The sequence below is a fragment of the Dermacentor silvarum genome, chromosome 1 (genome assembly GCF_013339745.2).
Source record: "Dermacentor silvarum isolate Dsil-2018 chromosome 1, BIME_Dsil_1.4, whole genome shotgun sequence".
Classification (NCBI taxonomy): domain Eukaryota; kingdom Metazoa; phylum Arthropoda; class Arachnida; order Ixodida; family Ixodidae; genus Dermacentor; species Dermacentor silvarum.
In genome coordinates, this window is record NC_051154.1 from 439044861 (window position 1) to 439189039 (window position 144179).

The 144179-nt window shown below is 46.8% G+C and overlaps 2 protein-coding genes across 2 annotated transcripts; one reads left to right on the forward strand and one right to left on the reverse strand.

The window, feature by feature from the left end:
• Positions 1-15553: 15553 nt before the first annotated feature.
• LOC125942608 (uncharacterized) lies at positions 15554-54466 on the forward strand. Its single transcript, XM_049660792.1, has 7 exons — positions 15554-15901; positions 19272-19470; positions 24015-24287; positions 31802-32032; positions 42754-43061; positions 49822-49972; positions 54146-54466. The coding sequence occupies exons 1-7, from the start codon at positions 15606-15608 to the stop codon at positions 54383-54385; spliced, it is 1698 nt and encodes a 565-aa protein (XP_049516749.1). The 5' UTR covers positions 15554-15605; the 3' UTR covers positions 54386-54466.
• An 11584-nt stretch (positions 54467-66050) lies between these two features.
• LOC119455360 (uncharacterized) lies at positions 66051-77123 on the reverse strand. Its single transcript, XM_037716749.2, has 5 exons — positions 76835-77123; positions 73631-73785; positions 69257-69324; positions 68088-68165; positions 66051-66349 (listed from the first exon to the last, which is right to left on the reverse strand). Exons 1-5 carry the CDS (start codon positions 76922-76924, stop codon positions 66204-66206), a joined length of 537 nt encoding a protein of 178 aa, XP_037572677.1. The 5' UTR covers positions 76925-77123; the 3' UTR covers positions 66051-66203.
• Between the last annotated feature and the right edge of the window lie 67056 nt (positions 77124-144179).

The window sequence follows — 144179 nt, forward strand, 5'->3', positions numbered from 1 at the left end:
TGACTCTGAAGGCAGATAAATGTCATTTCGCCTGCGTTTAGTTGCTTCTTAGGCCTCATTACGAGCAAGGGTGGTGTTCTGCCTGACCCGCAGAAATAAGCTGCTATTGCTAAACACCCGCATCCTTCTGACTATGGTATCCGCAGGCTCCCTGACCTCTGCGCTTAATACAAAAGCTTTCTGAAGGGTTTTTTCACGAATCGCCGAGCATCTAGGAAGTCTCACGAATGTAGAAGTTCCGTTTTAGTGGAAACTGGTACAAAAAGGAGCCTCCCAAGGGCTTCAACGCCGCCTACAGTATTGGTCCTATTTCTTGCACATTCAGACGATGACGGCGAAAGTGTGAACCGCATAGATAACTGGCTGCGCACAACGGGACCAAGTGAGACATCTGCGTGCATAGAGTGCTGGAAGTTATTCAATGCTGCAAGCTATTCACGATGAACGAACTAACTGACAGTTTATTCTAAGATCCACACCGACACAATGCAGCCTTGGCTTCGGTGACGTAATCGTTGAGAAGAACGCCCTTGACTCCATCATCGCCTATGGTAGTATTTCTTAAAGAGACGTTAGTAAACTCCGCCTATACTTCCGCCTATACTTCTATTGCAGGCATTGCAAATTTGCCGGTGATCATCCCGCCCTGTGTTGGTTTGAAAACATGGCAGCCTGAGATTGCAGTGATGGAATACAACCTGTCTAAACGGTGTGGTTCTCCCAATGTTCCAACTGCTCCGAATTAGGTCTCGAGTTGCCGACGCTCTGCGCCGAGATGGTAGCTGTTAATAATCGCAAACCTATACTCCACTACGCGGGAATAAGCTGGTGGTGCTAATGATATTACTGATTTTGAATTTACAATACGCACATATTGCAGTGATAACAGAACTAGGATTCCGAGTTTTTTTCAGGACACAACAATGTCGCCCTATAAAATAAGCAAGTCTCTTTAACTTACAACAGTTAAGATAATATTCAGCGAAGTTAGTTGCTTATACAGGCAAGTGAATAAGAAAAGCAAACGCCAATAAACAATTTACGTATCAGTTTCCGAGAGGCTTAGCATAGTGACGTATAGTGACGTATTGTGCCGGATAATAGATGACGCTGTGGTCGTCAAATAGCCCTAGCTTGTGGCTTAAGGACGGAAGCATACCGGAGCAAATATTCGCAACATGATGAGGCATGCGTGTGCTGCAGCAATAAATACGGAGACAACCTCAGCACCTCAGCACATACTAATAGAGTGCGGACGTATTCTCCCAGTGAGACCCGTAAGTAACGTCCAACTTTCAGAAGCACTGATATTTAAAGCGGATGGAAGCATTAACCGGTCAGCCGTCGAGATATGGAAGAGACGTTTAGAGTATTGGCGAAAAAAATGAGCGTAGCTTACACTGGAGGCCCAATGGTAAAGAGACAGCGGAGCTGATGGGCACCTAGCTATAGAATTGGCTTTTGGGCTAGGCTAAGCGCGACCAAGTCATCCCTAGCATTTTCCGAAATTTATTGATTACTGATCGATTATCGGTTGGCTATTGATTGGGTATCGCAAGGTATTGGCCACGTATTTGGGCTAGGCTAAGCACAACCGAGTCATCCCCAGCATTTTCCGGAATTTATTGATTTTTGACCGATTATCGATTAACTATTGATTAGCTCTCAATTGGCTATCGATGACTGACTAAGCTTTAGTAGTCCCAACCATGCTTAGCTAGAATTAGCCAGGCTCAGATTCGCTAGTTCACAGAGGTGGGCCATTGCGCTTGTACCCTTTCTGCACTACCGCCAGGAACGACCCACATTTTCTGTTGGCATGTTACGGACTAACGCTCGGCTTAAACAGATCCGCTGTTAAAAAGCAGGGAATAAATAAATAAGACGGGATCCGTTAAAGGCATAGGTAGATAGATAGGTTTTATTGATAGAAAGACAGAGATGTCGACCTCAGCTAGTCTGCTACTCTGCACTCAGGAAGAGGGAAGGGGAATCAAATTACTGGCATGGATGATGATGATAAGTGGTGAGTGCTTATGTACATTAGACGGTGGCCCTACTAGAGCGGCTCGTCTAGATTCGTGTCCTGCAGAAACTTCAACAGCGCTTTATAGTTGCCCGCATTGAAGTTGCAGTCTCAGGCCATGGGCCGACGATAGCATGCTCCGACAGTGGTTCCCTGCCAACGCTGGCTAGGGAACTTTCAAACGTCCTTTGCTCCAGAATATATGCTGGGCAGTAGCACAATATATGTTTCAGTGCTTTAGGCGTTTGGCAGTGTTCACAATTAGGGCTGTTCGACTGGCCGATGAGGTGTGCGTAGCGACGGGTGAAAGCAACGCCCTGCCGAATTCTGTGTAGCAATAGAGAGGTTTAGCTTGTCCGGTAATCGGGTAAACGCTGGCATTGGGGCGTTGTGGCGGAACCGTAAACGTGAGCGGCCTGTATGGTGTTGTCACCTGATGGCGCTAAGATCAAACAGACAAATACAGCTACTATTGCAGTATTCTACTTCGCTGCTGGTGTAAATTTTCGGCAGCAACACGATTACGTCACTGCCGAAAATTTACACCAGCAGCGAAGTAGAATACACTTGGTTACTGCAATATTAGCTATTTTTGTCTATTTGATCTGTGGGCCACCAGGTGGCAGCACAATACAGGCCGCTCACGTTTACGGTTCCGCGACAACGCCCCAACGCCCGGTGCGCCCGCGTTTACCCGATATGTAGGCGTCTGTGGATGTTGTCAGCATGGGCTCTGTATGCCTTTGTAAGGTCTTGCATGCATGAGTGCCTTGATCATTGAGTTGATGTCAGGTCGCGAGTAGGCAATCCGTACTTCATCAGAGGAAAAGAATGCCGATCTTGCCTCACTGGCAGCGAGTTCATTGCCAATCACACCACAGTGACTTGGCACCCATTGAAAAGTGATCACGTGGCCACCTAGCTCGGCACTGTGATGATGTTCAGCGATTTCTACCATGAGCAGGTAATATGGTCTTTTCTTTAAAAAGTATTTTAGTACCCTTAGCGCTGATTTGGCATCGCAGAACATCGTCCGTTTATGAGGTGTCTGCGTTCTCATAAAACGGACAGCCTCCCGTAGTGCCGGAAGTTCCGCAGCCGTAGATATTAATTTGTGGCCCAATTGAAATCGCTGACTAATTCCAAGTTGCGAAATAACAAATGCTGCGTTGTGGCAGATGGTGTGACCGAACCATCAGTATATACTTGTACAGCCGCACTATAAAATGTAAATATATGGGTCAGGGTGAGGTGCTTCAAGCCAATGGAAGAAACCTGGGATTTCCTCGTAAATTCAGGTATTTGAAGTCTCGCTAGTGGTCTCGGTAATGTCCAAAGAGGTGTCTCGGGGATGTTGGTGGCCTGGAACCTTGCAGGTTTAATGCTTGCATGGAATGCAATTGCTTTAGAAAAATTACAGTCAGGGTTGGTTCTTCGAAGTGTTGACAGAGGATGGTGTGAGTGTCTGGTCAGCAGGTGAAGATAAGTTCGCACAGGTTCACAAGACCTGTATACGTCGATTGGGCAAGCCCGTGCGTCCGCTAGTAAGCATTTAGTTTAGGTACAGCGTGGCAAGCCAAGGCATATCTGCAGTGTTTGTGCCTGAAGGCCCTCCAGCGTGTGCATATAGGAGGACCCCAAATTAGCACAGGCATACGTGGTAGATAAACGGGGTTTTCAGGTGGGCGGCTTGGGTGTAGCCCCACTTTGGTAGGTGGGGCTGCACCCAAGCCGCCCACCTGACTACCATCTGTGGATCTATGGTCCCCACCATAGATCCTTGTTAGATTTGATCGAAAACAACTAATTATACATGTACGGTATACATATAACTTGCATGCACCAAACGTTTTATACTGCATGACAAACTTTCGAATGAAAGAAGAATGAGACAGACAAAAGGCTGGACTCATAAATACCTATAGATTACTTGACTAGCTAGCAGGCTAATTGATCTGTCACCGCCCTGTTTCGAAGGTGATGCCAATAAACCATCATCATCGGCGGCGCCCTGAATGAAAGGTCTGTAAGGGGTAGGCTTATTTTAGATTGTACAGAAATTTTAAAAATTCCCTGTGGCAGGCATCATTCTATGCTTTGAACTGGTTTACTGGAGGAGGCGGATATTACCTGAGCGAGGAATCGATATGCAATTTTTTTTAATTCGCTGAACAACGTTTCATTATTTGCTACACGATACATTGCAATTTCCTAATTGTCGCAGGTGAGTTCGCAAGGCATATTCATTTAGAACCAATTCTGAGGATGGTACGGATTTCAATATATGCGCCATCAAACTTGCGGTAAAAAGGCGCTGTTATTCCATTTCCTTTTTTTATCAAACCGTCATTTTATGCATTTCAGAATATCTTCTTTCTTTCTGATGTTTTACGTGCCAAAACCAGTTCTGATTATGAGGCACGCCGTAGTGGAGGGCTCCGGATTAATTTTGACCACCTGAGGCTCTTTAACGTGCACTAGAACGCAAGCACACGGAAAAAGAATAAATGAAACGCCCATGTATTTTGTCACATACCGTACAGACTCGTGTAATGGCCGCACCCGTGTAAGGTCCACAATCAGAACTTGGCAGTCCAAAATCTGGCGAAAAATTTTCTAGCGGAGAAGAAATCGCGTTCCGTGTCCCGACGCCGCCCGCTCGCATCGGCGAAATTTCGCGCGCTGCGTATTTCCGCGTCTCGCTACTAGATGGCGAGAGCTGCGCGTTGACCTCTGATGCAAAGGTACATCCCAGGTTCCGGGGTGTGCACGATATTTAAAGACCAATAGATTTGGTCCCGTGTAACGGCCGTACCTCGTCAAAATAGTAAAAAAAAAGAAGTGCGACCTTTGCATGAGTATATACTGCGGTACTTTTCAAATTAATATCTCGAAACTAGTTCCGTCCTCAATTTTTTTTCTTGAGCATGTAAAGCACCACTAAATATCCGTAACCTACTGCACCTTCGTTGAAGCGCATAACACCAAGGCAGTTTGGAAGAACAACATATGTTAAAGGCGAAGGCAAGGCGTACCACACTGAATTTGTAAGCGAAGTCACAAGCACACACACGCGGCCGCGATGCTGTCTGCGATGAGTAGGTAAACAGATCAGGAATACACACTGATCAAATAATGCACGCACCAAGATATGACAGTCAAAAGTGAGCTTCAGCACCGAATGCAAATGAGTATAACACGTAATATACAAACACTGATAAAGACGAATAACGGAAGCAAGTTGTAACATTGTTTTACTATTCGGTGTGGCCTCTAGTACTCGTTAAGGATGCCTGTGTCTTCAAAATAAATGTTCGATTGCGTTAAATTATTTTAGCTGTGTTATTTTCAACGGCCAATGGCCCAGCAATTTTGCGAGTGAGAAAGGTCAGTGAGGACCAATGGAGTGTAGCTGTTGTTCTAGCTGCCGTATTTGCGTCGCATGTCTGGGCCATTCGAGGAGTAGGTGGCGAACATCCTCTTTGTCGTTGCTACAGGAGGAAACCGGGGATAAATCCCGTTTTATGCGATATCGAAGATGTTTGGTGTATGCTGTCCCAAGGCGAGTCAATGAATTAGTGTCTCGGTACTTATCGAAAGTTCTACATCCAGCTGGTATTTGAGTTAAGGGCCCCCTTCGTAAAGAATTGATTCCTTAGTGGTTTCATTAAACCAGATTGACATATACAATTCCTTCTTTAGTACTCTTCATATGCATTGCGTGTCCATTGGTGATAAAGGGATGAGTTGAATTTCTGAATCTTTATGGACCGATTTCGCCAACAAGTCCGCTAATTTGTTGCCTGCTATACCGGCATGTCACGAGATCCACTGCAACATTACTTCCTGTTTTCTTTCAGTAGCCTGAGTTAAACTGTTCAGTACTGCGTATGTTATTCGTGCGTGTGGTTGGCTGTCATTAATATTTTAAAGACACGCTCAAGCCGATAATGAGTCCGCACAAATTACTCACTTTTTGGTGTCTTATATGTTTTGATAAAATAGGGGTGGCTTGAAGAATTGGCATTAATTCCGCTATTGTTGGTAACGACGTGCGTCCAAGCCGACAAGCGTACTCCACCTGCCGGGATGGTATTACATAAGCTGCAGTCACATTTTCTTTGATTACAGAAACGTCCGTGTAGACGTGAATAGATTCCTGGTACTTGTAAAATATGTGATGTAAAGCTAATTCTTTCGCTGCTAATTTGGAAACGTCGTTTTTTTTAAGACCTTCGATTGATGTTTGTATTTTCGGTGCGAGTAGAAGCCATGGTTGGTAGCAGAGATCTGAGTGCCAAAAAACCGATCGTGAAAGTCGTGATTATGCTCATGAAATATGGCGTGTACCTGTGCACCCTGATAGTTCTCTATCATTCAAAGAAGTGGCTACACAGAATGCTGAGTAGAAATTACGAAGAGATGCCGGCAAGTTTCGAGGCTGCGAATTACGGTGAAATGGGGATCCCCGCGCTTCTGCAATACTGATGTGACTGGATGTAGCTTGCGGGACTCCTAGATGCACTCGTAAACTCCGAGCCTGCCACAGCTGTAGTCGGTGAAGCGACGTTGCCGATAATTTGTACAATACAGAGACGGCGTAAGCAATCCTCTGGCAGACAAGTGCTGGGGGAACGGGGAGCAGGGATGCAGTTCCACCCAACTTTGTACCTGCGATTCTGCGGGGAACATTTATGACACAACTAATTTTGTCGTCCAGAGCGGTCAAATGAAAAGTCCATCGAAGATGGTGGTCTAAAATCACGCCGAGAAAGAGATGTTGCTGAACCAGCTCGATCAAATGGCCGTCTGTTGAAAGACCGCAATTTCTAACTTTTTTTCTTCTGAAAGGCTATGCCGCCGATTTTGCATAGCTGCATGCCTCGTACTCTTAAATAATCGCTCATTGCACTTAAATTTTTATGCAGGTGATGCTTGACAACCTCTAGAGGCTTGTCCGATGTCCATATGCAAATGTCATCAGCATACATGCATATGTTTACGTCTACCGGAATTACTGCTAATAAGCCTGCTATTGATGCATTGAAGACAACTGGGCTTCATACACTTCCTTGCGGAACTCCTTTTTCTATGGTGTATGCATCGCTTTGCACATCATTTGTATTTACATGTATCTCTTTGCCTTTCAAGAAGTTAGCGATCCATTTGAGAACCCGGCCATGCACTCCCAGCGTTGAGAGTCCATGCAGGACATGAAGACGACTGGCCGAGTCAAAGGCCTTCTTAACACCAATAAACACAGCAATAGCCATGTTTCCACAGCTCATCTAGTGGTCGACAAACGTTACCAAGTCAAAGATGCCGTTCATAGTACTTCTACGTTCTCTAAAACCAGCCATTTGATCTGGTATACAATTGCTGGGTTCTATCCACCACTGCACTCTAATATCGATCATGTTTTTTAATCGCCTTTGAAGCACAGCTGGTTAAACTGACAGGATGGATGAAGTCAAGAGACAGGGGCGTTTTTCCAGGTTTTAGCAGCGGGACCACATTATCAAACCTCCAACACACACGCACTCGCTGTTCTTTGGCGTTTCTTCGAAAGAGCATACTGCAGTTCTTGTGAAGTGAACAGAATATCCAATTTGGCATGAGATAAATTGCAAGCATCTTCAATCTGTTGCTGCACCGACAAAATAGATTGATCTTGAACTCAGACAGGCTGTGCAAAATTTACTAGTTCTGCGCATAACTCGTTTGCAATTTCGCGTTCAGATGAGCCAAGAGCTGCACCAAGGCTTTTGAAAGGACTACATTGTGATACTGGATGGCCAAGGGCATTTATTTACTTCCAGCTTTTGGGTCAGGGAGTGAAGGAGGTAAGTGACGCACAGAACTCACGCCCCCATTGCTCTCCCAGTTTTTGCATGTCCCGGTTAGATTTTTGGTGTGCAGCTTGACTCTCTTGATAATCTTCAAGACTTCCGGAACGAAGAAACCAACTCTCTGCTCTCCGTCTAACTCATAGGAGTCGTTCATACTCTACGTTGACCCTGTAATGACCTTCCCGAATGGCTGCGTATCGCGTAGCCCTGGAGTAATTGCTAAGTACCGATGACGTGAAGGTGCCCAAGTCACCTACTTGGTTCAGTTCTGCAGAATTATATTCTCGAAATAGTGGCCAATTTGTTAGTTTAGTGACTCTAGGAGGTTATGCCGGATGCTTATGGGGATGTAATAGAATTGGATAGCGGTCACTACCCCGTTTCTCGTAATCTGTGCACCATGCATCTGAACCGCGTCTAAGACAATTTGCGTAATTGTAGCCTTTTATAAATGTTATCGAACCATCATTCAGCACACGGCGACGTGCATCTATAGCCTTGTCTACATACCTGACTCTAGAATCAGTGTGGCTACATCCCCAAGTAACGTTATGAGCATTGAAGTCACCGCTGAATAGGAGTGTTTCTTGAATATTTTGAAAGAAATGCACGAAAGTTGAGTGAGTAATTCGTAATACTGGTTGCATATAAACGAAAACAATGGTCACTATCAGTTTGCTGAACTGAACATTACAGGCAACGAATTCAGGCACATCACAATCCGAGGAGAATAGAATACAAGAAAGTACATCGCGCCAGACGCATGACATAGTTCCGCTGTGGGGCTCGGAGTTTCGTGAAGATGAATACATGGCATAATTCGAGAGCCAAAAATCGTGGCCTACGTACCAGCATCGTTAAGGCACACAACGGGGAAGCTGTGCTGCGAAACAAGCTTCCTGAAGTCTGCGCTCTTAGATAGAATGCCATTTGCATTCCACTGAAATTCGGTTGTGTTTCGAAAACAGTCATCCATCTGGTGAGCCATCATGCTATGTTGTAAGCTATATTTCTGCAGTAAGCGGTTCTAACAAAATAACAGCGCTCACCTTCGGAAGGTTGTTTGCCAGACGCAAAAACCTGCAGAATCGCTTCTAATGGAACAAAGAGCATAGACATCACCATATGCTGTTGAGATGATTGCGGTTCACGTGAGACATGAGAATGCCTGCTGGGACTCATGCTAGTGGTCAGTAACGCTTGGCGATATCTTACCTCGGCTGTCTTTTCGGGTTGGTTTGCCTTTCATCTCCTGTAAACCATTAGCTACCATCGCATGCGTTATCTTGTGCTGTTCAGAATGTAACGGAGGAGTTGCTCTCACTGAGTTGACAGCGTCCAAGTTCGGAGGAGAAAAGCCTTGCACGTGGTTCCACTGCTCCACCTCCTCTCCAAAGCCGTCTGGTCTGCTTCCCGACGAAAATGACGCAGCTGTCCTGTTAGTACTCAAGTGGTTGGTCTTCAGTGCATTGAAGTGGAATACGTCTGACTTTTCCGAGTTTCTCCACGTAGCATGGTGGTACCTATGTATATATATATATATATATATATATATATATATATATACGGTTCCACAGCAAAGCCTGTAACATGAGTAAACTCAAGCAGTCTCGTAGAGGCAGCGATGGACGACTAATTCACGGAAAAATGACGTTCTCTCGTTACACGCAATGACTGTGCCTTGTCTTTTGGCAAGGTTATAATCTCATTGGTCCACTTGTTTGGATTCACCTTTCAGAACGACGCTTCAGTGTCAAAGAGCTTGATAATCACTGGTATTCCAGCTTGGCGTAATTTTTGGTATTTAACCGGTGTAAACGATCTGTCTGCCGCTTCCATGTTGGTTGTTTCAACTATTGGGGCATCGCTGTGCGGCTCATGATCGTCACTACGTGCCCCCTTTGGAGAGTCCATTTCTATGTAGGAATCCGTTGTCATACACAGGTTAAAGTGGCCATCGCCGGCCGGCTGCACAGTGGGCGTCTTCTTCTGTCAAGCACTGGAGGAACGGACCCCTTCTTTGCCAACTCCATCAGCTGCCATGCGAGGCGCTGGTACTTCTTGGAGGCCAAAAAGTTCTCCCGATTGGTGAGGCGGGAAGCCGTCGACCGAATTTTGGCAGCTGAGGGCCGAAGTGAAGCGAAGTAACTCACAAATTAAGACGAAAAAGCGGATCCCTAAGGAGCACATACGATTTCGAGAGGCAGGGAAAACAACAGATACATTTTATTGGCACCGAAAACGAAATACATTTTTGGCGTACTGCTCGCATATAAATATAGTCACCACGGAATTTACAGTAACGAGGTAGTAAGAGCTATCTGCTGTTACTATAAAACAGGAGAAAAAGAAGTGTACGCACCATCGGGTATTGCTTCATCGGAGGAGGCACACGCACCGACATGTATTCACTCACCGCCATCCTGCTAAAATAAGGCCGTGTGTAAATTATCACCAACGCTAACATTCTCTCGGTTGAAAGCGTTGTATTACTGGCGAGAAACCCAGAAATAAAAAAACGCTTTTCCGCATTTACTCAGCACGCCATTCCTTTTCGAAAAGGCGAATCGAGAAGGCGCTCAATGGTGGTGCGGTCACGTGTTCAAATATGGCAGCGCCTGTGCAGCGGTTCTGCAAACAGTCGCTTATTCGGTTCTGCAAACAGTCGCACGGGTCGCTTATTCTTATCGCACTTGCACGTTATACAGAAAATCATGGTTATGGCCACGGTGACGGAGGCGGAGGTGGTGAAAATTCGCCTGGGGTGTCCACATAATTGATATCGCAATAAAAACCCAATATAATTGAGAAACAGGCCAAAAAATGATTTACAGGTGAATAGGTGCATGACATTGTCGTGAAAGGAGAAGTGTTAAAAGATTAGAAGAATAAGAACAAGTTTTGCAAAGTAACATTGAATACTACGAAATGTTCGAGACATTGAACAACAATATGGGATAGGAGACAGCCAATTCATGGTAGGAACCCAGTGTCACTATGTAAGAAAGGCTGATAAACGCAACATTTGGCGTTTTAACATGATATCACATGGCGTTATAAAGAAGTGCGCGTCCAGAAGACATCGTAATTTATGAAGGCTGGTCTCCAAAGCAATTATGGCAAAAAGGTCTACTACATCCGTATGGCTCGTGGAAGCGCCCTGGAATCACGTGAAGCGGAACCGATTATACAATATTCATGGCGTTTAAAGGAGCACGTCAAGACCCAAAAGTGGTGGCCCGAATAATGGTAAAACAGTTATGTTGCGACGAGGACATAATGGTTGTATGAAAAGATGACATTTTATTTATGTGGCAGTACTGTTATAGTTGTAAGATCGTGAGGTAAATACTATAAACTGCTGTTTATTATACAAAATAAAGCCTAGGCAAGGGTAGTTGTGCTTCCCCGTCGTAGTACGGGCTCTCTCTTCTAGTGTTCTTTGCGGTGCCATATTTCAACACGAACTTTATGAAAGGTTCATTGCCCCTGAATATCCTTTTTAAATATCCTGAATATCGTTTGGGCACGGAACGTGCCTCGAACGGCAAGTCACGTGGCAATTTTGTGTGTATTCGCGGGCTCCTTTCACACTCGGAAAAACACATTTATGTAGCACGTATGGAGCAACAGAAAACTATCGGGAGTTTTGTCTGTTGCACTACAATTTCCTCATTGACACTTTGATAATTAGGACAGTACTTGTCGAGTTCGACAATTAACTACAATTAGTTAATTAAATCTCAGTAACGGAAAATTACTGGCGGCTACACCACTGGACTGGAAACAATACGCAGTAGGTTTGCTTCGCGTAACGCCGTTCCTCTTTTTTTTTTTAAATCGTGCTGCGTGATAGCTGGGGCACCCTGTATATTGAGCGTCGCAAGCTTTTCAAGTTTGAGAGTGTAATTAAATATGCTGACACGTCCGGTAGGGAGGCCACGAAGATGGCACGACATATTTACCTATAACAGACACGCGCCTGTATAAACGTTTGAGTATTGCCCGACGTGCCCCGTCAAGTTCTGTCCGCAGCCATGCGCGTTGCGAGCAGCTCATGAACTGCTACTTTCTAGCACGTCAATGGCCAGAAAGATCAGAGGCTGGACGCATGTGCTTCAAAATTAGCGGTGAATTTGCTTATACATGGCTTGCACGTGACGTCACTTCCGCCCCAATAAAGCGCCGGCGTCCATGCTGGCGACCCATTCTTCGTTTCGCAGCTGTCCGTCCGTGCGGTCTGTACCGACAAGTGCCTTGCCTGTGACGCCTGACCGCTCCCGATACGCTGTGAATTGTTTGCTTATCTATTCGGGAACGATTTCTCCTCCCCAGAGGAGTGAGCCATTGAGTGCAGGCTATTACTCTGAACTTGTGGGATCGGCGCGCGTACGTTATGAAGAAAAGGTGCAAATGTGCAACGGTATGGACCCGTACACGCTGCGACCGGGCGTCGACACGACGATCGACGTGATTGTGTTCCCTGAAGTGACCCACGGGGATATCGTAAACTATCTAGTTTACACTTCCAGCTTTGTGACGTTGGAAGAAATGAAAGCTTTCAAATCAATAGAAGCACACAACTATTTCACCAGCGGGTGGGCGAGAAGCCTGTTTGCAATGCGTTTACGAGACCAAAAGGTGCTTCTCCTCGGAGAGGTGAGCTCAAGAACCTTTTCTGGCACGTTTATCGAAAAATAGCCTGCCATTGTTGTGATTTACGCGGAGTGAAAAACAAATCGTGCATGTGAATGTTGTGGCACCGTTTTTAGATGACGGGCAAACTTCAAAGACGCCCGCGTACCAAAATTTACTGAACATGTCAGCAAACGCTACGACGTTCAAATTCCGCCCCGATTAGTCCGATTTCCACTGTAAAAATTCAGTAGTGAAGATAAACAATGCCTGTTCTTTTACACTGCTCTGTTCGCGGCCAGGTTATCTGGTGTGCATACGCCCGTTTTTCTCTGCCGTCGCTTTCTCTGCCGTCGTAGCTCGCTGCGCTCGTAGCGATCCGCATCTGCTTGCCTAATGCTGTAGCCGAGATGCAGCGACGGGGCCCAGTCTGGGTTCGTGCTATCGAAAAAATAGGATGGCGTCCATGCGAATCAAAAACATTCACTTCTTCAGAGCGTAGTCCTTGCTTCCCACGTTTTCGCGAACATTTAGTTCACGGCACAAGCCTTTTACCTAGCTGTCACGAAGTGCGCTCCGCACACACGTAAATTGGGGTTCTGGAGGTCCAGATCGGCTCGATTATTACGAGCCAGCCACAACGTGCCCTGATTTGTGCTGAGCGTCTTAGAGCGCTCGTACCTGTCTACGACGATCCTAGGAATTCGGAAGAAGTTGGTGTTAGTAGGCTTCTTCTTTCGCCTGGAGCTGTCGCTATGGTTGGAGCAGCCAACGACTAAGCAGAAAACCATATTGAAGCTGCGAGTGGTCGCGAACCAACACGATGTGAGCTGACAGAGGCGGCGGTAAGCAAGCAGTGACCCGGCAGTGGCGCGTCAGCATGGCCGACAGGCATCTCACGGCGACCGGATGTGACGTCGGTGCAAGCCATGTATACCAAACTCTAGTATGTGCTACTGTAAATTGTGTCCACCGCTCGCTAGGCTCCGTGTTTCGGCGCTACTTTTGGCACGCGAAACATCAGCGCTGGTCACCCATACACCCTCGGAACAAGTGCTTTCCAAATTCTTGCAACTTTTCGCTCGGGTAATTTCAATGCCATATTTTAGGAATGTAGCTCATGCAAATGCAGCATGATATTTCAGGTTATTAAAAAGAAAGTTGACCTGCCGTGACGGCATAGTGGCTTTGTCGTTGCGCTGCTAAGCCCGAGGGCGCCGGTTCAAACCCGGGCCGCGGCGGCCGCATTTCAATGGGGGCGAAATGCACAAACACCCGTGTACCGTGCATCGCGTGCACGTTAACGAACCCCAGGTGGTCAAAATTTTTCCGAAGTACTCCACTACTTTGTGCCTCATAATCATAGCGTGGTTTGGGCACGCAAAGCCGAAGAATTTATTAAAATAAATTATTTAAGAAGAAAGTTGACAGACATTAACTTGAAGCTAGCTCGAAGCTGCATAGCAGAAAAAATGTGCTGAAACCATCGACGATGATTGTCAGAATAAGCGAATCAGCCCGAAAAAACAAAAAAAACGTTTTCCTTGCATAGTCCGACCATCGACCAACCACGAAAACGGGCGAAAAAGGTAAAGAAAGATATTATCTTTAAAAAGTAGCATGGGGGTTATTTGGAAAGAAACCTGCGCTATCGAAGCATATACCACGGTAATCAAACTCGGCACCACAACGTTTCCGTAACGGACGCTCTACCAAGATAGCTAAACAAAGTCGCCAATCATTGGCATCGCGAGTGCAAATAATTCCACTTGTCTGAGCACGAGAGTATTCAATTTATGTAGCTTCTTTCTTAATGCATGGATCTGCCTCTCGCTTGCTGGGGAGCGCGATACAAAGGGTATGACGGCGATGACAACAGCTAAGACTGCGATGAAGATTGACTTTCATTTTCAACTCGTTGATTTTCACGGATAACGTCAATGTTCCTATAGTCAACATCAAAGACTCAGTCATCGGCCACGCCATGGTGAATACGCCGGTTCTCACCCCGTCAAACAAAGGCTCAGGTAGAACCCGCGCTAAATGCGGTACAGATGCTCAAAGGCCCACTTCAAGCTCTTATTGCAATTATGGGCTCAACTCCGAAGGCAACAGAAGAAGCCACTCTATCATATAGACGTCCTCAATGGTCCGGTTCTTCACCTTCCGCGTCAGGTGACATAAGTGCTGCTAGGTTCAGGAGGCGTGCAAATATAGTAGACTACGTTAAACCCGCCATGGCTCAATTCTCTGAGTATCCACACCTCTATTTCTCTTGGCGCTGAGGCTTCTTTCACATTAGAAAATTTGAAGTCATTTTTAATCGATAACGATGTCGGGTACCTCCCTTATACTTATATCGGCGCTAGGATGTAGCGGTGCATATTCCCTCCTATGCCCATTTTGTAGAGATGACGAGGCAACTAATCTTTTGTTTAATTATTTATGTCAGCCTTTCTAATCGGGAAAAGGAAAATATTTTAGAATTCCCGTTTTGCTAACTTGGATCAATTTTTCTGCATTCTTTCACAAGTGGGCACGACTCGGACTAGAGCCATCGGTCAATAAAGTTGTCTTCTTCTTCCGAGAGTATCATCCCGTGTACGCTGTCATACAGATGCTTTCTCTGTCGTTGAAGCGTTTCTGATTGTTTCAAGGTGGCTTCTTGGTAAATTCTTCATGCATTATTTTCCATTCCTTTGATTCTTCTCCAATTGTTTCTGTTTCTTTCTAGTGCAAACGTATCTTTTCGCCATTCCATTAGAGTCTTGCCCAATCCCCCATAGTGGGTATGCGCTATCAGTAGAGGGAGACGAATCCAAACCAGACCACGGCCAAATGACTGTCTACTGAATTGTCTTGCATTTTACTCGCTTTAATTTATTCATAAAAATTGTATATTTCTAAACTTATTCACTTAGCACACACGTAAATTCTGCCCGACTCTTGGCCGATACCCGTGATCGAGTGGGTATGTGCCGAAAACATTAACGTCATCATCATCATCTTCTTCTTCTTCATCAGCGCGTGGTCTCTGGAACGCGGCTCTCGGCGCAGGACACCGCACACAGCAACGACGCTGAGGCGGCGGCAGGATGGAGAAAATGAGCGGAGCAAATGAAGAACGCCGCTCTCCAGTCCTCATCGAAAGCCGGGCGCCGTGGACACCGACGAGACGCGTGTGCTTATCACCTGCCGACAGCGGGACGCCGGCAAGGGCCTTGCCGGACGAGAAACCCGAAAAGCCCGAGGACGCCCAGCACGGACCGAACGCCGACGCAACCGATGGCGCGAAATCTTCGTCGTCTGCGGAGTCGTCAAGCAGCCGCATCGTTGCGAGTCCGGACAGCGCGGTTGTCGTCGAGTCTACCATCGGCAGCACGTCATTGTGGTACGAAACGTTGGTTGCGGTAAATATTTGCGCAGGCAGCTAGAAAACATTTCTGTGCGATGTTGTTGCTTCTAGCTGTCTGTGAAAGCTTGAGGGGACACCGTAGCGCAGGGGAAATTTTGTTGCAGTAGCCTTATGAAAGCTCCCTCCTGCGCATTTCAGCTCCTTCAAGGTAACCCTTTACAGTTCAGTGCTGTCACACGGTTTTGCGCTGCTAAAATTAGGTGATTAGTTGAAGTCCTTTTGTCGAGCGTGCGTGCGTTCTATCTTTTGTTGACTTCTGTTTTTTTTTTCGTTTACATTCATAAAAGTTATGTATATATTCTATTTCACGTGCTTTCACAAATGCGCTAAGACATTTGAATCTAGCCTTGTTGCATTCAAAATCAATAAGGTATTTCCGCTGTATTTTCTAGCACGAAAAAAAATGTTGAGTTAAGCTAAACAACCTGAGTCAATCTGAGCGACGGCGCGAGAATGAGGTCGCCTGGTTGCACTAATAATATCACACTGTAGAAATCTACGTGTAGAAATCCACGTCACTTGTTGAACAAAAGCCCGTCTTCGTAGCGTTAAGCGCACTGCTGTACATGTGAAAAAAACTAAACATTCTGTCTACGTGAAGGGCAAGTATTATGGCTTTCTGGTCCTTTATTTATTAGGCTTCGATTCAGGTCCGCGACCTCCCATGAAGCTAACGACGTCAGACATAGGAGAGAAATAGTACACATAATCATAACAATCGGCCTATTTCTATGCTGTAGATCTCCAATTATATCCCTGCCTTGAGCCAGAACAATCCATCATATTTCGGTAAGTTTCCTAATACAATCACTCCTCCTTACTTTCTGCCATATAGGTGCAGTGCATTAGGTGTAGCCGCCGGCAATTCGGTGTTGTGACGCCCTATGTCCACAGAAAAACCGGTCCTGTAATAGTGATGATAATCCTCCGCGAAGGCCTAGCGGCTATGGCGTTGCGCTGCTATACAAGGACGAGGTCGCCGGTTTGAATCCCGACGGTAGCGGCCGCATTTTGATGGGGACCAAACGCCTAAATGCACGTGTACACCATGCAGTGGATGTGCGGTAAATAACCACGGGTACTCATATTAGTCCGGAGTCTCCCACTACAGCGGGCCACATAGATCAGATCTGTGGTTTTCGCGTCCCCAGAATTCAAGAGCGAGGATGTCTGAGGCATCACGCACGAAGGCTTACACTCAACATTCTACGTGAATTAGACCACGTACGTGTCGTTCGGAGCTTTAATGACAAACTTCTAGACATTTCAGTCGATTCCATCAAATTAGGTAATTAAAAGTAATTAGATAACTTTTTATTGTTTCCCCTGCCGATATGCCAGTTAGTGAGTAGTAGGTAATCGTAAGAGACGTCAAGGTAAGATGCTTCTAACAAGGCACACATAGCGTCCTTATTTTTATTTATTTTTTCTGCAAAGCGAGAAAGCCCTCTAATTCTGAAAAATAGCATGTGGCTGCGCGCCTGTGCGAACGGGATTGAAGCGTTAGCAGTCTCGGTCAGAAAGCAAGCTGTTCATCTCAGAGTCGCCGCTCAGGGCATCGCGTTCTCTTGTTCTTGTACGCAATATTTGCCGGTAGCTGTTGGCGCCTCATAGAGAGCATACTAACTCTACGATTGAAAGAGAACGCGCAGCTATCTTGTGCGCCACCGTGTGCTCAGCTGAACACACGGGGTATAGGCTGGCTTTTCCTCTGCGACTGTCAGATACTGCTCTTTGCGCACGGGATGTATACTTTGCTGGAAACACCTCACTTTGACGCCTATTGCGATTCTCTACGACTCCTTTGCTTTTTTGCGAATAGAGAAATTGAACAGACAGGTAATTACACTCAATTACTTATTTGGATGGCAGGGACAAAATAAATTACTGTCGGTTTATCAACAAGACTCCGAAAAGCATGCACTGGCATCTAATTATTCGTCGTTCTTTAAAGCTTCATGCTGGGACACCCTATATCTAAACCACTGTTAATTGACAGGCGACGTCAATTACGTATGTAATTTTTGCAGTAGAGAATCAAGGCATATGCCACAATCTCTATAAAATTCAGTACGCATTCTCCAGAGTGCCATGTCTACATTCATCAAGTTCAAAAGAATGGCGTCTCAATACCTAAGGCCATTCGCATAATAATTAAAAGATAGTCATGCAAACATTCGCATGAAATCAACTGGTTACAGTGATAGCACGTAGGCATTAACATTTTTCTTCCACTGGTGAGCGATCTCCAAGCTATTTTATCAAACTTTCTATACTCTTAAACATTGCGGCATCTCCACACGTGGATACAAGCGGTTGCTAGAGCGCTGGATTCACGTACCGCAGCAGCCGCATCGATTGTTTAAAACGAAATAAGACGCCTTCATCAATGTGCCTGAAGCACTAAGGGCAATAAAATTTAAATGGCTGTGAATAACGGAGGGTGCGACGATGACCCACGCGGTGCGCTAGTAACGATCACTGATGTTATAGTCCAGCTCAAAGATAGAGCAAGGTCGAAGTTTTCTGTTGATTCACTTTTGGAAAACTAGACCACTGGGACGACAAAACACGAATAGCTCAATACAATCACTCACAGCTCAAAACCTAACCGTCATTCCATCAGAATCCACCTGATGGCTACTTTGTTTCACCTCATCGGGGAATCCCACCAAATATTCAGCTGATAGACATTCGCGTACTGCCTAGGGAAACGTCGTCTCAGGAACCACTGCGCACGGTCTGTAATCATCCGTCGATAAATGTGGGCGTAGTTCTACTTGATAGCCCTATTCTCTTCTCCCCCACCTCCTTTTACCATTTACTGTGCAAGCAAATGCAAGCGTACACGTAAACTTCACCTATCCACCATGCATGTTCACATATGCATGCTTTTCATAAAGTGATAAATTTTGTGGTTTTATATGCCAAACCACCATCTGATTGCGAGTGACGCTGTAGTGGTGGAACCCGCAATGATGTTGACCACCTGGGGTTCTTTCATTATCATCAGCCTATATTTATGTCCACTGCAGGACGAAGGCCTCTCCCTGCGATCTCCAAAACCCCTGTCTTGCGCTAGCTGATTCCAAGTTGCGCCTGCCTGGGGTTCTTTAAGTACACCCAAATCTAAATGCACGAACGTAGTTTTCATTTCGCTCTGATGAAATTCGGATGCCGCTGCTGTAATTGAACCCGCGACTTCCGAGCTCAGCATCGCAACGCCATCACCACTACAGGGTGCCGCAGGCGGGCTATGCAGGATTTCACCTGTCAATTATAACGGCCAATATAGCTGTAGCTTAAGGTGTTACGTACTGTGCGGTGATTTTCTCTCTGCCTTTAGCGACAGCCAGGACGCCACGTCGGTGACGTCCCTCAGGGCCACGAGCGGCGGCAGAGGCCGCCAAAGGAGTCCGGCGGAAGCAGCAGCATATCAAGCCCGCCGGCTCCGAGCGATTAGGACCTTCTGGCGGATGCACAAGAATGCGATGCTCATTGCCTTCTTCGTGCTCTTCATCGTTGGCTGCCTCATGGCTACCGCAGTGAGCCGCTTTATTGCATGCTTCCCGTACCAGTGCTCGCATTCATAAAAATAACGTTTTTTTTTTTTTACACTGGATCTTTTTATAAGAACAGGTGCCGGCCAATGGTGATGTTGGACATGTAAGCGAAGGCAGCTGTTTTATTTCGAACAGCGCTTGCGAATGACAATTTTTGTGAATTCGGCCCACGATTATTCCCAACCAAACAAACAAGTCGCAGTTTCGCACGAAAGGCGAAGCATCGCGTGCGATAGCAAATTAGTAGACAGCTATACGAAGTTAAGGATAGTAGTTTTATTGACCGTATAAATTTGTGTAAACATTCGCTCACTAATTAAATTAACTAGCGTGGTGCCACGTCCACACAAGCAAGCATGAACACATCTCACTCGATGACCGCGGAAACTCGCTGTCAAAGCAGCGGAGTGAGGAAGCGCGGCAGCAGCAGCGAGCGCATTGATCTTCATGCTGCCTCTCGCTTCCATGCAAATGAAACGGCGAAAACAGAGCGCATACGAAGCTATCAGTGCTCGGCGCACAGTACCCCATCTCAATCGCTTTGAAGATGGCCCCGCCATACGCAGCAGCCGCCGGAGTAGAATGCCTCCCCCCCTCTCCCGGTGCCTTGCGTGCGACAGAAGATGGCGCGCTTCCTCCCCACTATCCTCCCTTGCGCTCGCGAGATTGAGCCGACATCGTCGGCTCACCCTCGCACGCTTTCACTTGCCCACACAGCATACGGCGAGCGGCGACGATGTTATCGCCCTTGTACTTTACACGGAACATCACGGCGACGGCAGAAATGCGCCTGGAGTGTCAATATAATTGCTATCGCAATAATAACCGCCGTTTATAGTGCCAGTTTTTATGTGCTCATACTGATGTTCCTTAATGATTTATTGCTTGAGCCTCCCCCAACATTTGGTTGATACTAGAATGCAAAATTGGTTATTATTCGTACAATTCGTTTGCAAGGCATCATAAGGAAATATAGAACTTTTCAGACGAGTCGCAGCTGAGCAGCCAGTTAATAAATACGTCAATAATATGGTGAAGCGCAACAAACTCATTAAGAAAAAAAAAGTTGCAATGGAACAACTGATTGGCGAAAACAAAAGTATGCAAATTCCCATTCTATTGAAGTCGATGTAAAGCTAAGCATTTGGCAGGGAGCCGGCTTGTAGCATCTTTTGCTGTTCTGCCAAACTAAGTACTAAAAGTACTAACGAGTTTCTGTAAAGCAAGTAATTGTGTGAAGCGAGCGTGTACATGTCGACAGCAGCACGGCGACCTGGCGACGATTATAGTAAATTTGTCATTGACGCGTGATTGACGACCGATTCATTGTACTCGGGCTATGAAACGTTATTCGTTCAATTATACTACCTGGGAAGGTCCTGAAAACGGTGCAACTGCTCGTTCCACTCCGTCCACTATGGCACGCGCGCACGTTGCTTCCCTTTTTTTTGAAGGAACTTGTGGTTCTGTTGCGTGAAGCTCGTGCCAATCGTGTGAAAGCGGTAGTTGCATGGCGTTCGATGTATGCACATACGACGTATGCCCAACAACGAGTTGAGTAGAAGCATGGCTAAGGCGAAGAGTACTTGTAATCGTCCGTAGCTCTCTTAACATGAGACGCTTCCCTTAAATTGTGGGGCGAATGTTCTGCTGAAGCTGTACCCTACGCGACTACAAAATTTGTCGAAACCGTTTGAGGGACCCTTTAAGAGGAAGCTTTAGCTTGGGGGCTCCTCTTTAAACACATGAAAATCGTTTTTGGCACAACCGATGCGCCGAACCTGATCAGATTTGTTGCATTTAAATGAAAAAGGTAAGTTGTAGTGACTGTAGGGAGTGTTGCGTCCCGAATCGTCAGGGCGCATTCTTCGGTTGTTTCCATTGAGGCAACCCCTTTCATCAGCGTCGCCCAGCCGGCGACAATGCCCGACACCGACTGTGACGGGCAAGCATGAGCCCCAAATCGGCAGTCGCATTCTTTGGGTGCTTCGCCCGAGGCCAGCCTCTTCGTCAGCGCCCGCTTGTGTGTTACATTACCGGCGGACATTATTCGCAAAAAAATTTATTCTATAATCGAATAATTAACAAAACTTACCTAATTACGTTTTAAATAATTAGTTAAGTTTTGGTAATTAGTCGATAAAGTATTTCAATTTTTTTGCAAGTAATGTCTGCCTCATTGAATAGACCAGCTGAACTAGAATTGTGCTGTCTGCCACAGGCAACCTATAAAAATTTTTGAAAGTGTTCGCTGAAACACCCTTTATAGCGGTTTGAATATAGAGTAAAAAGATGAAGGGTAGATAGGGAGAATGCTAGGCTGCAAACGGTGTATATCAGATCTTATTTGCTCAAGCAGGCCAGGTAACAGTTTGTCGGCGCCCCTTCTCGAAGGGGATGCCAATAGAATTGATTACCATTATGTCCCCCATTTCTGCCCATGCCGTGCGACGCTGGTGAGTATCCCCTTACAACCTGAATACTTCTACCACGGCTGCAGAATAGAGATCGGATGTTTAGAGCGGTGAGAGGAGAGCGCCCATCCTTTTCCTTTCTTTCGTTGTCCGCCTGATATTCATAATTTGCGCTGTGAATGTCAATGCAAAGCGGTTCCATACACATTTTAAAGCCATGTCTTTGTATCGTGTACAGATGCTCTTTGCGCTGTCCGATTACAATGCTGTGAAGAGAACGAATCTCCTACTCGTCCACCTGTATCTTCTGTTGTTGTTCACCGTTATTTCAACGTTAGCCGCTCTGTCACTCTCCGTGTACTCCTGCTGAGCAGTTATCCATGCACGGCTACTTTCCCATTAAAAAATAACTTGGTATTCCAGCGCATTATCTGCCTCCTTCATTTATTTTCTATTTATTTATTTATTTTCAATACTGTGAGCCCTTTCGGGCTGTTACAGGGTGGGATAATTCACAATACTAAGAGCGAATATACAAACAGCGTAATACAAGCAACATAATGAAAACTGAAAGCAAAAATGTATAAACAGCATACAATAGCATAAACAAAACAAAACTGCAGCAGAAACAGCGCAGTACAATGCCAAAAAAACATTGAATTTAAACATATAATGATTCTAGGTTTCTTTCAAAATTCGCAAGCGAATTCATACCGTCAAATATTTCTGAGTTAAGTTGGTTCCACTCTTCTATAGTTCTGACCAGAAACAAATGTTTGTAAACATCGACTCTAGGCACATAAGGTCTAACAACGTATGGGTGACAGGATCGAGGTGACACTCTGCCAGGAGGCCGCAAGTAGAGTCCGGGATTTAGGTTTAACATGCCATTGTACAATTGATAAAAAAATTTTAGCCTGGCTATTTTCCTTCGTGAAGCTAAATCTGGAAGGTTTGCCTTATCAATCAATGCGGTAACAGAGAGCGCACAGCAAGACGCTGTATTCGCTCGATCTGATTTATTAGAGTTCGTCGATACGGGTCCCACACTATACTCGCGTACTCCAGGGTAGGTCGAACAATCGTAGTGTAAGCTTTCAGCTTAACATCAGGGGACGCTTGCTTTAATTTCCGCCGAAGCATTCCCAGCTTTCGCTGTGCTGATCCACAAATGTTAGCAACATGTTCGTTCCAGCTTAAATTATGTGTGATGTGATACTATGGAATTTATTGAAGAACAGCAGGCAGGCTGGTATGAACCCATTAAGAATAATAAAACAGCGCGCAAGAACCTAGGACAGGGTCAGGTGGACACGGAACGGGCGCACACTTACAGATGAAATTAGGTTAAAAACAAATTCTCTGTACAAGGGCGAAAACGCAATGCTCATCCCACCCGCATGTACAGCTGCAGCGGAAAAAAGATTAGCACAAGTGGCCGATGACCGCAGCAGGGAAACTGCGGTACGCAGCGCTCTTGTTCCCGTGCACACTGGTATCTAAAGTACCACATGACTCATGTTTCAAAGAAGGGTGTGCCTGGCAGTCTCGTTTTCGGCGTGCTTGTGAACAACAGCGTCGCGTGCCGCAATTTATCTGATCGTGTGATCGGTCACTTGTGCTAATCTTTTTCCGCTGCAGCTGTACCTGTCTGTGTCCTGTGTGTGTGCTCTAGCTGTTTTATTATTTCACGAAACCAAGGGCATCACACTGGACTTCCGCAGATGCCCTTTTTACGGATCGGGCTATAGTATATAGGCGATTTTGCCTTGTGCTGTAGGGTAGCAGCGCAAGTGGAGGACGAAGGACAAGCTCTCGAGTGAGAGCACAAGCGCTTGTCTCGGCCGCTTGTTAGCGTTCCTCTGTCATACTTTTGCCGGCCACTCTATTACCCGGAGTGCTATAATTATGACGTGCTGTCTATACCCATGTCACTGCCACCCCTTCAAATTTTTGCCGCAACTGCAAACCAACCTGACGCAATTATCAATTCCCGCTCTCCTTCCATTGGGTGACGAGATTTAACCTCAGTCACTCTTTAGTCTTCTGCCTCAACCTTTTACCGGGTCATTAAATAATTCCTTCGTGCATGCATGCGCCGTGTTTGCGCAGGTAGACCGCAGGCGGACGGCCCTCGCTGATTTGGCGGCCGCGGCCATGGCGCCGTCCCAGAAAGATGCCAGACACGTGAAGGACGCGCCGGTCGTGGCCACAGTCCCTTTCTCCAAGTGGAAGTCAGTGATGATGGGCCCAGCTGCCCGCGCCATCTCGACGACGCCATCCGCTCACGGTGGGGATGGCGACGATGGAGAACTTTCTCCAGTTCCCACGTCCGTTGAGACCGAAGCTAGTGGCGACGCGAGTGACGCACTAGACAACGTCGAGGTGGGAAGACATTCCAGCAACGTACCACTTTTGCGTAGAAGTGCCAGAATTGAAATGGGGCTTGACTAAATGAGCGATGCGCTGAGCGACGCGACGCCGGAGAGAGAGCGGCAGGCGGTAGAGGCGCCAAACCAAGCCTCACGTTGTTTTATAGCCGTGAACCGTCGAAAGGAGCGCGCACGATATTGAACGAGTTAAGATGGCCAAACGATTTTGCTCAACGCCCCTTCTTTGGTTGTTTCCTGCGCAGGCGACTTCGACGTAATTTGACCTGCATACAAAAAGCCTATAATGACGCAAGGATTGTTTAGCAAACTAGGAAATTTCTCGAGCTAGCTTGTGAGAAATATACTGGAAATAAGTGTCGCGTATACATTTAGTGATTGTCTAAAGAAAATCCGTCTGGATTATTGAGACGAGGGAGGAGGTGAGTCACCACTGGCAGTCTTATTAAAGAAAGCAATAATGTGAGCAACCGAGAACACGGCAGTATTTCCGTTAGGGAGCTGCTAAACATTTTAAGACATGCGTCGGACATAAGTCGTGAAAGCTGGCAGGCAGTACACGTGTGTGGGTCGGCGCGCAGTTCTCCGCGATGGTACATGCTTGGCACTGGGCTTCCGCTGCAACAGAATGATTCATACGTGAATTCACGTTGGAGTCGACAGGAAATAGCGAGAGGCTCAGACGTTTTCTCTTGAAGTGACGGGAGTAGGAAGGGGGTACTGGTTTCCAGCCACTAGCAGCCAAGACGCTGAAGTAAAAAACTTGGAGGACGCCTAAGCTTCGCCTTTAAGAGTGGAACGTGGTAGCATTCAAAGATCCCTGACTATTTCTCACGCTTACCCACAGCTGCAGCTTATGTAACCGTAATGTTTATCGGGAAACTCTGGCGGCGAATGCTATGCAGGAATGCGGGTGTTTTGGTAGAAACGCGGCCTCTTGCGTGAGCCGATCCTCGAGGTAGTGCACAGCCGCGCCAAAACAGTTACATAATTTTCAGGTTTGTGTTATTGTTTCGCACTTTTAATATTTCTCAGAAAATTTTACATAAAAAGGCATGCGCTGTCGTTGTTTTGTTTTATGACATTTGTTTGTGGGCTGCCAATTTAAAAATTCCGAGGAATAACTTTGTCAAGAATGTAAGACAAGGTATGAGCAACTTTAGCGATAGAATGGTGCAGCAATATAAGCCGCGTATACCGCATGTCATATAGCAAGGCGTGTCATATACATAATATCTAATGTCACACTAATACCTAACGTCGCACTAAATATAATTTGTCCCTAACAACGCCACCGACGCCAACACCGACACCGGATTTTCTGCGACAGGGGGCACTTAACGCTATCGCCTTAATATAGATTTGCTAGTCGACTGCATCTGAAAAGCCCTCACAATGTTCTTTGAGTGGAGGTTACCCACAAACCTGAAATGAGACATAGAACAAGACGTGCTCCCTCGAATTATGCTATGCATGTCTCTAGACATGATCGTTTCGGTTGGCTGACGGACAGAAAAAGTTGCTTAAAATATTGTGTGAAACTTTCTTGTAGTATAACTAAGCACCTATGCAGTTACGGGTTCAAGATATTTATGAAAGATGACTCAATCAATATATTTAAGCACTGCTAAAATTTCTCGGGATGAGTTGATACTTCCTCTCACGATTAATAGCCGCGTATGTGACGTTAAGACGCTGCTGCGCCCAACGTAACGACGGAATCATGCACAAGCCATCTGCGACTGCGGCTAGACAAGCAGCTAGACTACAGATATTATTTGGCGTCTGCGTGCAACAATAAACAGTTAAGTGTGTACAGAGTTATTTTATTAAATTCAGCACCTAATAAATCTACTAATGCGACCTTCCTACACGAACGTGCCCCCAGATGGTTCCTTATTGCGGAATTTGTACACCTTGTGGCCCAGCTAATGTTAGCCAAACTGATAAAAAAAGAAAAATATTTAAAGAATGCCGTGCAAGACACAATTATAAGACCTCCCGTGTTCGGTTCTTAGAGGTCTAGCGACCGAATACGGTAGGTCTTAAAATCATATCTTGCACCGTGTTTTTTTTTATCTTCTTTTTTCGTTGAACAGCTTGGTTGAAGTTACCTGCGACACCCTATATAGCTGCATATGGACCGAAAAATTACGGTTTACGACAACATTGGAACTAAAACAACCAACAACCTGGGGCATTGAGAAGCTCGTCGCTTTGCCGCAGCCAATCAGAATGCGAGACGGAAGTGGACACCGTGTTCGAATATAAACATGCCGCCCGGCGCTTGCGAATGGCGCCCAGCGTGTTCGTGCCACTTGGCTGGCGCGTTGAGCTCCACGCCCTGGCGAGCGTTTTTGTGGGCGTGCGTGGCCTTGCTTGTACTAATGAAATACGACATTTCGTATAGACCCGCCAACAAAGAGTTTTTGTGCCCTACATATCTCGGTGTGCCGGGAATCGTTTAAAATGGTCGCGGAATCAAGGTGAGAGGCTTCCAGATTAGCGGGCAACTCACGTGCTTTTACTTGCGTGCCGCATGCGCTGTGTCACGCGAGGATATCCGCCACGTATCAACAGTGCTCGCAACATCGTGCTTAATTCATTTATGGCTGTGTGTGCGCATGCCTGTCGGTACGCGAGCTCTTGTGCAAAATTGTAGGTGCTTGTGCGTTTGATACAGTGCCACTCGAAACAAAAAAAAAATCAGTTATACACTAAAGACAAACACACATACAATACTGGTCTTAATTATTTGGGTAGGAAGTACCACAACAACAGTGCCAATAATATACTTATAATATATGCACCCCTTGCTTTCATTACTAAATGCAACACTCGGCGCCATTACTAGCTGTCCTTACTAAAATCCTACTTAACTTCGGGAAAAGCAGGTGCTATCTTTTGGGCAGTAACTAACGCGTCTTTTTTTTCTAAGATGTAGGCGAATAGGCTCTCGAAGACAAGTGGCAGTAAAATCTTCACCGCGCTTGATGGTTCGTTAAATGTATACCTTCAGGCAGTGTAGTAGCCAACATCGCCTCCCAGATGAACGCGGGTTACTCGCAAGCGTATGGGTGCTGTTCCACAGTATCGAAACTATGCCGTCTTGCCTGACACATCCGCATTGTCGCAAGCCGCCTAGCGCGTTCTTCCGGAGCCTCCTGGGCCCACCTAGCCCGCGCCTTTTGCCGGTCTTGTTCAGCTCGTGCCTGGCGCATTGCCGACGACTTCGGGGTCGGTCAACTCGCCCTCGGTCTGCCACCGCTTGCGTTGCTGCTCCATCCTCCTCGCTCGGCGCTCGGCCTCTCTATCGTTGGACGAATCCGGTACATCCATAGCGCACACAGAGTCCGTAGCGACTGCCAGATGAGGTGAACCGAGCGCGCTTCCGCCTACCCTCCTCCTCCGCGGCGCTCCGCCTCCTCCTTTCTCTTCCGCTGTTCCGCGCTCTTCCATACCTTAACGAATGAATTGTGGCGCAAGGAAACGAAGAAGGAAACCAAGTAGGAGACAGGATAGGGCACCATTCTTTCAACTAGTTTTATTTCCAGCACATCACCAAAATATATCTATTTCCAAAAATTAGTGCTCAAAGACATGGTGCAACACGTGTTACAAGCTACCTCACTGCGCTCTCTAAAAACAAGCATTCACTTTTGTAGAGGGAAACAGAAGGCACACTGATACAACCATCACCTTTCTTCCTAATGTAATAAGCCTCGAGCAATTCACGTGCTAACACTTCTCTGTTTTTTCCTATCACGCGCGTGTCATCAAACCGTGGAGCACAGCCATACGAGGCACAATGGAACAACAGGTGTGAACGCACACCATTTTTAATTGATAAAACATTCTCCCTTAGGCGGTCATTAACGCAGCTGCCTGTTTGGCCTATATACGATTTGCCACAGCTCAACGGAATTTCGTATACGGCGCCCACCATGCAACACAGTACCGGCTTACTGGCATGCTTTATTCCGCAGGGAGCTCGGCATTTTGGGAAGAAATGCGGGCGCAAAGCTTAGACAACTTGTTAGGGGCCGAGAAAACCACCGGAACGTCATGACTGTTAGAAACTTTTTTCAAATTGTGGGCGATTTTGTACATGTAAGGTAAAACCAGTGGTCTCTTTTTCTGCATGGCCTCAGGCTGTCCCTTTCTCTTTCTTGAACAAATGGCGAATTTCATTTGGAGAAGAGGAAACCCGGCTGCAGCCAACCTCAAAATCTGTAGCTGAAAACTGTCGTCCATTGTGTGCTAGCAAGACTTCTTTAAAGCAGACCTTAGGCACAGTATCGCGATAGCTCTTTTCACTGTTTTTGAGTGCGCAGAATTATAATGTGAAAAGAGCTATCGCGACACTGAGCCTAAGGTCTGCTTTAAATAAGTCTTGCTAGCACACAATGGACGACAGTTTTCAGCTAGAGAGTTCGAGGTTGGCTGCAGCAGGGTTTCCTTCGGTGGTCTTAACCAGTGTGGCTGAATCTTTGCTCCAGAAAGATAAAAGGTGCAGCAGACAGCCTGAGGCCATGCAGAAGGAGAGAGCATTGGTTTTACCTTACATGTACAAAATCGCCCACAATTTGAAAAAGGTTGCAAACAGGCATTACGTTCCAGTGGTTTTATCGGCCCCTAACCAGTTGTCCAAGCTTTGCGCCCGCATTTCTTCCCAAAAGGCCAAGCTCTCGTGCGGAAAGAAGCACGCCAGTAAGCCTGTATTGCGTTGCATGGTGAGCGCCCTATACGAAATTCCGTTGAGCTGTGGCAAGTCGTGTATAGGCCAAACAGGGCGCTTTGTTAATGACCGCCCAATGCCCCTGTCACACGGCACATGTAATAATAATAATAATAATAATAATAATAATAATAATAATAATAATAATAATAATAATAATAATAATAATAATATAAATAATAATATCTTTATTTATTCCAACAGATAGGGGGCGACATTGAAGAAAAGCTGCAAGTGCAGCTTGAAGAAACACCCTGCCCCCTATGATCACAAGACATGGGCAACGCGGAGCTGCCGCTTGTATTACAATACAAAAATACACAATTTGCAAGATACATGAGAAGCACTAAGTGAAAAGTGAGTAGTTGCGCGTAGATCAGTTACACAACGTTTCACACATCACAGAAGAAAAAATATATATACACCTATATATAATCTAAATGTAAACAAGAAGCTGTGCACTCAACTAATCTCCACTCCCCAAATATGTGACCGTAAAACATGAATGTTAGTCCTGCTGATTAAGTCAAGAAAATTCGGATGGAGTAAGGCACATATATGAATTCCAGATTTGTTGTAAGCATTTAAAAGCCTTGGTAAGTTGTTTTTTAGCATTTGTGAGCTGTAATTAGTTCTGAAACGGTGCACTGTCCAGGGCACATGTAATGTCATTTGCAGTAAATGACATTCATATTGAATGTCATTGCGGTCTTGCGTTCCCAGTCTACATGGGTAAACAAAATGGCATTCCGAATTCATGGCGATCCTTATCGGCAGGCTGCTATGATAACGAAACCTTACAAATCGTGCTTCTTGTTTACATATTTCACTATATTGTTAGCAATACAATGGTAAGCATTGGAAGGTTATTGGAAAATATATTGCATGTCGTTTTAACTTATCAATTTTGTAATTTTTTGCCAAGCCCCTGCCGCCGAGATTACACAAGTCGGGCGTGCATGATTTCGGGAAACTCATTCAATGGGCGAATGCCATTAGCTGTGAATGTCATTCACTGTGCCCGTGTAGTAGCAACAAAAATGGCATTGACATGTATTCTCATTCGCTGCGAATGACATTACATGTGCCGTTTGACAGGGGTATAAGGGAGCATGTTTTATCGGTTAAAAATGGTGTGGGTTCCCACCTGCCGTTCCATTATGCCTCGCATGGCTGTGCTCCACGGTTTGATGACACGCGCGTGATAGGAAAAAACAGAGAAGTGTTAGCACGTGAATTGCTCGAGGCTTATTACATTAGGAAGAAAGGTGATGGTTGTATCAGTGTGCCTTCTGTTTCCCTCTACAAAAGTGAATGCTTGTTTTTAGAGAGCGCAGTGAGGTAGCTTGTAACAAGTGTTGCACCATGTCTTTGAGCACATATTTTTGGAAATAGATATATTTCGGTGATGTGCTGGAAATAAAACTAGTTGAAAGTATGGTGCCCTATCCTGTCTCCTACTTGGTTTCCTTCTTCGTTTCCTTGCGCCACAATTCATTCGTTAAGCTATGCACCAATTCGCCCAATGCACTACCTTGCTTCCATACGTTCCCCGGAACGCGCTCCTCCGCCTGCGGCGCTCGCGTCCTTCGCCCAGCTCGGCAGCCTCCGACTTAATAGAGAGTTTTAGAATAGGGGCCCTACACGTATTGGGGCCCCAAACGTTTTGGGGCCCCAAAGAAATTGCGTCGGCACCACTGCGCATGCGCGAGACGCAAACTGCGTTTGGGGTTTGCGTTGGGCACGCTATTTCACCGATTTAGCGGGAGCCCCAAAAGCTGCCCTAAAAGCTTTGCGTCAACAAACCTGGCGGCACCCATCGAAGCGACGGCTCTCCGAGTACCAAACTGGGCTTGATTCGTGGTAACGCTTGAAGTTCGTAAGCTAGGAGAAGTGACTGCGGCTATCACTTTCTCTCAACTAACGTGTGTAATGAAGATTGATTCATTAGACGCCGCTGATTCCGAAGTCGATTGTCGATTTCATGGCTCGCAGGCCTAACGTGGATTAGCTTGGCTCGTGAAGGCACGTAAATTTGGCCACTCAAAATTAAGCGCAACAAATCGCTTGCTGCTAATAGAATAACCTCTCAATTGTAATTAAACGCAATACCACGAAAGTCAAAATTACTCTTCTTATCATAAAATGGTATCGTTTATATTAATATTTATAATAGTTTTCCTTGAGACCGTATTGGCGCGGCAAGCGCAAGATGCTATTCGCAAACGCAAAGCCCTATTCTAAAGCTCTTCACTCCTGCATGCCCCAACGCTAACACCGGCAAAGCTCTTTGGGGCCCCAAACTTTTGGGGCCCCTAATCTAAAACTCTTTATTCTCGCTGATTTACACCTACGGGGCAGGTACGCTTACACGTAAAAGCGTGAGAAAGCGCGCCCGCAGATGGAAGGTGTGAGGGCGGTTGCCATAGAAACGGCGGAAGCGACGGCATCAAATGTGAACGACGGGGACAACGCCCTGCGCAAAGGTTTGGCTCTCTTTTCGCTGGTTACCAGCTCCGCCAGGCATTTGGCACACATTCGTGTTACAGTGCATTAGCAGCAGTCGCAGCTGAAGCCTGTTGATAAGGTCTAGGTTCAAACACTTTTTCCTCCTGTAAAGTTGGTGTTCAAGTTGGAAACAATTTTCATGCATGCAATGACAGCTTATGGTCAAACTTGGCGAATTAGAGAACGCAAAAGTTCAAATGGCGACCTGTCTATCGCTAGATGTCACGCGATTCTGCGTGACGTCCGATGCTGTTGTTGCGCAGGCGCACGATGAAGAGACGCCGTGGACAGCTGCGGGTCGACTCGAGTCGACCAGGACGACCGGGAGGCAGCGCAGGCGGCTGCCGGCTGTCTCGACGAGTAAGCGGCGGCCGCTCCGTGAGCTTTCTCCAGGGCAAAGCCGTGACCCCGACGAAGGCGACACAGGGCCCGGCAACAGGATGCATGCTCCCTCTTTACCGAGGGACGCATTGCACGACCCCTTTGGCAGTTTGGTAAGTCCGCCATCCCTTTAAATAGTTATTCAAATGCCTTTCTGGTCGTGAACTGCGGGGAACTGTGACAACCATATCGTAGAATTCACCCCGTCCATCGCGTTCTTGATTTCTTTTTTTTCTTTTTTAAGGAGATATCTTGTGTAAACCCGCTGGCGCCTACTTGGAATGCACCCGACCGACCAACGTCAAACCCCGGATATGTAGGCAAAAAAACTTTGCTTTAGAAGAGCAATTGCTGCTGTAATGGTTGACCGTTAAGTTCAGTCGAGAAAGCATGCCGTTGCATAACACCGTCGAAAGCATAGTGGTTCTGATTATTGATCGTGATTTGTTTCATTTATTAGGTTATTACTATTCAACACTCAGATAAAGAATAGAAGGAACTAACAATATCGTTACGATGAAATATTAGGCGGCGACCAAGACAGCAACCAAGATTATACATATTGATAAGACGATGATCGGGCGTATAGAAAAATGAATGACTGCAGGACAACGTGCACGTGCCTCCCTAACAAGCGTGCCATCCCTAAAAAGTATAGGTAAATTTAGGTACAACCTTATATATGCAAATTATTGTACCTTGAAGTACCAAAAGTAGAGCAAAGCATATATTGCGAAAAATGACTGCATTGCCTTGTTGCAGGAAGTATTCACTGCTTTAAGCCTCGTACCCTGAGTTTTTGAAGCTTTCAAAGATGGGCTGAGAAAAAAAATATCTATACCACTTAGGTCCTAGGCACTTGGCACTAATTTAAACATTGTTACCCAGGAGAATAAATGCTTGAGGCAGTACCTCTCAACAAATTGTTCACAATGCTCGTTGGTGCGGTGACGCCAGCTTGACATTTTTCCAGACTTTTCTCACCTTGAAGTCTAAACGGTTGCTCGGGAAATTTACGGTCGTTCGTGAAACGAGGGCCACAACTTAATGACGAGCAGTCAGTAGCAAGCACTACTTAGATGTCGATTAAAGAAACCATACAGTAGTCTCTGCAACGGGCGTTAGCGAACTCTGTTGATTATAGTACGCATCAGGGGCAGGTACCTCGCGAAATGGGTGTAATGTAATTCCAAATTTTTTTTTCAGAGAAGTGCCTGCTGGACCCATTCTGCAATGTTTAAACTTTGCACAGACCGGTGCGCATAACAACGAAGCGCCAAAACTGCCTCAGCGCGTTCTAGTGAAATCTGAGTTGTTAGTCCGAGCTGTAAAGAGGCAACCACGCGCACGCGATATTCAAGCGAGAGCGACGAGCAACGCGACAGCCCGACCCCGCCGCGCTGCCGCGTCGCGGCGTGCGACAACCACATGGAGGTGACATCGCGATACAAGTAACGACAAATTTTCAGCGTTGTCCAAATAATTACAATGATACACCCGCAAAAAATTCTAAACGTGCCAAAGGCCAATGTTTTAAACAAAATATATTATTGCTAGTTTTTATATGCCGTCATCGCCAGTAACAATGCGTTCCAGGTCGCCAGCGTGGAATTCTATGGCGCCATCTCTAAGGTAAAAAGCACTTCCGCGGCTCTCGATGGCGTCTCAGGCCTAACGAAATCAAAACAAACAATCCATTTCAATAATAGCCACAAAACACCGCTTATACATTGTCCTCAGCGAGTTGATGAGACGATGCGATGGTTCATTTTACCATTTATATATTGCTATCACGGCGGAGAGCAAGTAGCAAGTCTAAGCAAGAACGAATTCAGATCGAAGCGAGCGGAGTGGTTGCTACCATGTTGCGGCGGGAGCCACCGCGTGGACTTCCGTGCGGCAAGCAATGTTTTCTGGCTGGCCAGAGAATGGCAATGCGACAAGCGACGGCGACGGATCGACCGGCGCGACGGCAGAACCTGTCACTCGTCGCCGTCGCTTGAATATCGCGTGCATGTGGCGGCCTCGCCTTAAGGCTATCGCTCTACTCAAGTGCACTGGGTGTTAGAGGGACACTAAAGAGAAACAGGACGGACAGCTGGAATAAAAGAGAGACCTTCGCGAATACGTGCAGTTTTTGTTGCGCTCAAAAATATGAGTTATTAGTGGAGAAATTCGTAAACGAAGACCAAACATCGCTTCCTAAATTTCTCTCACCCCAGATACGGCGCTGAAGCAGTGTCGTCACGGATTTCACTGCTCTGAGCGAATCAGAGGGGGCCATGATGCGTCACCGCTTGCGTAAACGGCCGAGGCGCTGGCTGCATCATTGGCTGCATGGCCGCTGCGTGTGCGTTCGCCGCGACTTCTGCTTAGGTGTTATGTGGCCGCGATGGATACCGTTGCTGACGCTGAACCTTGCAACAGAGAGCTCGCGTGGGAAGCAGGACTGCATTTCAGCGATTTCAGTGAAACGGAGCGCGAAATGATCCTCCGTGCTCGCGCGGCAGGTGTTCCGCGTACGATGGCGGTGAGCCGCCGGCCGCGCCGACGGAACGCGAAGCCTCGTTTTCGTCGAAGGAAAGCGAGGCGTCCGGTCCGCCCGGCGACGATATTCCCGACAGAACAAGCATAGAAAGTTGCGCGCGTACTCGGTATAGTTTTTTTCATGGCTTTTTTAAATGACATTCAGCACTCACGGAGCCGTCAGTGTGCTGCTGCAGGGGAATCAGTAGGGGATTTGATGAAGGCGACATTGAGGGAACAGCTACTCGAGAAAGGACTGGCCTCTGGGACACGCCAAGAGACTTTCCGAGGGCAGGATAGTATGCATAATCCGAGGGCGAGAAATGCAGAGAGCACACCATCGGTTTATCTGGCTCTTTCTTTTGTCGTTTTATCATCTACCGATCACTGAGCCATTGCGAACGCCGGGGCTGATCGCGCGGCACCACATGAAAGGACACAGTCGGGTCAACACTGCCGCTTCCCCTGAGCAAGCGCCCTTGGGCGTTTATACAGCTCTCAACACTACACACACGAGGCATTTACTGGCTGTTTCCCGCGAAGTCAACGTTTTTCGAGCCACGCAACACACATCCAAACACTAAAACACTGTAGAGCGCAAATGGTGCGCGCGATGATGCATAGGGCAAAGCCGAAACTATCACGACCGCATGTAGCGTCATGCCATTTTGTTCTTTTTATTTATTTAATTTTGCGTTAAACTTGTACATCATCGCTTCAAACGCTTTAGAAAGTTGTTAAATGCTGTTCATGTACGTTTAAGGTGTATTTTATTTTGCGTTTGATTAAGAGCCATAAATCACTCTCGACCAATCGCGACCGGGATGCGTTTGTTATCTCCGACGTCACTAACGCGTAGAGCGGGAAATGCGAAGCGGCGTCAGCACCTATCCTTCAGTTTTTCGCTATTTTCTCGCTTGCTAAACCTTTGTTCGCAGTATGAATGGTATGACTGTGATTGTGAAAGGATAGTCTGCCATTAAAGCCCAACTTCCGGTTTCTGTTTAGTGTCCCTTTAACGTCTTATGCACTTTCCGCAAAATTACGCGCTTCCCACGTGTAAATGTGCGGAAATGCGCGAAATGGCATGAGAAGTGGCTCTGTTTATACCATTCATCACAATAACAAGTCCATTCTCGGCTGGATATTAGATTCTGGTGCGGTGGTCGCTCCACGCAAGGTATAATTTTTGCGATCTAGCTCTATGCCACTTTGGATACCCGAGAGTGTGTAATAATTTGTTGATGTCACTCACGGTACCCGCTTTTGCTCCATGACAGAAGGTTTTCACGCACCACACCAAGCTTACACAATCAATGCTTCATTCTCATGAGAAGAGTCAATTTTAACGCGATAGTATTAAGGGCCCCGTGTCGCAGAAAATTCGGCGTCTGCGGCGGCGTGGCACGCCGGCGTCCGTTGCTGAGAAAACCATCCCGAACCACCCCGACCACGCAGGCCCTCCGCGTAGTGCAAAGGGGTTAGGGAACAAAGTTGAATTTCTCAAAGTAAAATCTGTCAGAAATATCTTGATGTGCGACTTAACCACAACCTACAGGCACGATAGCGTGGGATTGTAATTTGAATGTACGAGAAAACCTAATTCTGTTTCGAGGAAACTGAAAGACAAACCCCTTTTCCAGCATTTCTGTCATACCAATAGCGGCGCGTCCGGGTATGTTACTTACAAAAACACCATCCAGATGGCGGTCACCTCCTCGGCAGCGCAAAACGGCAGCGGCGCGCAGAGGCGACGGTGGAGAAAAAGTAGGCCGCATTTTGGCCGCTGGTTTCCCTTTGACTGTCGTCAACGCCGTAGCCCAGTCTCTATTGTAAACTCGCCTCCTCCCGTGCCAACGACAGCGACGCGCGACGCGTCCGCAGCGACCGCCAAAAGCTGAGAGACGCGCCGCCCGCGTCACCGGCTGCCGCCGCTACCTCGGAACGACTTCAACATCATTCTGCGCCCCAAATCAAATGCAGTTCCAATCCAGCTGAAATCCTGCTCAAATCCAACGCTTAATGTAGCTACGATCCTGCTCAAATCCTGCGCTTGTGTAGTTCAAATCCAGCGTTTATGCAACTCCACTAACTTGAGTCCTGGGCAAGTGCGAAGCAGTGAGGCGCCGGTGTAGGGTTGTGGCGCCCTCTCTTGCGCGGCACTGGTACGAGTCTGGCGTTTCGGAAACGATTTTAACGAGTTTCTGCTAATTGATGCACATAATGCTTCATAATTCCTGTCTTGTAAATTATTCTGAATCGTGTTAGTTTATTTTGAACCGGTTTTGATCAATTCTGTACTAGTTTTGACCCTGTTTTGAGCACTGGTTTGGGAGCGTGATCACGACAGATCACACGTGACGGACGCCACCCACAGCCCAGGCCCTTAAAGTGATTCGCATTTAAAAATAAAGCTGCAGTTGCCGGGAAGCCTAACAAGCATTCAGGAATCTTTGAATGCTAGCGCATTCCACTCTAGCTTAAGCGCCCTCCAAATGTTTTACTCTACGGTAGGTGATCCCCTGAACTACCACTAGCGAACCCACCTTCTAATGCGCTTCTCAGCGTGTCAGGACTCCAGGTTGCACACATTTTTTTTCTTTTTCACTTCGAACTAGCTTTACCTATCTTCATTGATAAACTTCAAGTTAAAGCTCATTGCTCAGAGCTTTGATATCAAGTTTGTCTTTTCGGTGTCCTCATTTTCTTTTTTTTTTGTAGTTCGGATATTTATTTGTTGTTACCTTTTTAGACGTTGGGAAACCTTCCGCGATTTATTTGCGTTGCGAGTTAGTCAGTATTTGTTATCACGCACATTTCTTGCTCTCAGCCTGTTCGGAATTTTAACAACAGAAGTATTATCGAAGTCGAATTGTGTGTTTTTATGTTGTATGCTTATTTGTATGTTTATTTCTGAAGTCGACCGAAGCGAGATCAGCGGTATGTTTGATAAAATCTTCCTGTAATTGCTGCTCGTTTCCTACTGCCCAGGTTAAAAGGGAAGCTAAATGTCAGAAGGCTCGAGTAAAAAAAAATGGAGGACGCGTAAGCTTTGCCTTTAAGAGTGGAACGCGATAGCATTCAAAGATCACTGACTGTTTGTCAGGCTTCCCGGCAACTGCCGCTTTCTTTTTTCTCCAACTTCGCCTCCGCATGCGGCTGCGGAGGAGGTGAGCGCCATCTGGATAATATTTTTGCAAGGTACACCGACCGGGGTGCGCCGCTGTGTGAGCGGTAGAAATGCTGGAAAAGGGGTTTGTATTTGAATTTCCACGTAACATAATTATGTCTTCTCGTATATTAAAATTACAATCCGACGCTATCATACCTGTAGGTTGTGGTTAAGTCGTCCTTTATGATTTTTATGACGAATTTTACTTTGAGAAATTCTATAGTTTCACCAACGCCTCTGCGCCATCCGGAGGGCCTGCGTTTTCGGGATGGTTCGGGATGAGTTTCTTGGCCGCGGACGCCGCACGCCGAGACCGACCCCGGATTTTTTGCGACACGGGGCCCTTAACGCTCTCACGTTAAAATTATCCATAAGTTGACCGCAAACACGGGAGCAGCAAAAGAGGGAATATTATTCATGTCCGCGTAAGCGCTTATGCCCGAAGCATTGAAATATAATTTAATGATGTAAATATTCAATAGGGACGTATACTGAACAAGTGACTCTTATGACTTTATATAGAATGGTATTTCAAAGCTGTCCTGCGTGTATTATAAATATCAATTCTATTCACAGAGCATTCATATAAATTAACAGTAGGTAATCATTACAGCTGAAACACATCTGGACAGCATTTTGCTTAATTGTAAAAACACGCTTGCTCTTTCAAACACGGAAACTGACGTTACAAGTGTGCCCCGCAGCGGCCCGTCGTGGTAGCTCCGTGGTTACAGCGTTGCGCTCCCGAGCTCGAGGGTTCGATCCCTGCCGCGGCGGCTTCATTCCGATGGAGGCGGAATGCAAGAGCGCTGCTGTTCCGTGTATTGGTTGAACGTTAGAAACCCCCGGTGGTCAATATTAAAGCTGAGCCCTTTAGTGCAGCATCCCAGACAATGTATACTTTGGAGTTTAAGAATGGTAAACACCATAATTTAATTTTGTGTGTCCCACAGCATAAAAATAAAGTGCTTTCTTTGCTGAGAGATCAAAAGATCATACTATACCTATACCAGAACCCTTCGCAGACGGTTCATTCGCCCCTTGGCGTATTCCTAACTGCAGCAAATTACCCATGCACCTGTTACGTAGCACGCAGAGATGCAGAACACTCAAGTTTGCGATCACCTTTCATTCGTGTATGCTCCGCTATTATAGGTCAATAAATCTGAACGCATGAGATAATGTTTTCAGCACATGCTTGCTCTCATCCACTGATCAGAAAGCCCATCATTGTTTCAAGCCAAAGCTCTTAGTACACTTCACGTTGGCTTCCGATGTGGTATCGTTACCACGTATCTAATAGCATTCAAAGCTCAAGACGACGCCCTACAAAACTATAAATATCATGCCTATGCCAAATGCACGGTACGCAAGACGTGAGCATTCATAACTGGTATAGCACAATAATTTCTTTAAAGTCAGGGACCCGTTATGCTTAGCTCTCATGGTCAATGGGGAGATTAGTTCACACACTTGAAACTAGTCTCAGATCTTTTGCAGATCTTTTTCAGACCTTCTTCAATCAGTCCTTTTTCAATCAACCCGTTTTCACTGGAATGCAGCACCCTGGCATCCTTCCCTGTATGACAAGAATCACAGATAAACTCGAACGCAGTCAAAGAACGCCATGCTACTCGCGTGATGAGCATTTAATTTCAGCATGCCCAACTGCCTTCACCATGCCGTAGACCACCTGCACGCTTGAGCTTTCCGAACCATAATAGAGAGGTTTAGCTTGTCCGGTAATCGGGTAAACGCGGGCGGACCGGGCGTTGGGGCGTTTTGCCGGAACCATAAACGTGAGCGGCCTGTGTGGTGCTGCCACCTAGTGGCGCAGAAATCAAACAGCCAAAAAACAGCTAATATAGCAGTAATCATGTGTTTTCTACTTATCTGCTGGTGTGAATTTTCGGCGGCAACACAATTACGCCACTGTCGAACATTTACACCAGCAGCGAAGTAGAATGCACTTGGGTACTGCAATATTGGCTGTTTTTTGTCTGTTTCATTTATGCGCCACCTGGTGGTAACACCATACAGGCCGCTCACTTTTACGGTTCTGGTAAAACGCCCCAACGCCCGGTCTGCTAGCGTTTACCCGATTACCGGACAAGCTAAACCTTTCTAATAACACCTCTCTAAACCTCTGTTCTGCGGGGCGGTGCGACGCAACACAGAGCTTTGAGCATATTAAACATGGCACTGACGTCAAGAGACCATAGGACATTGTGCAGCTAAGCTCTCCTCCTCGCCTGTCGTGTGGCGGCACACGTCGCATACTTTCGGTTGGCCATCATGATCATCATCAGCCTATATTTATGTCCACTGCATGACGAAGGCCTCTCCCTGTGATCTCCAATTACCCCTGTCGTGCGCTAGCTGATTCCAACTTGTACCTGCAAATTACCTAACTTCATCACTTTCGGTGGGAAGTTTGGTGTTAATATTCTAATAGGGGCTGCCTTCTCAGATGTTTTGTACCGCATTCAAAGTATACGGTGGCACGATTGTCTAACAGCTCTATCGTGCGGTAATCCAGTGTGCGGTGGATTATGTGCATGAACGTAGTCTTTACAGAGGTTGACATTTTCCATTTGCACTTGCCCATATGCTAACAGCTTTAAACGTTGCCATCTTGTGTGCTATTTGCTCCATTTCATTTAATTCCAGACTAGCAACAAGGCTTCGTAGTGAGTATAAGTTTGTATTAGTTATTCTGGCTGTCTTTATCTCCACAAATTTGACGCGACCCTCGTCAGAATCAACTTTTAAAAAAATTTTCTGATACAGCATGCTATTTTGCCCTCTGCAGAGCGTCCTATCACGGTTTTCTTTCTCTCTCTTCTTTTGAAGAGACGCCGTTTTCCTATTGCATTGGTCGAGAAGGCTCCGAATAAATTTAACCAAGGAGAAATGATGCCACCATGACACAGGTGAAAGATTATGCACTGCAGTAGATTGTTTAAAGCGGCATCAACGTAATCACGTGGAAACTAGTTTTGCAAACAAGCTATTCAACCTGGACGTGTTTCGCGTTTAGGAACAACCGATTAAGGAGAACTGACAGACACATGAGTTAACTAAATACCATCTATTTAGCACAGTGCAAGGACAGTGTGCACGTGTACTGGTGATCTGCGTTGGCGTCGTGTCAAAGAATAGAAGCACGTAGGAAAAAAAATATATAACAGGACTTTACGGACGTTTCGGCCGGGCTCCAGCCTTCATCAAGAGTGCGATTGCAAGCACACAGAGCTCAATTTATACAGGTACTCCGTAAGAGTACATTCTTTTCTACTTTGCTCTTTGTATTTTGACATTTGATTCTGTAGCCGAAACGTTAGTAAATTCCTAATGTTGTATTTTGATTTCTTTTTGTGTTCTCCTGTATGGAACTATATATATATATATATATATATATATATATATATTCCTAACTAATGAAACATTTTTTACATGTTTGATGCACCATTGAATATTTTTCCTGTTTGCCTCGTAACGGTTCTATAAGTCATTATATGGAAGACATATTATTCTCCTAACACAGTCAGGGCTTGCAACTCGGGCTATTCGAGCAAAACGAGCTCGTCTAAAATGTCTGCATTAAACACTACACAAGCGAGTAAAAATAGATGCTTCTGCATACGTTACCATTTCTAAATCCCGCATACTTCTTCATAATCATCCGTATACACTAAACGAGTTCTTTTGTAATAACGATACCTTCCAGTTTTCCTTTTCCCCCCGTGTTGTTCGTGAGAGGAATAATCTAGATGCATCTAACACAGTATCGCAGCCCGATTTTGTTAAGTTATTGGAAGATGAAATAAGTATAGTTAGAAAACAACAGTTCCTTAGGCACATATAATCATCAAAACTCCCATTTTTTGAACAATAGCTAAAAAGTGACCTCCTTTATTTCTTTCTCATTTTTGTAACATTTGCTCTTTTTGTTAATAGTATTATTGTTGTAAAATTGCGCATTGAAACTGTTGCAAGTATTTTCATTTACATGTTTGGATGTTTTTGCCGTTATTTATATGAAACATGCATTGTATGTGCAATCATATGCCCACCTGCTATGGTCTCGATATGAGACTGGCAGTATTGTAAATAAATAAATATGGCATGTTTATGCAGTGATATGTTTATTTCCGCAGCATTTAGTAGAAATTATGTTGGTGTTTAGTACTTGACCTTGTCATATAAATTTTCATTTATATTATATTTTATTTTTTCACACACTCATACACTTTGTATAAAAAATGCCTGCCGAATGACACAAAAAGATGCCACTTGTGCGAAGAATACAATGGATCGCTGTTCGTTCAACTCAGGGGTCAGGAGAGGTCGCAGTGCAGGGGTTCTACAACCAAGTTTGTGTGTGTGTGGGGGGGGGGGGGAGGGGAAGGGGTATTGACCGTCTTCGTGGTCAAACACTCTCCTGGCAGCAGCGAGCGCTCACATGCTCTTTGTTAGCATGTCTTCTTACTGCCACTGTATGTACGCACAACTTTGTAGCCCGTTATACCACCACTGTATGTGCGCGCAGGCTTGTATTCATTGTCGTTTTCTTTGACTTTGACGTGAGTCAATGTAGGTGTTCACATTCATGACGCCACTAATTCTACGCGCGCTTGTGGTCATAGGCTTCGTACGTTTTACAAGTTTATGTTCACGTCTCTGTTGTACTCGCGGTTTTCTTTTTTTTAATAATGCCACCCTGTGTACGCGCAAGTTTCTATTCAAGTTTTCGTTGTTTTCATTTTTTTTCACTATCACGGAGTACATGTATAAATTGAGGTCTGTCTGCTTGCGATCGCACTCTTGATGAAGGCCGGACCCTGGCCGAAACGTCAGTAAAGTCCTGTTATAATTTTCCTGCGTGCTTCTATTTTTTGCACTATTTCTGTGCAGGCTCCTGTGATTCCTTGCGTCACTGATATATATGTATATATATATATATATATATAATTATTTGGTTATGAAGCTCAATGGGTTCAATGAAACGCAATCACAACTGCTTAAGTACTTGGCTGCGTTAGGAGTCATCATGCATTACAAAGACGTCAACATACTTCAACCATCAGACTAAGACTTCTCCTTCCTCTTCATTTCTTCTCATCGTATTCGCAGACCAATGATCGGTGCGGAGCGGTTCGGTACACCTTCTGCCCTCGCCTGCGCCGCGAGGTGTTCTATGATCGCAAGAGCCGCGACTGCGTCGCAGTCATAACAGCCGCGGAACACGACGCAGAAAAAGAAGTGGCGTCGAGGGTTGCGGCCCGGTACCAGCACACCAGCGCCGACAAGGACGAAGCACCGCTGTGCAACAGCAGTCCGAACCGCTTCTCTTCGCTGGAGAGCTGCCGCCAAAGTTGCCAGCGAAGCGAGTTGCCGGCGGAGCGCTGTTTCGACAAGACCCTCTTCACGGACTGCGGCAGGTATGCACGCTGGACGCGATTTATAGTCAAATAGCGCTTATGTGAACCTCTAGAGCAATCATCCTTCAAGTACGCAAATTGTTTAGCAACGAAAATAGCGCATTGGAGCCCAAGGGATAAGCAGTGACGTATCCATTCCGTGTGGAATTTACACTAGTAATTAAAGTGACTGTTTACAGCGGTGAAAAGGACCTACTGTGGAAGCCTAAGGATCGAGGATTTAGAATCCTGACTCGGTCTTAGCCCCCGGGTTCCGTGTCCCTGATATAGTTTGTGTGGGCTGGTGCGAAAATTCGCGTTGATGTACAACATGCTTTATTCTGTCAGTTATGGACACTCCAGTCATATTTACGGCATCGCAGTTATTATATGTGTTCAGAGAGCTCCCCCGTCGGGAGGTGAGCTTGCGTCGGTATATTTATTTATATCGTGTAGAGCAGCTAATCACTTCGTCAATCAATTCGTATCGAAAATATTAGCCACCTTATCTACTTAATGAAAACCCACGTTGATTCTAGCTATATGTATTTAAGAACGCCTTCGCAAGAAGCACTCGAGAAACTACTTCACAGTGGCACAATGACTGGCTTTTAAGCCTGGACAATGTAACTTCTCGCAAACGAAGCAAATTAATTATGAGACATTTAATTTACCTTATCGCTTATTGTTTAAGAGGTTTTACGGGGCCTCCTAAGCGGCAGGTCGAATAAGAAGCAAGAAATCTTGTGCGTCCGACATGGTTTTTTGTTTATTTCTTATTTGTTTATTTCTTTATTTCGACACTGCTTAAGCACCGTCAGCAATGCTATGCTTGCTCAATGAGCTTGCGATATCCATCCAAGAAAGCTCCGTGGAAAAAGCACGTTAAGAAAACGTTGGCTTCCGGTCTGCGACATTATATAAACGGCGGTCAACTTGGAGCAGTGGGGGATTATACCGCCCTTCATTTATTTGTTTTTTAGTTAAATTATCGAGCCTACAAGTACTCCACGCTCCCTATGGTGACTCGTTTCAATTCAAATGTGGCGTTTGATTGCGCCTCTGAGTACTCGGTAATGCGATGTTTTACAAAAATACCCTTTATAGAACCTTTCCCTGTAGGCTAAGCTCCACCATTATCCCCTTAGTCACTGGAAAAAAGCCAACCCTAAAGGTTATGTGGCATTCTGCAAGTGCGCTTCCTAAGAGACTTCAACTGCTGAGTGGTGCAGCACAATGGAGTGATGCCAGCTGGGACTGTGGCTAGGAGCTCAAACACGGTATTTTTGAACGTTTATCGATGCTGTCTCCTGATTGTGTATTGGCCCAATGCGAAGTCACTGTTCTTGCAACGTCACTTCTATGCTTTTTTCTGCATGTGATTTCACACCAACGAGCCCGTTACGCGCAGCATGCCGTGAGCGTACATCCCTTGTATGCCTAAGAAATAATCGCAGGAGGAATTGGCATGTCACACCACGTGACAAGTAAATCGAGGGCGGTTGTAATGTGCACCCATTTCGCCTTAATTGACGCAAGCTGCAAAAAAAAAGAGGTATCATAATGGCGATCTTAACCGAGTGCAGGGGAACTTGTTAGTGAGCTAACCCGGGAACAGTTCCTATACAGTTAAACTGCTCCACTACGTGGGATCACATCGTTCGGTCTGAACGAAAAGGTGTGAGGTGGGATTTAGAGTGCGGGGCTGGCGCGACATGCGACACGCGACACGTGAGCCACTTTCACTTTAAGCTTGCGACAGCGAGACCACATTGGTGATCGCTGTGCTTTCCACTTCAAGTCAGCTCGATGGCTACAATAACCGTGTGTCATGGTTTTACAGCGAAGCTTTCTATGCAAACCCTCCCGGACTTTCATGACATAATATGCTGCTGGGTTCTGCTGCTGTTTTACCGAATAGCTCGTAGTTAAAATAAATTACATTACCTGCCCAATAAAGAGATGGAACCTCGGTCCCCCAGCACAGCAGCCCGATGCTCTTACCATCAGGCCACAATCGCGCGTATGCTTGTATCGTGACAACGCCAACAAGATATTTGAGGTGATCGTCGCGTGTGTGACATTGCGTAGCATGTGTGCAAGAGAGACGCGCGAGCGCCAGTTTCCATTACGACGAAGACGCAGGAATTAAATGGACAAATTTAGAGCATTTGATGAACCCCGTAACGACCAAAGTATCATATATGCTGCGCTCAGTTTAGCACAAAGCCCGCAGTTGCTTTTCTGATATGCTGGAGTACGGTAGGGTAGTTATACCAAACGTCTACTAAATAATTAAATACTAGACTAATTATGTTTGAATTCAAACAACATTGCATCGTTTGTTTTCTGCAGATGTCTACTCTCCATGGCCTGAAATAGAGGTTCACAATTTGTTTCCTTCTTTACTTGATCTGCAACTGTGTTCGGCCATTGCAGGGCTAACCACTTCACGAAAACTTCGCTTCCAAGATGTGCAATGGGTCTGCCTAATTTTTTCTTAGTATTTTCCGTTGGCCAGACAGACTCGCACTGGGAACATCAGCCCGGCTGGGTTGAGGGATAAGGACGAGCTGTGTAGTGTGAACTTGGTCCTTCGACATCAATGCTTCCGTCATGGCTGCCTAATAAAGCAACGCAATTTTAATATATGGTTGCATACAACCTCAAGCTCACTTAGTGCAAAGCCAAACTGTTCGATGCCCACAACAGCCCGAGACAACTCACTGTTAGAGAGGTCCTCTTAGGTTTCCTTAGGCATCCTCATGTGGAGGCGTCAAACATGGAGGCGTCAAATACGTATATGCGGCTGAGCTCGCGCAAAGGGGCGCGTCTCATCGCGCATGCTTTTCAGTGCAGTGCATAGCTTTCAGTTGCTTCAAACGTCAAGATTAACCCGCGTATTCTAGAATGGTCGTCCACTCAACAATTACCCTCGACTCAAGAAAGTGGATTGAGATGCCATTTCTCAATTGTCCCTGCACTTCATTGACATTCCATGCTCGGGAAGCACAGCACCTTTTTCAGTCAAAGGGGGGCGCTGTGCTCCACTCGGTGGAGTAGATCGAGCAGCTTCGAGTCCAGAATCGTTTGAGAATTCGGGATTAGTCTTTCGGAAGCGCGCGCAGGCCTAAAGGCACGTCCAATGGCCTTGCCGCACGTACGTTGATTTACACAACCTGCTCCTACGCTATGACGTCGTTTTAATAGCCGTGGTGAAACTTCAGTTTGATTGACATTTTATCGCGATAGCAATTATATGGACACTCCAAGCGGATTTCTGCCGTCGTCGTCGTCGTGAAGTTCTATATTACGTACAAAGCCGAGTAAAACATCGCCGCGCGCCGTATGCTGTTTGTGCGAATGAAAGCGCGCGAGAGCGAACACACTGCGAAGAGCAAACGCCACGTCTTCGGTCGTGCGAAGGGCCGTGGGGGGATGGGAGGTAAGCGAAGTTTAGCTGCGGCACTAAATGCGCATCTTGCGACCGGGCGCAAAGGGAGCTGGCGACTCAATCTCCCGCGCGAAAGAAGGAAAGCGGGAAGGCAGCGCGCTTGCTCACACCAGCGTTTTGACGGCGGTTGTGTGCGGTCATCGAGTGTGATCTATTCATGTTTGCTTGTGCGCTGACACCATGGTTGGTAATTCAGTTAGGGCTGATTCACACTACGCAGACACGAGAACGATTTTGGTCTGCCGACTGATGACGCGAGCAGTTTACAGGACAGAAAACGCTCTGGCCAACTGTTTAAAGGAAGAAAAATGCTGTCGCCAACAGTCGGCAGACCAAAATCGGTGCCATGTTCAATGTTGGCCTAGTGTGAATCAGCCTTTAGTAAAAGAATGTGTCCAAGTTTATACAGCCGATAAAACAACTTTCATTATTCCGTATAGTTCTCTACTGATTTGCTATCGCAATTGATGCTTCGCCTTTCAGGCGAAACGGCGCCTTTTTTCTTCTGGCATTGAAATTTTTTATTGCTGCAAACTGAAAAAAATATGCTGATGCAACACAAATTCGTAATTCAGTAATGAAAAATAGTGGTCACAATTTTGTAAGCTGAACCTATGGATAGATATATAGTGGACAAACTAGATTCAATACAATATGCCGCTTTGAATTATAGCAGTATATTTCGTTAGAAGGAGTTGTGCGAATCTCTCGTTAATGTTGCAACAATTTAAGCTAAGCTGTAAGCTCATACAATAGTTTACCCGCTTGAGATGCAGTAAAATGCAATATCTAATGTTAGTGCAGATTTACGAAATTGTAACCTTTGTTTCTCAGCCTTTTAAAGCTTACTAATTTTTGGCAAATTTTCGTAATATTGGAGCCCTACATCAAAATTTAACGCTCTGCAGTCCTAGAATTTAGCATTCTTTTTTGAAATTCAGCAAGTTTTATGCAAGTAAGTTGAGCGGTTATTTAATGAGAGCATTTCTGCATTTGACATGTACACATTTGTGTAGGCGGCATCGCACTTGGCCCCGACCTAAAGCTTCCTCTTAAGGACGAACTTGTTAACAGGAAAGAGTTGTAAGGTTTATCTTGAGTTCTAAGGTGTGTCTGGTTTAGGACTTTAGATCTGCACTATAATCACTCTGCGCCGACCAAAAGAGCCTACGACTTTTATTTATCCTACCAGGTGTCGCATACGCCAGCTGCTAGGTCTGCGCCGAAAATGAAACGACTTTCTAAACGCCAAGAAACGCTTGTCAGAGTTGTTACACGTTGAGCTTTGCCCAATGCAAAACCCGAGCTTGGCAATCCTCGTGCTGCCACGTTCGTGCGTGACCCTTTCCTTGCGATAAGAGTTCCGAAGCGTCATCGCAAACCTGAATCTCGTCTTTCCAAGTTTGCTTCTGCCGATCGCTATAGGCTTTGTGTTATGGCGTCACATGTCAACAGCGGACAACTTCAGCGCAAGGTGTCAGCAGATCAAGTACTAATTAATTGGTTGCTGTGGGGCAAGACTGGTGTTGTACATTTTGTTCTTTTATGCAATAATAGGTATATTCCAGGAATAGATAGAATAGGAGCGGCCATGGTGCATTGTTCAGAATTTCTGACCTGCAACCGAAATTCATGAGTTCGAAAACTGGACGTTTTCAGTTTTGAAGATAGACTTTTTTCCTTGTATTTATTATTATTTACGATCAGCGGCAATTTTTAGCGAGAGACAGACAGGGTGACCAACCGAAGAAGGCGCTACGTGAGGCCCCGGTCATCTGGCGCCGAGATCACCAAGCTCTTCGTTCGTAAGAGCTGTTTGCCATTGGTCACGGCCGCCTTCCATAAGAAGTCTGTTCGATTCGCATGCACCACCTGAGCCGCTACACGAAGTGCTGCACTCTGCCATTCGTTTCAGCTCTGCAGCAATGGCACCCTCTGAACTAAGCCATTAGTTTCACAAGGTGCAAGACAGATGCAGGGCTGGTTCGTAATTTTGCTGCACCCTCTCCTTTGTCGGTGCCGAGTGGTGCAAGCTTATAGGTGTGAAGCAGCAGCGCTGCAGACAGCATAGCACACGGCCGCAAGCGCCGTGAAAAACCCGCTTACGCCCCTCTGCTGTGTCGGCGCAAGTGTGGGGTGTATTCACGCCTCAGAAAACGATCATACCTGCAGTTTGAGAACCGCAAACTTATGCACTCGGTGCACATTTGTTGGTCAAAAAAAGTTCAGAGCCCTTCGACTACTGTGAAGATGGAAGCCAGCGAATCTGTGATTATGGTGGGTCTGCTATAGTGAATATTGCTATAGTCAATATATATGTTATCATTATGGACTATACTGAGCTGCGTCGGCATGTTCATCAAAGAGAAAGGACACTGAAATCTTGTTTTCGCCCAGCGCGATGGCTAAGAAGTGTGTTTGCTGCGCCAAGTCGTCAGACTAGCGAATGAGCCACAGCGTTCATAGCCGTGGCACACTGCACGGCGTCATCAGGATCCTGACGTCAGGATCCTGGACGATGTGGTTAAAGGAGCGTCCGTCCCGTCGCGAGTCCAAAGGGCAACTGCGGATAACAGTGCTAGCGCGATCTCTACGTCACGAGACAGAGGCACAGCGATTGGTGGTACGTGCTGCCACCGAGTATCGCGACACTTGTGAAAGAGGCATCGGCGGTGGCGAGGGGTATAACAACGTGCCATCCATCATCTGTTTTGACACCTGTGTTAAGGCCTAACCGGCGGGAAACCGCCACGCACATGAAGCCAAACCACCACGCACATGGAGCCAAAGCAAATGCTGATGATGATAGTTTTTTTCTACATGCGGATACGATCCTGGGGAACCTAGCCCTTAACAGCTTCGCTTGAAAAAAAAAACATAACGCCTGCACAATGTCCGCACGACGTCGGCACCTTGGTATTCGTTTCGAGTGTCGCATTGTGCCTGCGCCGTAGAATTCGAGCGGCACAGGTTGCAACTTCTTGTGAACATCCTTGAAATGGTTCATAGGGGTGCAGGCGAATCGAACGGACCATAATATGTCCAGAATAACGAGTAGCCTTATCTTTCAGCCAGCTGTAGCTTGAGTAGGCTTTGATAAATGTGGACGCAGATATGTGAAATGGCGATTGTCACATCAGTAATTTAAATAAAGGCGGCATATAACAGATACAGTACTGCATAAGAGCTGTAGTGTCTAAAGCTGGTTCAGATAAACCGAAAGTTTTCAGTACAAGGCCTGAAGTTATGTCTAGTCGCATTATTTTTTGCATGTTTAACTTTGAGGATGTTCCTAGGTATATACGCAAATTCAATTATCTGCCCCAGGGAACACGTGCTGTCCACACGGTGGTACTTCGACGGACGCCGGTGCCGCGAGTGGCATTTCCCTGCTGGCCGCTGTCCCACTGCGCAGGCGTTCCGCAGCCGAGCGCAGTGCGCAAGGACTTGTGCAGCATCAGCTGTGGGGCCTCAGAAAGTAAGTTTTTACCTCCTCTACGGTATTTTTTATTATCTGCCCCCTAAGAAACTACCTCTGCTTTTTGAACTCACTTGTGATCATTTAGGGTTACAGAATGGATACCAAGAGAAGGGAAGCGCAGTCGAGGTCGGCAGAAAACCAGATGGGATGATGAAGTTAGGAAATTTGCAGGCGCCAGTTGGAATACGCTAGCGCAAGACAGGGGTAATTGGAGATCGCAGGGAGAGGCCTTCGTCCTGCAGTTGACATGATATATAGGCTGATGATGATGATGTGATCATTTAAGCGTTGAACAAATAGCTTTGCTCTTGCTCAAAGATAAATGGTGCCTTGCCCAGATGAACTTTCGGCAGGTGGTGCAAGAAAGTGTACTCGCTGCTTCCAACTGCTCGCGCGAACGAAACCGACTGGTGTTATCCAACAGTCGACTGTAAGATGAAAGTGTGATGCCGGTTTGACGAGCATATGACAAGTATTCGAAGACTACTTGACATGACATACCACCATAAATTGGGCTAGTTGGATTGGAGAAGCACTCATGTCGTGCACTTCTTTCTTCGTTCATACTCTTAGCGCTGAGTTTTGTGTGTGACCATGGCCTATCCCATGACACATGCGAAATCACACTCATTTATCTAGACATGAAGGCTAGATATGCATGACGTCGTCAAGCTATAGAAGAAAGGTTTTTACTTCGAACTCCTCCCTTAGTTCCAACACCCAGCCGAATGAAAAGAACTGTCGTGCCCACCATACAGCTCAACGACATATATAATAAAAGAAAGAAGTAGACTGGATACTTTTGAGAAGAGCTGGACATGTGTATGCCAGATTTTGGCTTAAAAGAACGTGGCCAAACCTGAGGGCGTGACCAAACGTACCACTAAATGCTTACGCCAATAAATGAACGAGCACTCTACCGATACACAGGCTCGTGGTTTGACTTTTCCGGAGAAGACGTATTATCGTATGGACACAAGACCTCGTAACGCCTGCAGCATGTGCGCTACCAGTGAAAATTATGAGTTAAAAAATGGCCATAACCCCTCTTTCAACAAAAAAACATATCTTGGTGTGGCCTCTACGCCAGTTCCTTCGTGCAGGCTCACTTGTTCGCGCTTTTTTGTTTCGCACAGCTTGGTTTGTTCAAATGTGTAGCTTCTTGTTTTTTTTTTTTTTTTTTTGCTTATGAGTCACACTGAGTTTCAGTCATACGCCTGGGAGACTAAAAAACGGCACTGTGGGCTGTGGCGTCATCGAGAATATTTTCCAGGAAGTTAACTCTTCAGGCAGAACTACTTTGGCACGTGAAACCGTTCGAGCTATAATTTCGCACTCGTCTTACAATACATCACGCTGAATGAAGAAAACAAGTTGTGAAACGCATGACTACAAAACACGAGTTCAAAACGTCAATTAAGGTGTGTGTAGAATTCTCTATTTGGTCCATCACACAAAGCCGCGTGCAACGAGCATCAATAAAGAACAAACACTTAGAAAGGTAGGTGTGTTCTGGTCTGTGAAAATGACCCGTGTCACGCCGGGTACAATACCGTTTTTAATAAAGGTGGCGAGGTGTGCTGTACCAATGCATCAAGTGTCTCGGTCATCACTCATCGAGTCTAAGAGTCTGTGCACACATTGGTATTCTGACTGCTCTTATAGGTTCTTTGAAGTAGGCAGAGAGGCTGAAACCAGCAATTTCCACGGTTGGAGAGAAGAGGACTTGTATAGGGTGTAGGCCTATACAAAAAAATTGGAGCCTTTCCACAGACATATTGCCGGAGAAGTTGAAACATATGGTGAAAGAATTGGTGAACATTCGCCAGCAAAAAGGTTCTGAAATTTTGCTAAGTGTATCGTAGTGGCCTCTGAGATGCCATCGGCGCTGACGTTGTAATCTCGGAGGCCAGGGTATCATAAAGGCTCATTTAGTACGGGGCGTGCTGGTATATTGACAGCCTGTCAGCTGCAAACTCAGTGGAATGGTTGGCAGCCATCCTACAGCATGCTGCAAATTGCACTCCAATTTCGCCTTTAGCTGCGGATTCTGTATTTTGCTGTGTCGGCGAAAATGGCGTGAAGTTGATGTGAACGGTAATGATGATAACACTTTATTCAATACAAGCAGGTACGACGTGTCCCAGAAGTAGTAGGAATGAAGGAAAGAGGACATGACAATTTAGAGGGGGTGGGTTAAAGTGTACAAAGTGACGCCCGAAAGTTGGGGCTGCTCGAAAACTAAATCTCCGATTCGAATCGAATACGAATCTTTTATAAAAATAACCTGCGAATGTTCAATATTTCATTTATAAGCACAGATTTACAAACACACATGGTTGCGTGGAGTCATTATTGACATTATTCACATGGCTCATTTACTGGCCTATTCAAATGCATGAGATGTCATTCGTAAATGGACGTCCGTTCAACTGAGAAGCTCATAAATCAAACCACTTTCGGTTATCGGCTGCGTCATGACAGTGGCAGTAACAAAAAAAGAGAAGCGCGCGTCACCACATATTATACCCGTACAGTGTTGTGATCGTTGAAGGAGGTAAGGGCAATACTATAACACTTCAAAATGTTTTGAAGAGGTGCAAACATGGTGAGAATGGCCAAATGTTATTTGCTTTGCCTGAAGTGCGACAAATTTCATATAGGCTGCCTAAAAGTGAGGCATTCATAACAAATGACTGAAAAATTCTTGAGCCGAAGTCATCTGCCCCTTGCGTTTGCCCAGGAACTGTTGCCCCCTGAGCAGCAACCGCAGCTGCCCTGCAGCATAGTCACTCAGAACAGTCCGCACTTCCATCTTTCTCTCTCCACTACAAACTTCAATAAGCGCTATCCTTTACACATTCGAAAGAAAGGAATATTCGACAATATCGGATAGCAAGTTATTGAAGCGAATACGAATGGAATAGCAAGCGCTATATACGAGTCTTATTCGAACTTTTGAAAGTTAGCACACCACTACCCTAATGTTACTCTAGAAGGGCGTACAGGGTTCTCTTTGTTTTCTCAGGTTATACTGCAGAGGAGGGCGATATCATATAGCTTGCTGCACCGTGGGCAGCTGCGGTTATGAAGCATTACCAATGCCGCAGCAGCAGAAGCACTATAGAACGAAAGCGTGACAAGCAAACGTGCTGCGAGTCTTCCCGACGAGCGTACAACTTAATGGAGGAATGCAGCCTCATTAGAGGCGCGCCAAAGTACGCGGTAACTGTGCAGGATACGATAGACATCAGGTATGGTTGCTTGGCCGCTTCATAAAACCCGGTCACCTTTAGTTATTAAAGGAATGCAGATGCGGCACGACGCTCCTTGGGGATGGGGGGGCGACATATTTCTGTGATATTTGTTCAGCCGAGCATCTATGTATTAATAGTGCACGTTTCTGACGCAGTATTGAGAAAATGTTCGAATTACATATATACTCGTAATAAGAATATTACGAATAATAAGAATTACATATATACTCGTAATAAGAATAAGGACACGGCCATGTTCACACAATGCCTAGATTTACGTTTAGGACCCAGGCAAGTCAAATGTGCATAAACATGCTTTCTTGCGCACACTGTGACGTCACTGTGCGCTTGCTTCCTTAGTTTTTCAATCCTTTTATGCCACGTACTTTTCTCCTTTGTACACGTTCCTCTGGTGTGTTGGGAACGGTTAGTGTGCTTTGATGCAGTTATTTTAGATGTGTGTGTAGTTGATGCAACGGAAAAATTCACCGACGATTACGACCCTCCCTAATGCAAAATTGCAGCGCAGCTCTATACGTATTTTTATTTCGCGATATACTAAGGTAATATATTTGAGAGAAACATGCAGTAGAGTCAGCAGTCGTCGTATATCTGATCTGCGGGTCAAAGGCCAGGCAGATTAGTAGCTTACTGTCGGAAAAGCTCTGTGGTGGTCCCTCCCGGTCTTCCTCTCGCGATGTAGAACAAGAGCCTCTATCTCATAGGTTACCATCGTCTGTCCACCGTCTTCAGAAATCTTCTTCACCATATATGTTGAGGCCGAAAATAGATCGAAAGCCTTGTCTCCTCCATTTTCGACGAAGACCTTTTGTAAGACTGCTCCCCCCCCCCCCCTTCCCGTGGCTTCAAACTAAGGGACATCAACATTTCTTCTATTTCTCTCTGACTGCAGAAAAGCCCACAAAACGATCGGTGCGGCCCCGCCCCGTCTCGGCCATGCAATGAGCGCCAGCTGCGCTTCCTTTACTTCGCTGACGTGGCCTCGAGTGACGGTCAAGTTCGGTGCCTGAAGGCCTCGCAAGCTACACTCGTCGGCCGCCGCTGTCTCGTTGGACCAAACCGCTTCGAAGACGTGGCCAAGTGCCGGGCAGCTTGCGTACGTGGCGGTGACGAAGGCGCAGACCGCCATTAACGCGATTCCCACCGAAAAGACGGGGCCCGGGCACAAGCGGCGAGCCTAGCACAAAAATTTGAAGGCACACGCAAGAAATTAAAAAAAATTATAGTTGAAACTACTGTTGTCATAGATAGACGGTGCGCACCTACTGTCAGACGGATGATTACTTTCATGCGCAACATAAAGCAACGATTGCTTATTTGCGCTTGTGTTCGAGGTATTTTCATAGTGACTCTGTTACAGCTAGTCTGCTGATATCTTGGCATGGGATAGTCGCGTAAGTATGTAGCCGCCATTCAACTATAACGCTGAATAACACACGCAGAAAGTAGCACTACGTGATATTTGTGACTATTTGCAAATATTCATCGTAAAGCGGTATGAACCATTAAAAAATATAATTCAACATAAACTGAAAATCAAGTGGCATTTATTAGGAAAAGGCGCATTAAAGAAAACTGTTGTTGTGATGAATGTAAACACAAAGTGCTTAGCCGCTGCGGAGACAAGCGATAAAGTACGATTAAGGCTTTGAAAGATTGAAAGTGGCGCAACTATTCGAAGCTAGTTTTCTGAGACCGAATGCACAATGTTTTATTTTTTTTTTCATAGGAATCGTTTGCGACTGGCTGTACGCCTAAGCTAATTAATAAATCGAACACTACAGTTGGATGGCACCTGCGTTTACAAACATTTCCAGTGTACAAACATTTATTTTATGAATACGAGCCCTGCTTTATGTTCACTCGATTGTGCATATCGATTTAGGCCACAAGATTGAATGCGTGCCTGGTTTAATGCCTTCCTATTACTATACTTTGGCTAATGACGCTACTGGAACTGTGTCTACTTGAGCTTTCATCTGTATCAGAGTTCTTTGCTTTGATTGACGAGATTAAACGTCCCACAGCACTATTGGGGCTATGAATGACGCTGTGGAGGACGACTCTGGATTTATTTGACTACCTGGGCATCTTTAACATCGCCTAGTGCACGAACGTTTTTGCATTCCGCAACCATCAGTACGTGACCGGCGCCTTCGCGAATCAGGGGCGGAATTCACTAAGATGCGCTGCTCGTACGCAATTTCTTAGTAAAAAGTTCTTACGCTGAGATAAGGGTGCAACTCAAGTAGCAGCGCAGTTAACTTACGGCGTCGTATGAGAGCGAGGAGGAAACAAAGTTAGGATTAAACGAGAAGAAATGATAGAAGCGCGGTCGACTGATAGCATGATCGCACAACATGCATAAAATTAAAATGGCGTTTTACGTGCCAAAACCAGTTCTGATTATTATGCATGCCGTAGTGGGGGACTCCGGAAATTGGACCACCTGGGGTTCTTTAACGTGCACCTAAATCTAAGTACACAGGTGTTTTCGCATTTCGCCCCCATCGAAATGCGGCCGCCGTGGCCGGGATTCCATCCCGCGACCTCGTGCTCAGCAGCCCAACACCATAGCCACTGAGCAACCACGGTGGGTTCGCCACGCATATATCGTCGAGTATACAGGGTGTTCCAGCTATCACGCAGCACGATTTAAAAAAAAAGAGGAACGGCGTTACGCGAAGCAAACCTAGAGCGTATTGTTTCCAGTACAGTGGAGTAGCCACCAGTAATTTTTTCGTTACGGAGATTTAATTAGGTAATTGTATTTAATTATTCAACTTGAGAAGTACTGTCCTAATTTAATAAAAACACTTTTATGTAGCACAGTATTGAGCAACAGAAAGCTGTATCGGGAGTACTTTACTTACTTTACGTACTTTACGAGTTACGAGTACTTTACGAGTACTTTACGAGTTAGATAATTAATTACATATACCAAATTAAATCTCAGTAACGAAAAAATTACTGGCGGGTACTCCACTGTACTGGAAACAATACGCACTAGGTTTGCTTCGCGTAACGCCGTTCCTCTTTTTTTAAATCGTGCTGCATGATAGCTGGAACATCCTGTATATTCTTACGGCAAATCACTGCACACCCCTATACGACAGCTTCCCTTTCCGGGCGTCTGCTACAGTGCCGACAACGCAACCACGCTCGCCCGTTCCCCGCACTGCCGTCAAAAGAATTGCAGTGAAAGTGTTACGCATTCTGCTCACATTTCTGCGAGAGACAGGACTGATGGATACATGGTGACACATTTGGCGCAGAATAAGACGCGCAGTCGGAGTAATTGTTGGCCTGGTCTGCCAGGCTCACCCCGCCTGTATACATCACCACTACCCCCACCTCCCTATAACAAAGCTACTGAGCGTCCATATTTCGATACTAATTAGGGAAATAATAAAAAACCTCTATCATATATACCTTGTATGGTCTCAAGGCAAGGGGCCCACCACCCGTATGTTCATTCGGATGGTATGTGATCCGCTGCATACGGTTGCAGGCGTGGTTCGAATGCCGCGCATAGGCGCAATATCAGCTCCCTCGGCATCCGGTACCGTCTAAGGAGCTGGTCTACGACTTTGTCAAGCGCCAACCGACTGACGAAACGCGTGCTCCCTTCGCATAGGATCACTGTCGAGGGCACGGCGAGCTATTAAAGCAGTCCTAAAAAATAAATACAGAAAGAAGCCGCGGCTATCAACACTCCCAAATCATGACAGAAAACTTCACTACGTAACATCCACACCTGTAAGTTTCGCAGCTTATCAAACTTTGACGTGATATTAGCATTCATCGCATCTTCTTAGCTTCTCCTCAATTGATAAAACACGATGATGCCTCGCACAAGGTCAAGACTTTGTTCTTGCAGGTTCAGGCGGCCACATTCCGACAGAGGCGAAATGCACAAAGGGGCGTACACATGAATTTTGGCGACCGGTAATAAATCATAGGTTGGTGACGTCAAAGCCAGGAACACCCTAACTACACTGTCTGCCATAGACCATGTGGCACTTCATAAATTTACCAGCCTCATAAGAACAACTCGCTCAAGTGCACGTCAGAATACTGCACAGCACCGTACTCGAAGCACACATCGGTTCAACGTTCTAGCTGGTTTCGGATCAAATCGGTTTAACTCATCGATCTTGCACACTGACTCACCTTAGTACGAGCAGTCACTGCACATATAGTACGATGCCAAGGTGGCGGTGGTGCTATCCAACTGCGCCCAACGCCCTTCTTTAAACATACTAATGCGGCCTCACAGTACGAAGAGAAATGCGTCTGAAGAGCAAGAGTCCGTTAAAATTCCGCGCGAATTTTGGATGTTGTTTGTCATCAGTGCTACTATTATGTTCACTGCAGGACGGAGGCCTTCTCCCAGTGATCTCTAATTACCCCTCACCTGCGCTAGCTGATTTCAAGTTACGCCTTAAATTTCCTCATTTCATGACCCCACCTAATTATACGGCGTCCTAGACAGCGTTTCCTTCCCCCTAGTACGCCCTCTGTATTTCTAATGGACCACCGATTATCTCCCCTCTAAATTACGCGGCATGCCTAGCTCCTATTTTCCTCTTAATTTCAACTACCACTACCCCCGTTTGCTCCCTAATCCACACCGCTATCTTGCTCTCTGTCAGCGTTAGGCATAACATTTTTCTTTCCATCGCTTGTTTGAGCGGTCCTTAACTCATCGCTTCATTGTTAACCTCGAAGTTTCTGCCCCATATGATATTACTTGAAGAATGGAATGATTGTACATGTTTCTTTTCAACGACAGCGGTGACCTCCCGGTCATGATTTGGTAATGCCGGCCTTATGCACTCCAACCCATTTCATTCTTTTGAAAATTTCCGTCTCATAATCAGGGTTCCATGTGAGTAATTGACCAAGATAATCTTACTCCTGCCGATCATGAATTCTTGTTCACTTGACAGGTTATTTAACAATACCTTTGTTAACCTATTCTAACACATTCCCGGTTAACATCCTCAATCAATTGTTGCAATGCGTCCGAAGCGTTGTTGATCAGGACAATGTTATCGGCAATCTGAAGGTTGTTGAGATATTCGCCGTTGATCATCGCCTTTGATCCTTCTCAGTCTATAAGCGTGAATACTTCTAAGCATGCATTTATTATAGCGGGAGAGATTGTCTCTCCTTGCCTGACCGTTTTCTCGATAAGTATTATTGCACCTTTTTTTTGCAGCTCATTAAAACATGTGAAGCCAGAACTATCGCTGAATCAGAGTCGAAGCCTGAGAAGTTGCGGATACGTGAGCTGTGTCTAAAGGCAAATATGGAAGTTAGACACAAATGAAAACATTATTGAGTGGTCAGCCGTATGATTCAAGCACCACGGCCGTTCGTTCAGCCCTTCAGTACAATTCTTACGATACGCACTTACACGGCTAATTACATACAAATGTCGTAGCTTTGTCGAAACGCTGTACTGCATGTTAAAGAAACCCAGATGGTCAAAATTAATCCGGAGCCCTTCACTACGGCGTGCCTCATAATGAGAACTGGTTATGGCACGTAAAACCCCAGTAAGAAGAACGAAACGCACTGAATTCAGTGCTCGAACTGAATTCTTGGCCAATCTCCCAGAGTGAGGATGTGCCACTACCACCAAGGCTCTACATCTACATCTACATCTGTGCGCCGCCGGAAGAATGCACAAGGCAACATAATTCGAGTGATGTAAATGCTGATCTTGCTGATACGATGCTTTTTAGTGACCACGCTGTGTTTCTAATTATCGTTAGAAGTTACAAATGTGAAGCGTCGGGCACGCTTCACATTGTTCACTTCGCGATACCAGGCCACTGCGGCGGTCTTTCCCCGCTGTCATGTTGATCTCACCACTGCGCAACAGGCGCGGAGGACCGTAAAGCTCTTACCAGCTGGCCGAAAATTCTTGCGCTCGATTCCCAAACGCCTATAGGCTGTTTCACATGGCGCGATTGGCGTGAAAAAAAGCGTTCTGCCGCGCACGTCGCTGAGCGATTTTCGCTGGGAGCTTTCACATGCGTCAGCGACAGTGCGATTTCCGTCGCAGTGACGCTGACGGTTGCCCCCTGCTCAGAAAGCTTCTATCCCGTCATCGCTCAATAAACACAACGTGGTAAATTCACTAGACAAGTTAAACAATTTTCTCATTATTATTTCATAATAGAAAAAATACAGCATTTTGTAAGGTTTAAAAGTGTTGATACTACGTTCGCATAGTCTACAGTCGCGGCGAGTGAAACAGTGGCAAACACTGCAAGTATGAGCGTGGGGCTAGTGCGGCGTCGGTGGGGTGGTTTCGTTTAGTACACTCTAGTTTCTTTGTTGCGATAATATATCGAAGATACAACTCTTCTTCTGGAGGAGTATTTGCTTTGGCAGAAGCAGCTACCACTGAGTGCGCAAGCACATGACGCAATTTGTAGCGATGAAGAGGTTCACGACGGTGACGATCAAGTGGTAGGTGCCCTGTGTTGAAGGCGGCGTCTGCTCCCGACCTGGATAAGATCCCTATATAGGAAAAGTGCCGCCATCTACTCTCTCGTCCGCCGTCTCCTCTCCTAAAACGCTTGTTTTTTTTTCCCTTTACTTTTCGCTTGCGAAAGCAAGTCGACGGTGGCGCCCCTCGAAAGCCCCTGTTGAAGCTTTCAGGCCGGGCGCGCGCTGCCTCCGCCGCCGACGACGACGGCTGCGCAGAGGGACATCGACATGGCGCTGAGGCGAAAAACAAAAACCAAATATAAAGAAGTGAAAGCGCGCGCTATCATCGTCCAATCGAGATACAGGAGAGAGAGAAGCGGCGTTGTTCAAAGGATGACGGTACTTTTCCGAAGGTATACGGACTTTAGACAGGGATAGCGTGCAGCGTCTCCTTTCACGAAGCTCCTCTTCATGAAGCTCCTGAGCCACACGCACTGGTGGGTACGCCCTGCTTTAAAACATGATGGCAACGCGCGCGACATTGTTCCGCTGAGCTTGCAACACGCGGTAAAACAGGAAAGCGCCTATTTCGACGGCGCCTGCTGTTACGACACACGTTGCTCGCCCACATCTCGCCGCGACATGTTGGAATCCAGGGCCGGTATTTTGTAGCGATGCCTCTGAAGCAATAATGCATTTTCGCGCTTATCGCGCTTTGTCAGTTGTCAGAGCGACGGTCCGCTCGCGTTATCAACGGCATCAGCCGGCCGTGAGCGATGGATGATAAGACTATTCCAAAATAAGTCATAAGGCATCGCTACAAAATCGCGGCCTGGGCGCTGTAACGCAAAATGATTCCAAACCGTTTTGATTCCAAACTCCTCACGCCAAATTTACGTAACCACCGACGCATGCATCGGGCGGTGACCCGCAGCGTTGTCTGAACAACCCAATCGAACACTCTCCTCGTTTATAGGAGGTAACCATTGTTCGCTTTCAAAACCAATAACATTGTCTACACTCAGCGATTTTTCTTATCTAATTGGCTGACAAGAGGCGAGGAGCACGCTCTAGTGGAGAGGGTTTCGATGGGGCCGAGCCAGCACAGTGAAAATAGATAACCGCATGAAGAGGGTGGCGCCGGTATCACCGATTCGTCCGCTTCGCCTTACTTAGCTTGCGGTGGCTGGTCGAAAATCGCGGCGGCGTGCAACGGAAGGATGAGAATGACGCTAAAACGGATCCGCAGCAAGGAAGAGTTGGCAGAGCGATGTCGTGTGCATGCCGAAAAGGCTCCATAACGTTTTACTGCCACGGAAAAAGGTTTATCATGCGCAAATAAATACATGCTCACCGGCAGGTGCGAGTTGCGAGGGCGTGAGCGATCGACGGGCAGCCATCTTGTATTCCTTTCGGAACGGGGCAGTCTGTGGCTATTCAGAAAAATTTTCAGTTTTGTTCGGCATATTAATGCATGTTTTTCGCGTACACGTCACTTTGACGTGGTGAGCTTTCGCGGTTTTGTGAGGTAGCGTGGCAGACAGGCGAAGTGGGCGTAGCCAGAAAACATTGGACCAATAGCAAAGAGCTAATGGTGAAAAGGCGTCGAAACGGGAATGATTATTTTTCTTTTGTGCGGTTTAATTATGCATAATCAGTGTGTACACGTTATATCAGTTGGGGAGCTATCGCAGTTTTTGTGATGTCACGTGACAGACAGGCGAAGTTGGGAGTGGCCCGAAAATGTTTTGACCAATTGTGGAGGCTGATTGCAGCAATTAGGAATCGAAACAGTTTGGAATCATTTTAAGTTAAAGCGCCCTTGGTTGAAAAAAAGCATTAATATTACTGGCTTCCACAGCAGCGCACACTCAATACAATTACGCACTGAAACAGCTCAGTGCACTTTGAGATGACAAATCAGAGCGCGCACAAATATATAAGCGCGCACCATCCTCGGCTATCAGTTGTGGCTTCTAGCCAATCAGCCGCAACAGCGCGTTCCAACGCTTACCTGCGTCAGCTCGAGCGGCGCAGATAAACATAATCGTGGTCGCAAGACTGCTACACCCCTGTCGTAGAAATTTCTTCTTAAGTCGTCATCAGCGACGGCTGTTTAATTTTTGTGAATCGACTTACCCTTACTATGAGTGAAGTACTGAAGTTCGCACCTGTGCCACCCTTACATACACACATTTTTTCGACTACAGCAATCGTCTTTGCAGCAGCGTGCATCGCAAACTTGCTGCTCTTACGAACAGTTTTAGCTTTGTGAATACGCTTTTTTTCGTAAGATTTTTCTTACGCCAAAATTTCTTCCTAAGTTCGGTGAGTGAATTCCGCCTCAAAACTCGCCACCTCACGGGGCTATGTCACTCTTTCCCTCCCTCCCTCCATCCATCCACCGTGCGGCGTCCACACCCATATTGCGCATGCGCATCCTCCTCCCCCTCCTCTCCTTGTCTCATCTCCTCGCCTCTCGGTATTCCTCCTCTCCTCTCCGACGCTCTTCTCTCCGGATTGCGCAACGAATGGCAGCACCTGCAGCTCCGCGCGCGATAATGCGAAGCAGCTTAGGTTAGAGGCGCGATGGTAGGCGCTGCATACTCCGCTGGGGGGCGCCACTGTAACTCGCGGTTTAATGACGCGCGCTCCGCCCCTCTCATTCTCCTCCCGCAACGCCACGATGAGTGCCACGGACAGCGCCAGCGTCAACGCCAGTGTCAGCGCCGTGGACAGCGCCGTTAGAATGTACTAGAAGCTTTTGAGTGGCGCGAGCGCCTGCCTGAGCGCGGCCGTTTCAGCGTGGAATGATGCGGTGGCGCTGGCGTCTACCAATCTACCAGCGCGGATGGCTGGCAGGCGTTCCGCGTACGTGTTCGTACCTCTCCGTCGAGCCTAGGATGATCTTTTTCATTCTTTGTTATACCCCCTTTTCCAAAAATGTTAATGCAAATGAATATTATTTGACATTATTGTTACTGAAGTTGCCGCCGACTGTGTTGCAGCTTGAAGTAGCGTAGGACATCGTACCGCATAACGAGCGCTTCCCCCCCCCCTTTTTTTTTTACAGTGTACAGTTACACGAGATACCAGCTAGCCGGCACACATCGGAAGCCTCCCTCATCCCCCCCCCCTCCCCTCGAAAAAAAGAAAAAAGCAATGTGTTGCATATAAGACGAAGAACTCCGCCAGTTCCACGTAAAACACCAATGTTGGAATCAAATAAAGGGCGCGTTGCTTGTGGTTGCGTTCACTCACAACAAAAGCAAGCTTTATTGAGAATGTCACTGTCTGAAGAACAGCAGAGTTTTTCCAGAGCACCCTATCATTTTAAAATATGGGAATGCGTTTATTGTTGTAGGACCCACAAAAATGCACATACGTAATGCTGCAGAAAAACGCCTTCAGTGAAACATAGCAGTGCAAGATTTCGAGAGTTTAAAGGCAACACCACTGCAAAGTCCTATTAACAATCGCATACTTATACAAACAATACATTTGCAATTAAAAATGATAAAAAGAATAAAATTATAGAGCCAGGATACACAATATAACATAAAACAAAACAGAATAGCAGAGCTTAGGTTGTCTTTGTAAAATGCATTTAAATAAATAAAAATGTTATTATGGTTGCAAAATTGTTTAAACCGACTCTAAAGTGGAACAATGAATCAGCTTAGTTCGAGTAATTGTGCTCCGAGAACCCTAAAGCTGCTAAATTAACCATCACAGATTCAAGATGAAATTCTATTTTCAGATTTTGCGTCAGAGTTTGCACGTTCTCTTGCTTACAAACCTCTTCTCAGAAAAATCATCTCTCTTCTTGGTGACCCTTAAAAAAATTAATAGTAATAAAATATGCTCAAAAACTGACATCCTTTTTATGCCAATGCAGCAATTTATAGCCTACTCAATTTCAGGTGCTGCTGTGCGCTTCTTCGTTTTTCATCTCGCGACTTGTTCAGACCCAGTTTCTGCTGCTCCACAACAGAGTGGGACGCTTGCAACAAGCTGCAGGGCATCTGAGGCCTCTTGAACCATTACTAAACTAGACTTGCTGATTAGTTTGTCTTGCACGAACGCTTCACATTCCACGCTTCCGTTGTTTGCACTGCTGAAGAATACGGCTCGTTCAATGGAAAGTTCACACGTGCTAGAATTCAGTGAGCACGCTACGTATGACACGCCGTCAAACCCGGGAAACTCGTGCAACGCCCATGATTTTGACGGTAGGTCAAGCCCACGAAGGTCGTCGAGAGTGACAACCGCTTCAGACGAGGGACTTGAGCTTGCCTTGTCAGCTTCGTCGCTACCTGCAGAAGTTGCACAGTTAGTGTCCACAAGCACCTGCGCAGGAGTGCTAATGCGGCGCCGCTTCCTGTTGTCGTTCTCAGCCGGCACACCCTGATGCCGCCGCTTTGTTTGGGTCCGTGGAGCCGGAGTTTTCAGCGTCAGATATGCAGGCAGGTTGGGCAAGATCGTCGGGACTGCATCAGGGGCAAGCATCGGCGTTCCCCTAGGAATACGGACTTCAACACCATCGATCACATGCACGTAGTCTCTCACAATGAAATGCGGTTCGAAGTGTAAGTCGCACACGGCACAATCGGCGTCAAGCGGTTTGTCAAGCCGATGGAGGTTCCGCTCCCAAAGAAGTCGTCGTTCTTCGTCTTTCGGGGCCTTAAAAAGGGATAACTTTCGACTTTGTTGCACACGCGGATATCAAGTTGTGCAACCTGGCGCGTAACAATGGTTTAAACGCTGTTTTTTTGCCATTACGCGACCAAAACAGAGATGCCGACTACAGAGGCTACCGTGCCGCCGAGCAAACCTGGGTAGATTGGGCGATGGCAGCGCCGCCGCTACTTTCGCCACAAGTTGGGCAAGGGGCAAGCAAGGGAACAGCGCTCCGGTCGCGCCACTCAAAAGCTTCTAGTACACTCTAGCGCCGTGGAGAGGGCTCGAGCCGCTGCCACGAAACGGCAGCGGCGACAGGCCGATCCCGAACTTCGGGCTCGCGAAGCCGGTAGCTAGGTACCTCAACCTAACGGAAACGACGAACTGGAAACTAATGGGAACTTGAGTTGGACCCCATGGCTGCTTCGCATACTATTCAGGGTTCCCCTGCCGGAAGGTGGTGTAATATTTTTTTTTCAGCTTGTACACTGCTTCGCGTAATGTTTGCAGTGTTCATTTTCAATTCTTTCGTGCGGAGTCGTGTTACGTAAAAAGCGCTGCTTCATTTGTGTTGTGTCAAAACAATTTGTTAGTAGAAAGCAAAATCAAGTGTGCCGGCGAGGAAGCATAAGTGAATGTTTGAAAAGCTTGGCGTGACCCCGTGGTGGTCGCGGTATCAATGTTACGCTTTTCATGTCGGAGGACACGCGGAGCATACGTAGCAACGCCCAACTGTAGTGTTTAAAATGATTTTTCTGTCTTTTTGAGATCGCAGATGCATATATATTTCATTTATTTAACTCAAATCAAAAATATTTGTAATACTAAGAATGTCCTGGCGATCACAAAATTAGCCAATAGCTGTTGTCGATTCAGCTGCTTGCGATTACGCTTCAAGCGTCATCACAATTGTCGTCACTTGTGATGACGCTGTAAGAGGAAGTTATTTTTTCACTGCTTTTCACAGGAGATTGTAAATTCCCTTCCACATGCAGTGCAATAATATTTGGCTCACATGTTTAGAGCAGCCTCGTCAACAGATCGGCAAGGTTGTCTTACTATGCGCAAAAAGTGTTTCAGGTCCCGTTTAAGAAGCGGCCTTTCCAAGTGAAATTTACTGATCAGCATTGTTGATAAACTGTTGGGTAGGTGCAAAGTGGTAGTCATCTAGCGAATGTTTAATTACGCCGTATTGCAATTGTTACTATTTTTGTTATTAAATGGTCGTGCAAGCCACCCTTGGATTAAGCGAGACGCCGCAGTGAAATGGTCAAGAGGTAATATTGGTTAACTAGTGTTCTTTCGCTTGCACTGAACCGAATGTAATATAGACTGGCATTTTTGCATTTAGCTTTCATAGGAAGGCTGGCAAATGTTCGAGTAAAATATATGGGACTTTGTGTTCAGCACAAAGTGTTGGCACAAAGCTTTGTGTTCGGCACGAAGCACATTAGCTGAGTACCGCGGTAGGTATAGTGTACACTTTGTACAAGCTTGCACATTCTCACATCAACCTACGATTGGTGCCGAAGTACGTGCTTTCTCTCCTTTATAATGTATACAACAATATTTTCGTTGGTAATGATTCCTATTAGGCTCTCTCCATCAATTCTTCATGCAACGACTGTACTTTTGAGTGGCTGTAGTGTGTATGCAAATGATTGGCTCGATTTCTCTTTAACCCATTTAATGCATGTACCCTAAGGACAATAAGCACACAATGTAGTTCAAAATGGGGCTCAAATAAAAGCACTTCATTTGCTCCGCAGCCTCTGAAACTTCGCCTGCGGCAGTCGACTGCAAGTACCAAGTGTACTCTGGATTTAAACCACAGGACGATTCATTCCTTGCGTGCATCGATCATCTGGAAGTAAAGCTTTCCGCTCACTCCCGCAGTGGCGTTCAAAGTGGTCGTCGCAAACAGTCGAGATCGACGCGTTGACTTGTTCTGGAATCCACAGCACGCATACTGCATCGAAAACAAAAAGAAAGAAAAAATTAGTTCTCTTCTACCATGATGTTGCATTCAAGGAAGGTTTAAAGGGCGGCGCTTCAATTCACAAAACGTCTTTTACCTATACAGTGGCGTCCATGATTGTTCATCGCCGCACTGATCGTGTCGTTATGTTGATCGCTATCGCGATTGGTGGGCGGCCGAGTGCCGGCCATTCATGATATGCTTTTGCACGTCAGATAAATGTAGGGAATACTTCTAAACTATGAGATTTTACGTGCCAAAACCACGATCTGGTTACGGGGCACGCCGTCGTAGGGGAGTTCGGAATAATTTGGACCACCTGGGCTTCTTTAACGAGCACCTGAATGTAGGAGACACTTCTGTGGGAGAGTCGTATTAACAGAGCTCTTCGTTCGGAACTGCTGTTTGTCAATGGGTGGCCTCCTCCGCTAATCACGCTCTGCATCACGCATGGCATCAAGCTTGGCTGGCATCTAGTCTTACGAACAGTGTGGGAATACGGGGCCTGTGTCAAATTTGCAAAACTTTCCGTTCGGAAAGAGTAAATTGCTATTAACTTCTACTCTTGGCTACTTCTATTACCGATATCACATTTTGCTGGAGTCTTCTTACGGAAGATTGTGAAGTACGAACTGATTTGGAAAGTCCTCGGGCATCCGTAAAATTAATCTTAAATAAGAGCGCCTCCACATTGGCATGCCTTTGAACAGCCGCCACTCTTGATAAGGATTGGCATGATAACAATGAGATCGCGTCGGTGATGCTGAAGCATGCATGAATCTTACGTAAGAGACATTTTGTAAATATGGATCCTGAATAACGTATTCTTGGTAATTGCATTGTTGTATTATAAATGATTAATTTATTTATTAGCCGGGCACTCTGTTTTGTTAAAATTAAAAACTTTGTCCTACAGCATACAACAGGTGAAGAGTCTTATACACGCAGGGCCATGCACTTCTACATGGAACACTTTATCAGTTTTCAAGGCAGATTATAACTTCAGCATTTGTTTTACTTCATGGAGTAAGTATGCCCTATACGACGGCTAATGCGGGTATATAATCATGATAGATAAGTTCGTTTTATTTCATTTCAAAGTGAAGCTGCTATGAGTGGTTGAAATATGATAAAATATTTCCCTTAATGGTGGACGACACTGTGCATCAGCAGGGTATCCCCGCAACGTTACTCAAGCACTTAAAAAAAAGGTACAATATACAATTATAAACCCTGTGGCGGTACAAGCCACTCATTTTCTGCCACTAGAATAATTTTTGCACAGTATTTACCTGGCTAAAAAGAGTAGATAAGAATTAAACAAGTCAGTCTTTTGAATTTAGGGCGTGCTTTGGATGTAAAAGCTGTTACTGAGCCTACCCCCAAAAATATTCGTTTGCCGCACGCCCTGTCCTGAGTAATGTATTTTTCGGCACTTCATACGTAGAGCGCACAATTCGAAAAGTGCCGCGTGATCACGCACTCGCGCACCACGATACCAACTGTAGTAAAAGTGTTTTGAAAGAGCTCCGACCATTGCCTGGCTAGGTTCAAAATGCGTAGCGCCCTTGTGCTGAAGCGAGCAAAGTAAAATTTTAAAGACTCCTGACACTGTTTTCTTTCAGATTTTGATCGCTGGAATTAAATTTCACGAGTTTCAATTTTTACGCATATATCCAAAGCGAACACCCAACTAAGTCAGTTCACCAATAAGCGAAGTCGCTCTTACCTTCACCGCGCCGGCTGAACTTGGTCAGAGCGCACGTGCTGTAGTCACTGAACAAAAGGCGCACGTTGGCGTCACCCACTGGAGAAAAGTACACGAAAGAGAAGACACGTTCGAGAAAAGGACAAATGATGACGCGCAAAATTGCACAGTTACATTAATTCAGCAGGCCTCACGAAACCTCCCTCTCGCAAATAAAAGTCAATGCTAAGGAAGCACGCAGTTCTGAAGTGCTACATGCAAATTCATGTATTCTTGCTAACATATTTTAGCGCGAATAAATACGCGATGTTCAACGACATCAGCTTATGAAGGGAAGCAACCGAGGCCGCGCCCTGCCTTAAAAATTTTCCAAGAATTTCCGGACATCCAAACGTCCGCAAAATAAAAATAAAGAAACGGAACATGCCATGCTCGCTGCTTCAACTCTTATGTGCCATTTATTGACAAGCAAATTAAATTCACTATGCAATCAAAACTACACCAACTTCGTATGACTTGGGTAATTGTCGTTACAGGTGACCTCCACTGTCGCAATTGCAACCAACATGTAGTTCACAGAGCAAAACACAAATCTGTTACCGCAAGAGCACAACAACAAAATGAATTTCGAATCAATGCACCGGCCGTTTTACATCAATGCATGGAACGATTTAATTTGTACTTAAATGTGCAGTAACTTAAAAAAACACAGTGGAAGACTTAAACAAAGGGAAATTTTCAGAAACCACGAGTAAGTTCACAGTAGCTAACGGCTACGATGTGATACTTATGAAACATCTACGCGCCTAAAAGAACGTAATATAACAAGTTTTTTTAAATCCGTTCCTCGTTGGGAGTGTCGCCAACGACACTACAGGAAGCTTAGCAAATATTTTAGCCGACACTGAGGTCTTCGCGGCTCTCGGGAGCCATGGAGACACGCCTAGTGAATTAACATTCAAGAATGAGAAAAAAAGTCGTGAAGGATTGAAGGCCATGAAATGCTGACAAAATTTCTTCGTGGTCCATTTAATTTGTTTCTATTAGAAAACAATGTCATAGTAGGCCAAACTTATTGTGTTTTTGTTAAGGATATATCAGGGACTGTTTGTTTCACGGAATACATGAGTCATGAGTCATATCAACAAATTATCTCCTCTAGATCAGAAGTGCACAGAAGAAATTCTCACCTTGGGGATCAGGATTAGTTAGACTGTCCAATGTACCCACGCCACCGAAAGTGAAGTTCACCTTAATTCTGCAAGTTTAGAGTCAAAGCAAAGTTAAACACTGCAATACGGCGCCGCTCAGGCGGGGAAGGGGGGTGGGGAGGGAGAGGTGGTTCGTGTGGCAGCCGAGCTAACTGTGCCTTCAGAACGGCGCACAAAATAATAAATCAGTCATTTGTGTATCGTGCTTATAAATGACTGAGGCAACAGCAGGGTGCAGAACAAGAATGAACAACGTTTTAATGCATGCGTCGTATTTATAACATTGTAGAAGTACACTGCGCATGTGCGAGCCGTATCGGCTGTAGGTGAATAGCACGTGCCCGATACAATTTGTGCCATCAAAATTTTGAAGTTTCTTTAGGCATGACTCATTCCTTTCTACAAGACGAATCTCCTTGTGACATTCTCCTTTGTAAGAGCAGTGATTGGGTAATTCATTCTCCTTTGTAAGAGCAGTGACACAGCACACGTACCCTTGGTGGGTACGTGTGCTGTGTCAAGGAGGCTGCTTATTTTTGTCTATGCCTACCTTATGTTGTTATACCCTGTGTTTTTTTCCACACAAAGTTTTAGCTAGTGCCTCTTTTATGCAGTTCAGTTTTTGTTGGTTTTTTTTTCCTCTCCTGTGTCAGGCGCCATTGTACTCCCTCAGGCACCTGACATGGGAGTGGCTCTGAGCTTTGCTTTTCTTTATGACCATATATTGATTTTTGCTTTTGTTTTGTTATGCCAACAAGTGTTGACACATATGCTACGTTGCTAATGTATTGATTGATTTACTTTTCATTTTGTTTGTAACCCCTCCGAGCGCAACATGCCTACAATGGGGAGAAGGCCCTCGTCAGGCATTGTGCCTTTTGGCCTCCTTCCTGGAGTGTATTCACTTCAAATAAAGAATAAATAAATTGGGGCTAAGCTTTGTGGCGCTAAGGCGTAGTGCTAAAATAGTCCCGTGCAAGTGCGATTCGAATAATACTGTCTAAAATGCATAGACTGAGGGCAAAACATGAGGTCCGAGGTACCTAGTAGTTCTTTGGCTGAATAAAGTAATTTAAAACAAGCAAACATAGACTTATCTCAGCACATCGAAAACGTTAGAATAATGAAATACCTGGGTTAATGCAATTACGTTATAACGAGGGTTTACGGTAGAGGATGTAGTCACCCCGTTGATAACGAATAAACATTTATGATGCGCGTCAAGTTGCGATACACTATTATCCCCCACTATGTCACCAGTTGAGCTCATACCTCCACCGGTACTAGCATCCCGCGCGTTGGGGCACAAGAGGCACTTGGGGTAGAGGAAATCGTTTTTATGCTAGTTATCTTAAATTGTTCCCAAATGCGCAATTTCTCAAATTCTTCTGAAGATACTCGGGATAGAGTGCGATTTACCGTAGCTTGAAACACGTAAAATCAGGCGTAACTTGAATGGTACAAAGAAACAAATATTTTGCCTGGGAAGCAAAAGTATAATAAATAGTTTACAAATTTTTGGCTGTTATTTTTTCTACTGAAAGTTGGTCCCAACACTAGAGTTTTCATTAATGTTTTAGTGAATTATTGGACGTTATTTTATCATTGCGATGTGATATTCCTTTTTACGATTAAGCAAATGTAAATCTGATCTGGGTAGCCTTTAGAATTCAAATGTGCATCTCCTAAAGCTACGTCGCGTGAATAGACATCGAGCTGCAAGATAACAGGATAAAACCACGATTTATTTGTGAAGCACGCCATAGTGAAGGACTCCGGAGTAATTTTAACCACCTGGGGTTCGTTAACGCGGACCCAATACACGGTACAGGGACGTTTTTTCATTTCACCCCCATCAAAACGCGGCCGCCGCGGCCGCGATTCGATGCCACGCCCTCGGGCTCAGTAGCACAAAGCCATAGCCACTACGCCACCACGACGGGTGGCTGGACTCTACGACCACCTGTGACTAGGTCCGTGAATGTTCCATCGCAGGTGTCGGCACATCGAACAGACTATTCTACAGCGAAGTTTTCTGTGCGTCTTTCTTCGACGCACCCGCCGCTGCTGCTGTTGTTGGCTGTTCTGCTGCCGAATAGCTCTTTCGAATACTTAGGTGATACTGAGAGTAATGTCATAACGCCGTCTTTGCTGTACCATTGTCATCCTTCTTGGCTCCTGGCTACAGTTTTGGATTATTGGCCATCACACGCCGTCGTTGTCGTACGGTTGTTCTCATTCCGTCATCGTCATTTCGTTGTCGTCATTCCATCGTCATCATGCCGTCCTGTTTGTTCCATCGTTGTAATTTTGTAGTGATGATTCCACTGTCGTCATCCAATTGTCGTCATGGCCTCGCCGACACGGCGTCATCATACAGTCGTTGTCATTCCAGCATCATGATACAATTGTAATAATTTTAACATCGTTATCACATTATCGCCATGCCATCGTCGTCAATGCCCCACCGTAGTTCCCTTAAACACAGTGTGCTCGTCATGTCGTCGTCGTCATGCAATTGCCATCAATCTAGCAAACACATGATGTTGCCGTCGCGCCGTTGTCATACCATCGTCGTCACTTCAGCATCGTCTTCCCATGGTCTTCGTGTCATCGTAGTGACATTGTCGTCGTTATTTAGTCATCATGTCATTGTCACCGTTGCATCGTCGTCATGGCGTCGTGGTCGTTCTATCATCTTCATTTTGCCGTACTGTTTGCAGTGTCGTCATGCCATTGTCGCCACTTCTCCATCGTTGTCGTTGCGTGGTCGTCATACAGTCATCTTTATGCCGTCGTGGTTGTTCCGTCGTCGTCATTCTTACATCGTCATGCGTGGAATGTGCATGATCAAATGTAACGTGTTTATGTTGAACAAGGTGGTTACCAGTGAGAATGTGTCCAACTGGGTCGTGTCGTCTTTTCTTGCAAGTGATCGCTAAGCAGGAACAGCGTTCTTCACAAACACCAATCAAAGCTTCGCTTGAACCGACTCCCACAACGCCTGGGATCCGCAGATTTAGTTTTTTATAATCTTTCTCTCCCCTTTCCTCGTCTCCTAGTGTAGGCTAGACAAGAACACACGACCTTAGTTGCTCTCCCTGCGTTTCCTCTTCTTTCTCTTGCCTTACTAAATGCAGCGGCGACTCATTTCCATTCTAAAGTAATTATTTTTTTGTAAGAGCGATAGAGGGGAATACTTCAATTTACACCCCCGAATATGTCACTGGGGCTCGGGGTTCAACTTCTAGCACTCTGTTTTTACATCTGTTATACAGCTCAAGGCAAGCTGTTACAGTAACGATTCTGAACATCTTGTCAGAATCAGATTTGGCTTTGCGTTACGCTCCCTTATTTGCGATTGTCATGAAAGATGGAGCGACTTTGAAGATGGCCAGACATCCTCGCTGTTTCAAAGGCGTTATGACGCAGCCAACTTAGTAGAGACTCGTGGTACGAATTATGAGTTCTAACAGCACTTTCTTATGTAGCTTGTGATCGTCTTTTTTGTTACGGCTACCACGTGAACTCGAAAAACTTAGCGAATCTATTAAGAACCAATTGCGTCTCACCATCTCGAGAGCGAATGATAACGAAAGTCGTATGAAATGGAATATGGCGCAAGAATGTAAAAGGTGACCTGTACAACGTGTTATAGCAACACTTCATGTACTGTGGAGGTATTTTCGCAGTCAAATAAAGAAGTTCCGTCCATCATATGTATCAAAATTGGGAGTGGAAGTTTTGCACATGCTCGATATCACGTGTCCGTTAGCTGGATGTCAGACTACCGCAGAGCTGTGAAAAGCATCGGCATCCCAGTAAACCAATGCTCTTGTACGATTACTGGCACTGACGTAGCATTAGAGGCATGCCGGGAGAGGACAGCGGCCGCAGGTCTATGAACACGATGGCTCATTGTGGTCCTCTTGGAAAAGCAGCACGAACAGATGGTACCACAATAAAGGGAGTGTATTGTTTGCCTGCCTTTTTTGGTGTTTGGTCCGTTAGTGCTGCTTTCTCAATGTGAAAACGATGCGACCAACAAGGTGAGGGGGTATATCTGTTTCAAATTCAATCACCACGCCGGCCTCTTCCCATGTGCGCAAGATAACATGTAGTGTATGTGATAGATGTGTGCTCTATATGAGTGATCTCCTGAGATGTGTCCCAGAAACGTCATATTTTTAGAACACAGCTGTTTTTGACAGGCCAAAGAAACTTTCTAACACAAAATGAGTGTTTGAAATGTGTGGCCACTTGATTCAGTGGTTCATAAGAAAAAAATAAAGCCCGAATAATTTACAAGATATTTACAGAACAAAATTGACGCATGTACAACGGTTTTCTCACCTGGGTGATTCAACGCTTCTTTCGTACCAGCTCCACTCGTAGGTACCACCGCGATTGGCGCGGTCTAGGGCCACTCTTCTGGCGGCCAGACAGAGCACTTCCGAGTCGGGTTTTGATGTTGCCACACCTACAATGCGATCAAACGCCTCCAGGATCTGTGTGTAAAACAATAGACGTTGGTACGTGCTTCTGGTGACTCAGTGCATGGTGTCTTCGAGTCATCACCGCCGGTGTGGCCCCACAGCAGGCATTTGCAAGGGGCGAGGAAGGAAGGGGAAGGAGCGACATGTGGTGACCCCGTGGCGAGCATGTAAGCAACATCAGCTTGAGTAAAGAACTATGAACAGAGCAAGGAGCTAAGTGGAAGGCCTACATGAAAAGATGAATGTGGGGGGAGCTGCTTGCAGGGGACTGCAGATGGTGAGATACAGATATAGAAGTACACAGCGGGAACACAAGACGGACAGGAGAGCACTCGTACAAACTAGACAAATAGCATTGCACTTGTCAGTTCTTTCTGTCCACTGTGTGTTCTCGCAATTAATTCTAATTATGCATAGCTAACTAGCCCAATTTCCGATTCTTTTTGCCAGAAAGGCTAACTTTACTACTGGAGGCCAAGCCAGGGTCTCAGCGTTCATGGCGTTTTGCACGGAATGAAACAGAGCTGCACACTGTGTGAGCATGTCCAGAGAAAGCCTGAAGCGAACCATTCATGGCTCAGACGCGTCGGGAACTTTCCGGAATGTGAAACTGGAGAAGGACACGTAGTCATTTTCATAAAGTGTCCAGAGCATTGCCGAGGCGAAACTTCCACATAAAGCATAAATCTTGCCGAAGAGTGGCATAGTTTAAAGGCGTCAAGAGGAACAGAATACGGGTGCTTTGTGAGAATAGCAAACGTACACCGCCCTGACGATCGCTTGCATTTCAATCAAATTCTACTTTTCGGGAATTGGCATCAGGGCTAATGCGGTCTACTTCTTTTCCCTTAGTTCGGCCGTGGTATCATCATGTGAACGCTTCACTGGAAAATAATAAAGATTAAAAATAATAATGCAAAAATGACTACACTGCCACAAAAAAGAGAAATAAAATGCAACAAAACGGTGATGGTTATAAAAAAACATAGATATGATCAGCACGAACACTACTAGAAGTTGGAAAATTGTGCGCAGGAACATTAGTATAGAAAACAAAGGTAATACCTAGAAGTACGAACTTTGCTATGACTCGCTGGTGAAGTACGGTAGAGTAACAAATAATTTATTGCAAACATTTTGAGGAAATTGTACCTCAATACAGTGAGCTTTACCTGAGGGTGTACTGAAGCTTCCAGGTTTATAGTTTTGTTATAGAATGTGATTTAGACTTTCAAATGAAGCAGCAAGCTACAGAAAACCAGCGCTAGAACGCAAGGAGTACTGGCAGCTCCGACACGCACAAGCACTGCGTTAAGCTTTCTACCTTTTGCAAAATACGGTAATGTTTTATCGCTCAACGTTCATGACAATCCAAAACTATGAACAATCAATCAGCTTGGCCAACTTGCATTTTTTTTACCAGCCGATCTTCAAGGAAGTCATTTATGGAGCTCTCTTTTTAAATGCAGTATCCAAGCAACTAGCAGAATTGCTGTAACACCTGTTTTCTTACAGCCTTTGCACCGCCTGGTATACTTGTACGCTTATTCTTAACATCATGCGAGTACATTTGACGACGAGTACTCGTACGGGGTGCAGGGTTCATCAAGATGAATCAGAGTTGTTTTGAAGTTTTCCAATTGACGATAAAGCACTAAATATTAGGGTCCGAATTCCCAAAGCTCTTTTTGTTCGTAAGTGATATTTGCTATTTGCGATCCGCCCTCTCTAATCTTATGTCTAACTTAAGGAGCGGCTGGCATCTGCGAGTTTTCGGCGTAAGAACACTTTTATGAATATGGGTACAGGGACGTATTCCCAAAGATTTTTATTCTTAAGTATTTGCTCTTGGCTGCCCGCCTTCGCTATTATAATACCAGCATAAAATTGGCTAGCATTTTCTTTTACAAACAATTGTAGCGCACGCGCGCGTTGCGGACATTGGCCCTGCTGTTTCGCTTGTGCATCAACGTTTTTATTTAATGAACAACTCAGCATTGAAACAGTGTGGATTCCTTCGACAGTGACTCGGAGATAGGAGCGCCACCTAATAATATACTCAATTTGCGAGCGGGAAAGTATTTAAATGAAGTTTCAAATTCATCCCCCTAAAAGAGTACCGAAAGTTGACATTCCAGAAATTCCAAGGATTCTGAACACCTCGATACTGCTCGCAGGATGCAGCATGAGTTCTAAGTGGTCTAGACTCCAAACAAGCGTATAATGTGGACAACAGCGTCAGGAGATGAAAATTGAAAATCAATGTCCCACGGTTACGTGAACGTGCGGGTGGCCATTTTTTGAAAACGTGGATTAACGTGATGGCTGCTCGAAGGGAATGCCTTCTCGAATAGAACTTGACTCTGACTCAAAAGGCCAGGAATAAGATTACAACATATTTTCACAACAACGCGCCCAACAACTGCTTTTCCGAACCCAAACCGCTACCCAGCCGCGCCTATAACAGCTCTGGCAATTGCTACGACTGGTGCACAGTCGAAACGAAGGTAACCAAGAACGCCCACAAGGCCTGTTTATAAGAGCTGATGACTGACATGCACAAGGAGGAGGTTAAACACGCTCGCACTAGGTAAAGGTAATCGGAGATACGGCGTTTTCATGATACGAGTATGTATACTATCGGTGTGCCGCAAATTTCAAGCAAGGATTTTTTTCAATATTTCCCACATTTTTATCAATATAAGATTTTTTCTTTCGTATTTATCTCAACTACTCCATGAAAACAAGTATAAATTTTTCTGCACAATGCCCCGCCAAAAAGCTCTAATTTGCTCGGTGCTTACAAACTCACAGGTCTCGCGAAGCTCTTGCTGCCTAAACGCAGTTCTTTCCCAGCAATAGTGAGCACTAGGCAATTAAACATCGCTGGAATAATCTAATGCTTAACCGTGGGCACCTAAACAAAACTTCATGTTTTTCTGGACCAGTGGCCTGAAAGATCCCAATGCTAGTATGAAGCAATGCATCGTTGGAAGACCCTACAGGGAGACGTTCTGCTGCGTACGACTTTAAAGTTCAACTGTTCATAGGCGTCTCTCACCTTAAACATGTCATACACGACATTTGGACTTGTAGCAAAGGCCGAAACTGCTGCACCGGAGACCAGCAATACAGTCGTTGCAGCCCTCATGATTGCGGGAACAGGATGTCCAAGCAGAGCTCCTTCGACGCAACACAGTGTATGCCTGGTGGGTATCTTTCCTTTGTATGCGCCGCTTTTACACCACACTCTTGCTCGCAATCGGAGCTTTTCTAATCTGCATTGGGCCAACGCCGGAAAGAGGAGAGAGCTCTTGTACACTTGACAGGAGAACAGTTCTTTTCATGCCGCCTGCGCCTCTTCCAATTGCTGGCATCACGAGATGTTTTGAGCGCGTTGCATTGAATCAGCAAACCTCTTTGGTCACAAAGGAAGTAAGAGCAAGACAGACCTTTTTTATCTTGCCACCGATAGCTCTGAGTTTGTTTGGTTTTCTTTTTTATTTCATTGCTCACCATTTCACTTTCCCAGTGGCCATTTGAAGTTTGAAGTTTATTTGTAGCGCAAGAGCAAAGAAAGCATACATCTTAAGTAGTACATTAGGAGGTCCCAAAGTAGAACTGTCTGGGGGACCTCCTGTTTTACAATGCATACGATATAATCACATAAACAGCATCAGGATGCATCCAACAAGCGATAACACCTTTACACAAATCAAAGTGTTATATAAAAACAAAATAACAAGAAAATAGTATAAAAATAAATATCATAAAAAGGTTATTTCAATATGATAAGCTAACGAACGCATAAAAACAGATTATGAAGATAGTTTAACTTGTGAATTTAAAGCAATAGAACACGAACGTATTTATTTAAAATCAATATGAACAATAAGATTGAAGAAAGTTATAGGTTGTAGAAATTCCCACACAAATACTGGCAAACACATGTCCGCAGAAAAGACAAAGATGAAAAGGAAAATGGGCAAGAAAAAAAAAGAAAAAAAGACAAAAAAGTCACAGAGAAAGCAGCTCTTCTAACAATTTTATTTTAAATTTTCGTTTAAAGCAGTAGAAAGAAGGGGTAATCTTAATGTCTGCATTAATTGCATTCCAAACACTTATACCAGCGAATCTGAGGGTAAACTTTTCATAATTTGGTGTTATTTTCGGTAAAAGGAGGTTATTCGGTTTAGAAAACCTTGTATTGTATAAATTAACGATGTGACACAAAGAAAGGACGTCCGTAGGTATGTCAAGATGAATGAAGCGAAACATGAGAAGCGATAACTTATATTGAAATAAATACCGAAGGGGTAGAATACGATGAAGTTGGTAAAGAGGCAGGGAATGGCATCGCAGTGGTGTAAATGTCATGAGCTTCAATGCTTGGTTTTGGAGGCGTTCTAAAGGCTTGAGGTGAGTGGGATAGCAAAAGCCGAAACTGTTTTCAGCGACCATATTATTAGGCCAGTTCGTAACCCGTATTAGAGAACTCTCTAATGTACCATTTTGAACAACAATCGTCAGTTGTTTTGGCGATGAAACCACCATGTGGCTACAGGCGTTAGAAGCACTAGATGCTGTGATACCAACAGCCGGAATCACCCAAGCTTTTGTCGGAGTGTTAGAAAGCAAAGCCGTATGCGATTTGGCTACCATAGCTTTCATTCTAGATACATTTTTGTTTATGTCAGGCTGCTTCTGTGGTTGTGTTGCGACATGAATATGAATGACAGATCAATATATGTAGGCATGACAGTTGACTCCATCTGTGTAATGCAAGCTTCGTGTATACATTATGCCTCCGGATAATGAAGACAAGCTTGCTTTTGCCCGTTGTGTTGATTCATGGTAAAAACGGACATGTAAATTTCTCATTTAATTGTTTCGTTTTCACTATAGATTGCCTTTTCGTCTTGTCTAATAACAGAGGCTGCTCTTAGCATTCAGCTTTGTTTGGTTAAAAACCAGAAAGCACTGATACAAGTACGTCGAATTAACTTTGCCATATTTGGCTCTGTTTGGAAACTGTGAGGTGATACTTTGTTCCAAGATGATGATGATTATGATTATGATGATGATGAATAAATTTTTATTGAAACAGTGACTTGTCACTCGAGGTGGAAGGGTCCCTTATTCCAGGAACCCTCTGGCCTGGGCCGCCCGTCCGACCCGAGCCACGAGTTTGCGCTAGTCCACCAGGTCCGGCTTGGAGATCGCAGCCTCCCACGTTTCAATGGGGAGGTTTTGGTCTGCGTCTGATGCTGCTGGTAGTGTCGCTGTAGTGTTTGCTCGGGTGTGCTTCCATTGCAGTAAAAGGTGTGCGATGGTGTCTGGCAGGTTACAATGCTCCAGGAAGAAAGAGAATAAATATTCGTCTTCTATCATTTATTAAATTTTTAGTGCCGACATGCAGCTGCAACTGCTAAAATCTCGCCTCGGATTCCTTATTAAATAAAGCACAAGTGGCATTGATACAGCCGGCTGCACTGTCTGAATAATGGTGATGGTTTGTTTCTAATGACAGAAGTAGTGTCACGAGTGACAGGCGAAGCATGCGCATGTGTTGCGAAGACAACAACGACGCCGGTCGGCAAAACGGAAAAAGCCGAAAGAGAAGTGGCACACCACAATAGGAAGAAAAAATAAAGGGAAATGCGATGTGGTGGCAGGTCAGTGGCTGACGTGGCTATACGGCTCCCTATCTGCTGCCCTGGAGATGGTAGTGGGTGGTTCAGAAGACTTGGCCTAGAAATGGAACCCATTTGCACGTCACCTTGAGTGCCGTGACGGCTCATCATGGTACTCGGGCAGATTCCGGCTGCAATTGCGGCCCCGTCCTATGTCCCAGGCGTCAACACACGTCGCCACTCACCGAGCCTGGTCCTTTGCAACGGCGGCCAGCCACCTGGGGTTCTTTGGACCACCTGGGGTTCTTTAACGTGCACTACAAGGCAAGCACAGAGGCATTTTTCCTTCACAGAATCGTAGGAGGTCAATGTCGTTGGACCATACCCGGGGGTGGTAGCACCTTCCCGAAACCACGTGACATTTCTTCATTTTGTTCTCTAGCCACGCTCTCCAGAATTTGATCGACAATTGTGCTTTTTGTCGGTGTATCTTCTTTAACTGAGCTGCTCTTATCGCTCTCACGGCTGTTAGTGAGATTACGCCATCATATTTTTTTACGGCGCTGAAGCCGGACGAGACCTACACACCGCTTTAGCGGATCAAAGTCATTGTCAAGTTTATTAACGTAAAACTGGGCTACAAGTTAAATACATGCAATAGGAGGTCCAAAAGTTGATCAGGGCCATTAGAATCCCTCTACAAAGCGGATCCAATAATGAAAAGTTCATTTGCAGCAAGCAACGAGAAAATACAAAAAAGAAACAAACAAGTTAACATACGATTATTTGAGGGCTCCTCATAGCATGAAAAGTATGAGCTAGGATAAATACGATGTCAGAGACATCAAGTAGACATTATTATCTATTATACGAGAGAAAACACATTAGCATACCGCAAATAAATAGTTGAGGATTACACTTAACGAAGTATAAGAAACTGAAGTAACAATATGAGAATAATTATAAGCACATTTTAAAAGTAGATGAAACGATAAGCAACACCAACAGAACTTTTATTCGTGCATGGTAAACTAAACTCAAAAGCACAAAATTTGACCTCAGCTCTACGTGTTTTCATTTCACGATATATTGGCTAGCGCGAACAATCTGTCTCGTGCAGTACGCTGCAAACGGAGAGAAGTGTGGCGCGACTGCCTCGCTAATCTCGAGATCGTGAGCCAGCGCGTGGATGACGCGTGGACGCGCTTCACAGCCGCCGCCGCAAACAAACCTCCCAGACGACGCGTGCTATTCTGGCGCCATCTCGTAGCCAACGTCGCCGCACGACGCTTTTCTTCCCACGCTTTCGCCATACCCTCCTCCGCTTTCCGCCTCATGGTTCCACTGCACTCCACTTTCCTCCTCGCGTATTTCATCCCCCGCTGCGCTTCGCGTTCGCTCTTTCATCCGTGGCTGTGCTCATCCAGTCGGTTACGCCGACGTTCGCTGCAGGAATGGACACCTAAAAGCTGCGCTCTAAAAGCAAAAAGCATGACTAAGTGTTTCAAGGTGTTTTAATGCCTTTCAGCTTGTGACAGACGGCTTCTGGCCGTGGCGACGACAGTGCAGTGACCCCGATCGCCCGCAATAACCTCCGGTAGTGAAATACCATGCATGCGTAAGGGAGGGAACTCCAAATTCGCATCTCTTTGAGTGGCAGTGCGAAGAACTCAAAGAGAAATGGAAACAGAGAACGCAGAGATGTTAACCAGAAAAGTGTTTGATTAGCTATGCTACGTTTGTGGACGGACAAATGGAAATATAAAAAGGATAGGGAGCGTGAGAGGAATGCCGCGCATATTTGCACGTGCGCAGACAGCACTGCACAATCAAAGGTGCTCGCAAAAGCCAGTCGTTTTCATAAAGCACAAAAGTGTCTTCACTGCCTTTTAGGCACAGGCTCGCTGGGCACAGTGTGCCAATATAGTGTATTCTCTCAGTAGACGACAACCTAATTGTCTCGAGGCATTGGACATGAATTGCCGGTGTATTTCAAATTGACGTGGCACAATAGGTGGTCAATGTTCTTCTTGCAGCCTCAGAAATTACATGACGGACTGTCAGCCATTCCAGTAAGGGCTGAATAAGATCTTGTGAAAGGAAGAATTGTCATCCACCCAAATCGTATAGAGCTTTGCAGCTACGTGTTACAATTCGCGTGGATGACAATTTCTTTTATTCGTGAGCTTTCCTCCCTCCATCTTATGGGCTTCTGAACTGATTTGCCAATAAGCTTTTCTGAAGGCAACTCCTAACCCAAACCGACACAGAACAGGTGCTTCGTGTCGATGGAGTCGGGGTGGAGGTCCGAGTTGCTGCGAATAGTTTAGTCTGTGCCGTGTGGTGCGCCGTTTATATGAGGATCTCACTCAGCTAACGATATTGTGAGTACAAGAAAGCAAACCTGTTTCACAGCGTCTGTCCTAGAGAGTAGAATCGGGACGTAGTCTTCGTCTACAGGTGGCGTGCGCGCAATCTTGTCTGCATAATCAATTTCAGTGATACCACAATGGCCTGGTATCCATTGAAAAGAAATCTTGTGACCGTTTCCTCTCAAGTGGTGGTTAAGTTCCACAATTTCCCACGTCAGTTGGTCAGGAGTTCTATGTCGGAGTAACGACTACATACATTGCAATGCCAGCTTCGAGTTGCAGAAGACTACCCATTTTTAGGTATCTTTGTGTTGATCATGTGAGCTGGACCGCAGAGAGCCGCGAGCTCTGCACCTGTCGACGCAGTGACATGCGAAGTCTCGAACCTTTAAATTATTCCTTTTGTCGGCATTACTACGGCACCGCTGTACCACAGTAATCCAATAAAAATGACTCTATACAGTTGCAGCACAGAGTGTGTTGACACTCCCCAGGTCTTTCATGCTAGGAACGTAAACATGTGGCAAATTGCCGTCAGACGTTTCCTCACGTAATCCACATAAGGGGCCTAGAACACGTTTCTGTCAGTAACCAACCCCCCAAACGCTTTGACTTGTGTTGTGTCAGATTAGCGGCCCATTGACGAACATAACATATAGAGCATTGGCTTTCTGGCAAATTGCATCACCTTATCAGGGGGTTTCAGCGAACACTTCCAAAAATTTTTAAAGGTTCCCTATGGCAAATAGCAGAATTCTAGTTCACGAACCGGTCTTTTCGAAGAGGCGGACATTACTCGCACAAAAAATTGAAATGCATAATCGACTATTTAACAAAAAATCACTAATTAGGTTTTTAAGTAATAACTTTATTACCCATATTGCAAGGTACAAATTATAGCCGTGGAGTTCGCGAGGCCGGTCCACTTGGAACGAATTCTCAGGATGACACCAGTTTCGAGATAATAATTGCCGAACTTTGCGGAGAAATGCATTGGCGTTCCAGGTAAGACAAAGGTACGAGCGTTCCACTAAAGAATCACTTCGTCGTCTTCCTGCCGAAGAACTCAATACATTACGCGAAGCATACTGACCAAAGCAAAAGACGTCGTTTGAAGATTGAATGCGACGGCGATCGATGTCAGAGAGACTATGAAGTTTCACGTGCATAGCATCCACAGTTAGCCAGCCACACTTGGCTCCCTTCCCAATTGTCCTCAATAGGCCTCGAGCCATCATTTGAATATATGTTTTTTTCTACATGCAGTTTTTCAGCTTTCTGTTAAATGCAAACGGCTCGGAGGACCTAATGTGGTAATGTGCACCAAAAAGCAACTGATGAAATATTTACGCTCGGCTTATCGTAATTATTACGCACTTTAAGCAAAGCAAAATTATTCTTTAATGCGAATATATTTAAATGCATTCTGGCTAGAAAGAATACGGGTATTAGGCTATGCAGATAGGGCTATTTATTCGTCTATACAAGAAGGTACCGAGGGTACAGTTTGCTCTTCCTACGAAAAAAATTCGTACCTTTGTAATAGCGATTTGGAATTGAATGTTTATGTGAAATTAAATCTCCATGTACTACTAAAAGACGTGGTTTTGCAAAAGGCGGAATGGATGTAAGTGGGTTGCATACGTATAACCATATCATTTGCTGCAATAATTAGTATGTGAAATAATGAATGAATGTTATAATATTGCCTTTTTTGAACCTGCAAGCAAACATGCATGTAAACGTGTCCTTATTTCTTACGTTAATAGCACTGTCTTCCTACAATGTGTTGGATGAAGTTTACGGTAAGACTCATGTTATCAGTAATCTTGAACACGTTTCTCGGTGACAAGATAATAAAGGTTGTTGCATTTAAAGGCATACAGACACAGACGCTGGCGGGTGGTTTCTTGCGTCGGAACAAAAGCTGAACTGCTGAAAATTACGAATACAAAAAGCTGCTTTGAAAAAAAAAAAAAAAGAACCAGAAACATCTTTTTTTTATTTTATATTGCACCTTGCCTCCAAGTGGCAGCCGGAAGCAGCTGAAATTTGACGTCATCACACCCACCCGCGCGCGCGCGTCTAAGTTCAGCCACAGCCGTCGCAGTGTTTCCGGGGGTGTCGGTCCCTTGCAGCGTTTGTTTCACCCCATGGAAGAAGGAAACAAAACAGCAGAGGCCCTGACGTCACTTTTTTGAAGCCGGAAGTGCTGCCATGTTGGTGTGCCACGTCTCTTTGCGCCTCCAATCAGGGGTTCTGCAGCTAGCCGGAGCTGATGGGCGCGAACCTTGAACTTGCATTGTTACGAGCCGCCGGAAATGTGTGCTCCTAACGCGCGTCAAAACAAAGTCTACAAAACTTCTGTAGCAGTTTTAGTGAAGCAGACGCGCTCCTGTGTTTTTCCGTGGTACATTGAACAAGACAACGAAGACCCGCGCTGTGATTGCTTGAGTGTAACTGTTGCTGGCCGACACTCACAGACCAAAAACACAACTTTCAAGCTTACACACCACACTCCAAAGTCAGCTTTTCTCGCGAACACAAGGTGCTGCGGGAAAGACACCGGCGGAAAAATCTTATCTCACTTTTCAGAGACCGAGAGCAGCAGCGAAAGCTTCAGGAGTGCGGTTGCCATGGCAACGCTGAAATTTGGGGTACCAGTCCCAGTGCTCCTTTGCGAAAAACAGCACGTCACTTCCGCCACACCTTCTCCAATAGGTTCATGCTGACCAGGGCCTCTCCTGGGGTTTCCTTCCTCCATGGTTTCACCCCTTTCGGCGATCTTCGCACGTGGTCCGTCTGAAACATAACCCCGTCGGCGCTCCACGCAGGTGGTGCTTCTTACATGCACCTTCCCGCGGTCGTCGCTTGGTATTGACGTGTTCGTCGCGGCGGAAGGAAATGCCCAGCATTTATAACAGCATCGTCGGTCGTGACACGCCGTCGCACACGTTTCCCAGAGACGAGAAGGAGCCTAAACTTTGGATACCTGCCTGTCAGCCATCAGGCCCCGCCTGGAGACCTCTAAAATGACTTCATTTGCACGAACCACTTCGTCGACGATAATTATGTGACCTGCCCGGCTATGCTGAAAAGCATCGGCATGCCGCTCAAAAGGCAACGCCTAAAGTTTGACGCTGTGCCCTCGGTCTTCTCACGAAAACGCAAGGCAGAAATGATCAGCGGCGCGTTTGAAAAGAGGAGGCGAAAAAATGTCGGTAATGTTTTCGTTCCCTTGCAGCCTTCTTGAGCAGTGTGAGGGCGAGGCTGGGGCGAGATGCCCGAGGCCTGGCGAGAAGGCCGTAATGTCTTTAACAAGTGTTGGCAAAGCATAGTAAAACAACACAAGGCTAGCACACGCGAGCGCAACTCACGAGATCAGTCCTACATGGCAGCGGGGCAGACACACACACAGCTCTGCCATAGAATAAAGAACGCTCTGGTTCTTCACAGGCGAAAAGCGGGGAAAACTGCGGAGAACGCCAGGCAGGTGCTGCCATCTGTCGGGTGGCTGGCGAAGTGGACGTGAGAGTCTCGGAGGTACTGATATCTCACTGCAGCTGCTCACGCCGACGGCATAAACTACGACTCAGTCATCGACGCAGTGCTGAAGTACCCCGCAGCTGCCTGGCCTGCGTGCGCTCTTGAAAAAGCAAGTTTACGGAGCAAATGACAAATAATTTTTGCACAAGTGTTTGGTGCAGAGCGAAATCTTGGCGCTACGGTTTGAGAAAACCTGACCGGCACTTCCACGGCCGCCTGCTCTTCTTCGTCACTTGACGCGGTAGGCTCGTAACCGTAAGCGGTAATATTTCTTGCCAAGTTGGAATGGTCCTCGTCTTCAGACGTGTACTCATCGCTGGTACAGGCACCAGAACTCGAAGCCATGCTTGCGATGGCGGCGTCGGCACGCTTCGAATGACCGCGGCCGGCCGGCTGGCTATGTGACGAGGGTGTCGTGACGCCACGCCTTCCAATCCCGCGGGTCGGGCAACGAGGCGCGCGCTCACAAAAACGCCAAAAATAAAGCCATCGGCTCAAAAATGAGCTAAGTGACTACTTCTTTTCGGTGGAATCACACACTGAGGATTCATTTCCAGCATTTTCGTAAAATTTTCTGATTGTGTGTGCATATCCCTTTAACAGACTAATGCTTGTAAAATAAGCCGGAGTCAGGCGTAAAAATCCAGCGTAGCAGCGTAAACTGGACAGTCTGAACGCCTACTGCACCTATCTTCAGAATATTCTTCAGCTGCTCTCCAGGTAGACTTGCGTTATGTTATAGGCAGCTGCCTCACACTTCCGTACGCTGCTATCAATACGTGAGGTCTCAGTACAGGGTCAACAAAAACGTTGTGTGCATCTCATCTTATTTCACTGTGCTCCCTAAAAGTGCTGCAGATTGTAGTCAGTGTCATCCACTGTCGTGTTAGACAAGCACCCCTCCAGATGGGGCTCTCACTGTCAAGATGGTGGCACCGTGTAAGTGGTTTAGTTGTTTTCCTCAAGCACAAGGTAATCTTTACCTCATCTTCTCGACTACCAGCATGGGCAGTAGGCAAACCGTGATACAGCGTTCTCCTTCTGAGGTTACGTACTTGATTTCCGTTGGTGCTTGCAGCATTTGAAAAGTGGATGTATGCTGAAACACTGTTTATATAGGTTTCTTTAACTTTACATTTTATAGTCCTGAGTGGGCTGCGGCAGGAGTGATGTTACAAGCATAGAAAATACAGCAAGCAAAGGAAGCAAACCAGAGAAGAAGAAAACAGGATTGTAAAAAAAAAAAACAGGCAGTCGGCCGTCCACTAGAACGGCGGCATTGCATCTAACTTTTTTTTTCCTTGTTCTTCCCCACCTGCTATTTCGTGCAATTTTTGCTTACATTTGGCCCCGCTGCGAGAGTGTCACATGGTTTCTTGACCGGATGCTAAGTAAGCTTGCACCGGCCCTCAACTGCGGCGACCTGGTCGCAGAAAAAGGCCAGGTCAGGCTGTATGCGCGTAGGAGCCTTAACTTCTGATAAATATAGACGACATCTTCAGAGGGGCCTTGGCGTCAAGCGTGCATTCACATAAATCGGGTGTCGTATGACGAGGCGAGGCTCCCGAAAATCGGTATCAGTGCTTTTGACCACGGAAGCCGTGACCGGTACGCATGACCATCGTACCTATTCCAAGGTTCGGCAGCTCCACGAAGCCTGCCCTCGGTATACGAATATTTTTGCAACGTCGGACAAACCGTGACAGACACCTAAGAAGTCGGCAATCTGACGCCACTGCGCAGGATTGTCTTGGAATAAACTAAAGCTCGGAAGTGCAAAGTCGGACACCGAAGATTGCAGACCATACGCAGCAGTGGAGGTCAGGATCTAGGTGGCATCTTCAAGCCTTCGTGACAGTGCTGAGATGGCTCCAGTTATATTAGCCTTTCTTCCTGGTGCCAAACCAGCCGAGGAATCAGGGATCGCATCCGGGGACCATGCTGTGGTCGCGGTACTCACGGCAGCGGAATCGATGACCCAGGCAGCGTGGACAGGATGTCATGCTGGCTCAGTGATCGAGCTAGTCCCAGGTACGACATCCATGACAAGGGAAGCGTTTACGGCGATCCCTCGCAAGAAGGACCCAGAATGGCAAGAGCCGGCCTCCGCAGTACGGTGCTTGAGGCTGGAGCACCTTAATACTTCGCTTTCGTTGACAGCGCCATTGCCAAAGATTAGACAGTCGGCCGTCTAGCAGACTTGGTTTGGTTTTGTTTGGCTTGGCGTCTATTGGAATGGCCGAAGTCACTACTCGGGATCGGCAATGAATAGAGCAGCAGAGGTAAGCATGAAAGAAAACTATGGTTTGATTGTACCGGTGTACCGGTGGACCAGCAACTACTTACACATGAGGTCCTTTTTTGTGCAGACCGATGACGGTCCGACCTCACAACACTACACATACCGTGGTGTTCCCCAAGGTGGCATCTTGAGCCCCACACTATTCAACCTTGTTCTTGTTGGTCTCGTGGAACGCATGCCAAGTGCTGTCCAAATATTAATGTACGCCAATGACATCTGCATGTGGACGTCAGGTGTACCACGTCTTCAGGTGCGTGCGAGGCTTCAAAAAGCCGCGTATCGGCGTATCTTAGTGAACAAGGCCTCCAGATTTCACCTGAGAAATGCGCACAGGTCGCTCTTACGCGGAAGCCAATGACGTCCTACGCCATATCCATCAATGGGCAAAGCGTATGTTACTCCAGGACGCATACATTCTTAGGGGTGATCAATGATCGAGACCTCAGCTGAAGTCATCATGTGGCCTACCTGAAGAAAAGCCTACCGTCTATTTCACACATTTTTAAATATCTTGGAGGAAAGACATCGGGAACGTCATTACACGCGATGTTACAAATCTACAGGGCGCCTTTTCTCGGATATCTGAGGTACAGCTTACCTGTACTGAGCAATACCTGCAGAAGCAACATCCGCACAATCGAAAGTGCTCAGGCGCAGGCACTAAGGGTTTGTCTTGGATTGCCACGATGCACATCGACAGCTGAAGCAATTGCAATAGCTCAAGATTACCCAATGAGAACTCATATGAGATTAGAAGTGCTCAGAGCACACATCAGGCACATTTCCCGCGCCCCTTTCCATCACCTCGCCACGCTGCCGAAAGACCAACCCAAAGCCTCCTTTTGCCAGGTGATATTGACGTACCGTGACTGCCTCCCTCGAGATTATACGCCTGCCGAGAGGCTGCTATCACCTCCTTGGTGTTTGGCTCGCCCACAAGTCCGACTCTCGGTACCAGGGATTCGAACGAAAGCAGGACTCTCGTCACCAGCTCTCAAGCAGCTATCTCTACTCATGCTGCACGAGACATACAAGGACCACCTTCACATTTACACTGATGGCTCGAAAACTCTTGACGGATCTACAGGAGCTGTGATCTTCCCCGAAAAAGCCGTGACCTTTCAGTTTAAAACTTGTCACCGAACAACATCGACTGTTGCGGAGCTTGCTGCACTTCGCAGTGCCCTTCACATGCTTCATGAAGATTTACCACGAAAATGGAATATATTTACTGATTAGAAGGAAGCCCTGCAGTGTCTGCTATCCGCTCTGCGTCGTTGACCACTAGACCAACTTGTGCTTGAAATAAGGCAGATATATAAGCAACTAGTACAAAAAGGACATGATATTACTTTTCAGTGGCTCCCAGGCCACTGCGGCATCATGGGCAACGAACAGGCCGACGAAGCTGCTAGGAGGGATCACGAAAATGCTATGAAGGAACCCATTCCACTTTCAAGAACGGATGCAGCAGCAAAGCTTCGTATACTGACGCGTGATGCCACTCTATCCATGTGGAACACGCCAGGTTTGCGGTATGCTCGACTGCACCGCTTGCGTCCATCCCTCCGACTACATATTCCATCTTGGCTTTCCTGAATCAAGACAACTGCTCTCTGCCGACTGTGGCTTGGAGTATCTTTTACGAATGCGTTTGCTTGCCGCATCGAAATGGCTGACAGTGCTACCTGTGATAGTTGCGACAGTGAGGAAACAATTGAACATATCTTGTGTCATTGTCCCCGCTACAGCTCCCAGAGACAGACGCTCATGACGACGCTGGCGCGCCTCGACGAGCGGCCGCTTTCTGAGCAGACGATCTTAGAGTGCCGGCTGACGCGGTCTTCAGACCATAAGGCGATGAGCGCGCTGCTGAGGTTCCTCCGGACAAGCGACCTGCTTGAACGACTGTGACACTCCTGAGTTCCTTTGTCTGTGTGCGTGTGTGTGTGTGTTTTTATTCAGATCTCCCTCTCTTTCTATGTGTGTGCGTTTTTCTTTATCTTTCTGTCTCCCCTTACTCCTTTGCCAGTGCAGGGTAGCAAACTGGATATCTACCTTCCGGTTAACCTCCCTGCCTTTCCCATCTCATTTATATATCTCTCTAGGCTTTGTTTGGTTTGTTTGGTGCTTATGGGTATGGCTGAATCCACTATTGGCGATTAGCCATGAATCGGGCGGCAGATGGTAAAAAGGGAAGAAAACTAGAACGCGTTTTTTACTTCTAACTTACTTTTCCTTGTTCTTCCCCGCTTGAGGGGCTATTCCGTGCACATTTTCTTTACAGGATCAATAAAGTAATTTCAAAGGATATGCTTGCTTTGCTATTGTGAGAGCAAATGCTTTAAAAGTCAAAAACTGATTTATTTGCAATCCACGGTTCAAGAGTCCTTGAAAAAAAGGGAAACTTGAAGATGTTAGTAGACGCATAAGGTCCCATGCTTAGCTCGTGATATTGCATACTTGTGGTTTCGATTAGCAGAAGATAAATAGCGGGGACCAAATAAGGGTTCACAATGAAATAGAGACATTTTCGTGATTAGGCATAATGACGAGAGGAGAGTAAGTTGAATGGTGCAGCGCGAAGAATGACGCACCACTTAACATTATGGAAAACCAGCTAGCCAAAACCTCTACGCTACCCTTCTAGGAGAGTGAGGTTAGGTTAAGTAACATAGTGCAGGGGACGGCAAGAAGTGATGGTCACATCCACGTCGGGTCAGCGTTAAAGAACCCCTGGGGGTAAAAATTGGTCCAGGACCCTTCCACTACGTCAGCATTGATAACTTTGGTGTTGCCTTGCGGATGTCAAACTAATCTAATCAATTGTTGTTGCTATCATCACTCTGAGAGCTTGCATTTCAGCGCTTTTCTTCAATGTAAGTGTCAAGTCCTGAAGTTTGTTTCGGTACATCTTGTTGCTTTTCGTTTGCGTGTTTTCTTCGTAGCTGATTGCACTCAAGTGTCCCCCACTGCAGATATGTACTTGCGGACTGTCGGTGCCTGTCACACACACGTACAGTTGGCTTGTTTCCAGACCGATAAACGTCGCCGTGTATCAGCGGGATTATTCCGGGTAAAACTCCCGGCGAGGTCTGAAAGTGTCGTCAAACACAGCGGTATAGGAACGGGATGCACGCTTAAGTGGTCCGGAAGGCTAGCTTCTCACCCAAAAGAAACATCAGTACGTGCTCGCAAATTAAACAATAAAGAAAATAAAAGAGCACAGAAAAAATAGCAAGCCTTCTCGCAATATCAGCAAAGGAGAGTGACAGGCAACGATAACGTTGACGCCAAATGTTTATCTGTAGTTGCGTCTTGAAGATGTGGCTCACTCGCCGTTTAGTTTGAAAGGTGTTCTTCTTCGTTCACTGAGGCCTGCCTACGTGAACTTTCGTAACACGCTTTTGTGGTCTCCTCAGCGCTGCTGAAGATACCCCGAAACACAGTGTCTTTGGATGCTGCTTTATAACGTTTGCACAACAAAAAATTGTATAGAAGCTCATTGCGATGTGCGGGCACTTCCCTTTTGCCTTCGATTTAGTTCTCCCGCAAAAGTCGTTTACAGGGATCGTTTTTTTTTTTTTCACGCTTACAAAGTCCCTCATCCAGACTTGGATGGCACACTTTGTTTTCCTTGTATGGGTGGATGGCACGCGGGTGTGTGGATGGACGGACTTGGATGGAACCTGTATCAGTACTACGTACTGATATACGTGCGTCGATTATCAAAGATGGAAAACACTGGCTATCGCTTGAAACAGGTGCGACAAACTCACAGATCCCATGTTTCAGCTATAATATTGTTCAGTTATTAAAAACGGAGTGTTAGACGAAATTATCATATTTAGCGACAAGAATTTGTTGGAGGTGTACCGGACATCGAAATTTCGCAAAGGAGCCATTTTATTAGGTGATTTTACCAAGTAAACATTGTTGTTTATATCATTGGCAAGCATCTTGCAATTACGGGATGAAACCCGGTGAGTGTTCAGTACCCACGTAAAGGGAATGATGTGATTACTGCATGATTAATATGCAGATATGCTTCCGGAAACTGTACGCGAAGCATATTCGGTGTTGCAAGGAGAGCCTTAGTAATATATAAAGATAACTTTTCTTTTGTTAGACAGAAATAGGCTTTCCTTGCAACCGTGGGGTATGTGGTGGTGGACGTCCGGAAGCCGCGTGAGGCGTGGTAAATAACGGATTAATGAGCTGAAATTGCCTAATAAAATTTGAAACCCTTAGGCTTAGCCGGTTCATTGCGAAGGGGAAATAGAAACGAGCTGCCTGTGCATGCTAAATCAGTGTTTACACATAGAAAATTGCAATCTTCATTGCAGTTGTAGCTCGATAACTCGGGGCCCTCTGTGCGTGCGAAACAAAACTCGAAGTTGGCAGCGCGCTTGCAGCGAGACGACCGAGGAGATGTAATACAAATACACCAGATACGCGAACCCCGCTCACGCTACGCTCTTGATATTTTTTCTCGCCTACCGCGCACCTATCAGAAGAAGTGGGGGAGAGGGGGGGGGGTTATGATGAGCATGGGTTATGCGAATCGCAGGATCAAATCCAGCAGGCCGTGGCAGGATATATCCCGCGACCTTGTTATACCTTAGTTACACGGACGTGCTAACCGCAGTTAAGACGCACCTCAGTTAACCGGACTGAACTATGGTTACCGTCAACGACAGTTGACATATGTTACACGGGAGAACCTGTCCTCAGTTAGAGCTGTTAAGCAGGTCACGTGATACTAAGTACTGCGAATGAAAAAATAATTGTTTAGCTATTCTTTCTAATTATTTTGACAAAAACTGTATTTTCTTTAAAATATACCCGTCGTGTTAGCATCTGCACTGTCTGATCATATTGTTACGCGCAAAGGAGACCGTTTGTAAACCTTACAGATGAAGAGTACCGTTTATTTTAGGTCGCGAAGGTGAGCGCAAGAGCGGCAGTCTGGTTGATGCACTCAGCGTCGTCATCTTTTTTCTTTTCCAACCCGGGACCGCAAGCACGTTCACCGGTCTTCGTTTTCCTCACGCGTAACATTCCTCCCGTCGCAGACGAAGCCCGCCGGGTGAGTCAATCCATTTGTCTTGAAGTGAAGAGTTTCAAGCGGGCGATATGGACCACTTGGGTCTTGGCAGCTCTTCTACCACTCGCCATGTGGCAAGCTATGTTATAGGTGACTTCCGTGAGTCTGTTAATAATCACAAATGGGCCATCGTAGGTGGCCAAAAGCTTTTGGCATAACCCGCGTTTCCGTACTGGAGTCCACAGCCAGACTAAATCACCCGAGCGATAGATTACCGGACGGTGGCGAATGTCGTAGCGTGTTTTTGATCTATCCTGCGATGCCATAGTGCGCAAACGAGCAATACGACGAGCTTCTTCGGCAAGGCAGAGAGCCTTGGCGACAGTGGGATTTTCGTGACTGTAGAAAGGGAAACAGTGTCCATTTTGTACCGGGGTGGCCGTGCGTACAGCAGGAAGAAAGGGCTATACCTAGTAGTCTCAGGCTTGGCGGTGTTGAACGCGTACGTGATAAAAGGTAGTACGTCATCCCAGTTCTTCTGGTCGGATGAAACATACATAGATATCAAGTTTATAATTGCTCGGCTGGTGCGCTCTGTAAGCCCATTCGTTTGTGGATGGTATGGTGTCGAGTGACGCAAGTGGGATTCACACAAACGAAGCAGCTCCTCCACGACATCCGCTGTGAATTGTCGTCCATGGTCGCTGATGATCACGCGAGGCGGACCATGTCGCAGGATGACATATTTCAGCAGGAATGTTGAAACGTCATTGGCACTTGCGGAGGGCACGGCCACCGTCTTGCAGTAGCGTGTGAGGTAGTCGACGCAAACAACTATCCAACGATTTCCCTTGGCTGATTTCGGAAAAGGGCCCACGAAGTCAATGCCCACTTGTTGGAAAGGCGTGCTTAGAGGCGGGATCGGCTGCAGGAGACCAGCTGGAATAATTACAAACTCTGTGGGAATAACATGGCCTCCCAAAGACACGTCAGCACTGCACACACCAATAGGTCACAAAGGCTCGCCACTCACTCCACAGAACTTTAAATATTCGTCCCACTTAAACAACACCTTTCGCCCTAACACGTCTTTAAAAGAGACACTCATGACCGAAATTGTTGCGCCTGTGTCCACCAGAGCCATCACAGGCACATTATCTACAAAAACGCGCAATTTATTTTTAAGCATCAACACAGGAGGTATCACATCTCAGTAGCACATCTCCAGCGACCTCACCTCCATCGGCCGCGCAAGCTAGTTTTCCGGTGACGAAGGATATGCGTTGCGACGTATCGGTGAGGGAGAACGGGAAGCACGAGGACGCGGTGGGGGCGTCAAACTCATGTCAGACGCTGGGGAGCGATTCCGGGAGCTGCGCGGCCAATACTCGTAGCCAGACGATGCGTGGGCTGGCCACGGGACACCATGGGGCCGTTCGGAGGGCCGTGAAAACTCTGAAGGCTGGCCATACCACGTGTTCATACGCTGGTTACAAAACCGCGATATATGACCCGGGACACCGCAAGATTAACATGCCGGGGGAGGTCGAAACCTTGGTTGTTCGTCGATGAAGCGGATATTGTCATTTTCTCTTGTGTATTCAGTTGGTTCATGGCGGCTGTCATGACGATACATCGGGGGTCGAGAAGGCGTGCGCTGTGCGCGTTGGTCATAGCGTGGAGTCGGAGAGCGTGTTGTCATCCGAGACTGTGGGGCTGCGCTGTACTCTACGGCCACTGTGCTAACCATCGGTTGCGGAGCAGTCATACCCTCACGCGACGTGTATATGCCATGGTGGTCGGCTGTTGAACGCGACATCTCATCGCGGTGGGAAAGTTCCTCGCGGCCAATCTGTCGGATGGTCGAAGGAAGGTCGAGGCAAGGGCTCGTTTCCACACTGGCAACCGTCGTAACGTTTGCCAACCGACCAAACTTTGGCGTAATCCGACGCATCTTGAGCGTTTCAAAAGTTATGCAATGCCGAATGACGTCGGACACAGAACCTAGGCTTTCTTTACCGATTAGAAAATTGTATACGTCCTCAGCCACTCCTTCCAGCAAATGTCCGACTTTACCTTCCGACATGCGAGCACTGACCACCTTGCACAGCTTTAAAACTTCTTCAATATACGTGGTGCATGTCTCACCTGGTAGCTGCGCCCGTTGAGACAATGTCTGCTCAGCACCCTTCTTTTTGGCGACTGAGTCCCCAAAACAGGCCTTGAGCTCTTCAACAAAAAGTTCCCACGTCGTAAGCGCTTCCTCGTGATTCTCGTACCACACGAGTGCGGTGTCGGTCAGGGAGAACACCACATTGGTGAGCTGAGCGGTTGACTCCCACCGCTTGGACTTGCTCACTCGTTTATAGTGGACGAGCCACTCGTCGGCATCTTCTCCCGCTTTTCCTCCGAAGGTGGGTGGAACTCGGTAGTATGGCACTGGACTGCTCGGCGCTGCCCTCGGAGCGGCTCCCTCTTCAGGCATGGGGAAGATGGTCCCGGCAGATGGCGGGAGGCCGGCAAGTCGACGGCTTCGACGAAGCTGCAACAGTGTCGGTTCCGTTGTTGTGAGCGCTTACCCCGCACCTCCAGCACTTTGTTACGCGCAAAGGAGACCGTTTGTAAACCTTACAGATGAAGGGGACCGTTTATTTTAGGTCGCGAAGGTGAGCGCAAGAGCGGCTGGCTGGTTGATGCACTCAGCCTCGTCCTCTTTTTCTTTTCCAACCCGGGACCGCAAGCACGTTCACCGGTCTTCGTTTTCCTCACGCGTAACAATATTGATTCAATTGCTTTTGCGGTGTTTGGCAGCAGCTAGAGCCAGTCAATCAATGCCTGGACGAGTCTAGTTCGCGGTTGGTACGAAAGCCGACAATCCATTGCTCGATTGGGATTTTTGTCGAGTGCGCTGTGATTAGCTGTGATTAGCTGTGATCCCTGTTATTGGTTAATTGCTTTTGTGTTATTGCGAGACTGTGTACGGTAATGCTTAGTTTTTTTAATTTGTCGTTTCTGCCAGCTTTTATCTGGTGACGCGAAGCGCGAACTCTGCGATGTCGTTGAGCAAGCCTGTATCGTGTGACGGGGACGAAGACCTCGACGACTTTTTCATTATGTTTGCTGCTCAGCGAACCGCACTGCACGCCAAGCAGATGGAAGTGCTCCGTGTACTACAAGACATTGAGGTACTTGAAAAGGAAAGAGAGAACGCTGAAACGCAGTGTCGTCCACTCGTGGCCACGGCTGTTCGGCTTTGTTCCCGTGAGTGGCATGTGTGGTCGCACCCGTGGGCGCAATCGTGGTATGAAGAAACACTCCCGCACTTTCCCGAGAGTGTACTCAGGGAATACTTTCGACTCAATCGTTGTACCTTCCGATATATTGTGAGTGTGTGCAAATCTATGGCACGGCAAGACACGAACATGCGCCCAGCCATCCCTCTGGAGAAGCGCGTGGCGATTGGGTTGTATCGGCTGGCTACATCCGCCGAAGACAGAACCGAGGCTAATCTCTTTGGCGTCAGGCGTTCGTCGGTTAACATAATATTCTGCAGTGTTGTTGTGCGGTGCCTAGAACCGCGGTACGTGCGTTTCCCTTCAGCACAAGGGCTGGCAGAGCATCTGCGTCAGTTCACCGCTGTTGCACGGTTTCCTCAAGAAATTGGTGCCCTGGATGGCTGTCATATTGAAGTCTGCCCTCCGAAAGAGCACGCCGCCGACTACTTGAACTATCAGGGGTGGTACAGTACCATTCTTCTAGCTGTTGTTGATCACCACTACAGATTTATGTACACGAACGTTGGGTAACCGGGTCGAATACATGATGCGGCAGTGTTCAAGCAGTCAAGTTTGCCAAGTGTACTGAGCAGCAATTTGTTCAGATTGAATGGGAGATTAATTGAAGGGGTATCGGTTGGCCCTGTTCTCTTGGCTGACCAGGCATTCCCTCTGCAGCCTCATTTGATGAAACCTTTCCCAAGGCCAGATCCTACTACCTCAGTATCGCATGTTTTCAATTACAATCTGTCAAGTGCTAGACGTATTGTGGAAAACGCCTTCGGGTGACTGAAAGCACAGTTCCGAATCATGCATAAGGGCCTGGAATGTGATATTGACAACGTAAACTGCATCATCCGTGCTTGCTGGGTCCTGAACAACATTTGTGAGCAGATAACCTAATACTGTGATGCAAGCTGGATTGAAGTTGCGCGTAGTGAAGATACAAGGCGGGCTCAGCCAGTATGTACTAGCAGTCGTAATGAGCCACTAGGAGTGGAAGTGAGAGAGGCACTTGCGAAGCATATTGCTGCACGGAGGGCCACCTAAGTGCTTTGACTTTCCACACAATGCCTCGTGCACTACCATGAGGCATTCACAAGCACCCTATGTACATGCTATGTGCTGCACAAATTGCATTTTCACAGTTTGTGAGAATTGTGCAAGAAGTTGCATGTCTACTACAAGAAAGGTCTCGCTTTCAGTGCAGTGCTCGATAAGGAAAGTTTTCTTATACATGACAACCATGGACCATACTCCATACTTTCCAGTGTCTTATGAACATTATTTAGCATGCAGTGTAAATGTAATGTCTCCTTTCGTTTTCTTATACTCGCCTGTGTATCAGTTCTATTGCTGAGTACAAAAGTGGCCACAAGCAGTGCAGGATGCTTTGTGGCAGTTGCACGTGCACTTATGACTGCACTCTTGGTATTTTTTGTGTTGTGTATGATTGGTAGGCTACAGAAGGCTGGAGTGAATGACGGCTTTTTTATATTCAAAGACAAAGGCACCGGCAGATGGACGCACACACTGTGGATAAAATTTGTATAAACACGGATAAAGTGCCCCATAAAAGCTGGTTGGCGTTTCGAGAGGTGGACTTAGGTTTTTCAAAGGCTGATTTGCACATGGTGTGCCTTTTATATTGAAAGCAAGATGGTCTTGTGGCTTGCTTACGGAAATAAATACCTTCAACAGTGAAACGTTGCCTCACCTTTTCAGAGAAAATAATGATAGGTCTGGTTTAGACATTAAGTACAAGCAAGTACAAGTGGATGTATGGGACATCCAAAATGAGTACTTTTACGAACGAGTTTGAGGAAAGCAAAACAAAAATAATCTTGGATTCCTCGCATTCAACCTTTATTTTTCCTTGAAGGAAAATGGTTCTTCACCATTTCTGCCATATTTTTGTCGATGTCATTGGCCTCCTTCTTGAGTTCCACAAGCTCCTTGCGCAGCTGAAGGGAGTCTTTTGCATTTGCTGCGGCTCGCTCTTCTGCGCAGCTGAACAGCGTCATCAAATCTTGCAGCACAGTTGACGGCCGCTTTCGCTTCCTGCTGCTTGGAGGGCAGCTGGCAGCGGGACTTGCGGCATTCTCTGCTGCTCCACAATTCTCATTCCTGGGAGCAGAGCTCTCTTCCAGCCCTCCTGTGGAGGATTCTTCCTGGTCAGCATTGGTTGCATCCCACGATGCAACCACTTGAGCATCATCAGGTGCCTCATAAACTTCTGGCACCTGTGTATGATAGGAAAAGACAATGGCGTATACATGTAAAGTCAAAGTGCACCACTGCAAACTAGATGCTGGATCAGCAGCATATCTACTTGAAAACCAGCAGACCAATCAACTGTGCTCTGAACTGTTGCATGCAGCATGATACAAGTCAGAAGGGAGAGTTCGCTCCAGTTAAGGCAACTACTGCTTCTAGTACTCATATTTGAAAACAAATGAAAGCTTTCAATGCAAAGTACGTTCTGGCAAATCAGTTGTGCGGAAGCCTGCAAGGTGGAGAAAATTTTACGAGTGAGAAAATCGTCATCCACTCTGTGAAGCTTCTTGCTAGAGTCAGGTGGCTGACAGTTTTTCGCTTTCGCTTCCTGTGCCTGATGACAGTTTTTCACTTTCTGTACCGCTTAAAATACTGCTATATCAAAGCCGTATAGAATCCCGACTACAACATTGTTTGAGAATAACATTTCTGTTCTTCAGATACTACAAATGTGCTATCTACTGTTTACACATATGTGGACATTCTATGGCATATTTCATTTTGTTAATACTTCCTTTCAATATTTATTACAGCTCAATATTTTCGTGTTCGTTTTCACTCAAATTCGTACGCTCTGATGCATTTGTGCAAAAATGTATAATAAAGTATGTACAACTTCAGGGAGATGTACTTCACTACGCACAGTCGAGGTGCATGTCTCATGCAAGTGAATGTGCTATACGTAGCTATTTTATTGTTTATCCTTGGAATATGTTGTCTCTAATGATGTGAAATGAGTCTATCGAAATGTTTATTTGAATCATAATTTACTAAAGTGCATGTGTTACCGTATTCTTGCATTATAATAATAAATTACAATTTATGCTAGCATTGTTTGTCACTGTGCTAACTCTGAGGCAGCTTGCTCGCATTGCTGTGAGCCTAGCCAAGCAAAGCTGCATGCCTTTAGTCCTGGAGCCCTTGGTCATTTTTTCTAAATCTGCAATTAAAGTAAAATTTTATATCCACTAATGCATGCAGAAACGGTACATTTTTGCAGGCTGCGCACTCACTCTCATTCCTACTCACGACCAGTCATGCTCACCAACAATGATTCACGCTTACAGTCAATTCACATTTACTGGCACATATTCACTCATAGTTGCGTCCGCTCACACTCATTCACATACATGCATCCACTCAGACTCGCCAACAATCACTCCCGTTAATACTTCGATCCACTCAAAATCACCGTCACTGAATTTCGTTCGTACTCTCAAAAGAGCACCACATTATAATTCATCCTATTCAGTTCCAATCAAACTTAACGGCACTCACTTCTGTGAAATGAGTGGGGAGCAAGTACGAGTCAGAGTACTTGTGAGTGAGTACACCAACCTATGTATAGCACTGTAATTAATAGCTAAAATTACCTCCACGCTCTCTTCCACAAGGTCACTGTCGTTGACTGGAAGTGTGCCCAGAAATGCATGTAGCTGCCAATAAAATGGCCACTCAACACCTTTGGATCCGGTTGATGTGCCACAGCGCCTGAGTTTCCTAAAAGAAAGTTTCCTTTAGTGCACAAAACTCTTCACAGCATGCAAATGAAATGTGCTTGTAATATAATAACCAGTCTTATTGGAGGAAAAAATAATTGTATGCATTGCTATTTATTAAACAAATTAAAAATGCACGAAGACTGGCATTGCCTTCGAAATTTAGATATCGCCCGCCTTTTTGAGACTCCAGACAGAAGGTGCGGGAAAGAAGAGAGCACTGCGATGCTCTTGAACATTCGGCGGACTGAGAATGTGCATAATGTCAATATAGGTCAATTAGACTTTTTCTAGTGCAAGTTGATGGGTTCTGCTAAACATCGTTTTTGGTTTTCGGTGGCATAAGGAGACATATGAAGGAAGAATGCACACAGAGCTCATTGTTGGTGCTTTTTGTGCATGTCCTTCGTTCGTATGTCTATTTTGGGCCCATAAACAACGTTTTCAATGCCAAATGTTTAGTGTGAACTCGGAAGGAACGCAGACTGTGTGAGGTCTCGGTTGCTTCATTTTTTGAAGCAGTCAAATAGATGTAAGAAAGAGGTGGATGAACATGCGGAGACACCGAGGATAACATTGACACGCGTTTCCGCAGCGTCAGTCGCTTGACTGTTCGCTAGCCAGCTTCCTTATCAAAACAATAGAATTGGGGTCGCGTGAACGTGCGAAGACATGCATTATCGCCTTTCTACTAAGGCCGAATCCAAGACGCCTTCTGTGTGTTTCGACCTACTCAAGTTGCATGTCGTATCAATATGTTGGCTGAATACCGTAGTTCGCAATCGAGCTCGATCCGGACTGAAATTCCCGACCACGGTTGACACTCTCACATAGCTTTCGCAAAGGAGCCAATCGCGACCGAGAAGTTCGATCCCGATCGGTCTCGACCGCGACGAAAGTGCGCGTTGACACACACATAATACGGGGGTCACACGGCGCACTTTTGATCGCGATCAAGCCTGATCCGGATCGAAATTCTTGATTGCGATCGGCTCGCTCGCGCAGCAGACGAAAATGTGTCAATCACGACCGAGAAACTTGATCCGGATGGGGCTTGGTCGCGATCAAAAGTGCGCCGTTTGACACCCGCATATATTAGGCCCAACTGCACCAGCAGACGCCATGCGCGAGCGCTTATTTTGCACGCTACTGAGTGTACGCATCGAATTTAGCCTACACATACACACAAACACAGCCGCTACGCACTGTCACAGCGTGATTAGTGAAGAGTTCGTACTCACCGGTATTGCGTGCTTCAGTTCTCAAGCTTCTCGCGGAGCTGCTTCGCTGTGAACGGCACTTCGCCGGCAGGCAGGCGTGCGTTGAGGCTTCGCGTCATTTCATCGTATATGCGTGCATTTCACGTATTCGACCACAGCGCGGCAAGATTGTCTTCCCAAAGGCGTATCAACGACTCTGTTGTTGAGACAGACCAGCTGACACGCCTTTCGGAAGACTTTTCCGCCGTCACCTCGGCTGGAGCCGCGCCACCTTCATCCATCCGCATGGGTGCCGCCATTTTGTCTGTTTGCTTCGTTAACCTGCGCTAGCTGAGGTGACTAACCTCAGTTTTCAGTGACCATGGTTAGTGGAATAACCGCAGTTAGGCTTTCCGTCTAACTGGGGGTAACTGCGGTTGGCCGTAACTTAGGTGCGTCTTAACTGCCGTTCGCACGCCCGTGTAACTGGGGTAAAGAAGCGTAACGCCATAGCGGCTAAGCCACTACAGCGGGTGGAAAGCTAAGTGGTCACATAACGTGTATGTCTGGCAATGCGGAGGTTTCCGTCAAAAGGTGAACACTTTTTTATGCTGAAAAACAAGGCGTAATTTCGGTAGCTTCCATGGCATCTCCTTTTCAAAGGAGATGGCAATAAAAAAAATATCATCTTTATCATCATCACACTAGGGAGTCTTCAAGCATCTTGTGTTGCCTGCATGCAAACTCTCTTGGTGTTCCGATTAATCAGAACGCGCGCCAACGCAATCCGCCCTTTGTTCTGATCGGTTGCAGCCCCGACCAAGCGTTAAGAAGTTTCGGTAGTATCAGCGCGATATGGAGGTAATTACACCCCTAACGTTGAAGGGGCAGTGAAAGCAAAAACTAAATCACTTTGGGTGATAAACGTTTCGTTCCAATTTACATATAAATTTATTTTGCGGATAAGGGACGATTATTCCATTGGGGCAAGAATAATATGGATGTAACGTGCGCGACGTGTGTCTGGTAGAGATCGAGGCAACTACACGATGGCAGGAACAAGAAGCAATCGAGGGTTTATTGGCACGCTGTTATATAGGCAAACGCACGTGTGATATCTGTGCTGCCCTGATAAGGTAGCGCAGACAGCGCATGTCCGATACATCCTCTGAGGGGTAACGAAGAAGCACAACAGTTCAGGTTACTTGATCAAAGGCCGTGTCGTAACCAAACCGCTGCGGTGGCTTACTGGTGCGACCCGATCTTCTTGGGACTAGCGTCGGCCTAGGAGGAGATGGCACATGGTGCACTGCAGTTGGTGCCGGCCCATCGGCGGACGACGCTTGAGGATGCGCGTGTGTAGGCTGGCACGGTGTAACATCAACGGAGGTACTTGCACTAGAGTCAGCGGAAATGCTCTCGGACGAATCGCAGTCAGCATCATCACTCTCGTCGGCTGTCCACTGCTCGCGAGTCTGAAGGAGATGCCGTCTGTTACGTCTAAACACCCGACCACCTTCTGTTTCCACGTCGCAGGACCTTGGACACGTTCTCCCCATCACAATACCTTTCGGGGAACCGTGTTGCGTCCCTAAGCCTTACGATTGATCCTTTATCCAAGGGTGATAAAGGCTTTCCGCCGTTGTTCTGACGACGTTTTTTACTGACGTAGGCTGCACGTCGCCAAAGTCTGGCACATTAAACCTGAGAAGCCTGCCTTGAAGAAGTTCTCCAGGTGATCGGCCGTCCACAAGCGGTGTAGAGCGGTAGGCCAACAAGCCTAGCAAAAAGTTTTGTGTGAGTCTTCGTTTTTCTTCAGTAGGTGTTTCACGATCTGTACCCCTTTCTCTGCCAGACCGTTGGACTGTGGGACATGCGGACTTGATGTGACATGAGCGAAGTCATATTCTCTTGCGAATTCTGCAAATTCATAACTTGAAAACTGGGGCTCGTTGTCGGTGCACACCTCCAGAGGTACGCCCTACCTGGCAAACATAGCGCTCAGTGCGGAAATTGTTGTTCTTGCAGTGGTGTCCTGGAGCTTCTGGACTTCCAGGAAGTTTGAAAGTGAGTCAAACGCTACGATGTACTAACTTCCCCCAAAAGAAAAAATGTCTACACCAACTCGAACCCATGCACAGAATGGGATTGGGCGCATGAGTAACGGTTCTTTCGGTTGCTTGTATGAAAACTTCCGACAAGTAAAGCAACTCTAAATCAGCAGGGATATGTCGCTGCTGAGCCCAGGTTAGAAAACCAAACGTCGTGCTCTTTCTTAGCATTTCTGCAATCCTGAGGGCCCAGTATGAATTCGTACTAGGATTTCACGTCGCATGCTTTTTGGTATGACCACTTTTGTTCCTTTCAGCAATATACCGCCCACGATGGAAAGCTCTGACGGAAACGGCTTTAGTTCACTCTGCAGGCTCTCACCGCTTGACAAGCTGGAGGTGACAGTGCTCAAGTAACCGTCAAGAGCAGTTTCTTGCACCAGCTTCTGTCGCGTAGCGTGCGTGACCAAATAGCCCAGGACTTGCACTGCGTGCACTTCCACGTCGTCAGCGGCGCCAGCGATGTCCTCGTGACTAGCCGGAGACGATCTTGACAGCATGTCGGCCAAGACGAGGTGTTTTCCTGGTACGTACTTCAAAACGAAATCATATTTCAGAAGTCTTAAAAAGAACCTCTAAAGGCGGGGAGCCATGTCGCAGATCCCTTTCGCAGCAATAGATAGGAGTGGTTTATGGTCAGTCTCAATAAAAACTTTGTGCCCGTACACGAAGTGGTGAAACTTCTCACAGCCGAACGAAATGCTGAGAGTCTCCTTTTCAATCTGCGCGCAACGCTGCTCAGCTTGTGTTAGTTGCACGGGATGCATATGCCACGGGGCGCCACTTATCACCATCGTGACACTGCAAGAGCGCTGCACCCATGCCATCTTTTGATGCATCGCATGTTATTTTGGACTGCCTTTGAGGATCAAAGATGGCGAGTATGGGGGTCGTGGTTAAAATTTGAGTGATGTCTTTCCACTCTTTTCTGTGGTTTTCAGTCCACTCAAACACTGAGTGTGCTTTGATAAGCGCTCGGAGAAGCGCAGTCCGCTCAGAAAGCCGTGGCACGTACTTAGCGAAGTAGTTGATTACACCGAGCATGCGCTGAACATCACATTTGTTTTTGGGTTCCGGCGTTTCAAGCAAGCTTTTGATAAGTTTTGGGTCTGGCGAGATGCCGTCATGTCGAATGATATCGCCCAGGAATTGTATTTCCGTAACACCAAACCGCCTTTTTTTGCGTTGAACGTTAAGCCGGCTTTTTCGGCCGCTTTCATGACCGCAACCAGTCTCTGGTCATGCTCCTGTTGGTTTGCTCCCCATACCAAAATATCGTCAATGTACACATGTACACCAGTAAGGCCCTCAAATACTTGAGTCATGGTCCTTTGAAAAATGTCAGGCGCTGAGGCGATGCTGAAGGGCAATCGGAGGTAACGGTACCTGCCAAAAGGGGTAGCAAAAGTGCATATTTTTGACGTCTGCTCGTCAAGTGCGATCTGGTGGAAGCCGGAGTTTGCGTCCAAGCAACTAAATAGTTGCGCCGGCCAATTTTCCTTCCATATCCTCGCGCCTTGGGAGCTGGAAGTGTTCTCTTTTTATGTGCTCATTAATTTTGCGGGGGTCCATGCAAATTCTAATTCTGCCGTCCTTTTTCTTAACGGTAACCAAAGGGCTTACCCAGTCCGTGGGGTCGTTCTCTTTTACGATGATGGCCTCGCGCTCCAGTCTTCGCAGCTCTTCCTGAAGAGGGCCCCGCAGGGACAGTGGAATACGCCGCGCTGGTTGAACGACAAGGACCGCTGTTGGTTGCAGGACCATGCTGTATGGTTGCTTCAAGCAGCCTAATCCCTGGAAGAGGTGCTGGAAGTGGGTCACTGCTTCGTAGTCTGTTCAGGCGCTTACAGTGGCCACTGTGAGTTGAAAAAGGTCTAAGGCTTCACTCGCTTCCAGTCCTATAGTATGGCTTGACTGCCGTGTTTGACGACAAAGAACTGGACTGCGGCGGAAGTATTTCCTACCGTCACCTCCTGCGACGTTGCTCCGAAGTGTGTTATGACGCCTCCGTTGTAGGCCCGTAGTACCGAGGTGGCAGCAGTCAATGGTCCCGCCGCACGCATTTTCCGGTACGCCGAAAACGGCAGCAAGCTGGCCTGTGACCCGGTGTCTACCTTGAAGGAGAGCTTCTTGCCCTTGACCTCAGCTTCCACTAGCCAGTCCTTGACATTTATGTTCCCAACACCAACTTCTAGGATGTCGAAGTTATCGTCAAACTCGTCTTTCCTGACTTCGGCAATTTTGGACGTTTCTCGACAGCACACCGCGAAATGATTGGGCAAGTGGCATATGTTACATTCTTTTCCCTATGCAGGACACTGCCTTGGTCGGTGCCGCCGGTCGCACTTTGTCCAGCGGTACTGCGTGTTGCCACCTTGGGCGTTTCTGCGTTTCGGTACATTTGCGGGCCCCGCAATAGCGTCAATGTGGCTGTCCGTGGCCCTCCAGACCTCATTTCGTTGCGCCACAGATTCGGCAACCTTGAAAAATTCTTCCGCCTTCACTAACGTCAACTGTTGTTCGCAAAGCATTTTTTCGCGCAACTTTGAGTTATTCGTCCCGAACACTATTTGATTCCGGATCATTGAATCACGCTGTTCTCCAAAATTGCACGGTACAGCTTGCTTTTTTTTAGGTCTCGAAGAAATTTTTCGAACGGTTCCACATCTGCCTGCTTCATCGATCGAAACAGATATCGTTCATGCACTTCGTTCCTTACCTCACAGCAGTAATACTCGAACTTTTCAACGATTGTTGCGTAGTCTTCCTTGGATTCTTGTGCTTCAAACTTGAACGTGTTGAACACGTCAAGTGCTTCGTCACCAGCCACACTCAAAAGGAGCGCCGCTTTTGCAGCTTCAGTGCGGGGTTTCTCCTTCGTCGTGGTCGCCACTATGAACCGGTCAAACTTCTGTTTGAAGCGCTTCCATTGCTCAGAGAGATTGCCGGTCAGTTGGAAGGGTGGCGCACGGTGCCTTCAGTAGTTCCATCGTTGGGGCTCCGCCGGATCCACGCTTGGACCCCAAGTGACCACTTCTGACACCATGTAACGCGCGCGACGTGTTTCTGGTAAAGATCGAGGTAACTACAGGATGGCAGGACCAAGAAGCAATCGAGGGTATATTGGCACGCTGTTATATAGGCAAACGCGCGTGTGATATCAGTGCTGCTCTGATAAGGTAGCGCAGACAGCGCATGTCCGATACAATGGACACTAGACGCATCTCCGTCATTAGGCGTCGCAGTCACCGTCGTCGTGATGTTCCGTATAAAGTCGAAGTGCGATAATACCACTGCCGGGAGCTGTGTGCTGTGTGTGAGGGAAACCGTGCGAGGGTGAGACGAGGTTGGTACCTCATATTCGAATAGTAATTTTGACATGCTAAATCTCCAAACTCATTGAAAATAAATAGCACGTCATCATACGTCAAAATGTAGGCCGATGTCAAAGACAGTGCAGTTAACAAAAATTTAAGTTTACGATCCTCCTACTCGTCTCGCGAGAGGAGAGTGACGCGACAAAGTGCGGTGCGCAGTGACTCCGCCCACTCTCACCACCAACTCACGGAGGAAGCCTTATATATATAGATATATATATGTCTTTCTCCGCGAGTTGGTGATGTGGTGAGGCAGAGTCGCTGCGCACCGCATTTATATATATATATATATATATATATATATATATATATATATATATATATATATATATATATATATACATGCTTGGCATGTTAAATCCTGCACAATACTGAAAATTAATTACCACGTGAGCCGGTATACATATATATATATAGCTATATTTACTCTCTTTACATAAATAAATTAGTCCGACGGCAGAATTCAAACAGAGGACCCCTACTACGGGTGCGCATGACTAAATGGGCGGTGCAGGACATCCTCCAGCATTTCCCGCGTGCAAGCCAGCGTGTTGAGCCGCTAGGCGCGTTTTATGGCGCTATCAATTTCTCTCTCTCTCTCTCTCTCTATATATATATATATATGTATATATGCATATTCAGTCTATATTCTATGTCCACTGCAGGACAAAGGCCGCTCCCTGCGATCTCCAATTACCCCTGTCCTGCGCTAGCTGATTCCAACTCGCGCCTTGAAATTGCGTAACTTCATCACCTCACCTAGTTTTCTGCCGTCCTCGAGTGCGCTTCCCTTCTCTTGCTATCCATTCTGTAACTCCAATGGCCCACTGGTTATCCATCCGGCGCATTACATGGCCTGCCCAGCTCCATTTTTTCCTCCTAATATCAACTTGAATATCGGCTATCCCCATATGTTCTCTGATCCACGCCGCTCTCTTCCTGTCTCTTAACCTTAGGCCTAAAATTTTTCATTCCATCGCTCTTTCTGCGGTCCTTAACTTGTTCTCGAGCTTTTTTATTAACCTCCTACGGTTTTCATTCTACCGGTGCCATGTTAGCACCGGTAGAATGCAATGATTGTACACTTTTCTTTTCAATGACAGGGGTAAGCTGCCAGTCAGGATTTGGTAATGCCTGCCCTATGCACTCCAACCCAGTTTTATTCTTCTGTAAATTTCCTTCTCATGATCAAGGACCCCTGTGAGCAATTGACCTAGATAAAAGTACTCCTCTGCCCACTCTTGAGGATGACTTGCGATCCTGAATTCTTGTTCTCTTGCCAGGCTACTCAGCATTATCTTTTTCTGCTGCATATTAATTTTCAACCCCACTCTTGCACTTTCTAGGCTAAGGTCCTCGATCATTTGTTGCAATTCGTCCCCATTGTTGCTGAAGAGGACAATGTCTGGAAACCGAAGGTTGCTGAGATATTCGCCGTTGATCCTCACTCCTAAGCCTTCCCTGTTTATATATATATATATATATATATATATATATATATATATATATATATGTGTGTGTGTGTGTATTTGTGTGTGTGTGTGTGTGTTGTAATGAAGGAGAACGCCTGGACTTAGACATCAGGATTGCCAACTGCATCGTGTCACGCCGAAGCTCAAGCTTAGAGATTGTGCTCGGTGACACGTTCGACCCGTCATTGGCCTTTCGTCAAATAATCCTCCTTTATAATTGGTGGAGGTGCTGGGAACCCCTCAACTCTACCATCCTTGAACTCCGCACTCGGACGCTAACTTCCACCATGCCAGACGCCGAACCACAGACGCTCCCGTCAACGTCCGTTCTCTGCGCAGAGGCTATTCGCCAGCGGGATCCTACCATTTTCAGCGGGACCGACGACAATGACTTTGAAGATTGGCTTGCGTCCTACGAGCGGGTAAGCGCTCATAACAAATGGACGACTCGACCGAAGCTAATCAGCGTCGCTTTCTATCTCGCAGGCGTGGCCAATCTCTGGTTCAGGAACCATAAAGCGGATTTCCGAACGTGGTCTACGTTCAAAACAGCCTTTACAGAAGTACTTGACCATCCCGCCGTCCGCAAACTTCGAGCTGAGCAGTGCTTGCGCACATGCGCGCAGGTAACTGGTGAAACATTCACCAGTTACATCGAAGACGTTGTCGATCTGTGCAAACGCGTCAATGCCACCATGTCGGGAGCGGACCGAATTAAGCACATCATGAAAGGCATTGATGATGATGCTTTCCGAATGCTCCTGGCCAAGAGCCCGAACAGTGTTGCCGACGTTAGTACCCTCTGTCATAGCTACGACGAGCTACGGAAGCAGCGAGCTTTTTACGAGGCCTTCTCCTGCAACCGATGCGTCTATCTCCAGCCTGGCCATTGGTTCCGACCAGGCGACGCTGCTCACGCAGATCAAAGCCTTTGTCCGCGAAGTCGCACGACAATTGTCCATGGTACCCTTCACCCAGGTGCCTGCCAGTCCATTACCTTCCACTCTGCGCAACGTCATTCAAGGGAAAGTCGCTGAAGCACTGGCGGTTGCGCCCCAGCAGGCGCTTGTGGCCGCTCCGCTCACTAATGCTGTGGTAGCGCCAGGCCGCGCCACGAGCCGGTACCACCTTTTCAGCAGCCCATGCGCCGTCCTCCTCCTCTCGTCTCTTGGGTCGGCGCTCCTGTTGCGAACCCGTGGCGCACGCACGACAATCGGCCTATATGCTTCGCATGTAGATATCCCGGACACGTCGCAAGGTTCTGCCGCCGTGTGCAACCGATCGGCAATGATCTACAGGCGCCTCGTTACCCGGTCGAGTCCAATGCTCACTACACTCCATCCGACCCACCGCCAACTCGCACTCCGATTGATCGTCCTCGTTTCGACCATCGCCGCTCGCCATCCCCGCGTCGCCGGTCGCTTTCACCGATGCGTCGGCGGCCCGTATCTAGCGACGAGGGAAACTAGACGACGCATTTCCCGAGGCAAGAACTGCGCCAGATTCGAAATGCCCAAGTCCTCGTTCCTTACCTGCCAATGTTATTGACGTGTTTGTCCAAGGTGTCGCTACAGTCGCTCTACTCGATACCGGCGCAGCTATTTCTGTTATGGATGATAAATTTTGCCGATCACTTCGTAAGGTGACGACACCTCTTTCTGGATTGTCACTTCGGACTGCAAGTGCTCAACCCATTGAACCAACTGCAGCATGTACAGCTCGCGTGAAGGTTCAAGACGTTATGTACACTGTAGAGTTTGTAGTACTAACATCGTGCTCCCACGCAATAATTCTAGGATGGGATTTTCTGTCTTGCCACAACGCTGTCATCGATTGCGCTCGCGCTGAGGTTGAATTCTTCAAACTCAGTGACCTCGCCTTTATAGATCCTCATTCTCCCGTTAACCTTATAGTCAAGGAAGACACCAGTATACCGCCAGGCTCATCAGCACTCGTACCGCTCTCATGTGGTGCTATCTGCTGCGGAGCGGTCTTCTTCACGCCGTCCGATCTCTTCGTTGCCAGAAAAGCCCTTCCTCTGCCTTTTGCTACCCTTGACATCGCCGCCGGTTTCACACAATGCCCGTTTGTAACCCATTTTCATCCCCGCTTACATTGCTTCGTCACGAATACCTTGGTCACGTCGAGACCGTCGATTCTATGCAGATTGTCTCCATTCCCGACGAGGTGTCCTCTACGACTGTCCTTGACCTGAGCGCCCTTTCTGCTACTGACACAACTGTGTATGTCTTCACCCCATTCATCGACGAGGCTCTCACACCTTCGCAGTGATCCCAGCTTCTTGCCATTCTGCAGCATTTCCGAATTTCTTTCGACTTCACCCAAGAATTATTAGGCCGCACATCAACAGTCGAGCACCACATCAACACCGGCTCCCACTCACCGCTGCGCCAACGTCCCTATCGCATATGCGCTACGGAACGCCGCGTCATTGCAGACCAGGTCGACGACATGCTCAGTCGAGGTGTTATTCAACCTTCACAGAGCCCGTGGGCTTCTCCCGTGGTACTTGTAACAAAGAAAGATGGTTCCATACGCTTCTGTGTAGATTTTCGGCGCTTAAACAAGATCACGCTGAAAGATGTTTACCCACTGCCAGGCATTGATGATGCTCTGAACTGCTTACAAGGCGCCGAGTTCTTCTCCTCATTGGACTTGCGGTCAGGCTACTGGCAGGTCCCGATGGCGGAGGCCGATCGCCCAAAAACTGCCTTCGTTACGCCAGATGGCCTATATGAGTTCACCGTCATGCCTTTCGGACTTTGCAACGCTTCTGCTACATTCGAAAGGATGATGGATAATGTTTTGCGCGGCCTTAAATGGAAGATCTGCCTATATTACCTTGACGACATCGTAGTGTTCGCCCCTGATGTCGCAACACACCTGCGCCGCCTTCAGCATGTACTCAGTTCCTTGACCAACGCCGGTCTGCAGCTTTATCTAAAAAATGTCGCTTTGCTGCACGCAAGTTGACAATCCTCGGCCACGTTGTGTCTAAGGATGGCATTCTTCCAGATCCCGAGAAATTACGGGCCGTCTCTCCATTTCCTAAGCCCACTACAATGCAAGAACTTCGCATTTTCATCGGCTTGTGCTCTTATTACAGGCGCTTCGTTCAAAACTTCGCATCTATCCTATCACCCCTCACGCAACTGCTTCATGGTACAAAAAGACCTCTCATCGTGGTTCCCTGCCTACGATTATGCGTTCTCCACCTTGCGCCGACTTCTCACGACGCCCCCTATTCTTCGCCATTTTGACGCTCAAGCCCCTACTGAAGCTCATACCGACGCAAGTGGTGTAGGTCTTGGTGCTGTGCTTGCACAGCGTCATCCTGGCCACGCAGAATACGTCGTGGCTTATGCGAGCCGCACGCTCACCAAGACGCAGGGCAATTACAGCGTAAGGGAAAAGGAGTGCTTGGCCATCGTCTGGGCACTTGGCAAGTTTCACGCTCATTTATATGGCCGCTCTATTGACGTAGTGGCCGACCACCATGCGCTGTGCTGGCTTTCGAATTTAAAACACCCATCTGGCCGCCTTGCTCGCTGGGCTATGCGAATCCAGGAGTATGACATACGCGTAGTGTATCGTTCCGGGCGGAAGCATTCCGACGCTGACGCTCTTTCCCGCTCACCGGTTTCGCCAGCGGTCACTCGTGAGTCCCCCTGTGAGCGCACGTTGTCATCTCTTGACTTCGACACTATTGCTGCCGAACAACACAATGACCCCTGGACTGCATCACTTTTCGACCTCGGATACTTCAACAGCTCCGGCTTCTCGAGCACTTCGGTGCCAGGTTCCGCATTTTGCGATCCGTTATCAGCTCCTGTACCGGCACAACTATGCCCCTGAGATACGTACGTGGCTGCTAGTCATCCCGAGAGCCTTGAGATCAGAGATCTCTTCCTCGTTCCACTCGGACCCCCAGTGGGGCCACGCCGGCGTTTTCAAGATGCACGAACGACTTCGGCACCACTACTACTGGCGGGGTATGTACACCTTAGTTCGAAACTTCGTCCGTTCTTGCCGTGAATGTCAGCAACGCAAACCTCCGCTGCACCTCTCAGCCGGTGAACTCCAACCCCTGCCATGTCCTTCTCAACCCTTTGATCGCGTTGCTGTCGATCTATATGGGCCTCTTCCCTTGACTACGTCTGGCAACCGGTGGATTATAGTGGCCGTTGACCACTTTACACGCTATGCAGAAACTGCTGCCCTCCCAGCTGCTACTACGCAGGAAATCGCCACTTTTATACTGCGCCGTTTTGTGCTTCGTCATGGAGCCCTCGTGAACTCCTAAGGGATCAAGGCCGCGCCTTCCTGCGCTTCAGCTATAGCGTACTAGAATTGACCTTTTCCGCGGAGCAGCTTGTTCTAGATAAACGAGATGGCGCTTATGGCGGCGCGCCATACATCTCCTCAGCGACCGTGCACTAATACGAAACCATTAAAGCTTCTACCATTCTTCTATGCGATCAGCTGTCGGAAATGCACGGGCCCGGGTAAGCCCAAGCCCGTGCAGTGCTCTACCCCAATGCCCCCTCCCTCGCACAGTACATAACCATAGTATGAATGCCTGGCCACGATTCTCTCAGCGGGAACCAACGGGCTCACGCCATTGCTTGAGCTTATGCAATCCGGGCCCCGCACAACAGAGAGGAAGCTGGAGACCACATGGAACGCATACTTCTTACATATTCCAGCCTCCTCTAACACTGCCACATGACCCGCCGCCTAGATACTCCTCCTCGTAAAACCCTCACTCGGGAGGAGGCAGTTGCGTGGCGGAATCTGCAAACACATATCCTCACCTGAGCCTTTATCACGCCATACAACCCACCCTATACTCCCACAAGTGTCCCTACTGTGGAGAGTTTGACTCGGTGCATCAAATCACTAGGGCTTGCCCCAACACTAACCGCAAACACAACCCCCGAACGCTGGGAGGCTGTGACCAGCAGCAGCTGGTGTGGGCGGCCGGGTGGACGGTGGCAGCTGGTGTGGACGGTCGACTCCTGGACGCAGGAGTCACCCCACTGACGCGGCACGTTAGCAAGGAGAAGTAGAAACTCTCGTCACTCGTGTCTTTTCATTTATTTCCATAAATGTTCTACCCTCCTTCTCCTGGCTAAGAAATACTTTTGTCTTTAAAAAGTTTACTGCTCAGCGTCACGGCATTGCTGCGTCCACAGTGCCCACTGAAGTTGTAGTCGTGACAGTCGTAAGACGTCTTCTTTATGCACTCGGCTGTTTATGACGTCACGCCGCATTGTTCCATGGGTGTGGCTGGCAGTTCCGCGACATCGTGAGAAGATGCTAGTTGAAATGCTGTTAGGACCAAGTTCAAACGTTGATATGCACCATTGGCGTGGCGTGCCATGTGGCGCACGTGATCAGTGATTGGTAAACCGCTGATCAAGTGTGCCACACGGCGGTTGGTAAACGTGTTGGTGAACCATCGGCAATTGCCAGCACGCCCTGCAGTAAGAAAACGTTTTCTGCTAAGCGTCATGGCATTGCTGGTTCCGCGGTGCCCACTCTGGCGAAACGAAGCGCAAAACCTCCATTTTTTATAGACAGTCTTTCTTACCGAGTTGTGCGAGTGAAATTGTGATTTTTCAAATAAATAAGTAAAAATATTACGCTTTACGTTCGAAAACCACGATGTCAGTATGATTGTAGGGCACTGCGTCATAATTTAGACCACCTAGGGTTCTTTAAGTGCACCTAAATCTAAGTACAAGCATAGTCCCTCAAAAAGCTATTAAGGAACTATGGCACCAGGGTGTTTTCGCATTTTACCCCCATTGAAATGCGGCCGCCATGGCTGCGATTTCATCCCGCAACCTCATGCTAGGCAGCCCAGCACCATTGCCACTAAGCAATCACGCCAGGTCAAATTAACAATAAAATTTTACAACGGCTGGATTGGAACAGAGCACATCTAGCACTGAAGCCTGATACTGTAAACATTACGCCACGGACGCTTTTCCTGCATCGCGCTCGCTTTTGCGCATGCGCTGTGGCAGCAGCTGATCGCCTTGCTGCTGAAGGTCACGTTCAACGCGCCAAAACTATATGGGCTTAAGGGTGATAAATGTTCGGCGATCCTGGCATCCCCGGCGTAACATATCCGACTTCTCTGGCAGCTGCCTGGCGCGCTAGAAACGCCAGACTATTTCAGCGCCTGAAATCTCATCACCGATACGTCGTTGTAAGGTCAATGATTTTAGAATGATTTTCTCGTATTTGGGCTTTCGTTGCGCAGGAACATTTTTATTAAAGTTCATAAGTTGAGTCATCAGTTAAATTAGAGTGAGATGTAATCCTTCTTTTACGATAAACAACTAAACGCACCAAAGTAGCAAAGTAGATAAAATCCACAACGTCACGGCCAACAGGTGCAGGACCTTTAGGAGGGCGTCGCCGCCCTCATTGTGTTGTTGCACGTTATTTGCAGCACAAGCGTCCTTTCGCGGTACGAGTACTTCTTTTGCTATTCGTGTGACTCGATTTACTGATTCAGTTGACACCTTAAATACTCTTTAATGCCCGTTTATGAAGACGTTTAATTCTATATGCCTTCCGAGATGCAATATATATTAGATTTACACTTCTGTAAGATTATATTTATTATTATTATTATTATTATTATTATTATCATTATATAGTAAATATCTGTTTGAATACTTCCACTTTTCCCGACATGTGAAAAACTACTAGCCTTATTATTTTATTTAAGTCTGGCTGTAAAACCAATGTCTCGAATTATCACCCGATTTCTCTTGTCTGTGCCATGTCTGTGGATTTTGAGCTTGCTCTTCACAGCATACTGTCTTCTACTGTTAAGCACTCATTGATCCCAAATCAGCATAGATTTCTAACCAACCGCACCACTATGGCAAATCTCGCAAGTTTAATGGCAGAGTACACCGCACTGGTACTTCAAAGGGCATAAGTTGACACCATTTAGTGTGACCTCACCAAAGCTTTTGATTTAGTCACCCACTCACTGCTTCTGATCAACCTTATGCACTTTGGTGTTGACTCGTCATTTGTCAATCTCTTGCGCAGTTATCTTCGTAATAGATCATATTATTTTATCGTCAATGGCCCAACGTTCTGGCATGGCAACTAGCGGCGTCCCTCAAATATCAATATTAAGACCACTCTTTTTTTTCATTTTTCTTAATAATGAGGGTCTTTCCGCTATTGGGAATTCTACGTGCCTTCTATATGTCAGGGACAGCAATGTTTGAAAGGAAATTCATAGAGTTGATGCCTGTCGCATCCTGCAGAATGACCTGTTGTCACCTTGAATGCTGCTAAGACCAAAGTCATTTCTTTCACACACAACGCAGCAAGCATTTCTTTTTCTTATTCTGTAGATTCTTTACCATTGTGTAAGGTCTGCGAGATGACTCACCTTGGTGTACTTTTTTATACAACGTTACACTGTTCTGCTCACACTAAACGCGTTGCTCTCCTGGCACTGTTTGCAGACTATCGAGGGAATTCATTTCTCCTACACTGTTCCGCAAGTTGTACAAAACAATCTGTTTTCCTCAACTCAAATACGCGTCGTTTGTCTGGAATGGCATTTCTAGATCCAACAGTGACATTATAGATATAGTCCAGATAACCTTTCCAAGCCTATATCATCGCCGCTTTGCTAACACGGACACTGGACCTTGTTTTAGCACTGTTGGATTATTGTCAACGACCTCACTTTGCTGCCGATGTAATCCCGCTGACCTTGTTTCTAATAAAACTCATTCACGGTATCCTCACCTGCCCCGAACTCCCCAGTTGTATCATGTTTCGTATTCCGCGCAAGATCACCGGAGACCATAGGCCTTTTCATGTTCCTGCCTCATCATCATCACTCAACCGTCCATAGCATACTGAGCCGAACACCGCCGGGCGCGCCGACTGCAAGGTCGATCCAAATACGTCAAGGTAAACCTACCTGGTAGCAAAGCTTCCATAGAAGCCCATACGTTCAAAAGATGGCGGTTCATCGGCGGTTCATGGAGCTTAACGCCATCTGTGTGATGAAGGAACACTTTCGGCGCAAGAAAAAATAATGTGACGCCATATTCGTTAAAACAAAAGGGACGCCATTTTCGTCTGAAAGGCGCGAAATTTGTTTTGGTGGCCTGCCTTTAGAGCTGTAAATTCACATGCCCAGCCATTCGACTTGATGGGCATATCGAGCTTTCAGATCAGAAAGCGATGCAGCAAGAAGTCAGCCCTATACGGGTGTCTAAATAGCACCCCTGCAAAGAACATACTTTCTTGGGAGGCCGACGAGAGCTTTGGGTGTAGAGGGCTGGTCCCATCGTCGGACGCCGAGCCCGTCGGGCAGCGTAGCCGCACGAAACAGCTGAAGTAAACAATTATGCGGAAGTGATAACTCACTACTTTTGACTGAACAGGTTAAGAAGCAAATGAAACTACCCGCGCCACCAAATTCAGTCAAACGTCGATAAGCAAAATGACACAAGTGTGCGGGGGGCGCATTGTAACAGGTGAGCGCGCCTTTCTGCACACTTCAAGAGCTGCATTGCACTGCAAGTGATAGTGGCGTGAACGCCCCCTCTTATGGTCGGTAGTATAGTCGAATTCAACTTAAGTCTGCAGTGAAGCCCCGCCCACATCCTCATAACCGCCAGCCCCTCCGCGAGGCTGCAAATAGTTCGTACTTCAAACTTTCCTTATTGCATATATAAGGCGGTAACCACGAAAAAATAATTATAAAAGCGTAATTTTATACGTTTTCACTCGTCTATTAAACTGGAACATGCAAGTACGACAACTACAGTCGTATCAAGTACGACGCCATTTGGAAAGGCCGCATGACGACGATTTTGTTTGTTTCTTTGATTGGCTGGTGGACTAACACAACGTCGCGCGGTCCGTGTGCCTTTCTTGTCAACTGCTTTTTAAAGTTGTATCCTACTATAAAGAAGGTATTTATTGATATTCATAAAGTAAAATAGAGTTGTCTTTTCTTTTCTCACCACGCGTGTATAAAATTGATTAGGAATTTTATTTTCGTTGAATGAATCCAACTGTGTGTAGTTTTAATTAAAAAACGCTTTTTTCTTTCCCAATGTTTGTTCCCTCTTTCACACAGTCGCGCTTCAATCACTGCTCCCATAACTATCCTTGCTGATGCCCGTGACAATTTGTTCTGAACCGCTTTTCACCTGAAGCTTCACGACCTATACAAGGCAAATCTAAACAGGTCGCGAAGCTTCGGAGGAAAAGCGGTTCAGACCCTATTGCCAGCGACATCAACAAAGGAAGTCATGGGAGCTGCTATGGAAGTGTGACTAAGTGAGGAGGGAACAAACACGGACAACAAAAAAGGCACTTTTTGGTCAAGGGTGAAGCAATTTTTTATATTTTTCAAACGACATTTATGTCCCAATCAATTGTGTTTAGGCGCAATGAGTAAAGAAATTATGACAGTGCTTTATCATTATCAAAATATACACTTTTCTCAGAGCCTTCTGAAGAAGGGGGGCATGCCATACTTACGCAATCCAGCCCATGTAGTGCACGGAAAGGCGCGCTCATCAAGTTCGTCTGCTAGGACACGCCCCTCGAATGTTTTGGTGTTTCGCTCCTGCGTGAATTCTCTGAATTGTTGTGGCACAAATTTACTTTTTGCTGAGCGCGTGATTGTTATTTCTGTGCTTAGATGCACAACTAATCTCTCAAACGCAGTACCCCATGCGTTCACTCTCTGTGCTACAGCCACATCATTCCTGCCATGTTTTTTGTGCTTTTTTTTCTTTCTCCCTCTCCCTCTCTGCCCTTTTTCTAACCCCTATTTCCCTACCCCAGTGCAGGGTAGCAAACCGGATTCTAACATCTGGTTAACCTCCCTGCCTTCCTCACCATCTCTCTCTTATTTGCTGTCATCGCCTTGTTTTACTTTGATATAGTTTGCTGTTTTTTCTTTTTATGTGCGAGGACACTTGCCTAAATAATGCTACTATGAATTTGGAGGCGTGAATCATGGGTGACATTTTGTAGGAACCCATGACTACTAGATAAGACGCCGGGACAACTATGATTCAGAGTAGTGTGCTCGCTGCACTTTCATGGATCAGCATTCCTGCGGCCCGGTTTACTTCATCAAGACGCACAGCCTACAATATTTCCTGTTATTAGTAAGAGATCGCTAAGCCATCTTGCGAGCCACCATAGGCATGTCTGTACTATAGTAATTCATAAATAGTGTGCTCATCTTTAAGTGGAACAAAGGGAATGCGTCGAGAGCATTGACCGAAATAATTGCCTCAACAACAGAATGCATTCCTTGGTAAAAAATCAAGGTATGTTTACTACACCTTTATGACAGGCAATGAATCTAACACCCACGACAGCAGGTGTGATAACGTTAGCCAGAACCATGTCCAGCCTTCCAAGATTCAAGGTGACTTTCATTTTATATTCACACGTAGCTGCATATGGCATAAGATAATTCGCCCACATTACGTTTAGTCGAGCTTGTCAAACCACGTGAGCGGTTCCATCTCAGATGGTGTCTCGCAAATGGGCTGCCAACTGCTCGATAGCACCGCCGTGAAGAAATGATCCAGTGTAGGTAATTCCTTGCCTGTTTATTTTAGGGCCAGATATAAGGAGCGAATGCACGACTGTCACCCGACAATGAGTTCCGGAAAAAAATGCAGGGTGGAGCGCACTAAGTGATCACTGTGATTACACGTACGACTTTTCATCACGTGGATGCGCAGCCCCTCTGCAGGAAGTCCCAGGTAACACTTGGAGCAATGTGCTCTCTGCGCCACTCTCATCGCTTTCCTTCCTTATTTTTCTTTTTGCTTCGTGTTCGACAGGCTAGAAAGCACCATATTATCTCCCTCATTCCCAGAACACCGTGACTACGTGTAGTTGGAGGACGCTGTTACTGTACAAGAGGACAGCGGTACCACGGCTCCCCAGGTGCCGTTGGTTCTTGAGCCGACATTGTACCGGCTTGCTAAGTAAAGGCAGCGCCTCTGAGAAGGAACCCTATGGTGTAAAAAGTAACCGTGCCTCTTTATGCTATGGCCACATATTAGGAGCGAAGACACCACTGTTCCCTGACAATAACTTTCCGAAAGAAACTGCAGTGTGGAGCATAAGGGACCACTCTGATCTCACGTACGCCTGCTCAGCACTTCGATGCGCAGCACTTCCGCAGGAGGTCGCTGATAACTCCTGGCGGAATGTGGTCTCTGCGCCACTCTCGGCACTTGTTCACTCTTTTGTTATCGCTGCAGGTTGGACAAGCTAAAATGCACCATGTTCTCTCCATCCTCCGCAGAACAGCCACGATTACGTTCAGTTGGAGGACGCCGTTCCTGCACAAGAGGCCAGCGATGACGCGGCTCCCGTGGTTCCATCGGTTGCACAGACTTCTAGTAAAAGTATGTCCCTGGCACAGCTGCTGCGATTTTTCGCAAATGTAAGTATATTTACATGGTGTGAAATCATATTGGGCGTCAACGTGCCATTTCAATTTTACAAAAGTAAAAGGGTAAAAACAAAAGCCATAACTAAAGCATAAATGTTCTACGATTCCAAAAAAAACGTTCTGGAACATCGTGACAGCACCTAGTTAGAATTACAAGACATCTGTTGATATGGTTGCCTGCTATCGACTGTTTGTCTGGAGCGCCCTCTTAACTATTAAACTGGTAAGGTATTACACAACCGCAAAAAACATCTAAAGCGCTGCACATGGAGGTGCTAACGATAAGAAAACAATTGAAAGTCATTCAGAAAAACAATTGTTCTTCCTCAGATTTATGGAAGGCTAAAGATATAAAAACAGAAGAGCTATTTCTCTCATGGTTTTGGTGTGCGCGCCACAAAAGGCGGGCATTAAAATATAAGTTGGTGTTTCAGTGCACTGTTAAACGTTTCTCTATCTTCAAACAATAACTTTGGTTTAGTTTCACTGCGCTGAGCACAAAATTCATGCAAAATGAAATGTGCAGGCGACAGGTTTCCCTATGCGCCAAGAATGACTTGCCAAGCGGCGCCCTCGTTTCTAAACTACGCAGAAACATTCGCACAAGTTCATTCAACGATGTAAAAGTCAGCCGGGGCTGCAGTAAGCAGTATTTTTTAGTGTTACACAAATATCCTTCGTAAAAACCTAAACACAATCTGGTCATGCGTGCGTACGGACGAGAAGCGTGATCTGGCAGCGAGAACTGCCATATAAAGCAGGTCTAACAATCGTCTCCCTTCCATCTCGGCCGTTGACATTCATCGTGAGTTGTGTTCTGACGCAGGTATTAAAAGATGTATTTTTCAAGTCACTCACCTTATTTGTTTGCTCTGCATTGACTTTCGTATGTACGAAAATGAGAAGTATAACATTCTAGGGGATCTTTTTTTACGGAGGTGTCAGACATGCGCACTGTAACTGCCGCAGGCTGTTCCTTTTTCCACAGAGCAATCGTTCATAGTAGCATATCACAAACAGCATGTGCTTTGCATTTTGCATCGTCTTTTTAGGATAGACTGAAGTATTTGCCTTCAAAGTTCAGAACCGTGTCATAAAACTTGGCCAATATCACATGCTCAACTTAATGGCTTCTAATATACAATAAACATCTACGAAGCACACTTCTTTAAAAAAATCACAGCATATCCACGGGGTGAATGATGATGAGTGGGCGAAGCTCCGGAGGGAATCATCGGATTTCCCGCTTAAGGGGACGATAGCACAAACGCGTTAGAAACGTGCAGTACTCTCTAGTAAGGGGGAGCGGCCACAGCGTCTTACGCAGCCAATTACACATGCCGGAACCTGCACCGCGTTTGCCGACGCCATCACATGACTGCTGAGAGAGTATACCCCCCGTATTGATAAACGCTCCTCGACTTGAACTTGACTTGCCACCGCCTTGGGCAGCGCGTTCGAAACGCGTTGAAGGTAAGGCGGAGAGGTCACAGCGTCTTACACCAGCTTCTTACACGGGCCGTAACACGCTAGCACAAACGCGTTAGAAACGCGCTAGAAACGCGGCCTTTCGTTAATGTTGGGTATTTATTGTCATCGTGGTGCGTGTGTATATGTGCGCTTCGTGGCGTAGTGGGCTAACGCCGCGCGCTCGGAAGCGAGGGTCCCTGGTTCGATTCCGCGCTACGGACACAACTTCGGGATTTTCTTTCTCATTTTTCTCAGACTGGTTACACACTACTACTACGACGACGGGGACGGAACGGGTGCCGCTATAAGGAGCTTCGCTCCTAAAAACGCATCTTTCCATACCGAGAGCGCCCTGTACCAGTCACTACGAGGCTCGGAAAAAAACCAAAGAACTGAAGATAAAACTACGGAAACAGCGCAATTTGAACCGGTGACTTCAAAGAAGACTGCAGAGGCAGCGTCAAGCCTTAACGATTTAAGAAATCGTTTTGAGCGTCCGCTCACACGTGTCTCCGCCTGTTGCTGCACTCGTGGAGACTCAGCTGAGGATGAACAATATGAGCCGGTTTGGTCGCCGATGGTCAAGCCAAAACAAATCCTTTGGCCTATGGTCCTACTTTCGTAGTCCGAAGGGTTATAGGTACTGCAGGCGACCTCTCATGCTGCCATCAGTGCGATCCTTGTAGTTATGGCTTCAGCCTGTGCCACTAAGGGTCGTGTTCTTCCGGGGTATCTCCTATCTTATAAAGAGACGAGCGGCTAACTTTTCCATTAGTGACAGAGCCAATTGCATTGTTTTCGATTAAATGCACGTTAAAAACTTTCATACAACCCATCGCATGAGAGCTTTGAAGGCCTTGAAGAATTTAATGGCAACAAGGCTCTTGTCTTCATGGCAAAAGGTATCCGAACGGCATGGAAACAACCTCTTGGTTATTTTTTTGCCCATCGAGAAACACCTACAACAATTTTGAAGGACCTGCTTTTTCAATGCTGCAAGTCCCTTGTGGACGCTGGCTTGCAACCAGTAGCGGTAATCTGTGACTAGGGAAGCCAGAACGTGTCCATTTCTGCAAGTGTAGTCACCACCGAAGAGCCGTATGCAGACAGACGGAAGGAGCCTCTTTTTCCTTTCGATGCTCCGCATTTACTTAAAGGCCTCCGAAACATGCTATTTAAAGGGGCACTAAAGAGCAACAGGAAGTTCAGCTGGAATAAAAGAGGGACCTTCAGGAATGCATGCAGTTTTTGTTGGGTTCAAAAATATCAGTTATTAACGGAGAAATTCGTAAACGAAAGACCAAATATCTCTTTCTCAATTTCTCTCACCCCAGATTTGGCGCTGAAGCAGTGTCGTCACGGATTTCATTGCTCTCAGCGAATCAGAATGCGCCATGATACGTCACCGCTTGCGTAAACGGCCGAGGCGCTTGATGCATCATGGCTGCATGCATGGTCGCTGCGTTTGCGTTCGCCGCGATGGATACCGTTGCTGCCGCTGAACCTTGCAACGAAGAGCTCGCCAGGGAAGCAGGACTGCATTTGTGCGATATTCAGTGAAACGGAGCTCGAAATGATCCTCCGTGCTCGAGCGGTAGGTGTTTCCGCGTGCGATGGCGGTGAGCAGAGCTTCGTTTTCGTCGACGGAAGGCGAAGCGTTCGCTCCGCCAGGCCCGATGTTCCCGACAGAACAAGCGTAGAAACTTGCGCACGTACTCGGTATGGTTATTTCGTGGCTTTATTTAATGACATTCAGCACTCACCGAGCCGCCAGTTTGCTGCTGCAGGGGCACCGGTAGGGGGTTTGATGAAGGCCGCATTGAGGGAACTGCTGCTCGAGAAAGGACTGGCCTCTGGGGCACGCCAAGATACTTTCCGAGGGCCGGATTATACACATAATCCGAGAGCGAGAAATGCAGAGAGCACACAATCGGTTTCTCTGGCTCTTTTGCCGTTTTATCATCGGCAGAGCACTGAGCCATTGTGAACGCCGGCGAGCCGGGGCTCACCGCGCGACAACACATGAAAGGACACAATCGAGTCAACACTGCCGCTGCCCCTGAGCAAGCGCCTTGGGCCATTTATACAGCCCTCAACACTACACACACGAGGCATTTTCTGACTGTTTCCCGCTAAGTCAACGTTTTTCGAGCCACGCAACACGCAACCAAACACCGTAGAGCGGAACAGGCGCGCGCGACGATGCATTGACCAAAAACGAAACTACGAAACTATCACAACCGGATGTATTGCAATGCCATTTTTTCTTATTTATTTAATTTTGTGCTAAACTTGTACTTCCTCGCTTGAAACGGTTTAAAAAGTTGGCAAATGCTGTTTAAGTACGTTTCAGGTGTATTTCATTTTGCGTTTTATTAACAGCGATAAATCGCTCTCTAGCAATCGCGACCTGCCTGCATTTGTAATCTCCAACGTCACGAACGTGTAGTGCGGGAAATTCGAAGGGGCGTCAGCACCTATCCTTCAGTTTTTCACTATTTTCTCGCTTATTAAACATCCGTTTGCAGTAAGAATGGTATGGCTGTGATCGTGAAAGGATAATCTACCATTAAAGCTCAACTTCCGGTTTCTCTTTAGTGTCCCTTTAAGCATGATTTCTGAATAGGTGATCACCTTGTGAAGAGCAGTTACATTAGGCAGGCTTATGAAAAAGACCGCACGCATGAGATTCGTTCGATTCTAACGATGAACTACAGACATTTTAACCTAACCTTCGCATCAAAGATATCTGTAAAATTAGCCGCACAAGTTTTCAGCAACCACTGTACTGCTGCAATGTACACCTTGGTCACTTTTCAGCAGCAGCTGCCCGCTGAAGCGATTCATAATGCACGATTTGTAGAAAGGGTAGATCACTTGTTTGACTTCTTTAACAGTTCACAGAGGGTGGCAAAGACACTTTATTCATCTGCTAAGTGCAATGCGTCTGTCTATAGAAAATTTCTGACGGACTGCATTGCAGTCTTTGAAAACATATGAGTAGTTGGATGTTCGAGGCAGCCACGTTGTATACGGGGGTTTTGTTTAACAATGCGGTCTATTTTAATGCTGTGTGATCATATCGCAAATAATTATGGATTTTGCTAGGTTCTGGCCAGGCGATTAAACCAGGACGCACTTGAAAATAGCTTTTCGATTATAAGGTCCAGATCAGGTGCAAACACTAACACTGCAACTCGTCAGTTTCAGGCCGCTTTCAGGCCGTTTTCAGGCATCGTTTGTTCAATAACCTGGTCAAGTTGCCTGAAAGCTAACTTCACTGAGGACATGACAACAGTCTTCGCAACTCTTCCTGCTAGCGTTTAGGCGCTGTCTCCGGCTCTTGGTAAGGGAAGCACAGTCTTGCTTAGTGTGACAGATGATTCTTGCTCAGACGATCTTTGGGACGTACAGCAGGATAACCTAGTTTGTTTTGCCGATTGGCTATTGGAAAAATTTTTGAAGTCCCATTTGAGCGTCGGAACATCCCAGAAATGTCTTCTGATGGTAAAAGATGCGTGATTTACAGGGGCCAACCAAGTGATTCGTTATTTGAGCTTAAAAGGTACTGCGCAATCGGACCTTGTAAGCCTCTCAATTCTTTGCCCTCCATTCGTGTCTTTAGTTGAAGGCTGCGAAAAGGTTTTTCAGGAAGCCATCGGTAGCCTTTTCTGCATGGAGAGAGTAGGACATACGTTGTGTACGCGTCTTCATGAGAAGGTCGAAAAGACACTCACCGTTTGTGAAGAGGATGTTTATAACGCTTTGTTTTGTCGCTTTGCCCGAGTCAGGTTGCAATGGGTTGCACGAAAAATAAATGTTGAATTTCAATGTACGCAAGTGAAGTGTCAAGCTAAGCAACAAGTGCAAAGGCTAAACAGTTGATATTTCTCACCGTATATGCAAAGCGATGGGCAAGATGGCGAGCCTGCTCACAAAGCAGGCAAACTCACTTGAAAAGAAAATTAGTTTGGCACATAATTCGAAGCAGTAAAATGGGAGTAACGCCATATATGGCACCAGATTATGGGCAGTGAACTGTGTACTCATTTCACGCTTTTTTTTATGTACTATTGGATGGAATAAATCTTCGGCGGTGTGTGCGAGCAATCTGCTTCAGAAAAGATAAAACTACCTTTAATGTCGACTTCCATGTCCTCTCGGTTGTGGAGGTGGCGCTTCATGGGGGTGAAGTTGAGCGACACAGCTTGTTCCTTCTTTCTTATCCTGCATTTCGCTTCTTAGCGCTGACTTCGTGGCCTCATGCAATCATAGCTTGTGAGGTGCATGATTATTTTATATTGTAGCATTTGTGCGCTAAAAGGCTTGCACTGTTTCGTGTGGTATTGTTTCCAGTAAACATTCACAACTAGATGCACCAATAGCGATCTCCTCTTGTGAAAAAAATTAACATTTTGATCAAAGTGGCGGTGGAGTTTCTAAGTAGTGAAGGAGGGAGACACGGCTATTTCTTCCTCTTCGTTTCTATCCTGCCTTCCCTTTTTACTACTGCGTTTATTTAAGTTACAAATTTCAACTCAGCCTTGGTTTATAGACGGGTGGCAGGGCGTGACGTGATACTGTCACAGTGCTAGTGCCGTCACCACCTCTTTGCATCGGCGGAGTCACTGAGGAGTAAAAGCTCCGACTGCTACTCTATGAAACACAATTTGCAGTTCATTCGGGTCAGTGGACATCTTATGCTTTTATAAAACTTCTAGCAAAGCTCTTGGATTTTCGTGATGGACGCCGGCGGATAAGGTCTATACACCTATCGCTGCAGAATATAGCCTTTTTTTCTGGTATGCGCTCTTTATTTTGGATTCCCATCATGACATATGTTTCATTTGATGATTGATTGACTGATTGGTGACTGACTGAGTGTCGGCCATTCTTTCACCATCTTTTTAATAAGGCAAATAAGTGTCAGTAATGAGACGAAAAACGGCGTAACTTGCAAATAGCCACAACTCGGCTGCTTATTTCGTCGGGGCTCTTGTTCTTCCGCCTTCTGTTATTGGTGTTTAGCAGCCTTCCTGTCATTTCCCATTACAAAATATTTAGATGCACTTTAGATTGTGTTGTATGCACAATGTCAGATGGGCAAATGTGTGCTGGCGCGTACGCGCACTTCTTTTCCTGCGATCCTGAAACAAAGGCGGAATATTGAGTAATACTGTGACAGAGCGATGAAGAAGACGTTTTGAGAGCACTTGAAGAAGACGAAGCTCTTCTACATTCTACACTCGTGCGCGACTAAACACAAACTTGCTACTGCTTGCCATCCACAAACGAATGGTCTAACCGAGCGTCTCAACCGGACCCTCACTGAGATGCTATCCATGTATGTCTCCGCTGACCATCGCGACTGGGACGTTGCATTACCATTCGTTACCTTTGCCTACAATTCTTCTCGCCACGATACCGCAGGCTTCTCTCCATTCTTCCTCTTGTTTGGCCGCGACCCTACGCTACCTTTCGACACCCTCCTGCCTGATAGCCTGTATTTCACATCAGAGTACGCCCGGGACGCCATAATCCAGGCACAAGAGGCACGCCATATTGCCCGACTTCGACTTGTGGACTCGCAGGAAAATCAGCGGCGCTTATATGACACCCGCCATCGTGTCGCCCACTACACACCGGGCGCCCTGGTTCTCCTTTGGTCTCCGTCGCGACGCGTTGGCCTCTCGGAGAAGTTGCTTTCACGCTACTCTGGTCCTTACCGCGTTTTGCGTCAAGTAACCGACGTCACCTACGAAATCGCCCCTCTTGACCCCACCGTGGCTCAGCCTCGTTCCGACGTAGTCCACGTCGCGCGTCTTAAGCCGTATCACTCCAACGCCTCCTAACCAGCACCGGGTCGGTGCTTCAGCCGCCGGGGGTCATGTGACAGAGCGACGAAGAAGACGTTTTGAGAGCACTTGAAGAAGACGAAGCTCGGGACTTCGCGTGCTTACTATGATCTTGTCAGCCGCTGCCAGTCTTGTAAATACACTGTAAATACATTTCTTATTCCTTTTCCCCGTAACAATACCTTTAAGATCTTGAAAACACATTGCTTTGTTTTAAAAACCTGTAAAATTGATCATACTAACCGTAAAAAAATGACCATCCTGAATGTAAATTGAAATCGTTCTATCCTACCCGCCGATAAAAAATTTTAAAAGGGTATATATTAGTTGCAGATACACAAACGGAAGGTTGATTTTTATTTTTGAGTTATGGACCCCGGTGCGTCTATAATTCGGTTGTTAAGGTAATTTTCGAGGCAATTTCTCTTCTTTGAAAGCAGTTGCTATTGAGACGTTGATTGAGCGTGTTGTCATATGTTGTGGCCAAGGCCAATTTCTCGGCCCGTAGTGCACGTAGTGAAGACGCACTTTTTGTAGTTATTGTCACAGTCGGTGCTGATAGTGTACACTGACTAAAATTGTGTTATGAATTTCAGTGAATAAAAGTGAAATGTCACAATTTTGCGCATGAATAGGCGTTATTTTTGCTTGTTAGAACTCAAGCACACAAGCCGCACAAGCAATGTACACTTTAACACACCTGCGTATCATCTGCAAAACAAATAAACAACGCTCTAAATATGAGAGGTACGCTGCTGCTTGCTTTAATCGATCTGCGGAAGATGTTACGGACGCCGAATAAAAGTTCGAAGGATAAAATCTCCTAGTAGTACCAAGGCGAATTAAACGGCAGTAAGCCTAAACACCACTGTCTAGTCATGAGAGTGTACTAGTACAGTCTTTAGAGACAGAAAGCTGACATTGACTTGAAGCGGACTCGCCAAGGACTCGCGTCAGTCGGAAATTGGCGCGAGTCCTCGGCTATCGCAGCCCTATAGCAGGAAAACTATTTTCGTGCCATAGTGGAAACAGAGCACTTTGGCGTACGTTTCGGTCAATGGAACGCGGTCATAAGCAACCTGACCCTGCAGCGAGCGTTAGGTTAGCGATGCAAAGTTCGCCACATGAATTTGCAGAACACGCTGCAAGAGCGTTTTTCCCGAAGTACGATCACGCGTCACCTATAAGCTGCCCCGAAATTGATGAGTCTGATAAATCCAAAATATCCAGCCCTTTCAGCATGGCCGAACTAATAGCGGCGATTGAAACTTCTAAGAAACGAACAACACCTGGACCCGATGGTATTCCTTATGACGTTTTCAAGAACATGGAAGCAGCAGCTCTCGACGCACTTCTTCAGGCTATTAATAAAGTATGGGAGACTGGAAACGTTCCACCTGACTGGAAGCATTCAATTGTTGTCCCGATTCCGAAACCAGGAAAGTCTCCAAATGACCTGCAGTCTTTACGCCCAATTTCACTAACCTCAACTGTCTGCAAGCTCGATGAAAAGATGCTGGCCACACGTGTTTCCTGGTGGCTTTAACGCCATGATAAATATCATCCTTCTCAAATTGGCTTCCGAATTCTTACTTGGGAACTGAAGACGGTCTTTCTATCTTATCAGACGATGTTTTACAGATTTCAGCACACAGTCACGCTGCGCGCACGGTAGTAGCAACAGACATAACGAATGCTTATGACAATACAGACCATGAAATCATTATTGCCAACCTCATCGACGGGGGACTTCCACCACGGGTCATAAGATTTATCTAGTCATTACTTCAGAATCGCACATTTGCGATTAGAGCAGATGGAAGGCAAGACGGATACTTCACATCGAACAGAGGAGTCCCACAAGTTTTGGTTTTAGCTCCTCTTCAAAGTTGCTCTAATACCTCTAGCCTGGCAACTACACCAGATTCCAGACGTGAAGTTTTTAATCTATGCGGATGACGTCACTGTGTGGTCCGTGCATGAAGATGTATCTCGACAAACTCAACAGCTTCAAGAAGCTCTTGATGTTCTGCACAACTACGCTCGGAAAGCAGGGTTGGAGATTTCCGTCCAAAAATCAAGCTATGTTGTGGTGGCCTACAAGAAAGGACACACAAGAATCACGCAGCACCCTTTTACATTTAGACTCGGCGCAGTGACAATCCCTGAGGCTTCTGAGGTTCGCATACTGGGTCTCGATATTCACCATTCCGGCAGTGGTGTACACTCGCTCCGTATAATCAGACAGACTTCGACAAAAACACTTCACCTTATTCGTCGCATTGCAGCAAAAGCAGCTGGCGCTCGTACTGACGTAGCTCGACGGCTGGTACGTGCAGTCTTGCAGCCACGAATTTTATATCAGGCACAATTTCAATGGCTAACTTTGGCACAGTTGGCACAGTTAGAGAGGATTAATCGCGATGCTATGCGCACAATCACAGCACTACCATGCATCACTCCGATACCAACGTTACAGGAACATGCCCAGCTCAACACAATTGCAGAGCTAATTTTGCAACGTGAAAAAGCACGTGAAAAAAAAGCAACTTGTTCCGGCTATCGCTGCGTTTCATGATCATTTTCAACGCGGCTCTCGGATTGACAATCAGCCCTATGTAATGCTTCCCTCGGAATTCACCAGCATCACAACTAATAAGTCAACGAAGTTACGACGCGGCGATCCAACAGGTATTATTGACGACCGCAATATCATCGATGCATCATGCGCTAACACCTGCAAAGTCTATACGGATGCTGCTATTCTCCCAGACGGCGGGAGGACATCATTCCTCAGTACTACGCATAATTTGATCAGCGGCCACTAGCGCTATTTATCTACGGAAGCCAGCGCTCTAGTAATGGAACTTCAAGCCATCCACGACGCTGTGCAAGATGCGACATACCCGCCGTGGTTGCTCAGTGGCTATGGTGTTGGGCTGCTGAACACGAGGTCGCGGGATCGAATCCCGGCCACGGCGGCCGCATTTCGATGGGGGCGAAATGCGAAAACACCCGTGTACTTAGATTTAGGTGCACGTTAAAGAACCCCAGGTGGTCGAAATTTCCGGAGTCCTCCACTACGGCGTGCCTCATAATCATATCGTGGTTTTGGCACGTAAAACCCCATAATTCAATTTTTTAAGATGCGACATCTAAGCTGCCTACCATCAAACAACTAGATATCTTCACTGAGTCTTTAGCGGCTATTCAGGAACTGAAGAAGGTTGACAAGGCGATCAAAATCTGCGAGACAATACACACTATGAATAGGAAAACAGCTACTTGCGTCAAGGTACACTGGATTCAAGGCCACGCAGAGAACCCTCACAATATTGCTGCTGACCAGCAGGCACATTGCCCTCCTAATCCAGATCTTCCGTCTATTTCCCTCCCACCTCAACCCCTTAACTCGCTCCGAGCCCGTAAAAATTTTCTCCGGCCGGACACACGCACTCTTATCCCCCCGTGTGTCTGCTCCCTCCCCCTTCACATTACTAGGGCGGAGGAAGTTGTGCTTAGGAGGCTTCGGGCCGGGGTGGCCCTTACACCGGCTGTGATATCAAGGTGGAACTGGTCGCATTTACCACTGGGTGCTGCGTGTCCATACTGCTCCGTCCTTGTGATGGAAGCAGGTGCATACCACCTAATATGGACATGTACTCGTTTACAATCGGAACGCTCGCGTCTCCTACTGCAAGCCGACCTCCGCTACAGTGTGACAACCAGCTATGACCGCTTGATACATGATAACAGATTCCACAAAGCACTGCTTCAATTCATACACAACACATGCCTCACAGCACACATATAATACACATATACATATCAAGAACTACGCCTTAACGACAAGTCTTTATCGCAAAAAAAAAACTATTTTGAGGTCATTTTTCGCGCCAGTGCCAACAGAATGACGTCACTTTGACGTCAGAATGACGCCGCTTTATCTTATGTTCCGCCGGAAGGGTTCCCTGCACATACAGATGGCGCTAAGCCCCATGAGCCAACATTTCTAGATTACCTCTTTCAGTTTCCAAACTCCGGCGCCGCGGATGTCACCCTTCCCTGTACCGCCGAGCGGGGGCGCGATCGTCGTCGTTTGACCGGTTTGGCGGAGGTAACGAAGCTGTCGGCCGGTGTCGGCGGTGCCTACGGCTTCTTGGCCGCGACGCTGGCGTAGTCAACGCAGGCGTGGTCTTGTGCCGGGTGATTTTTTGTTTTGACTTCAACAAATCTAGTAACATTGCGTTCGACTCTGTTGCGTAGTTATCGCAATCCCTGCGAATCACAGCGAGATCTATCGACGCAGCTCGTGCCGCGTGTGCTCCCGCGCCACTTGTGACAAGAATGCACTTTTTCTCCCGAGACAATAACCATCGATTAGAAAGCAAGGAAAAGATGGCTGTAGCAAACTAAAAAGCACGTCTCTTGTAACTTTGGCTTTTGAAATGTGATTCCCAGTTGATGTTTGTTGCATTGTTCAAAAAGTGGAAAAAGTTCAAAAGTTCAAAGTCACTTTAGCATACGCTAACTATAGAATGAATGCGCGTGCGAGCTCACGAGAAATTCATTATATTACTTGATATTCTCATTCGAATGCGTTGTGAGATTAAAAAATCAAATTAAATTCGGTGTTTTATATGTTCCAAAACCACGATATGATTATCAGGCACGCCGTAGTGGGGGACTCAAGGTTAATTTTGACCACCTTTAACGTGCAATTACTTCCCATTACTTGTTTTTCCCACCAAAGGTCGTGGGTTCGACTACCTTATAGTGCCCTAATGAACTTCCGCCTAATTAAACCAAAGTTTGTGGGTTCGCGTGTCTTAATTAACTATATCTTGATTAAGTGCGCCCTAATTAACTTCGCCTTAATAAACACCAATGATTGAGGATTCGACTCCCACCAACGGTCGTGGGTCCGCGTGGCATGATTAACTATATCTTAATTAACTGCGTCTTAATTAACTTTGCTTTAAGTAACACCAAAAGTCGTGGGTTCAAGTGCCTTAATGAACTCTATGTTAATTAAGGTACAGTTAACTAAGGCACTCTAAACCACAACCTTTGTTGGTGGCACCACGAATTTAGGTGCCGTAACACCGGACTTCGGATTTTTCGGCCCATGAGCCATCTACGGTTTTTGCCTTAATAAATTGCTTTCAATTTGACTTTTGTTGTTCTCGTCGTCTTTCGCGTTTTATAGGCTTAAAAACAGCGAGCTTTCACTGAAGTACTTCGGTATCTTGCTTTTAAAAAACGCGTATCATGGCATTGAGTGTTCTCGAACAAACGAGTGGTTCTATAGGTTTCATTATTTTCGGCGGCATCAGAAACTTATGTTCTGTGACCCACCGTAAACACGTAATCTTATATAGAACTGAATTAAAAAGAACTGAACCCGATTAATCTTCACAGCTGAATGGATAAGAGTCCCGCATAGCACTAGCTAGATTGAGGCATCTCAGTCACATCTCTGCCATGTCAAATCGCTCTAGTGGCTGAAACGATACTCTAGTTACACAATCGAAATAACGTTTGCTCGCAATCTCGGAAATAACTCCCTTTTACACAGAATTACCTGCGTAAATTTAGTTTAATGCAGCGCGCAGGCTCCGTAACCATAATGCGACCGGGCCAATGGCGTCTGAAGCGCCACCTCGCGAGCGGGAGCCTGAAGGGGCGACGTTTTGCCGCTGCATCCCGGCGGAGTTTGCAACCTGGCAAAGTAATCTAGTAACGGTGCCATCAGCTGCTGATGAACCGCCATGTTTTGAATCTATGGGCTTCTATGGCAGCTTTGCTACCAGGTACATTTACCTTGGCCAGACTACATATATAGAGCTATGTAGCGCGTGAACTTTTCGCCGACGTAGCGCAACTGCGCCGCGCGTGGCGCGCGACCGCGTTACGGCGGACTATATCTGCGCCTTTAGGTGGTCGACTTACATTTGTTAACTAGTGCTCAGCTGGTGCATGCAACTATATCTTACAAAGCCGAGCGTAAGTAACACATAACAATGGATGACTCACAAAATAGCAAGCACCCCCTTCCGAGAAGAAGCCGAAGTTATAAATTCTGGCTGGAAAACAAGGCATATACCGGCTATCTGTATAGGTGATAATGTTTCGTGTAGCTGATGTACAAGCCTATTTACAATAGGCTTGTAATAGTCAACACGTAGGCTAACGGTGGCCAAGATGGCGATCCTATACCAATCGGGAACACGTAGTCTTCCTCCTCTTCAGTGCAGCCACACTGTGGCGGCTGTTCCGTATCATCACCTCCGGTGGTAGAACCACCATCCCGGTGCTTAAGCTACACATCCGCGGTGAAAGGCGTGTGATAGGGCTTGAGTCTCGCTACGTGAACGATGTCACTTGCAGCTGACCACGACGCTGAAGGGTCGGCGGGGTTGATTTCCTATGTGACATCGGTCACTTGTCGCATCACGCGGTATGCACCGGTGTAACGCGGCAGCAGCTTTTCGGATAGGTCCGCACGGCGGATGGGCGATCACAGAAGCACCAAAGAACCCGGATAAAAGTGCACGTCGCGATGGTGGCAATCGTAGAGGCGTCGCTGATGCTCCTGTGAGGCCTCTAGACGGGTGCGGGCGAGCTGCTGCGGGTGGTCGGCGCGTGCGATCGCGTCGCGGGCGTATTCAGTGGCTTAACGTGCGGGAGAGGGCAGCAATGTGTCCAAGGGCAACGCGAGTTCTCAGCCATATAGGAGATGGAATGCTTAATAGCCGGCGGTTTTGTGACGCGATGAATTATGAGCGAACTTCACATATGGTAAATAAAGATCCCAGTCGTGGTGGTCAGCCACAGCGCACTTCGAAAGCATGACGGTGATGGTCCGGTTGAGGAGCTCCGTGAGGCCGTTGGTCTGTGGATGGTAAGACGTGCTGAATTTTTGTTTTGTCGAGCAGGAGTGGAGGATCTCTTCGACGACTGCCGAGAGAAAGCTACGGGCACAGTTAGTTGGTAATTGGCGCGGAGCACCATGCACTAAAATGATGTCGTTGAGTAGGAAGTTAGCGACGTCAGTAGCGCAACTTGTAGGGAGGGATCTGGTGATGGCGTACCGCGTAGCGTAATCAGTAGCGACGGCGACCCATCTATTTCTGAAGCCCGAGAACGGAAACGGCCCAAGAATATCTAGACCAACTCCGAAAAAGGGTTTGGGCGGGACGTTGATTGTCTGAAGACGTGCAGCTGGAAAACCGCAGAGCTTCTTCCGGCGCTGACAGCGCTCACAAGCGGCAACGTAACGCCGCACGGAACAGGCGAAACCCGGCCAAAAGAAGTGACGGTACACACGGTCGTATGTGCGCGATACGCCCAAGTGCCCAGCCCAGGGAGCGCCATGAAGTTAGCGGAGGACAGTCGAACGCAGGTGTGATGGGATGACGAGCAGAAGGTTAGGGCCGTGGGGATCAAAATTATGGCGGTATAATGTCCCCTTCTTGAGGAGAAACAGCCGGAGAGAGGCGTCACCAGGCGTTGACGCCAGCCGATCGATTAGGCCTCGTAACGAAGGATCGCGGCGTTGCTCGTTGCCGATTTGCAGCAACTGTGACGCACAGAAAACGGAAGCGATGGCATCCGCATCAGCCGGCTGTTCCACGGGGTAGCGGGAGAAACAATCTGCACCCTGGTGCAAGTGTCCCGTCTTATATACGACGGAGAAGGTATATTCTTGTAGGCGTAAAGCCCAGCCAGCAAGTCGTCCCGTGGGGTCCTTGAGCGAGGATAGCCAGCATAGAGCGTGGTGATCAGTGATCACACAGAATGGGCGTCCATACTAGTATGGACGAAAATTCGCAACAGTCCACACAAGAGCGAGGCACACGCGCTCTGTGATTGAATAATTGCGCTCACTGGGTGATAGAAGTCGGCTAGCATAGGCTATAACGCGATCATGTCCGCGCTGCCGTTGTGCTAACACTGCCCCTATGCCATGACCACTGGCATCAGTTCGAACTTCCGTTGAGGCAGAAGGGTCAAAGTGGGCCAGGGTTGGAGGCGTGGTAAATAGAGCTGTAAGATGAGAAAAAAAATGCGACATGGTCAGGACCCCAAGAAAACGGGAAGTCTTTCTTCAAGAGGTCGGTAAGGGGGCGTTTAATGGTCGCAAAATCATTTACAAAGCGCCGGAAATAGGAGCACAGTCCTACTAAACTACGAACGTCCTTTGAAGACTTCGGGACAGGAAAGTTCGTAACGGCGCGAATTTTGTCCGGATCAGTTCGCACGCCTCTAGCATCCACGAGGTGTTATTTAACTGCTCCTCGGACACCTGAGTTGGGTCAGTCATTTGCGCGTCATGGGATAGCCATAACGCGACTTAGAAGTCGCGCTCTTCCCCACTGGTCAGTCGCTTACTCTGTCTCAAGGTGAAAAACAAGCTCGTTGGCGTCAATCTGCGATGGCTCATTCCGTTTCTTGGAAAATGGCGGAACGTCCGATTAAGCACTTTTTGTTGGAAAATACCGTTCCCGCGTATCTGCAAAATATTTTCGCAGATGGTCTATTCCGTATTTTATTAAAGTCCCTCGATCTTCTAATAGTAGCGAAAGGATTTGACCTCGCCGCCGTGCTACGCGATTGGACGATAACTTCAGTGCGCCTCCTGGTGCGGTCTAAGAGCATCTAGCAGACGACGCGTGCCTGGCGAGCATCGTTCGCCGTTCTCATGCTGGCCGTTCAGCAAACGCGAATGATAAGATCGGAACGGAATAAAAAAATAGAACCACGCTCTTGTCTGCTTGTTCACCCAAAGGGAAAGCAGCGAAAGGCTATGATAGGACGTGAACTAATGGATTGGCCGTAAAATTCGCGCGGCCGCATAATGCAACGTGGCGCGTCGGGCGGAAGCAGTTTGAATGTTGTTAGAGCACAGCTCTTAAAGGCGCTCGTTCCTGCGTTGAGCTTCGGCGTCCCTCGGCGTAACCGTGCCAACGAGCACAGAGAAGAATGAAAAAGCGAACGCGGAGCGCAGCGGGGGATGAAAGACGGCGATAGCGAAGTGAGCATGAATAGCACAGCATCCGCGGCGGCGGCGGTGCTGGCCATGTGGGGAAAGAAAAAAAAAAGAACCAGAAAGCCCGCCTTCACGCTTTGCATTTGCTGCAAGCGTTTCCAGGTAAAGATTACGGTTGCATAAGCTGCAGTTTCCGGGAAGCGGCAGCTGTGTGGCCGGCTCTGCCGGTCGGTCCGGTGATCGGTGCGATGCCTCAGTATATCGCGAAATGAAAACACGTATAGAGCTTTGCTCAAATTTCGCATTAGGAAGTATCGTAATCGCCGGTGAATGTTTTCAACTTGGACCAAACCAAGAGCTGCCGCAGGCTGTTGTAGCTACATTTAGAAGATCCACGGGCTTTACATATTTCAAGTTTCAAGTGTCCCGACGCGAAATGTTAAATTGGTTTCTGTAGTGTGTCACCTTCTTCGTGACTCATTTTTGCTGAGCTCTAGCTTTCTTTTGGGGGGGGGGGGGGAATTCAATACCAACTAGCTAATCTGCCTGACCTATTGCGAGATTAAAGATTAAAAGAAATAGGATGGATGGCGTTCAAGCACGTTCGACGGGCAGGTAGAATGAAACCGTTCAGCACCGGAAGTGGTTAACATGCGTATGGTGGAGTAAAATGAAGTTTCATTAAGGAACCTAATATTTGGCGTCTTCTCTTCATTCTGCGTCGCAAACTGATCTCCCAGGGAGATGATAACTATTGAGTTACTGTAGTTAGGCAATTCATTCGAGTTATCGTCAAACGTTTTCTTTCCCTCCTAAAAAAATGAATGAAAACGTCTAAATCCATTTTTTTTTCGAATGCAGCCGATGCTATGAGTGTAATGCAGAATGACTGCGCCTGGTTTCAGTACAGGGCGTATCCTATTTTTCAAATGCAGCCGATGCTATAAGTGTAATGCAGAATGACTGCGCCTGGTTTCAGCACAGGGCGTATCCTATCACGGGTGCGAGAAGTTCACCGACGTAAGGCGAGTTCAATTTACAGAGTTCACAGAGTTCACGAATTGACAGAGTTCAATACATCGTCAAAAGTGGGCCAGCGCTCGCGATATTCCTGCTCGGAAACCCATCAGAGCGTAGTGTACGCAACCTTTAAACTCGATCAAACACTCTAAGCCGTGATAATTTTTATGGCGTCTCTGTGGCATAACGCAGAAAACCACCGCGAACAACTGCATGCAGGCAGACTTTAACAACTTCACTCGCGCTGTAGCTCCGGCATCTCTTTTCAATTAACCCCGCAAAATAGCTAACCTCGCATTTTATAAACTCTGTGATGACTACCGACGTTCTTAATAACGGCAAGGCGATAAACGGAGCGGTAGACTGAGTGTAACTGAGGCCTAGTCGGTCGGGGAGGGAATGGTTAAGGAGGCGGGTTGCTTGGAGGTTGGAGAGGCGAGCACGCGTAAAAGGTAAACTTTCACAGCGCACACGCGGCGTACAAACAGCCTCACAAGCAGGCGACGTGTTGCCGCGCCTGCGCGGAGTGCTGAGGGGAACGCTTAGAGAGCCGAGATTTACGAGAGGCAACACAAGAGCGTGTGGCTAACAATATACTTCCCGCGCCATCAACGACAGACGCTGGCATATCAGGCCCTGCGGAGACGGAATGGAGCTGCGGCACACCTGGGGAAAAAAAGAAGAAAATTTTAGGGACTGGAGTCGCGCGGCATCAACGTTAAAACGAATTCGCAGTTGCTAACGTATTTGCGCGCCCGCTGGCTCGGCCGCGCCGTAGCTAAGGAAAGGCTTACGTAGTCTCGCGTGACAGTAGCCGTGTTCCCTCGTGAGAAACATTGCTGATGAAATCGGCGCGGTACGCTCGACGAAAGCGGAAGATGCCCCCTCGCGTGGCATCGTCGCCATTTAGACGAAATAAAGACGAGTGCTTTACACCGCGGCTCACACTACTCAGTCCAGGCACCAGAGCCACTCGACAACACGCCGATGGTGAATCTTCGTTCTACATCGTTACATTTCAAAGAGAAGCTCATTTTGCGAACCCTCCCAGACTTTCCTGACCGTGGCTGCTGGCGAGGTGCTGACGTTTTGCCGAATATATTACTGGGTATACATACAAAAGTGGTATTTGGAGGTACCAGCGAAGCGGCTCATATAAATATTGCATGATGACCACCTAATGGCCAGCTGTGTAGCTCTGTTCTGCGTAACAAAAAAATTACTTCCTACATAAAACTTGCCTAGATAATGTCCACTCACAGGCATCTTAAAGAACACCAATTTGTTCATGAAATCCTGAGTTATATTTGGCGGATTCGTTGAGTTACTTTATTTTCTTTGATTTAGTCACTCAGTAGGTGCCACTGGGCTCTTGGCCAATCCCCCAGAATGGGAACGCGTCCACTATTATTGAACCCTTCCTAAAACATGAAGGCATCACGTTGGCTCACAGATAGCTTTAAAGTACACCGATCTGCTATTGGAATGGTTAAATAGATTTTAGGAATTCTTTGACTTACTTCACTCTCGTTGATTTAGTCATTGCCATTGCCACTGTTGGTGGGCCCGTTCTTGTCCAATCCTAAAGAATGAGTATGTCACACTGTAGCACAAAACCGTACATGATCCCGAAATTTTGTTTCATCCATGTCTTCCTTTTTATGCCTAGACCTGTTATCACCAAATGGTAGGTATCGCCCTTAGCTGTGAGCATTGAATTAATCGATTTAATTAAACTTCGCTTCGCATAGATTCCAGCATGTGGGTTGGATCTGCGTGAATTTTATTTTGCTCTTGACTGCCTTTGTGTGACCAAGGAAAGCGTACGGACTCCGAAACGTCTTGGTTTTTTGCATCTTGACTTAGTCAGTGACCACAACTTTACCATCATGTCCAACTTCACAAGACAAATTTTTGTCCCACCCTTGACTCCATTGTTACTTTTGGCATACACGCACAATATGCTTACGGAATGAACCCTGACAGGGACATTTTAAATAGAACACCGAGAGTGTCACTCCAGAGTGTGATGTCGGGCAGGGGTGCATGCAGTATGCGCCGAGTTTCTCGTTCGCCCGAGTTTTACCCGAGTTTGCTCGATGGAAGTCAGTGAACGGAGATAGCAAGGAACGTGCAATAAGAGCAGCCAAAACAAATGTTGAGATAAAGCCGCGTATGACAACATGAGCGCACCCTGCGCTGCACAGTGCTTCCGCACTTCAAGCACAGAGGACTGCGCAACAAAACGCGCTAGCGCCGCGTATTGTTATCAACGTATTATCGCAATTTAGCAAACCGTCACTGTCCCGCTGTCTATCTGTACACTTGCCGTGAGCCGCTTGCCACGCCTTTCTCGGGCGCGTCAAGGGCGTGTCTCCTCTTTCGAGCATTATCTTTCTATCTTCCGTCGATTACGAACAGGGCACATGCGGTGCATTCTTGCGCCTACACTTTCCCACAATCGAATACATTGAAATACAGTAAATCAAATAACAAAACGTTTTATTTCTTAAATTATCGGTTTTTCTTTTTCAATGCAAGAAATTTGTGATGACAAATGGACATCGAGTGAATTATTAAATTCTGCACTTTTTTGCCGCGAGTGGCGACAGTGAGGCGAAAGCTTACAAGCGGATACATTCTAGAGGGTCGCACGCACGAGGGAGTTCATACGGGGAGCAGTCGCCAGGGGCGCTGCAGTGCTATTCTCGATAAAATCGATGCGATAATGACGCATAAAGTCAGTCATGACAATGATCTGTCCATTCCCTCTCTATTAGGGGAATGGCAACGCAGCGCTGCGGCATGGCTGTTCACCGCAGGTGCTTTCACTGGCGCGGCTATTAAGGCCGCCGCCTTACCAACTGAAACGACACTCTAACCATAGAGACGGGGACAACGGCTGTCGCTTCAAAATTGCTGTGCGATATTCTAGAGTCCGTAGTGACGCAGTACAGTGAAAATGCACCAGTTTCTCTGCGTGCGCGAAGTCTCCGCGATGCATTGCGAAGCGATGCATCGCTTGTCGCCGCTTGCCCAGTGAAAGTTGCTTCGGTGCGCATGTACGCAGAATTTGAGTGTGCTGTTCACTCCAATGTGCTTGCCGATTGCCTCTGCTGCTGAGCTAACAGCGATCGCAGATGGATATACGGAACGACAAGCGCAGTTATCGCATTTTGGCGGGTGAGGGCTCTTGTGTTCAGTTAGAAAATTTGACTTCGAACGCAGGAAGATGTTACAATTGTATAGTGTGTTGTGCTTGTGATGAAGTAATGCCATCGCACTGGATGCGTTTGCGCTGACTGCTGACCGTGCTTGCGACATCACTGATGACAGAGCAGCCACCTCAAATGACAGCTGCGATACGTTGTCGTTGGAGAACACTATGCACTGCTCAGGATCGTCGTCCACCACGGCGCATCGACGCCTTGCAAGCAGCTACAGTGACCTGCCGATAATTATTTGCTGTGCGCTACATCGCCGCAATGCAGACAATGAACCGTGTTATGGGGCGATCACAGTCAAAGAAGATCTATGCATAAGCCCGCTAAAGTCGACGCTTTTTTTATAGCGGTGCTCAGTACATCACCGACGACAGTGCGTTGTGCGTGTTTTATTTCGCTAGTCAAGATTGTTAACGCCTCTCAGTTCCGCACGACGTCGCTGTTGCCGAAAAATAAGTTGGGCGTGGCGACACCGTGGGGGGCGCGCACAAGAGTTACATGCCTCGCGCGGGGCGTGACCTATGGTTTTGATTGACAGGCGAACTCGTGCCAAACTTGTACTTCGAGAAATCCCCCTCGAGTTGAACTCGTGAACATGGCGGAGGCAGCAACAGCCTGTGTCATCGCATCCAGCGGTAGTGAGCGTCAATATGACCGTCTGGACCCGTTCACCTACATCACCGACGTAGAGTTTCGCGTCATTTTTGCCTTTCCAAAACGTCAGTGCGCTGGCTGTGACGTGTTAGGCGAAGGCCATCGTCTGCGGAGACAACGTGGCGGGCAAATTGTGCTTTCCGAGCGCAGAGTGGTACGACTAGACTGCGGAGAAAAAGTTCGTCCGATCGCTTCAGCTCTGTCCTGTTTCAAGCACTGCTCGTCCACGGCCCCCTAGCCCCAGGCCAAGTCCGGCGTCGTCATCGGAGTACTGGGGCACCTGCGAGCACCTGGGATTCAACCCGGACCAACCACCGTGCGCAGGCGAAGTGGTCACATTATATTCGAAGGCTCAGAATGGACGCCGGGCTGCCTTCCAGTGCCACAGCTGCCGAAATCAGTTTTCGCAGTTACACGGTACCGCTGCACTGCACGGGCAGAGAGGCGAAGGAAGTTACTTCGCCAACACGGACCGCCTCGGCCGTCCGAACGACCACCTTTCGAGGCGGCAAATGAATTGGCTCACGTACTGCCTGAGCCAAAGCGTAGACATATGGCTGTTGAAGGAGATGACCGGCGACTTGTTTCCTCTATCGGATCACGCCATCGCCGACTAGAGGAACTACCCCCGTAAGTTCGCGAGGGACAAGCTGCTGGCGCAACCTCCACTCGGTGTCCCCGGGGAGAGAGCGCATATTTACGAGTGCCTTCTTCGTGGCGATCAGAAGTACAATCGAGGCCGCCTAACGTCTGGCGACAACTTTCCGCTGAGCCGCCAAAATTACGGCGGTGTTAAAGATGGTGGCCCATGAGTCTTCGGAATGTTCTGCGCAACCAGAGGGGTGCTGCGACTTTCAAGGTCGACCGACGAAAGGCGGCGATGCTAGGCGCCATTATTGCAGCCAATGTTCAACTGGGGACCATTATTCATTGTGACGAATTGGCCGCATACAAATATATCAGAAATTGAGTGGATGCTAACGGGGCTATGCCTCAATCTGCATTGAGAAATAGTCAACCACAGCGTAAACTTTGCGGACCCCACCACGGGCGTTCCCATGCAAAAAAATAGAAAGTTATGGTCAAAAAGTGAAGCGCCACCTCGTCACCGATGAGTACAGGGTAACTGCGCCGATGCTGGAGTCCCACCTGCGATGGATGTGGTGGCACTGAACGGCCACGTGCGCTGCAAAGACACTTTCTTGCGTTCGCTAAAAGCCACGGATCGCTCGGGCTACCCAGTATAAAGACTCTTTCCGGCAGTTGTTAGAAGCCATCGCTCGACGCTTCCTAGTATGAAGGTGCATCGCAAAGTAACAGAAAATAAAGCGTAGTTTCCTACCTGAGTGCTTACACGGTAAGCGCGCGGCAAACCACTTCTGCGCTAGCCGACGCTCACTTCGTCTCGCAGCCTTACTTTAGCGCGAGCAACGAGTGATCTGTTAAAAGCCCAGTGTGAAAACCAGGTGCACACCAATTTGTGCTCGGAAAAGGGAGCGCAAGCACGTAGCGAGCCGCACCAATCCAATCCAGAGGAAAGAGAAGAGCAACGAGCGATCTGTTGAAACCCCAGTGAGAAAACCAAGCGCACACCAATCGGTGCTCGGAAATGCTAGCGCAAGTACTTAGGGAACCGCGCCAATCCAATCCAAAGCAAAAAAAAGAGGAGGATGAACGTCCCTTCGTGGTATAACGCGAAACGTATTATAGTACAAATTAGTCTGATACACATTCAGTGTACATCTTGTAAGCTTTAAAATGCTTATAAACCACATTAATGTCACTAATATTATTGTACTAAATGCATTTATTTTATAACTTGCTTGTGCTTGTAATGCACTCGGTAGAACGACAAACAAGTGAAAAAAGGCACAACCATGCACCGACCGTATGATCCCGTGAGCTCCAGTTTGTCGACCGCCCATATGGCAACGCCCAAGGGTTCATAGCCACCCAGAGCGAATCCAGATAAACCAATGAAACTGGAGGCGTACCGACGGACTAACTTTGTCTTGTTACCATTAGTTCTTTCATCTTGGGGCGTCGCCAGAGCTCGTGAAGATCCCGAGTTTCGCCAAACTCGGCGCATCCTGCATAGCACCCCATCTGGTCGGTTCAGGTGACATGAATTCGGATGTAATCATAATAGCCAAGATTACGCCGATGTAACACAACCTGGAGACAGGCGAAATAAAAGTACGCGTTTTGATTAGATTGAAGTTGACGCATGTCACTACGAGAGCATAGTACAAAGCACAAGCTTTGCTCGAACACATTTTTTTGTGATGCACCGGAGACATATAGCACTGTTCCACCTTTTGCCGAGGACCACACGAGCCGGCAGGAAGGGCCCTCTAAGAGACACAGATGCACACACGATACATAGCAGTGCATCGTGTGTATAAACTTCACACAGCCTACGAACTGGAGTGAGGGACATGAAACATAGAGAGGACTTATCAAAACGCTGGTGAAGTGTACTGGCTCAATGGATGCAGAGTAATGCACGCCTACTGTTTACAGGGGGAAAAAGGGAAGTCGGCCTGAGGCAGTAAACATAAACTATGTGAAAAGGCTGTCAAACTGATGGCGCGACGATGCGTGCACCAAATGCAGAGAATGTAGTGAAACATAGGATGTAGGGTCCAGCCTCCCTCGAGCATCCTGTACAAGCAGCATCCCAAAGACAGTCCTTGATAAACGTAAAATGGCTTCCTCGTGAGGGAGTATCATATCGGAAGCGAGAGAGAGACGAATAAGGTGGACCATGCGTAGTCATTTTTTTTTTCATTTCGAGCATTCAAAAATAGCCACAATGGTGTTAGTGGAAGCTCGCTTATCGACAATATCGTCACCGGAAGCATGTCCAAGCATTTTGGACATTGCCCCTTCGGCTACCTGTCGAGGTTCACCGCATTGCACCAACGTAACTCAATGGGCTGCATTAAACACAGAGAATCTCCTATGGGAGTTATCTGAATAACGCGTAAGCATTTGCTACTAATCACCTGCTGCTTCGTCGTTGTATGCTCCCGTGTTTAATTTAATTGCGGGAAACACCGCGAAAGAATTGTGAAACGGATGAGTACCCGCACGGTTGCAACACCGAAATGCTAATTGAGACCAGCCTGAGACGACGAAGAGCCGGGTAGTAGCAATGTTCACACATGTTATAGATAACTCCCAGAGGATGTGAATGTAGGATGAAATGACGAGAGAAATTTTGTAATTGAATCACACACACACACAGACATATATATATATATATATATATATATATACAACATTTGTTATGTACATCGTCTCTTGTTTGGTTCTTGTTGCATTTCTTCTTTGTCTTCAAATTTGATGATGGTGCATTTATATGATGCAGCCGCTTCGTGGAAGACGAGCACTGGCCGATGCGTGCTGTAGTACGTGACGCAAATGAACAATGTCACGTTTGGTAGACGTCGTACGTAGACGGGGTCGATGAGGCTGCCTATTCTTGATGCGAGCCATTATCAACCGTATTCCGGCGGCGGCTGCGTATGGCGCGGCCGGGCGGGACCCGTCCTGAAAGT

Excerpts from the sequence above, each read along its gene's own strand:
- LOC125942608 (XM_049660792.1), top strand. The coding sequence starts at position 15,606 with ATGGAGAAAATGAGCGGAGCAAATGAAGAACGCCGCTCTCCAGTCCTC. Across the intron at positions 32,033-42,753 it reads ACGACCCCTTTGGCAGTTTG|ACCAATGATCGGTGCGGAGC; the intron begins GTAAGTCCGCCA and ends TCGTATTCGCAG. Across the intron at positions 43,062-49,821 it reads CTCTTCACGGACTGCGGCAG|GGAACACGTGCTGTCCACAC; the intron begins GTATGCACGCTG and ends TATCTGCCCCAG.
- LOC119455360 (XM_037716749.2), bottom strand. The coding sequence starts at position 76,924 with ATGAGGGCTGCAACGACTGTATTGCTGGTCTCCGGTGCAGCAGTTTCG. Across the intron at positions 69,325-73,630 it reads AGAAGCGTTGAATCACCCAG|AATTAAGGTGAACTTCACTT; the intron begins GTGAGAAAACCG and ends CTAAACTTGCAG. Across the intron at positions 66,350-68,087 it reads GTTCAGCCGGCGCGGTGAAG|TATGCGTGCTGTGGATTCCA; the intron begins GTAAGAGCGACT and ends TTTTCGATGCAG.